General features: G+C 43.9%; 2 protein-coding genes and 1 pseudogene across 3 annotated transcripts; 2 read left to right on the plus strand and 1 right to left on the minus strand.

Annotated features, from left to right (window-relative positions):
- The first annotated feature begins 7,933 nt into the window (after positions 1-7,933).
- On the plus strand, positions 7,934-104,655 carry SRC (SRC proto-oncogene, non-receptor tyrosine kinase). Of its 2 annotated transcripts, XM_060277273.2 has the most exons (14): positions 7,934-9,025; positions 60,633-60,708; positions 67,874-68,119; positions 68,499-68,598; positions 71,344-71,361; positions 83,687-83,785; positions 86,604-86,707; positions 90,336-90,485; positions 92,074-92,229; positions 92,425-92,604; positions 93,410-93,486; positions 95,202-95,355; positions 95,707-95,838; positions 97,496-99,020. In XM_060277273.2, exons 3-14 carry the CDS (start codon positions 67,882-67,884, stop codon positions 97,702-97,704), a joined length of 1,617 nt encoding a protein of 538 aa, XP_060133256.1. In that variant the 5' UTR covers positions 7,934-9,025; positions 60,633-60,708; positions 67,874-67,881; the 3' UTR covers positions 97,705-99,020. The 2 variants fall into 2 exon arrangements, with proteins under 2 accessions (XP_060133256.1, XP_034978048.1); XM_035122157.3 differs by lacking the exon at positions 71,344-71,361 and having other exon boundaries at positions 97,496-104,655.
- LOC148685134 (uncharacterized) lies at positions 28,049-29,382 on the plus strand (annotated as a pseudogene).
- Positions 104,656-117,540: 12,885 nt separating the features above from the next.
- Positions 117,541-118,078, minus strand: BLCAP (BLCAP apoptosis inducing factor). Its single transcript, XM_035122156.3, has one exon. It carries the CDS (start codon positions 117,943-117,945, stop codon positions 117,682-117,684), a length of 264 nt encoding a protein of 87 aa, XP_034978047.1. The 5' UTR covers positions 117,946-118,078; the 3' UTR covers positions 117,541-117,681.
- Between the last annotated feature and the right edge of the window lie 5,593 nt (positions 118,079-123,671).

Raw genomic sequence — 123,671 nt, forward strand, 5'->3', positions numbered from 1 at the left:
AGCCCCCATTCAGCAGATTTTGTGCTGGATGCATACCCTGGTCATGACCCCATTGATTTCAATAGGACTAAAGTGTGTGTGACTTAACTTAGTATGGATCAAATCCAGCATCTTTTAAGATTGTAGCTTCAGACATGTCACTATCTGAGCCTCAGTGTCCCATCTTCAATACAGAGACACTGTAATTATATTGACCTTACAGCATTGTTACAACAAGTATTACTGATATAATTAATGGAAGCAGCTTGAGCATTTAAAAATCATTAGCAGTAATAGTAGAATCATAGAATTTCTGAGTTGGGAGCATTATCTAGTTCAACCCCCTGTAATGCAGGAATCTTTCTGCCCAACGTGGGGCTTGAACCAGTGACCCTGAGATTAAGAGACTCATGTTCTACCGAGCTATTTAGTTTCCTATTTAGTAGTGTGGCTATGTTACAGGGATGCTTTCTTATAAGATTTTCTGCTCATTCCATAAATATCATTCTGGTTACTCATGTTTCTTATATAGTGCCAAAAGTTATACAGTGGAAGCATCCCAGAAAATGATTAAGAAAGAGTCACAAGGACCAGCCTATTCTTAGTTCCTTCCTTGTGCAAAGAAAAGCTATGTTCAAGTCCCAACACTGAACATTCTGTGTTGTTTTTGCAGTGATTTTTGCAGCAGCGGCAGTAGTAGGTACAATCTTGGGAGCTGAGTCATGCCTCCTGCAGCCAATTAGGGCAAATTTTGTTTCCCTTGAGGGGCTGGCTTTTCAGCCGAACTCTGCTGTTTATTGATTCATAGTGTAGCAGGGTATGTGTGAATATTTGTTGATGGTTATCTTTGCTTTGTGAGAGCATCCTCAGAGAGCTGATTCTAGTGATACATTGCTCTGCTTACACATTGATGTTAAAGGGGCACGTGGTTCTGTCCTGTATGCAACCAAACAGCATCAGAATTCACATGCATCAGGGGGTGGGGGAGCTTTCTAGCCTGAGGGCCACATTGCCTTATGGGAGACCTTCCAAAAGCCACACTGCCAGTAGTGGGCAGCCCAGAGGATACAGCAATCTATGCTTTGGAAACCTCAGGGTTGGGCTATTGCAATGCCCTTTGCACTGGGCTGCCTTTGAAAACGGTTTGGAAGTTTCAATGAGCAGAATGTGGATACTCGATGGATGACAGGCATCATATAATACCAATTCTGTTACAACTACACTGGCTGCCGATTATGCTTCCGAATCCAACTCAAAATGTCTGATTTGAACTATAAAGCTCTTTAACACTCAGGACCCCAGTATCTTCTGGGTCACCTTTCCCACTATGAATTGATGTGGACCATCAGACCTTCTTTGGAGGCCCTTCTCCAGCCCCTTTCGCTGAGGGATGCTCAAAGTGTGGTGATGAGGGAGGTGGCTTTTTTAGCTGCGGGATGCACTCCCTAGCGAGGGTTGCCTGGTACCTTTGTTGACATCTTTTCCATTTTAGTTAAAGCAGTGTCGGATTTAGGGCAGTGTGAGCAGTTCCCCTACACAAGGCGCTAAGCTGAAGGGGCACAAAATTGAGAAGATCCACGATTGAGAAGATCCATTTGGGAGTGCCAAATTTTGGCTTCGCTCAGGGTGCAATATTACCAAAGATGACCAAAGTCCGCCCATGGCAAAAGGCTTTCCCCAAGCATTTGATAGACAGAGATTGTGTTGTTTTGTTATTAGTGTGCTGGCAAGCTCCCAGTGGCTGTTATGTGGCTTGCTTGTTTTGTTTTTATGGTACGGTATTATTTATAATTATGCTTTTCATATGCTGCAAGTCACTTGGAGACTGTTGAGTAACAAGTGACTAACCAGTCTAATAAATACATTATTATTATTATTATTATTATTATCTGTTGTTGTTTGTCCAATGAAGAACTGTTAGACTTGAAGGGCCATACTTGTGAATGTTGTTAGCGTGGGGGCAGAGAGCAGAGGATATAAATTTCCAACTCAAATGTACACCTAAGGTAGCCTTTTTCATTCCATTTACAGACCCAGGAAATGCAGGGGGAAATTCAACAATTTAAACATGCGGGATGGGTTGGGGGGAAGCTGCAGACATGAGGAATTCAATGTTGAACTGTTATGAACATTCTGTCAAGTGCAAGCATTTCTGCTTGCCTTATGGAATTATTATTTAAAATTTTATACCACCGTTCATCTGAGGACCACAGAGCTGTTTACAATATAAAGGTAATACTCTTGGTTCTCCTTTCCTCTCCCTGCATATAGGACTCAGCTGTTGTTGTTTAGTTGTTTAGTCGTGTCCGACTCTTCGTGACCCCATGGACCAGAGCACGCCAGGCACTCCTGTCTTCCACTGCCTCCCGCAGTTTGGTCAGACTCATGTTCGTAGCTTCGAGAACACTGTCCAACCATCTCATCCTCTGTCGTCCCCTTCTCCTAGTGCCCTCAATCTTTCCCAACATCAGGGTCTTTTCCAACATACCCCTTCATGGATCAATGCCTTGTCATGGCAAAGGGGCTTGAATAACTCAGAGAAGCTATGAGCTATGCCATGTAGGGCCACCCAAGATGGACAGGTCATAGTGGAGAGTTTTGACTAAACGTGATCCACCTGGAGAAGGAACTGGCAAGCCACTCCAGTATCCCTGCCAAGAAAACTCCATGGACAAAGACAACAGGCATATAAAAGTTATGACGCTGGAGATGAGCCCCTCAGGACTCAGCTACACAGCTGCAAATAAAACATTTTAAATGTGTTGTAAAGTGCAATATACAAATGTGACACTAGATGGCGACAGTGAGTTATGCCAAATTCAATGCATTTTTCAAAACGTTTTTTAAAAAGCATTTTCACAGCGTTTATTATGTGTATAGATTCCATCATAGTTTGGGGGAGTTCTCCTAATTCCCTCCATCAACCAATTTTAAGAGGCAAATGGGGGAAGATGGGGGGAAACCCTGTTGTGCTAGCAAGACTTATTGCTACCACTAGTGCAGGCATGTCAAACTTGCGGCCCTCCAGATGTTTTGGACTACAATTCCCATCTTCCCCAACCACTGGTCCTGCTAGCTAGGGATCATGGGAGTTGTAGGCCAAAACATCTGGAGGGCCGCAGGTTTGACATGCCTGCACTAGTGCAACTATTTAATTGAATCCAGCCCAGAAATGTTATTGAACAAAAGGTTCTCCTTTCTGCAATGATTAGTAGAGAACATAGGATTCCACCTTATATGACATCCCGACATCTCAGCATTTACCCCTTGATCTGGCAGCAGCTTTCCAGGGTCTGAAGTGGAGGTCATTTTCATCACCTGCTACCCGATCTTGTTATAACTGGAGATGTCAGGGCTTTGTTCCTGGCAAGGTGTGTGCTCTGTCTTTGGACTACAGAGCTACAGCTACAGACCGAAATCATAGGCAGTGATAATAAGAGTGGAATTGGGCTTCTTTGTGACTCCTTTGCTTCCCATGACTCACAGTTGTGTTGGCTTTCTGCACCATCATGGGAAATTATGAAATGAAAAGGGACAGGCAGTTGGGTTGAGAAGCAACATCATTCACTGTCTGTGTGTGTGTGTGTGTGTGTGTGTGTTCTTTCCTTCTGTTGCTCAAGGCAGGTTCTTGTGTGAAACAGTGTGTTTCACAAATACAGTTCAAGAGAGCCTCTATGTAAGGTGTTATTTTCTCTAGGTACGCAGTTAGTAGATTGGGTTTTTTATCACCTGATGTAATGGCTCACAGAAAACCAATAAGAGTCCTGAAGATCTAATAACTCCTTGGTTCACCCAATTTCTTCTTTAAAAAGAAATGGACAGTAACATAGTAAGCAAAGTCTTCGTTATTGGTTGTGCAACATATGTGTTAGGGAAAGGGAGGGGTTGCATAGATTCTCAGGTGATGGATCAGTATCCTAACTATGTGCCCATTTAAGATACACTACCTTAAAAACACACACAGAGAGAGAGAGAGAGAGAGAGAGAGAGAGAGAGAGAGAGAGAGAGAGAGAGAGAGAGATGTACAACAAGCTGATGGTATAGCAGATGAATAGCCTTCAAAGCTAAATACACAACAACCTAGCTTCACACTTCATCTGATCCTATGTCAGGGATTAATTACTTCAAAATCCCCCTAGTGTAACTCAAGGATCAATCAACAGAGGGAATCTACAATGGGAATCTACAGAGCCAGTATTCCATTAGGCCAGGCATCCCCCAACTGCAGCCCTCCAGATGTTTTGGCGTACAACTCCCATGATCCCTAGCTAACAGGACCAGTGGTCAGGGATGATGGGAACTGTAGTCCAAAACATCTAGAGGGCCAAAGTTTGGGGATGCCTGCACTAGGCACAGTTGGAAGATTGCTGTGGAAGACAAGCGGAACAAGAACATTATTATCACTTACAGGAAACACCTGCATCCACCCAAATGCAATTAAGTCCAGTGCCACCTAGTGACTAAAGCTTGTAATGGCACTATCCACTGGCAGACACTGGGCTGAGGCTGATTAGGGCTTTAAAGGTCACCACCAACACTTTGAATTGTGCTCGGAAACATACTGGGAGCCAATGTAGGTGTTTCAGGACCGGTGTTGAAGCATGTTGTTGTTTAGTTGTTTAGTCGTGTCCGACTCTTTGTGACCCCATGGACCAGAGCACACCAGACCAAATGACTGAGGGTCTGAAAACCGAGTCTTACGAGGAATGGTTGAAGGACCTGGGTATGTTCCGCGTGGAAAAGAGGAGACCAAGAGGAAAAATTATGGCCATCTTCAAAATATCTAAAGATGCAACAAGCTTGTTTTCTCCTGTTCTGCGGGGTAGGTCCCAAACCAAGGGATTCAAGTTAAAAGAAAGGAGATTCCAACTAAACATAAGGAAGCACTTTCTGACAGTAACAGCTATTTGACTGTGGAACAGATTCTCTCAGAAGGTGGTGGACCTTCCTTCCTAGGAGGTTTTTAAGCAGAGTTGGATTCCTGTGTTGCAGGGAGTTGGACTAGAAGACCCTCGGGATCCCTTCCAACTCTACCATTCTATGATTCTAACTAAATTTGGGGTCCCAAAGGCTGCACCTGTCATATTAGGATAGCACAGAGTCTTCTTGACATTCATTGCTCTGCACACTTTTGCCTCTGCCCCCGCTCACCATTGGCTTGTGGCCCCTGGTTGAATAAAAGGAAACACAGCCCTCGAGCTGAAAAAGATTCCCCACTCCTCTCTTAAAGCATAATAGATGTATTGTAGCATGAGCTTTAATGGACTAGAGCCCATTTTGTCAGATGTATGGACTCCATGGAAGCTCACACAACAATAAATCCAATCATCTTAACGTATCTTAACTCCTTTTACTGCTTTTTGCTGTCACAGACTAATATAGCTACCCATTCTGAAATACATCCCATTTGCAGGGTTAGCACCAACTGATCAGCGAAGAATAAAATAAAATATTTAGAGTATGCAAAGAGGGTGTTTCCTTCTGCCGGTGTGCACAGATAGCGCCTTACCCTATGCACCACTTACTTGACTTGAACATTAACTCCCACTGAGTTCAATGACAATTTCTCCCAAGTTAATATTCATCAGAGTCCAACCTTAGAATTAGAAGGCGCAGTTTCTGGGTCAGGAAGCTTGACTTCTAAATCCAGGCGGCTTTGAGTCCCATCATCCCATTTTTTTTTACGAATTTAATGCTGGCAACATGCAAACTAGGTTACTAGATCAGAAATCAAATGGCAATGTAATGCCATGCAGAGAGAGATTGTTGAAACAAAGACCTGTCATTATGAACATAGGAAATGTGAATCCTTGAGGCAGGCAAACAGCACTAGTCACAGCGAGGAAAGGGGGCAGGGGAGAGACAGCTGGAAACTCCTTAAACCATGGATTAATAAATAATAATACAACAGATTATTCAGGCTTTGCTGGAAGGAAAAACATGCATTTATAATATTTCACACAAGGTTGTGATCTGCCTCAATAGCTCAGTCGCATTCCGTTAAACCTAAGAGCAACTGCTCTGTTTAGATTTCAATTCAGCGTTATGGATGAGTTACAACATACTTAAAAACCAACAAACCAAAATAAAATCATTGCATACTATGTGCCCACATGTAAAGCGGTTCCCCATGTTTAATCTCTTCTCCTCTCACAACAACTTTAGCCCTAATCCACCAGGAAGTCCTCTTGCACAAGGCCTGCTGAAATCAAGGAGGGCAGGCCGCATTTGCAGCAGCACTTTGTACTAGGGAGGCTCTGGGTGAAGCTAAAGCTGCAATTCTATGCACACTTACCTTGGTGTAAGTCCCTTTGAACTCAGTAGAACAGGCTTTATCAGAATTATAAATACTACATGTGGTTATAATTAATACTTAGTTATTTACACTGAATGCAAAAGCAGGTTGCTTCGCAGATATGAAGCTGCTGCAATTCTCGCAACAGCCCTGCAAGGTGGGTCAATATTATTATTCCTATCTCGTAGATGGGGTGCTTAAGGCTAAGAAAAAGTGACCTGCCTAAGGCATTCTAGTGAGTTCACGATTCAAACTGAGGACTTGCAGCTTTGTGGTTTGGTCTCCGGGGTGAATGTTATACCAGATCTCTGAAACACGTCCCACTGAGATCTCTTTTCTCAGAGAGAAGCACATCAAATAAGCTAAGCAAAGGAAAAGGTACACTACATTGGTATGCATGGGTAAGGGCTAAACTGCCACAGTCCCTTTATTATCACCAGCCAAAATATCACAACACAGTGAGCAAGCATTTGAGTCCCCCAGAGATCTTCATCAGGCTGGGTGTTATGCAAGGGGGCTTGCTATTGAAGCAATGATGTTTGCATGGGTTTGTTTATTTGTTAAATTTAGAAAGGTCGTTTTTTTGTTATAGAGCATTATAGAACTATAGTTACAGAACTATAAAAATCAAATGGGGAACAGCTCGGTTGGTAGAGCATGAGATTCTTATGGGTGGGTTCAAGCATTCCTGCATTGCAGGGGGTTGGACTAAATGACCCTTGTGGTCCCTTCCAACTCTCCAATTCTATGATCCTCTCCAGAAGTTGTTAAACTCTAACTCCCAGCATTCCCAATAGCTGTAAAGGAGCATAGGAATTGTAGTCCAATCACATCTGGAAGTTCCCAGGTTGCCTATACCACCACTTAGAGCAGCGTTTCTCAACCGCTGGCTGGTGTGCCACGATGTGCGGCGACGAGAAGGGCGATTTGCATTGTCATGTGCCTGGCGGCCGCCAATATACAACACTGACCCACCGGAAAGCAATATTTGGCAAGTGTTTCTTACAGTCATAATTATAATATAGGGCGGCACAGAGTTAAATTTTTTAACTTTTTTAATGGTGGTGTGCCTCGTGATTTTTTTCACGGAACAAGTGTGCCGTGGCCCCAAAAAAGGTTGAGAAACACTGACTTAGAGAACTTTTAAAGAGGCGTGGCTGCGAAGGCATGAATTCACCAAGACACCTCTGAGTCCTATGCACACATAACTGGCAGAAAACCTCTATTTCACTCATGGGGACTTCAGTATAAACAAGTATGGGGGCGGGGTCAGGCTTCACAGCTGTCATTCTAGGTATACTTCCCTAGAAATAAACCTATCAGTGGGATTTACTTCCGAGTAAACGGACCTGGGCTGCTTGGTTGCATCGCGCAAGAAGGGGGAACAACTGGGAACCAGGGCCGACCACCCCACAAGGGAAGCTGAAATCTTGTCTGCGTAATTCTTGGCGCTGCGGAACCTTCAAGCCTGTTCAAATCCCTGCCTAAAAGTCCATCATCCCCCTCGAGCCAAGTCTTCTCCAAGCGCTGGCCGAGCCGAAAAAAGACACCCACGACGTCAGTTCGCTGCTTGCGGACGTCATGCCTTTGCTCACAACTACGCCATACCCTCTCCAACTCAACTCCCCCGGCAGGCAGGCAGAGCCATCGCGGGCTCCATTTTTTTGTTGTTCCTGTCGCCTCTTTTAGAAAAAACTAAGCGGGTGGATGATCCTCGGTGATGATGATGATGATGATGATGATGGAGGTGGAAGCGAGGAGGAGGAGGCAGCTAGCGAAGGAAGGCGGGGGAGTTCCCCTCCCTCCTTAAAAGCTGCTTCCGGCCCCGCTGCCATATTCCTTTTTTGGAAGGGGGAGGAGGAAAAAGAAGCCTTTGGAGAAAGAAATGAAATATAAAACAAGGCAGTCGAGGCTGACGGTGGTGGCAGCCGCTGCGTTAGGAGAGACTCCCAAAGCTTAGCGAGTCGACGCCAGGGTGCCCGGTGCCACGGGGACGGGCCTAAGGAGTGGCGCTGGTGGCGACGAAGCTTTGGATTCCTCTCTCGGATCCCTTGCTGGATGCTTCTGCTGCTGCTGGAGAGGAGCTTGAGGGATCTCTGGCGCGAGGTGGGGGCGGAGAAAGAGGAGACGGTGTCGGAGGCGCAGGCGGGCGTGTACCTCGGCTGCTGACCTCACTTCTCGAAATCGCTCCAAGTTCACCATCCCTTTCCAGCCATTTGCTGATCTCCAGCCTTCTGCACACCGCGAAAGGGAGCTGTGGGGCAAAGGCATCGGAAGACCGGCTCTGTAAAGGCGCACGCCTTTCGCTCGGTCTGGAAAGAGAGAGAGAGAGAGCGCGCTTGCGGCGCGCGCACACACAAACACGCACCCTCCCTCCCATTCACTGGCTCGCTCCACACAAAAGCGAGCGCCCTGGTTTTTCTTCCATCGCGGCTCTTTCCGCGCTATATGGGCTAGAGGAACTCCGGAACGCACCGGCTGGCCAGCGCCTGAGCTCTTCGGGTCCTGCCTTTGCGCGCCGTCTCGCCTCTCTGCGATCCCGCCCCCCGCCCGCCTTTCTTTTTTAATCGGAGCCATCGATTCATTTGTTTGCTCCCTGCTTGGCCCCGCTGAAGATCTGGCCGGTTCCCGTGGTTGGGAGGAGGAGGAGGAGAAGACGGGGCGAAGGAAGCAAGCCAGGGGTCTTCATCTGGCCCCCGCGGTTCTCTCTTGCCACTAGGAGACTTGAAAGAGAGAGGAAATAAAAGGAAGGTAAGTGACTGCCGGGTGCTGCGGGGAGGGGATTGGGCTGCTGTGCTTAATATCCCGGCGTCTCCGGCTCTCTGGCCGGGCGTGATCTTGACTAACAGCCTTGGTTGCAACTGACTAAGCGAGCTTTGTTAATATCCTGTTCTTGGAGAAAGGAGGAGAGGAGGGGGAAGACTGCACGCGAAAATCAAAGCCGCAGGACCAGTAAACGTTATAGCTGCTCCCCCTGAACCCCTCGATTTCTTTTTATAAGGGCAGCAATCATTCCCAGCGAGGGGCACAGATGAATTAAGTCCCGAGGTGTTTTTTTTGTTTTGTTTTTTAAAGGAGGCAACGAAAGGTGTCTCCTGGTATGAGTTGTTGTGATGGTTCTGCTTGCTCGGTTTGGGCTTTTGTTTGGGGAGGGGCGCGTGGAAGGGCGAAACCGCCGGGAAAGGAAGCGAAGAGTCTTTCCCCGGATCGTGTTGTGCGCGACTTGGTTCCGATGCACTTTCTTTTGTTGTGATTCTCCGTCTGCTTCGGCGGGCGTGATGCGCCGCTCGCTTCCTATCTAGGACTGTACTTTCTCTCCCCCAACCCCACTCCCACTCCCACACACTCCCACTCCCACTCTTGTAGTATATATTCAACCCAATCTCTTGGGCAAAGGAATAAGGTGGGGGAGAGGGGTAATCTGGGAGCTGTATCTAGGCCAAAATATGAAAAATTTATCATGCCCGCTTCGATGGTTTTTCCAGTCCAGCTCCTTTAATTTTTTTAATTTGCTATTGGTAAAATATTCATTTTGAGGGGGGCGAGAGAGTACAGTACTAGTGTTTGTGTTTATGTTGTGGCAGTATCGTTCTAGGAGCACGCCTACAACGCTTCTCTTTAACCTTGTCCCGCCTTAAAACTGGCGGCAGCCTGGCAGGATTTAATCTTGTGCAAAATTGGGGAGCTACTTAATTAACTAATAAATGGGGCGATCTCCGCCTCGTAACTTCTCGCTGCTGCTTTTATTGTGTGTGCGCGCGCGCGCGGCGTGAAGCCGGAGGATGCAATGTGAGGTAACCCAGTTTATTGTCACATAAAGGCGACGTCCGTCATTCTCCAGGAGCGGAGGTTGGGCAATCTTCCCGAAGACCTTTAAATGAGAAGGGCAAAACGGTGTGTGTGTGCGCGCGCTACTCTGAAAAATTGCAAAGAATTCGAGAGGAGAGCAGAGTTAACTCCTTAGTAGCTGCCAGAGAAAAGAGCAAACTGGTATGTTCTGTGCGAGTGGAGAGAGGATGTCCTCTGTAGGAGTGCCTCTTTTTGGTCACTAGCAAGGCTTCAGGTGCCCTTGTTGTTCTCTTGGAGGCTCTTGTGTCCAGTAAAGTTGTGTGTTCTCCCACTGCAGGATCTTCTTCTCCCTTCAAACTTGCTTGAGTGTCCAGTGCAAATCAGGACATCTTTCTGTCTGTTTTATCTCTGTCACAAACTCACTAGGTGGCCTTGGTCAAGTCCCTTGCTTGTCTCAGCAGGCATATGGAGAAGATCCTAGCTAGACCAAGCTTACAGGGTTTGTTTGAAGTCCTGCTGTGACATGATGTTACGGGGAAATGTTTCACACCCATGGAATGTGCTGCATAAATGCTAAGGGTGACTATAATGAAGGGTCCTTTGGATTAAGGCTTGTGCAACAACCTCCTCCTCCTCCTTGCAGCCTCTGGGAACCCATGTAAAGCCTCACCTGAAAGCCAGAGAACCCCTGGCATGTGAGATGGCATATGTGGGGAAGAGCTGCAGCAGAAAGAGTGGTGGGGAATAGCAAAATCTGGTTGGAAGCAAATGCACTCAAGCAAGCTCAAATCCAAACCAGTATTTTTGGGTGACTTACATGCTGGTACTTGATGTGTGCATGTGAAATACACAATAGGAAGGAGGAAGAATGTCTTGATGGATCTCTGCTCTGATTACGGCAGGGGTTCCCAAACTAAGGCCTGGGGGCCGGATGCGGCCCAATCGCCTTCTAAATCCGGCCCGTGGGCGGTCCGGGAATCGGCATGTTTTTACATGAGTAGAATGTGTCCTTTTATTTAAAATGCATCTCTGGGTTATTTGTGGGGCCTGCCTAGTGTTTTTACATGAGTAGAATGTGTCCTTTTATTTGAAATGCAGCTCTGGGTTATTTGTGGGGCATAGGAATTTGTTCATATTTCCCCCCAAAATATAGTCCAGCCCCCCCACAAGGTCTGAGGGACAGTGGACAGGCCTCCTGATGAAAAAGTTTGCTGACCCCTGGATTAGGGTCATCCAACACCCTCCTTCCAACAACAGTCAGCCAGCTTAGAAGCAGAGCATGAAGGCAACAGATCCTCTCCTGTTGTCTGTCTGCAGCGCCTGGCATTCAGTGGTATATAACGTTGTTAGTACTGTTATCACTATTAATCATCATTATTATTTATTTAAACCTAGTAGTCACTTGCCACCTGAAAGGTCTCCAAGTAACTAAGCACTGAAGAACATATATTGAAATACTTTATAAAGTTAAAAAAATATCATATAGATCATTGACATTCCATACAGCTTATAAAAAACAGCCCTGCCAGTAACAGTGATAACAGCATTGACAACACACTAACAAAAAACCCAGACAAAATGATATTCTCACCCACTTACCAGTAAATAAAAAACACAACTCAAACACTGATATGCACCCTTCCCTAACCCAGAAGGCAGCCATGTCAACCCAGGATATATATTTTTAAAGTCTCCCTACCCCCAGCCAGAAGTCTTGGCCACAAGTTCAGCAGCTGCCAATCAGCAGGTCCTCCAAGGATGATCTGGTGCTTCTCTTTTCCTTGCAAGGAGAGCAGCAGCAAATGCAGAGCAGGGAGAGGTTGAAAAAGTTTACCTGCTCTGCAGTCTTTCTGGCTGCTGCTCCTCTCCTCTCACTGTTGGGGGCCCAGACCGGCATGACATACTGTGCCATACAGGTCAGCGGTCATCAACTCTGTGCCCATGGGCCCAAGGCATCTGCTGAGGCTTTCATTGATGCTCCTGGCATTATCTGGAGGGCCACTGGTTCCCTTATCCCTGATCTATACTCCCCCCCCCAAAAAAACTGTCTAAAGTGGTACATAGGAATCCACTTTATACCATTGATCAGTATTTCCTGCACTGATTGGCAGCCGCTCTACGGAGTTATCAGTCAGGGGACATTCCCAGTCCTACCAGGGATTGAACCTGGGACCTTCTGCATGTAAAACAGATGATGTACCACTGAGCTACAGCATTCCCCAAGGGCCATGGCCATCACTCATGCCAGTGAATTCCACAAGGTAATTATGGAATGTGTGTAGAATATTTTCCCTTTTTGCCTGTCCTGAATTTGCTGCCAATCCACTTCTGATGCAATGTCAGCTGCCCCACATCCAACATATGAGAAAGAACTGAAAGCTATGAGTGCTTTTTTAAAACAAATGAACAGGAATAAACATACAGTTAGAGTGACAAGACTCCTTGGAGACTCCCACATTTTTGGGTGGCATAAGGCTAAGCCCCTATAATTTTTACACTGCCCATTGCAGTGAATCTGTAGTCCCATTTTAAGATGTCACAGGGCTCCTTCTTACCTGTGCTGCTGCCATTCCATGATAGACATGAGAGTTACCAACATCAAGGACTGACTCACATGCATGCACACAGCTTCCAGGGTCTGATCCTGTTCTCAATCTGGCTCACAGATGAGTATGTGTATTGGCTTTTTTTTAATAAGCATTGCACTTCATGGGTCTGTAGGCCTAGCTTCAGAGGCTGGCAAGGTTGGCAAAGTCTTGTCACTCCCCTCTTCTAGGCTAGGGAGACCCATTAAGGGTGTCATGCCTGAGAGTCTTAAGAATCCTGGAGGCGCCATTGGGCAATTGTTAAGCAGAGGGGGCTTGCCCATCAAGATGAATGGGACATTGCCCCACCAACCTCATCTACCTCCTTACTTTCCACCAATCCAGGGGTGGCACAGCTATCAGTCTCCTCCTCCTTAGTCACAATGTTGCATTTGAAGAACTCAGCAGGGAGGAGGATAATACCAGAATTAGCTGGTTCTCTCATTGGCTCTGGCGCCACCTACTGTTGACCTCCCAGCCTTTTGCACCACTGGTGGGTTGCAGCTAGGGTTGCAGATGGCATGGTGTTAGGGTTGCCACACTCAATAGAGGGCAGGACTTCTGTGCCTTTAATTGCCTTGCTCTCTTTTGAGTCTGGAAACCTTAAAGAGAAACCAGCAGACCCTTTGCTTGGAAATTAAAGGCACAGAAGTCCTGTCCTCTATTGAGTCTGGCAACCCTAGTTGCAGCCATCACTGTTGTCAAGTAAGATGAAAACCCGGGCATGTCTAATCAGTGAGGGCTCTCTTGGGCATGGCATGGGAGTCATGACTTGTTTGCCAAGGAGTATGTGTTAGTGAACTCCTTAAGTTTTTTTTTTCTCTCTCTCTCTGTCAAAAAGAAAGAGGAAAAAGTATAGGCCAAAGCTGTCCCATTATGAGATGAGCAGTTAGCAACATCGGTCAGCTACTCTGCTGGTTTTCCAGGACACTTGAAAGGCAAGTGAAAATGACTCGTGGTGAAGCATCTCTTCCAGCTAAAATGAGTCAGGGAGTGCTGGTTCCTTCCTTTCAGTTTTAAACCAGTTTTCATAGCTCTTTTTAGGGACATTCTGTTGCCAGCAGGGAACTGTACAGTAAAGTGTATCTCAGATTCTAATAATCCTAATACACACTATTGTGACATAGCATGCTTTTCAGTAGACAAGAGCAGCAGTGGGGAATTTGTGGCCCTCCAGATCATAGAATTGTATAGATTGAAGGGACCTGGAGGGTCATCTAGTCCAACCCCTTGCAATGCAGGAATATGCAGCTGTTCCTTACGAGGATCAAACATGCAACCTTGGGATTATCAGCACCATCCCTGATCTGGAGCAAGTCCTGCCATGGCAGGATACTCTTCATTTGACTTGATTATTTCTCTTCTTTCAAAATCATGTGGGATAAGGCTTATCGACATCTTCCAAGGTAAACCCTTCCATTGTTCAACTGATTGGTTTTAAAGGGGGGGGACTTAGATTAAGAGGCAATACAAATCACTGCTATAATTAGAAAATGTTTGCTACTGTCGTTAGAAAGTATTACTAGTTGGTCTCTTTTGAGTAGATCTAGAGATCAGTTCTTCCATTTTTGGGTGGGGGAAGTGAAGACAGATGGATATCTAATATGAAATGAAACTGGCTTAACAGCAGGGAAATGATTCACTTTTTCTGCCCTGAAGAATTCTGTAAGCATGTTGACTATTGTTTTGGTAGTCTGAATCCTAGCTGTGCATCTTAGACCCATAAAACTGTCATGTAAATTGAAAGCCAGGTTAATGATGAATAGGGGTTGGCATAATTACATGCTTCCTGGTCCATGTTTTCCCAGAGACGAGCACACACCTAGGTGCATGTACATCTTCAGTCTGGAATAGATATGAAAGTGATTCTTCAAACATGGAACACAAGAGCCAGTGTATGGTGAACTGGGTTCGTGTCCCCGCTCCTCCACATGCAGCTGCTGGGTGACCTTGGGCTAGTCACACTTCTCTGAAGTCTCTCAACTCAGCCCCACTCACCTCACAGATTGTTTGTTGTGGGGGAGGAAGGGAAAAGGAGATTGTTAGCGGCTTTGAGACTCCTTCGGGTAGTGATAAAGCGGGATATCAAATCCAAATCAAATCCAAACATGGAACAGGAAGTTAATTGTCCCAATCAAAACAGTTTTCATTTTGAGCATTCTAGAAACATCTGTTTCTTCAGTAACAAAGTTGGGTGCTGTTTACGAATGCTAAAATACGTTGCAAACCACTTGTTTGAGGTTGAAAATCCAGTGAAATATTATTCTGACATGGAACTTGGAAGTAACAGGTCATTGGAAAGTCACTGGTGACTTGCTCATGGGTGAAGTCTGGAATTCCCCTCCATCAAGGGATGGCTTGGCAGTTGCCTAGAGGTACCATCGAAAACAATGAACCACATGTCGTAGTTATCACTATTCACATCTTCTCCTGAACAGGAAGGAACAATGCATACACACATACACACCGCTGGGTATTAAATATAAACCATTTGGGGGCTCAAAAGCAGCGTTTGAAACTCCCATTGTTCTAGGCGCATTTTGCGACATGGAATTTCATTAGCGTGAGCAGTTCCTGAGCTCTGGGCACAGTCCTGCACCTAAGATTTCAGATTAAAACTGCAGAGTGGAAGGAAAGGAGGACCTTTTTCTGCCTCCCCACTTCCAGCTACTCTGAAGACTGGAGAAGTGCCCATTCATTTGTGCTGGAAAACTGCCCTGGTGCATTTTGTGTGAGGAGATTAGATTGGCTTTCTTGGTCATTCATGAAACCCTAGGTTGTGTACTTACTATTGCTTCGCTAATGAGCACCAATCTTTTTGGGAGGAGTACACAAGCTGAGTTCCCTGAAGTGACCTGATTTAATCCAGCTGCCTCTCTTTCCTTTGATAGACTTCTAAAGAAACACACATGCTATTTTTAAAGCCACTTCTACTAATGACTACACTCTTAATTTTATTTCTGGCATGAATTTAGGAAATTTGAACGGCTATCTAAAGATCTATTGTTTCCTGCGCTGCCTACTTTACAGCTCAGTTTGTAGCTGGTGCTTTTATATCTGGTGGGGAATCTCAGGTGACCTCACTTCCTCAAACACTTCTGGCCTCCTGTTGCACAGCCTAGCTGGAAAGCCTTCTGATGATCTCCCGTTTTCAGCTGGTGTTAAAACCCTTCACAAGTTTCCTTGAAAAGTCGGCACCTCTCTTCTGATTCCTCTAAGCTAGTGGCTCTAGTCCAGCGTGTGTATTTAAATTGAGCTATTTGGAACTGCTTGCTAGAATGAGTTAGTCAGAAAGCCTTTCCTGGATGCAGTTTGTGGGTGTGAAGCCCTGACACTCAGTTTTTATTACGTGCAGGGTGTTTTTGCACTGGGGGAGCTTTCAGACATGCAACTCTTCACTTGTATCTTGAACTGGTGCAGTGCAGATTCACAATTTTATGTTGGTGGTTTGATAAATTGGTCTTTGCGATGTTCAAGCCTGAAGATATATGGTGATGCTTCTGACTGGAGAATAAGCTTAAAAAGCTCTAGTGTAGAACTGACTCTTTTCTCCTCTCTTCATGATTTGATGGTCAGTGGTATTAATAAAGCAGCCTTCTCTAAACTGATATTCTGTAGAGGTTTCGGGCTACAACTCCCATCAACTCTCCAACCAGTGTGTTCCCCACTCCATATTTACAGGTAATGGAGACTTGGTACCCTATGATACAACCTTCAAAGCATTCAAAGAACCGGAAGTCTAGTGGAACCCCACCCCCAACCCCACCATGGCAACTCCACAATAAACGCCTTCTTTGGAAGTACTGTATCCTAGGTGTGTGTAAGGAGATCTGTTTAACACTGCAAAGCAACTTGAAAAGCCACTCCAGCTATAGCTGTAGCTTCTTCCGTCTCTTGAAATGCACATTGCTAATCAATTAATTTTGCTGGGGGGCAGAGGGTAGTTCTAGGAGCTAATTCACACAGCTAGGGGTGGTTCACAAATACTTCCTAGCCTAAGTGATGTTGTCCACCTTTTGGGATGCCACAGGTGATTTGGAGGTGCTTTACTGAATTGGTCCTGCCATGTAGGAGCATAGATTCATACCCTATGCTTAGCTTTGTGGGAGCTTCTTGAAATGGTCTGCGCTCGACTGCGGCCTAGTCCATTTCTGTAATGGATGCCCTTTTGTTTTGAAGGATTAATATAATGACCCATATTCATCTTGGCTCTAAACACAATTAATGCCTCACATTTTGGAGCATTATAGCACCATATGGCAAGTCACCCAACACCATAATGTCCCCTAATCTTAGATTTTTGCTTAGCAACCTTAAAGATCAGGCCATTGTTGCCGTTCAGAGTCTCACCAGTGTGCTTGCTATCCATTGCTAAATGAGGTATGTACTTGAGGAAAACTACAAACAAATCAAACTGTGGTCTTGTGATCCGAAGTGTGATCATAGCATAAGACAGGGAAGTGGGAAGTTTTGAGATCTAATTCTGTCTCTGATGTGCCATTCCCCTTAGGAAATTTATTCAAACCTCTGTTGTCATCAACTTTCCCTTTAGTAATATGAAGTTGAGATTTAGTGTATCTTAATTTGAGGAAATGTTTTTGAAAAATTGGCCTCCAAGAGTGCTGTTTGTAATGCTCCAAATGTACAGCTATTGGTAGGACTGACTAGGAAACAGCCATTTGCCTGGTTACCTGAAGCAAGCAACAGTCTCCTGGGTAACAAGACAAGGAAGCCATAGCTGGGTTATTCCAACATGCTCTAACATGGGGCTACTTTTGAAAACCTTAGGAAGTTTCATCTGGTCCAGAATGCAACCACAATGATGTTGTTGGGTATGCACACTTATCACATTCCACCAACATCTGCACTGATTACCAGTTTGCTTCTGGGCACAAAGTTTTGGTGGCTATCCTTTATCAAAGTCCTAAATAGCTTAGGTCCAGGATATACTTTGGGGATCATCCTGCCTGCTCCCTAAGATCAGAAGGAGAAGTCCTTCTCCTTGTCTCACCTAGGATGAGAACGTATTTGAATGAGACAAGAGAGAGTGGGCCTTCTTGGTGGCTCCACCTATATTATGAACACCTTGCTCCACAAAGTACAGTTGGCTCCTGTGCTGTTTTTTGCTGGTTGTCAAATACTGCATTATTTCAGCAGGTTCTCATCATATGTGGTGGATAATGTTTTTTTCCTTAGTTTTATGGTAATTGCTGATCCTGCCTCCTTGGCTGATAGTTTAATGTTTTTGTTTATTTTAATTTCCATTTAAAATGTTGGGGAGCCAAGGGCCACATTCCCTTCTGGAAAATTTTTCAAGGGCCATGTTTCAGTGGTGGGTGGGGTCAGGGGCAAAGGTGAGCAGAGCAAGACATGTAAATGCTATCTTTTGTGCAGTTTCTGCACATACTTGCACAGACCTCCCCTAAAGTTTGCCAAAAAATAATATCTGTGTTTAGGGATTGATTCCCATAATTCTCTGGCTACCAAAATTATTTCAAGGGCACAATGGTGCAGTGCAGCAGGTTTTTGAAAATCAGGGCTGATTGAGATTAGCTTAATTTCATAACACTTTGAAGGAAACAGTTTTCTCATCTTCTGTCTTCAGAGTACTAAATTGTAACCAAACTCTTAGGAACATAGTTGGACAGTTGGTCCATCTAGCTCCCTACTGTCTACACCAGGACTAGCCAACAAGATGTCCTACAGATGATGTTGGACTTCCAACACCCTTCACCCCAGCCAGTGCGGCCAATGGCCAGAAATTATAGGAGCTGGAGACCCAACAACATCTGAAGAGCATCATGCTGCTACTCCAGGTCCACAATGACTGGCAGTGGCTCTCTAGGATTTCAGACAATGGTTTCTCCTCCCCCTACCTGGCGAGGGTGGGGGTTGAACTCAAGCCCTTCTCTGTACAGAGCAGATGCTCTGAAAATGAGCTACACCCCCCCCCCCAATTCTTAACCAGGCGAACTTGCATCAAAAACCCAGCTTCATCACCAGATTACACAAGTCATTAGGTGAATCTGAATCATTATGGTCCTGCAGCTATAGCCTTGCCCTCATGGTGGTTTGAACCAATCCTATTGTACATTGTCAGTAGTGCATGCCAGTAATAGGTGAGACCATACCTGGCTTATGCATGTTGCTCATGACAAACTACTTCCCCCCCAGTATGTTGCCAAGTCATGAAATACAAATGTTTGCTTTGGGCTAGTCATTCTGATGTTGAGGTTCAGTCCACTTTTCTCATCTCGTCGGCTACTGTGAGAACAGGATGTTGGACTAGATGGGCCATTGGCCTAATCCAGCAGACTTTCCTTATGTTCTTACGCCAGAGTTGCTGGATCCGAAATGGATATCAGAAGCAGTGGGAGTCTTAAATCTCTCACTTTCCTTCCTTGGGCATGGCACGTGGATGTCCTTAAAAGTTGCAGAACCCAAAGGAGAGGGGTATACATTTCTTATCAGAGCCAGCTGGGCTGCCTTAGGTGTGACGCTGGAAGGGAGTTGCAAATAAAAAGAACAGCATGCATTCTAATCACCGCCTGGAGAAGTTCTGTTCTGGATTTCTGCCTTCCAGATTGTGCATAGGCTTCAGGTGCCTGCAGATTGCTGCTGCAGTCATAATCTGCTCGGTGGGTGGCCTCTTGGGTCTTGGGAAGCTGCTGCCAGGATTGCTTGAGAGGCACCCCAGTCAGATGAATTGTGGGGAGGCAAGGGAGACGGGGTGGAGTTGCGAGGAAAACCTGGGAAAGGATATTCCTTGAGCACCAGCTTTTGAGTGCAACTCTGTGCACTTGCTGGGAGGTGGCAGCAGGGCAGCAAAATCTTGAGTGCCTGTAGGACCTGATTCTCAGCATAATGGCTAAGAGCCTGAGGGTTGTCTCCTCTAATGCTAGTCCTACTCAGACTAGACAGATGAAGTTAATAAGTCAGTTGTGTCCATTAATTTCAATGGGTCTGCCCTGAGTAGGGCTAGCCTCTCAGCTACAAAGTGGGAAGTCCCTAGTCTAAACTGTGCTTCTGCTTTGAGCAGGTAGCTTCAGGCAGTGCTTGAATAATAGGAAGGGATATCTTTTTGTTATTGTGCCCCCCTCAGCTGCTGCTTCAGAAAGCAACATAGTATGATTTGTGCCCCCAACCCCCACCCCAAATTCCTGCTCAACAGCTCCGCTGCACCATGCACTGCGATGAAGGGCAGCCAAGTCTGCTCTACTGGTCAAGAGCCTAAGAGTGGAGGTGTCTTGGGTCGAATTTGGCACAGTGTTAGAAACTGAGATATGAAAGCTAGGAGCTAAATGGCACCTTCAACCTAGGTTATGGACACCGCAATGGAGTGTCTAGGCATGCTTTTTATAGCAAGAATACAAAGCTGAAAATGAATGAAGTGTAGCAAAAATATTACGTTCATTTTTCACATGGTCTAGTCATCATCTGAAGACTGCAAAAAAGAAAGCCATACTTCCCCTGCCTGTCTACCGCCCTAATATTCTTAGGAGGGGCCCTTCTCCTGTCTTCAGAGAATGGCTGGAAGTGGGGAGGCAGAAAAAGGTTCTCATTTTCTTCTCGCAGTGGCAGTTTTAATCTGAAATCTTAGGCACAATACTGCATCCAGAGCTCGCATTAATGAAATTCCCTGTTGCAAAGCTTGCCTAGAACAATGGGAGTTTCAAACGCTGATGTGGCACATATCTACATGCAAGGTATGTTCATAACTCTTGGTTACAGCCCCCACTCCACCCTACCCCAGGCTTTCTGACCTTCCACACTTCATTTTCTGGGTTGGATATGTGGGCTTATTATTTAAACTCTGCACAGCCTCAAACTGGGCACCTGAGATGGAGCGGGAAATTGCACCAACCCTCCCAAAGTCGTGGCGGATAGTACCCAAGGCCAGGCTTGTTAGCTGAGGCATGCAACTTGACAAACATCTCCTCCCCTCCCAGGCAGTGAAAATGCAAGAGTAACAGCTAACACTTTGCTACCTTCTCATGCCACTTTAAAGTCAGTTGCTCAAGGCAACCACCTAACTCTCCCTAATGGTAGGGTCAACTCTCAGGTTCCTTCAAATAGTTTTTTGGTTTTTTTTAAAAAAAGTTTTGGTACAGGGGTATAGAACATTTTTGTACCATTGGGCCAATCTTTTATCACCCATCACCCTGAAGGCCAACTTAGGCAGGCGGGCAGGGACATCCGTGTGGCATCATAATGGCATCAACTATCATCAAAGTTGGCTCGTGGGCTTGCAGCTGATGCGCAGAGAGTTCAATCCTGCTTTTGGCAGGCATCAGCCTGCACCACCATATGCCTCGCACCTGGTATCATATAGGGCCTCAGGTGTGGAGCAGGTGGGTGTGGCTTTTTGGGAAATGACCTTGCAGGCTAAATGGGAAGGCTGGGAGGCCCAAATGTGGCCCAAAGGCCAGGGTTTACCACTCCTGCTTTAGTTCCACTAGCTTTGGGACAGTGACACCCCAGATCTAGGGGTAGCAGGCTAGCTTAGGGGACGCAGGCCAGGCCACGTGATGCATACAATTTAGTCGTCCAACAGTTTGCTCATCCGCCATCCAGCATCTGACGCCTGAGGCAGCCACTTCACTTTGTCTATTGGTAGATTGTCCCTCACACCAGCAATGCGAAAAGAAGTTTCAAAAGTCTCAGGATATGTCCTGGGTAGAGTGAAAGGCTATCATTGCACTTGCCAGTACAGTCATACAGTACCTTGGAAGCCGAACAGAATCGGTTCTGGACATCCATTCGACTTCCAAAACATTCAGAAACCAAGGCACGGTTTCCAATTGGCTGCAGGAAGCTCCTGCAGCCAGTTGGAAGCTGCACAAGCAGCGCTGGATATTCGGATTTCAAAAGAATACCCACTTCCAGGTTTAAGGTGTTTAGGAGCCAAAACGTTTGAGTGCCAAGGCGTTTGGCTTCCAAGGTACAATTGTATTGAAGAGTATTCAAATGCTGATATGGGGAAAGCAAAGGTGTGAGCCGAACTTTTCCATATTGTGAACAATTTTATTCAGGGGTTAATAGGAGCACTCAAGAAAGGAAGTTGTAGAGTGGAACTTTGATTAGGATTGGCTGTGCTGTCTTGTTGTGGGGAAAACTGCTCTGGCTCTGACTTCAGACTTGAACTATTTACCCTTCAGAGTTGAGACTAAACATTCTGGAGCGTTTAGCCTGCGAGGTATAAAAGCAAGGAGAAATCCTTTGCTTTACAAGGATAGAGGTTTGATGCAAGAACTAGAGGAAAATATTATGCTGCTCCCTTACAAGTAAGCAACTTGTACAGAACTGCTGACTGGATCAAGTGACAGCTAGGCATTCTGTATCCGGGGACCTTCATTAGGGAAAGAAACTCTGTTTCTTCAACAACTCATTTAGCAGCATGAATTAAGTGAATTTGCCAACATTCTGCCCAGCCACTGAGGGCCTTCTGGCGGTTTCCTCACTGCAAGAAGTGAGGTTACAGGGAACCAGGCAGAGGGCCTTCTCAGTAGTGGCGCCCGCCCTGTGGAATGCCCTCCCATCAGATGTCAAGGAAATAAACAACTACCGGTATCTGACTTTTAGAAGACATCTGAAGGGAGCCCTGTTTAGGGAAGTTTTTAATGTTTGATGTTTTACCATATTTTTAATATGCTATTGGAAGCCGCCCAGAGTGGCTAAGGAAACCGAACCAGATGGGCGAGGGAGGTGTGTGTGTGTGTGTGTGTGTGTGTGTGTAGTATTAACTAAATCTTTGGTCATGCAAATCAAGGCTCTGCTTGGAAGACTAACAACTAGGGTTGCCAGACTCAAAAGAGGACAGGACTTCTGTGCCTTTAATTGCCCTGCTCTCTTTTGAGTCTGGAAACCTTAAAGAGAAACCAGCAGACCCTTTGCTTGGAAATTAAATAAAGGGTCTGCTGGTTTCTCTTTAAGGTTTCCAGACTCAAAAGAGAGCAGGGCAATTAAAGGCACAGAAGTCCTGTCCTCTATTGAGTCTCACAACCCTACCTACAACACAGTCCTTTGCATGTTTACTCAGAAGTAAATCACATATTCAGTGGAGTTTTCTCCAAGGTAAGTGTGCATAGGATTGTAGCTGTAGATTCTGGTTTCGTCATCGGTTCCTGGGTGAGCTTGGCAATTCCTTCCTCTGCATTTAGAGCTAATCAACAAGTACTTGTCATGGTTGCCAGTAAGAATTTGTATTGTGTGTAATTAACATTGTATGTAAGTAACAGGGCAATATCGTGGTGCCACCCACACTGCAGTGAGTCCAGATCCAATGCTAAATGGAAACTATTAACCTTTTTTCTAAATTGGTGGCTTTGGGCCAAGGGGTTCCCTTGGTTAGCTAGCTTATGTCAATCAAATTTGAGCAGGGTTAGATTGGCGCATTGTGCATTTGTCTTAAGGTAATACAGGATGACAATGACCTGGTGATGGCATTGTGTGGATACCTCATGATAGGTAACTCAGCAAAACATGGTTGTTGCACACTAAAGTCTAGTGTGGAAGCACCCAGACACAGATGGGTCATTGGCAAATTACCAATCAAGGAGGTAAAAGGTGAGAACCAGGAGAGATTTCTAATCTTTCTAGTACCAAAGACAAACAGTGAATGGGGAATTTGTATCTGTGTTTATGCAGGATGCTTGAAATAGTGGGACAGCTACTGGTAAGTTTAATGGAGAATCTAGCCCACTGTGTTAGGTATGTTGGATCTTTAGTGAGCCTTTTGTTTTTGTTAGGCCTTTGCCCACAATAAGTTTTATAAACTTATTCTTGATTACATTTTTCACAATGAACCTTGACAGGGAGCAGATTTCATTCACAGCTGGTGGATTTTGTCAGATTGATACACTACTTATTGGAAATTTATATTATGAAGAAACCTTAATACAGTATGTCTGCCTTGGGAGTTGTCCTCTGTGCCATCAATAATTCTGCTTTGTTAGTTGCAACACAGGGTGGGAAAGTCCAATATGGAGCTCATTATCAAACGGATTGATTTGCTGCAAAGATGGGATTGGTTTGGAAATTGAAAAGCTGCAGGTCTATGGCTGATTGGGGAGAGTTCAGCATAGCAGTGAATCAGTAGTGCTGTAGAGTAAGCTTTCATGGGCTAGACTTTTAATAATAATAATAATAATTCTGTTATTTATGCCCCGCCCATCTGGCTGGCTTTCCCCAGCCACTCTGGGTGGCTCCCAACCGAATATTAAAAACTGTAAGTGACCGATAGCCAGGTGCTAAATGCGCCTGGGACCTTGCTAATTTTGAGCACTGCCAGCATCTTTAGACAGGACTGGGAAAGACTTCTATTTGAAATCCTGGAGAGTCATTGTAAGACAGCATGTAAACAATACTGAGCTTGATGGACCAATGGTCTAACTCGGGCATCCCCAAACTGTGGCCCTCCAGATGTTTTGGCCTACAACTCCCATGAACCCTAGCTAACAGGACCAGTGGTTGGGGAAGATGGGAATTGAAGTCCAAAACATCTAGAGGGCCGAAGTTTGGGGATGCCTGGTCTAACTCATTGTAAGGCAGCTTTGTAGGAGCTTGTGAGAGACTGCTGGGGCATCCTACTGGGAAGTAGGTCCTGCTGTGTTCAATGAGGCTTTTTCCCAGAGAAGTGTGCATAGGAATGCCACATAGGAAATCAGTGCAAAAATTGTTATTCCTATGTTTTAATTAATATAATGGACAATTGAATTTTAAAGCACACAGTGAGTAGGAAGTCAGCATGTGCAAGAACAAGGCTGTTCTATTTTGATAGATGTTTGTGGGTGGAAAGTGAGAGAATGAGCACATGTGGGGCAGCTGTTAGGTAAGAAACTCATCCCAACTGGCTTTAGGCCTCTTTGTTCAGCAGCCATCTGTTTATCTCCAAAGCAGACCTACTCACCACTAGTTGCAAACTCCTAGGAAAATATTTTTGGTGGGGAGGGTGAGGGTGATTCATGGGCCCTAGTCCACTCACTATTATAATCTACCTAGATCTCAAATGCACCTATAAGGATTTGAATAGTACATCATGATGCTATTAGTCACCAGCATTTTCAGAACATGCAGAGCAAACAAGCTATCTAATGGTAGCCCACATGGTGCCCTCCAAAGGTTGTTGGACTACAGCTCCCATCCACCAGGCAGCATGGTCAGTCATCAGGGATCAGCAACATGCGGAGGGCACCATGTTGGCATAGCTGCCACGTCTTCCGTTTTTCGCGGAAAACCCCCGGATTTTAATCTGTTTCCCGCTGTTATCCCAAATAGAAAGAAATCCCAGAAATCCCCCGGATTTCCTACCTGCCAGGGAGGCTCCATTTCGGGTGCCACTCTGCCTTACCTTCCAAGTCCCGGACTGCAGAATCCGGGACCGGCAGCCCTGTGACACCGGAAGTTGTGTCGACGTAACTTCCGGTGTCGCTTTGCCCTTCTATGGGCACCAAAAATGGCCGCCGCCGGCTTCGATAGTCACTTCTACACATGTCAGGAAGTGCGTCGACGCAACTTCCGGTGTCGCTCTGCCCATCGATGGGCACCCAAAATGGCCGCCGCTGATGCCGGAAGTTGTGTCTATGCACTTCCGGACATGCGTAGATGCGACTTTTGAAGCCGGCGGCGGCCATTTTTGGTGCCCATAGAAGGGCAAATTAGGAAAAAATGGCCGCCGTCAGGAGAAAATAACGGAGAAAAACGGGAGACGAAGTGATACGGGGGACCACCGGGAAAAGGTAAGTAAAAACGGGGGGTTTCCAGGGGAAAACGGGGTACTTGGCAGCTATGCACTCTGCCCATGTCTGGGCACCGGAAATCGGGCAGGGCGGCACCGGAAGTCGCTTCTGCGCATGTCCAGACATGCGTAGAAGCGACTTCCAGTGCCGCGCCGCTGCTGATCCCGCATTTTTCAGCGGGAGACTTGGCAGCTATGCATGTTGGTTATCTCTGTTCTACAGAATACCTACCTGCCTTATCTGGAAAACAGAAGCTGTTGCCCAAACCAGCTGAGAATTTCAGTCTGTTAGTATTACTGAAGACTTTGCTGGCATGACCAGTTGTGTGTTGTTTTTCACAGCCAGGGGAAACTAACACCTTAAAGAAAATGGTAGGTTTCATCTTCCTGAGCCCATGAACTACAAAGTGCCCCTTTCAGACCAGGGCTCTTTAGATCTCCCATTTGCTAGGCCAAAGCTCCTTTGTAGAGCCAAACAGCATGACGGAATAAAGAGATGTGTTGCGTGTTGATGCATGCAGTCTTTGAAGGTCCAGGGGAAACACATTCAGCCTAAACAAAGATCTTTGTTTTTAAGACTCTAGCTAGCTAGCCTTGGTGTAGAAAGCAGAGCATAAAAGCAGCTGCTTTCTGTAGACTATTAATAGCTATGCTAGATATCTTCAGCAAAGACTTATTAAGTCACAGAAAGCTCACAGTTCTGTTGGTAGATCGGAGAGGTGCTCTCTTCCCCAAGAAAAACATGCATGCATGCAATGTTAGACCCCTAGAGATGGGGAACATAGTAATGGGTAATGGCAAACATTTTCTCCAGTTGTTACGGGTTGAAGCTAAGACTCCACCCTTTAGTTTGTTCTCTTGGTTACTTCCAATTTCTTATGTACCTGAGTTTTAGCCTGTTTAGCAATAAATTTGTTCCAGGCCTACAAAGTGAATAGCTTTCTCTTATATTAAACAAGAACTTAACAAGGAAGCTTAGGCCCACAGACCAAAGGCAGCCATTGAAGTACATATCTCTCTGACCTTTGACACGCTTTTCCAGGACACTCAAACCACCCCCTTCCCCTGCCTTGATCTGCACTCTCTTTCAGTGTTTTGGCCTGGCTGGACTGTGTCCTTGAGTTCTGATAATGCTTCCTTGTTTGTATGGTGGAGGAGACAAGGAAGGAAGGAAGGAAAGAACTAGCTTACTGTACAAAGGTAAAATTCACATCTATTGTTCTGCCTACTTTCGACTCTGGCCCCTTCCACTGCTGGTATATGGCCTGTGCAAGGTTGCCTAGAAGGAAAAAGACCCCCCCCCCCTTCCGGGAGCTCTCACCCAGACACCTTTTGATTTCCTGAGTATCAAACTAGCCCAGTGGTTGGCAACCTGCACTCTGTGCGTGACATGGCCCTGGCTTCATTTCTTGTGATGCTCCTGATGGTGGCACATGGGGGTGTGTGTGGCGGCACACAGCTGAGGAAGTGATCAAGCAATAGGGTGGCACAGAAGAACGAGAGTGAAGTGTGCGATCCCGCAGTGCTGCCAACTCCACTCACATTTGGCTCTGCCCTGGCCACCAATGGCATGTGGCCTCTGAAAGATTATCTCCAAGCAATGTGGTCCTTGACAGGAAAAAAAGATTTCCTACCCTCTATCATTACTGAGCACGGATACCGACAGCTTTAAAATGACAAAATAAAAGGACAGTTCCATCTCTTCTGATAGTGTGAGAGCAGCACAGGAAGGCATGATAATATCAGATTGGATATTGATCAATTAGTGTTTGCTTAGACATTTGATCTAATTGTAAATGGCAAGCTTCCTACTGGGAAACACAACTACATGAAGTCTAGAGGGGTCGACAGTAACACCTAAGATGTCTTTAAGATATCGTGTAAATGACTCTGAAAGTGATCTAGCAAGAGTTTCCAGCAGCCAGGAAAATAAATGCAGCATTAGGAAAATATCTTATGATGACTAGCATTCTTAGCAGGGGAATTCTAGGAACCAATTTTTTTAAAAAAAACTACAGGCAACTCATACAGCTTGGTAGCAATAAGGTGTGAGCATCTCATTGTTCCATCAGGGTTTGAACCTATTGTGGGTCTTGAACCTTAGAGATATCGGACAAGAATTTTCTTCTGTGTACCCCTCTGAATACTGGCCCAGAGGGTAAACTACAGCATGGTTAGGTCACAAGCATATTGAATACTGCAAGGACAGAGAAGGTCACATGACAAGGAGAAATTCCTTTAAAAGCTTCCAAGCCAGGCTTGTTCTTTAGTCTGCATGCAACACATGGGCTCTCTTTTTCATGTCAGGGAACTTTTAATATCTGGATTTGAAGACTGCAAAAAATATTGTCTTATAGAAAATAGTATGGTTGTATGTTAATGATGAGTAAATGCTATATTAAGCTGAAGGACAGAGTCTTTTAATCCTTTTTCATTTTCTTTTCTCTCTTTTTTTCTTCTGTCCCTTTTTAGATTACATTTTTAAAGTATTTCTTTTTTCTGGTGTATTATGAAAAGATACTTTGTATTGGGTAGGTCTTTGGAGAAGTATCAGTAAAAATACCATAGATGTTTTATTTAAAAACAGAGAGAGAGAGAATCTTAGGATGCAATTGTAAACATACTGTACTTCCAAAGGAATACCGGTCCTACTGAATCTTAAGTAAAAACATGAATAGTCAATATAACTGCAATTGACAATACAATTTCAATTTATTTTAAATTATCTGTATTTATTCATCCTGCTACATCTCATTGTTTGTCACCAGATCGTGATGGGCAGGGTTGTATCCTACATAAAATGAAAAGACTGTATTCTAAATGCTTTTATCTGTCAGATTTTGCCTGTCTTCTTAAAAGATGTGCAGATACCAACCAATCAAACCTGAACTTAGTGGGTCTTAAGAAACTCCACTTTCCAAATGTTGAAAAACTGCCAATGGTGTTTTTTTTTTACATCATTAAAAGAAAAACATCTATTATTATTACAGTGCCAAAAGGCTCCAAAGTGAATACAGATAACCATAGCAAACTAGATTTGTTGATATGGATTAAAAACTGTTTGCATCTCAAGCAGCAGCAAAACTCTTTCCATGACTTGTATAGCCAGAATGCTGAATCACACTTCTTAGCTGGCAGAACTTCCTGCATCAAGAGAGCCGGCCTGCTGTCAGCTGCCAGCAAGCCAGTAATGACAGTTCCACACCACGCCCCCCTAGGGCTGAGCCAATGGAAACAACGCCCGGCTATCTACATGTATGCAGGAAGCAGTTCTTCCCAGGGCTACACAGAGGCTGCGTTGGAGGTAGAACGACATTTCACCATGGGACTTTTACTCAGCTGGATTCAGAGTGCTTTGCAGAGTTTCTATGGGACAGAGGCAGTATTCTCCTGCTGGGCCTGGATGCAACTGGCAAAACAACCCTTCTCTCTAAGCTGAAGCTGAATGAAACCATAATGACCATTCCCACCATTGGCACGTGGAAACAATAAGGCCCACCAGGTCCATCAACAACGTCTCTTTCACCATGTGGGATGTGTGTGGTCAAGAACGGGTCAGACCGCTGTGGAGGCATTTCCAGCCCAACACAGCGTGGATTACTTTCGCTTTGAGGAGGCCAGGTCTGAGTTGGAAGCCCTGCTGGGTGACGAGCACTTTCAAGGGGTACCCGTGGTGCCATTGGCCAACAAGCAAGGCTTGCCCAGAGCGTGCCAACCCCCCCGGGAGGTGGCAGAAAAAATGGGGCTGAGGAAACTGCAAGGCCACTGATGGCCTGTGCAGGGCTGCTCCACCCTGACCGGAGAAGGGATCCCCGAGGCAATGTGGAAGCTAGCTGAGATGGTCAAGCGGCGTTGCAAAACCCAGGGCACATAGTCAGTTGGAGAGTCATATTAAGATCTATAGATATACAGTGGTACCTCTACTTACAAATTTAATGCGTTCCAAACGCACATTCGTAAGTCGAAAAAATTCCTAAGTCTAAACCCTATCTAAAAATTTGTAAGTAGAAAAAATCCTATCTAAACCACATCCAAGATGGCGGACGGAGCTCCATTCGTAAGTAGAAACATTCATAGAGTTATTCGTAAGTAGAGGTACCACTGTACAGTGGTACCTCGGTTTAAGTACACAATTTTTTTTCCGGAAGTCTGTACTTAACCTGATGCGAACTTCCCCATTGAAAGTAAGTGGATTAATCCGCTCCAGACGGGTCCACAGAGTACTCAATCTGAAGCGTACTTAACCCGAAGCATGAGTGTAATTGGTTCTGGAAGTCCGTACTTAACCTGAAGTGTACTTAACCTGAAGCGAACTTTCCCATTGAAAGTAATAGAAAGTGGATTAATCCGCTCCAGATGTGTCCGCGGAGTAGTTAAACTGAAAGTACTCAAACCGAAGTGTACTTAAACCGAGGTATGACTGTAGTAGAGCAGGGGTCAGCAAACATTTTCATCAGGGGGCCAGTCCACTGTCCCTCAGACCTTGTGGGGGGCCGGAATATATTTTGAAAAATATAAATACCCTGCAAGCCGGTCCCGCAGCTGCCTCCGGACCTGGAGGAGGAACGCACTCTGCATGCATTCAGGAGTGTGTCTCGGCACCACCCGCTCACTAGCGTCACGGAAGTCAGTCCCCGTGTGACGAGGCGTCTGCAGCACGCGGGGACTGTAGGGTCCATGGGCTGGATTTACGAGCCGGGGGGAGTGCATCCGGCCCCTGGGCCTTAGTTTGCCGGCCCCTGTAGTAGAGCACGAGACTCTTACTCTCAGGGTTGTGGGTTTGAGCCCCACGTTGGGCAAAAGATTGCACTGCAGGCGGTTGGACTAGGTTACCCTCATGGTCCATCCCAATTTCTTGGATTCTTGCATGGAGGACATAAGATATCCTGCTTCTTGGTTGCTTGTTCTGGCTGAGATGCCCTTGCCAAGGCTGCTTCATCTGCACACGGTCTATATGGAACACTATCCTGTTTACCAACTGCTGCCATGAGATTTCAGAGAAGGCACACATACTGTTGTTTCTTGGACACTGAATCCGGTGTATAGCTCTATTGGACAGTTCACATGAGTTTTGTGATATGTAGTTTGGACCAATAAAGGCATTGGCCTAATTTAGAATGTCTCTTATGGGCCGACATTGCTGCTTTTCCTTTTTATTCAACATATCGTTAGCCAGAATACATAACCAAAAAAAGAAAATTCCTGGACTTGAAAACCTGAATAATCAGCCCCACCAATATCATCTCTGGATCCTTGGCTATTTGAGTGCTTCTGCGATGTAAACGAAAGTTTATCATTTTGCCTTCTACATCCCCACTTGTTCTGTTTGGGAACTGTAAAGGTCCCTTCCTCCCCTCACATTTTATACCTATAACCTACCTGATTTCGCTCTCTTCTTTAATGCCTCAGCATTTTGCCACTTTGGTTTTATTACTGTTATGTCAAAGCTTTTGCAAACCATTTAAATTTCTTTAATTGAAAAGAAAATATGTGGTTTTTTATACAAATAAATAAAACTGGAATGATTTTATACACACACACACAAGGATCTACAGGGGAGAATAATTATCTACATTGAGAACAAGGATGGGGGGAGAACCTTCTGAGTTGGGGGCAGATTCGGCCTCCAAGGAACATGCTGCAGTGTTTGCTGCCACTGCAGCAGCAGCAGCAGCAACAGTGGGCAGTGCATTCCTTGGAGGCTGGATCGGCTGCCCCTCTGGATTCTGCCGCCTGAGGCGTCCTCCTCACCTTGCCTCATGGGTAGGCTGGCCGTGCTACTCGTCCCAATGGCTGTGTTCACCCTCCAGTGTTGGAGGTAGTACGTCTCTGTGTACCAGAGTGCCAACTGGTGATAACTGTGTGGCAAGATTCAGGTAGAGCTGTGTCGTCGCGTGTGTTTGTTTTTCTCCATGACCGAGCTGTGACGAATAGGCTGCAGACAGCCTCCTCTGTGTTGTCAGAATCAGGCCTGACTTCCTGTGGTCTTACCTTGTGGTGTGACTAATGTGTAGGGGAGAGAAGGAGAGATGAAGAGAGAATCAAGGTGGGGCTCTTGTTATGAAGGGGTGCAGGTGGAGAACAAATGGATCTAATGGGGCAGGGGAGCCTCTTCATTTTCTGCCTCTCACCCCAAGGACAGCCTGTTGTTGCTTTTTTAGGGGTTGGGGTTCATGCATCCATCTTATCTGTGCGGGGAGAGTAAAGCCTATAGATATCTCTCTCCACCCCCTTCTCTCTCTCTCTCTCTCTCTCTCTCTCTCTCTCTCTCTCTCTCTCTGGACAGGTTCTCTGTCTGTCCTGGAAGACCACCGCATCCTCCTTTCTCACCATCGTTGCCATTTTCCAGGCATCTCTCTCCACCTGGAGTAACAAAGGTGGGTGTGCCCTTCTTTGCAAGTGCTGGAGTCCTCACCCCCCCCCCAACATTCTGTGCAAGCTGTTGTGTTTCAGCGTTTGTTTCCCGTCACTCTTTATAGGAGATGCCGCAAAACGGATTAATCCCTTTCCTTTTAAAGGGGGTTGGGGGTTGGGGGAGAGTCGGTCAGAGCATCCCAAGGATTAACCCAATAAGGGTATTGCGGGGCGGGGCGGGGGCTAAACCATCCAGCAGGAATCCTCAGGAAGGCAGCCGCCCTGTTAAGTTGGTGCTATTATCAGAAAGATAATATTTGCATTCAACTAGGATTTTGCCCACAAGGGTTAATCTTACCGTTTGCCCCCTGCCCTTTCTTTAAATTAAAACAGTGGTCTGAAGCACGGTCAGTAAGCCCTCTTTGTCTGTGCAGGTTCTACATTAAACCAGCATTAAGTACCCCTTGCCTTGTTTCTGTTAACAAAGAGCTGTCATTAAAAGGTAAAAGGGATGCGGGTGGCGCTGTGGTCTAAACCACGGAGACTTGGGCTTGCCGATCGGCTGTCATTACAGCTTATTGATGAGGGTGGAATCCAAAGTGGGGAATCCAGGGCAGAATGTGTAGCATGTCTTTGCTTCTCGACATACTTCAGAGTGTCCATTGCTTGTAGACAGGGTAATCTCTTAAATTTAATAAAAAAATTCCTTCAGTAGCACCTTAAAGACCAACTAAGTTTTTATTTTGGTATGAGCTTTCGTGTGCATGCACACTTCTTCAGATACAGTGAAATGGAAGTTTCCAGGCACTTATGTAGAGAAGGGGTGGGGAGGGGTGGGGATGGGGAGGGGGGATCACTCAGAAGGGTGGTGGAAATGGGTGATTGACTGACTGATAGCTGTTGATGACCGCAAACGACTGCAAATGGTTTTGCATGAAAAAGCAAGGGTTGAGATGGCTGAAGATCGCTTATCATGTATGATGAGATAAGAACCCGATATCTCTGTTCAAACCAGGTCCCTCCATGGTTTTGAGCTTGGTGATAAGTTGCAATTCAGCAACTTCTCTTTCCAGTCTATTTCTGAAATTCTTTTGTAGTAAGACAGCTACTTTGAGATCTTGTATAGAATGTCCTGGGAGATTGAAGTGTTCTCCTACTGGTTTTTCTGTCTTCTGGTTCCTGATGTCAGATTTATGTCCATTTATCCTTTGGCGTAGGGTTTGGCCTGTTTGTCCAATATAGAGAGCTGAAGGGCACTGTTGGCATTTGATGGCATACACAATGTTAGAGGATGAGCAATTAAATAGTCCTGAGATGGTATGTTGGATGTTGTTGGGGCCAGTAATGGTGTTGTCTGGGTGTATGTGGCAGCAAAGTTGGCATCTGGGTTTATTGCAGGCTCTGGTACCAGTGTCCATGTTAAGTCTGGTGGTTGTATTATTGTGGGTGAGGAGTTGTTTAAGATTGGGTGGCTGTCTGTAGGCAATGAAAGGTCTTCCTCCCAGAGCTTGAGAAAGGGAGCTGTCATTGTCCAGGAGAGGCTGTAGATCTCTGATGATGCGTTGTACTGTTTTAGCTTGGGAGCTGTATGTGATGACTAGTGGTGTTCTGTTATTTTCTTTTTTGGGTCTGTCTTGCAGCAGGTTCTCTCTAGGTATCTGTCTGGCTCTGTTGATCTGTTGTTTAACTTCATCAGGTGGATATTTTAGTTCTAAAAAGGTTTGCTGTAGATCTCTTAGGTGAGATTCTCTGTCTGTAGAGTTGGAACAGATGCGGTTGTAACGTAAGGCCTGGCTGTATACGATGGATTGTTTGGTATGTTTGGGATGGTAGCTAGAAGCATGTAGATATGTTTGTCGGTCAGTTGGTTTTCTGTATAAGGTGGTGTCTATACGTCCATCCTGTATTTTTATAGTAGTGTCCAAAAAATGTATTTCTTGCATAGATTGGTTCATTGTTAGGTTGATGGTGGGGTGAAAGTCATTGAATGTCTGGTGGAAGGTTTCCAGGGTCTGTTGTCCATGTGTCCAGATAATAAAAATATCGTCAATGTATCGCAGGTACAGGAGAGGTTTGAGTGGGTAGGAGTTAAGGAAACGTTGTTCTAAATCTGCCATGAAGATGTTGGCATACTGTGGGGCCATGCGGGTGCCCATGGCTGTGCCGCTGATCTGGAGGAACAGGTCATCACCAAATTTGAAGTGGTTGTGGGTAAGGACAAAGTGGCAGAGTTTGGTAGCAAAGTCCGCTGTGGTTTTATCTGAAATGGTGTTCCTTATGGCTTGTAAACCATCATTGTGTGGGATGTTGGTATATAGAGATTCCACATCCATAGTGGCTAGTATAGTATTGTTAGGAAGATTGTTCAAATATTGTATTTTCCTCAGAAAATCTGTGGTGTCACGTACGTAGCTGGGAGCACTGATAGCATATGGTTTCAGAACAGAGTCCATATAGCCGGAAACACCCACTGTAATGGTGCCAATACCTGAGATGATGGGGCGTCCTGGGTTTCCTGGTTTGTGTATTTTGGGTAGAAGATAGAAAGTTCCTGGCCGAGGTTCCGCTGGTGTGTTTGTGAGGATCTGTTCTTGGATGTGTAGGGGTAGCTCCTTAATAATCTTGTTCAGTTCTTTTTTGTATGCTTGTGTGGGGTCTGAGTCCAATTTCATGTAAAAGGCAGTATTGGAAAGTTGTCTGTGGGCCTCTTGGATGTAATCAGTTTTGTTCATGATGACGACAGCTCCACCCTTGTCTGCCTCTTTAATTATAATGTCTGGGTTGTTCCTGAGATTTTCTATGGCTCTCCTTTCAGCATGGTTTAGATTTTGTTGTAAGCGATGGTGTTTTCTGGTCACATCCGTTTGGATTCTGTGGCGGAAGCATTCGATGTACAGATCTAGTGTGGTATTGCGTCCATCAGGAGGGGTCCATGTGGAGTCCCTTTTTGTGTAACTTCTTTTCGGTGGTAGTTGGTGGTCAATGTTCTGTTCATTGATGCGTTTGGAGGGTGATGGTTGTTCCCCAGTAAGTTGAGAGGTGTTGTGTTGTGGGGATGTAGTTTGTTCTACTTTGTCTTGTTCTTGTGTGTGATGAAAATACTCCTTCAGGCGTAAACGGCGGAAAAATGCTTCCAGGTCCCCGCAGAACTGAATCATGTGTTGGGATTTGGCAGGGCAGAATGATAGTCCCCAGAAGACAGAAACCAGAAGACAGAAAAACCAGTAGGAGAACACTTCAATCTCCCAGGACATTCTATACAAGATCTCAAAGTAGCTGTCTTACTACAAAAGAATTTCAGAAATAGACTGGAAAGAGAAGTTGCTGAATTGCAACTTATCACCAAGCTCAAAACCATGGAGGGACCTGGTTTGAACAGAGATATCGGGTTCTTATCTCATTATACATGATAAGCGATCTTCAGCCATCTCAACCCTTGCTTTTTCATGCAAAACCATTTGCAGTCGTTTGCGGTCATCAACAGCTATCAGTCAGTCAATCACCCATTTCCACCACCCTTCTGAGTGATCCCCCCTCCCCATCCCCACCCCTCCCCACCCCTTCTCTACATAAGTGCCTGGAAACTTCCATTTCACTGTATCTGAAGAAGTGTGCATGCACACGAAAGCTCATACCAAAATAAAAACTTAGTTGGTCTTTAAGGTGCTACTGAAGGAATTTTTTTATTTTACTTCGATCCAGACCAACACGGCTACCTACCTGTAACCAGAACTCTTAAATTTATTTATTTTTAAATACTTGCAAAGCTATATATGACTTTTAAAACAAAACAGAAATTCAGAAACTATGCACAAATACATAAAGTTCTATATTCCATAATAAATATGCCTTAGGGCATTTATTAGAAATCGTCATATTTCTAATTAATCCAGGTTGTACTTTATCACCATTGTGTTTCCTCATATTAAATCAAAGCAATATTGCCTTCTTGGAAATAAAGCATTCTGGGTACAAAATCCAAGCATGGTTTCCACTTATTTATAAATATATCTAATGTTTGGTGCTTTTTCCTCAGCCTTATATAGTTTGCCAGTTTAACCATTACAGCTTGCTCCCACATTTTCTAATCTGCCCCTATCCATTCATCTTTGGTATTTTTAGTTGCTTCCGATGTTTAGCATGTAACTTCTGAGCGGCTGTTAAAATTAAAAAAAGGAAAATATTTAAAACTGGTTAATTATGTAGTATCTTTTATATAGGGTGACAGAAATAATAATGGATGTATTTCAATATTTTTTTAAATGCTAATTTTAAACTGGCCATTGCCTAGACCTGTTGCCAGCTGGCTGAGTTTCTTTTTATTTGGCTTTCTGTGGATTCAAATGCATGTGCATTCATACATAAAGAGACATAGCCAATGTACATCCTTGGTGAGACAATTTTGACGCTGCTGGGTGGCAACTCTGCTTAGGAACCAGAAATCTTTTTTCTGTGCTGATTTTTTTTTTGTGGGTGCAAAATTTCATAAAATGCTTACTCATTCTGGATAGATAGATATATATATATTAAAAAAGCAGAAGGTTGGTACTACAGAACACAGCAGATTGAAATATTGGATGAATTATGAAAATCAGTTTCTTATGACAATCTGTAATGAGTTTGTGTGTGTTTGTGTGTCGGCTGCACCCTAATCTGATTGCCACATGGTCATGAAGTGAACAGCTGGTCCTCAGGCGTGCATGGAAAGCAAGCAGAATGTTGGCATCTCTATTCTTTCTTACATGGTTTTGCACTAGAAAAACAAAACCCACATCCAATTAAACATTTCTCTCCTATAAGCATATGTAGACTGTGTTTTCTTATCATAATTTCTGCACCCTTTATATATTTATTCGCTCCTCAGCCAAGTGCCTCTGGGAAGCACACAAACAGAACGTGAAGGCAACAATCTCTCCTCCTTGATTCTTTGTCTCTAGCAAGTGATATTCTGAGGCATCCAGTGTTAACCAGGCACTACCAAGAGGCAAAGTGTGTTGGCTGCCTCACAAGAAGCCTGTCTGTGAATGCTGGAATCTTTTAAATCTAGCCTTCTTGCCTAGTGGCAATTACTAGACGTTCTCCATGAATTTGCTCCGTTCATCTTTCTCAAAGCCGTCCAAGCCAGAGGCTATCGTCGCATCTTACGGTAGCAAATTCTACAAACAGATCATGCCTTCTTATCTATGCATCAAGTAATTGATCTATCAAGCCAGCAGCACCCTTGAACTGGGCTTGAACACTGCCAAAATTTGTCCTCTGTTTTCTTGAAAGCTTTCCTCCTCTGAGAAAGAGGCTTCAGTTTTATTGCCTCATTCTCAGGGTGCTTGAGCATTTCCTCAGAATTTAATAGGGCAGTTCCGCACCATTCAATGCATATTTAGAGCACATGGCACACACTACCAAAGAATCCTGGGAACTGCAGTTTATTAAAGGTGCTGGAAACGATAGGTCTGTGAGAAGGAAACTACAGTTCCCAGGATTCATTGGGGGAAGTCATGTGGTTTACAGTAAACGTGTGTTGGGTATGCTTTAGCTTTATAGCGTGGAACTGTCCCAGGTAACCTTCTGTGCTCTTGCACATAGGAAGCTGCCTTTCATTGGGCCAGAATACCTGTCAGTCTAGCCCACCACTGTTGCCTGTTTGCTCTGACTTTCTCCAGCGCCACATGCAGAGGCCATTGTAGTGTTGGAAGGGATCCTGAGCGTCATCTAGTCCAACCCCCTGCAATTCAAGGATCTTTGGCCCATTGTGGGGCTCGAACCCACAACCCTAAGATTCTTGGACTCTACCTCTACTGAGCTATCCCAGTGCATAACAACTCGGCTATAGTCACTCCCTTAAGGAGGACCCTGCCCAGAGTTCCCTGGGATGAAGTGCAAAGGCTGAAATATTAAAGCAAAAATGACCCAGCACTGCTCTGCTTTTCCATTGGCCCTCATTTAATGAAACTACTTAAAAGGTTTGCCTGAGGCAAAAATAAAAAATAGAATGAGGAAGGTGTGGCTCTCTCAGATGATGTTGCATTGGCACATGAGTGTGCGCTTTTGTGCAGGGTACATTTCATGCTTACAAACCAAGGTTCTGTGTCCAAGGTCTCATCAAGTGGTAGAGATTGGGATTGATCTTGATCTCTCTCCCCCCCCTTCAAATGTTGATTATTTGTGCTTTGAGAACATCTGCAAAAGCCTCCTGGTTTGATGACTTCAGTTCCAGCGTCAGATTCCCAATTTTTCTACTGCTCTGCATCTGGCCATTGCAATGTTTCCCCTCTTTTATCTGTGTCAAAGCCTTAACCCCACCTGTATGCTTTCCGACAAATGGGTACTGATTTACCTCCCCAGTTACATGCCCCCTTACAAAGTACAAGGGGGTGACATTTAGTAGTAGTAGTAGTAGTAATAATAATAATAATAATAATAATAATAATAATAATAATAATAAATTTATTATTTATACCCCGCCCATCTAGCCGGGTTCCCCCAGACACTCTGGGTGGCTTCCAACAAAATATCAAAATACAGAAATCCATCAGACATTAAAAGCTTCCCTGAACAGGGCTGCCTTAAGATGCCTTCTAAAGGTCTGGTAGTTGTTGTTCTCTTTGACCTCTAGTGGGAGGGCATTCCACAGGGTGGGTGCCACCACCGAGAAGGCCCTCTGCCTGGTTCCCTGTAACTTGGCTTCTCGTAGCGAGGGAACCGCCAGAAGGCCCTCGGCGCTGGACCTCAGTGTCTCTCTGATTCTTTCCAGGGATAGTTCTGAATTGATCAACAGGCTAAAATGCTCATTTTATGACACACCTTTGCTGTGCTGTGTGAGAATATTTCCTTGCTGAAATGAATCACTATGGACCTCAGTTATGAATGTCTGCTCTAGAAACTCCACATCTAATTTTACCTCCCTCCCTCTTATGTCCTGCCACTTCTCCACAGAAGGACCGTGGTTCAGTGGTTCAATCTCCAGGTAGAGCTTCGAAAGACTCTTGCTTGAAACCCTGGAGAGCTGCTGCTGCCAGTCAGTGCAAACAGTACTGCGCTAGATGGACCAGTGGCCTGAAATTGCATAAGGCAGCTTCTTGTGTTCCGTTATTTTCTTTAAAGAAGACTAGATGCCGGCCCGGCCCTACCATTAGACAGGGTGAGGCAGCCACCTCATGGAGCCCAAAGTGTTAACTTAAATTATTATTGTTTTATTTTTTTACTGCCAGGGAGGAGTATTTGTGGAATTTTCTGCTCCAGGTGCCAAAATAATTTGACTGGCCTTGAGTGGTAGGTTCTTTGACTAAGGGGAAGGTTCCCTTTTGCTTTCCTCCCTGCTACGTTTCAGACTGTAAAAGGTCTTGAGTCAGCTGCAACTGAAACACCTCTGCTCCCTGAGATTTGTCAAGTTCCGCCAAAACTCACTCTTAGAAATTACAATGCATCTGGAAACGTGTGTTTGCTGGCCCTGCTTCACAGCCTCCTCGAGTGCTTTTCGAATGTATTCTTGAGTAGTGATGACACCACACTGCTTGCCTGGATGAATGTGGGGCGGGTGGCTGCAAACCGGACTTTGGCACAGCTAAAATGTAGACTACTGCACAAAGATAAGAATCACATCTGTTTCTTTTGCCTCTGCCCCTCGCTGGCAAGTGATCCCTGGAGGGTTACCCACGTGGCAATGTATAAATATTTTGTCCTTGGCTTATTTTGACATAATTTGTGGTAAAAGAGGGTTTCAGCGGCCTTGCCATAGGCATTTTATTTATTTAAATATTTTCTACCCCACCTTTCCTCTGTTAAAACACACACACACCACACACACACACACACACACACACACACAAAAGAAAAGAGCCAACCCTCAAGGCAGCTTTACAAACCAATAAAAGGAATATAAAACTCCCAACAGTAATAATTAAAACACCATACAAAAACCAATGCAACCAGGGAAAAGGGAGCAACTGCAGGCTGTAAACCATAATTGCTTCTAAAAGCCCTAGCAAAGAAGAGAAACTGAAATTGGCTTACAAAAAATGATGATGATGGTGCCAGACAAATTTGGGAAAGGAAAGGAATTCCAGAACACCAAATAAAGAGGACTGGGAGTAGTAGCCTGTTGTGTTTTGTGTTATTGGATCAGAAAGGAAGGGCTTTGTGTCCTAGGGCAGTGTTTCTCAACCAGTGTGCCTCCAGATGTTTTGGGACTACAACTCCCATCATTCCTGACCACTGGTCTTGCTAGCTAGGGATGATGGGAGTTGTAGTCCCAAAACATCTGGAGGCACACTGGTTGAGAAACACTGTCCTAGGGGAGAAATCATTTGGCTTTTCTACCAGATTTGCAACATGTGAATGTGTGGTTAGCGGCTACTGCTTCTAGCTGTTAGTTCAGGATTTTTTAATTTATTTTTTAACGGTATCGCCCACAAATTATTCTTCTGTGTCGCTTCATCCTTGGATCTGCTTGACTTTCCTGCCATCAACTCTGAATCCATGATCTGTTTTTTGTTTCTTTCCTCCCTTGAGGCTAACCAGCAATCAAAGGGGTTAGGGCTTTGTGTTCATGCCCTAAAAAGTAGATCTTCTCCCAACAGCCTGTGAGTCAGTGGGTGGTAGAAGGGCTTTTGGAATAAACATGAACTCAGAGCACAGCAAACAGGAGCAATCTGCTCATCATTACTAAGATTCTGCTTACTTAGTCAGCTCACTTTGTTTGTATGTGGACCCAATCAACCTTCCTTGTAGAGGTGCTTCCGAAGCATAGCAGCCGAAAGTGAACTTTGCATTTTATTTGAGGAAATGGTTTGTGCTAAAATAGCAGCTTTTAGGAAAAGAAGGATCCTTTTCTCTCTTAAGACAATGAAGTTCTCCGTTTGACCCCAAATAGCTTATACAGTATATATTTCTTTTATTAAATTGGCAAGTTGCTGTTTTTTTGTTTTAAAGCGCTGTAGGCTTTTCTTAACCAGGCGCAGAAGTTCATTTCTAAAAATTGTGGTGTGTATCTGGGCAAAATGTTCAAGGGGCTGAGCAACTCCCTTATGTAAAAAGGTTACAAGGTTCAGGGCTTTTTAAGCCAGGGGGGGGGGAACAGGGAGTAAGGGGAAGAGACAGAAGATCTGCATAAAATGAATGTATGTTGTGGAGCAGTGTTAGAAACTGAGAGAGAAAAGCTAGGAGCCAAATGCCTCCTGGGACCTGGGTTGTGGGCGCCAAAATAGAATGTCTAGTAACCACTGGGGAGAGGTCAGCAACACTTTTTATTTATTATTTTGATAAGCATGAAGTCATACACAATTCACATAAGTGACACATGGTTAATATCACATTTTTAACACAAATTGTTAATGCATGTTTAATTTGGTGTTCAACGATACAAGAATATTGGTGCCATACTGCAGTTTTCAAAACACTCTACCCTTGATTGTTAAACTCCTAACATATTGTCTATCCTTAATGTATACTTTGAGACTTCAAAGCACATACACTTCAGTAATCCTTGAGTGCCAGGCGCAAAAAAATGGCACCTAGACTTTTTGAGGTGCTCGCAAATGGAGAATCTTTAGGCACAAAATGTGCCTGGCGTCTCGCTAATTTTGAACCCTGCTTCACACACATGGAATTCAGTCCAGTTTTCTGTGTGCAGCTGATCCAACCACATATCATGTTAGCTGTGGGAAAAGTGGACACAATTGTAAATCATAGTTTCCAGGTTTAAACAAACGGGAAACAGTAGTTAACGGAAGACTTGTGCACTCATGTAAACAGCTATGTCTAAAAGCACAAGGCTTATTCATATCTTGCCTGATTAAGCTGAGATATAATCAGTGCTGTTTTCTGGGGGGACGCAGGGGGACGCATACCCCTAAACATTTTGTGAATCTAAGTTTAGCCTCATTGAGGGGCAGTATTTCAATATGAGTAGGAAAATGAGAATACCCCTAAACATTTTTTTTATATAGAAAAAAGCACTGGATACCCAGATCTGAGATCTCTCATTGTCTGAATAGGAGAGGGCTGTTAGTTTATGTCCTGCATGTTGTTAAATAGATAAATAGCATATATGGTTCCTATAATACTTCAGTGGACCAATTTTTTGAAATGGGATGCTGGACTAGATTAGAGTGCCTATGTGTCTTACTTTAAGGAATGCATCCTCAATTTGATGGAGTGTCTGATCCAAGTCCAGGTTAAATATAAAGAACCAGAAGAGAGGAGAACAGAGGCTTTGAAGTTGCTCATCCAGTTAACATCTGGGCTGCAGACTGAGCTGGCACAAAGTTAACCTGGTCACAGCCTTCCCCACTGTGGTCAGATGTCTTGCAATTTTTATTTTATTTTAAACTACAGAATTTAGATGTACATATAAATCAGCATATGCAAATTTTATGCAATTTTATGTTTACTTCCATCCTTTCCTTTATTTGGTGATGAGCAAGTGATCATTCTAGATCAGGTTTCCTCAACCTTGGCCCTCCAGGTGTTTCGAGACTACAATTCCCATCATCCCTGACCACTGATCCTGCTAGCTAGGGATCATGGGAGTTGTAGGCCAAAAACACCTGCAGGGCCGAGGTTGAGGAAGCCTGTTCTAGATGGATCTGTGGCCTGATCTAGCAAGGATCTGTTACTGCTGTTAATGATGCTAGATTTAATTGAATAATAGATCATTAAAAAAAACACCTTGAAGTATTTCTTTTTTAAATCCTTTGTAGTCTCAGGAATTTCCTAACTACTTGAGATTCAGAATCAGGTCCCCAAACAAAATTATTCATTTTTTGGGGGGGGGAGAGAAGGTTCCTGATATGATATATAGATTTAAAATCACTACCGTACTTTGGATTTTTGGTGGTTGAACTGATGGGTGAAATGGTGTGCTTGAACACACTGGATTCAGCTAATGTTTCCCCAAAATATTTTCCAAGGCTTTGGTAAAGGCACAATCCACACACAGGTGCCTGCCATTCACTAGACTAGCTCAACACTTGAGAATTTATTGAAGTCTACTTGGCGCAGGGAACAAAGCCGCTGTGTGGTAGACAGGGAATCCTGCTATATCTGGGGATCATTGTAAGTTATGGGAGAAATGGGGGAAGATTTTCTGTAAAGTGGAATAACTAAAAATAAAATAACATATTTCCAATTAATATAGCTTGCAGACCCTTTTTTCTGGCTTGGAGATCAAAGTATGTGCGCTCAGGGGAGGAGGGAATGCGGAAGAAGATCTGGAAGACTATAGTTGCCTCTTCTCTTCAACTCTGGCAGTAAAGTGGAGCCAAGAAAGCTGCATTGTTCGGTGCTTCAGCTACAGGAGCTGCTTTGATTTCTCACAGCAGGAATTCTTGGCTTTGCATGAGTGAGGGCCCCCAAGTGCAGCTATGAAGGGAGTTTTTCCTCTTCTCCCCCCCCCACCATGGGTTTGAAGCACGTTCTACTGACAAAGCTCTGCTTCAGACTAAAATGAAAGGGGAGTGGAGGATATAAAAGGGGGCTTTAATCATTGAATTGGAGACACCCTGTATCAAGGGGAGTGAATCTGAGCAGCACCAAAGAGTCGGAATAAGGCCAGTGTGCTGTCAGGTGACTTGATTGTCTTCCAGAGATCATACACAAGATGGCTCGCAAAAGATCATTTACCCTCTTTAATGAGCTCAAACCATCTTTTTGTGGCTCCATCAGGGCAGTTACAGACTGCTCCTCCTTCCTCCTCTCTCTCTCTCCCTCTCTCCTCTACTGGACTTACCCAGCCGCTGAGTGTTCCCTGTTGGCAAGGTATGATCCTAATGGTACTGTAATCTGTTACCTATTTTGCGCCTGCTTTTCCTTCTACTTTTTTTTTTTAAGGAAACCTGTTAGGTTACCGTTTGTTTTTTTCTTGCAACACAATTTTCAGAAGTGTGACTTGCTAAAACTGTGGAGTTTCTCTCCTCCCTGAGAAAGCAAAGGAAATGGTGTTGCTCCAGAAGGAAACCCCCCAAAATCCATAGCTGGGCAATACCTTTCTATGATAACTAACAAAAACAAGACAAAATAAGGAGCTAACTTTCTTCAGAACTTTCCATGAGGCTAGATGGGACACACATCGTCTTTAGGCTGGATGGAACAAAGAAGCATACTGTCACAGGCGCGGTAGCGGCTACTCTAGAGTAACGACTCCTCCAGGTGTTGTCTTTTCATTCTTTTATTTAGTGCTGATTATTTACAGTGCAGAACAGTACTATGTACATGTTGTCAGTTAGGGGTCAGAACCTCCGAATGGAGATTCGCGCGTTTTCTTCCAGCAAAGTAGTCTAGGCATACTGAATCTCCGCCCCCGTCGTTTCCTGCGCAATTCCGGGGTCGGCGGGATCGGCCTTCTTCCCTTGCCTCCCACTTCCCTTCCCACACTGGACATGGGCTCCGCTACCTTGCCTGAGCCTCGGTCACCACTTCCTGAGTCTCCGCTGGAGACCTCTCCCTCTCCACTAGCACTCGCGCTGGGAGACGAGCTGCTACTTAAGATGGGAGGGACTTGCCTGTAACTTCTGTCCCTCACACATACAATGGCCGTTCTGCCATTTCTGAAAATATAAAAACCCAGCAGTCCCCCAGATCTGTCTCAATCTTTTGTGACATTTTTGGCTGTCCTGATGCCTAACTGTGGATTGGTCCCACCCCTCTTCCTGCCCCTTGTTCTCTAGAAGTTAACTCTCTGAGCAAGTGTGGAAGGGATGTATCATGCCTCACATGCATGTAAGTTACATACACACGAATCTTTGGCCTTGAGTTACGTGTTACCAACTAACTTGGGTACGTGAGTACTTCACCTTATTGCTGTGAATCTGCAGGAGTGGAGGGAAGGAAGAAGAGGATCTGCTATGTTGGCACACTCAGATTTGGAACTTTGGGTTGCATCCAATTTTGCACTCTGTGAATGTTCCGTCAGCGCAAGGATTTCTGCTTCTGCAATGCAACATTCTCATCACCTTCCATTCGCCCTAAATCTGTTCAGAAGGTTCCCCCCGACTTTCTGGAGTAGATTTGGCAGGAGGAAGGAAAAGCAGGGGTGTACATGAGCCCCAAGGCTTCTTGTGGTTAGTCCTTGTAACACCAAACTATGGTTTTAGCATTATGTGCAAACACCACCCGTCCAGAGAGGTTTGTTAGGTCCAAGCTCTATGGCCACCTAATCATAGTGTAAAAGTCAGAGGCCATAATTTGAGGGCAGGTTGTTTGGTAATACAGGCAGCTGTCTTGCCACATTGGAAATGTAGGCCCCTTGTTTGGCAGACAGCCGAGAAAAGAAGAATGATGGTAAAAGCTTGCATCACAAAACCAAAACTACACGATTGGAAAATGTAGCATGTAGGAAACTGGCAAATTGTACCCATGAAGTGTTTCAACGAGGGGGAGCTTGTCCACTGTCCAGTGAAAGTTCTTATTTTGCATTTATATAAATAAACCGAGTAGATTTGATAACTTGTGTCACCAGTGACTCTCAAAAATGCAGGTGTTCTGGAGGATTCTTCTTGCCTAAGTGCTTGTATGTGGTAGGGGATATGAATGTTACTCAAATTTATATTGCAGCTGCAGTTCACGTTTCCTTATTTTCTGGTTCCTGCAAATTCCACTCTGCCCAGAGAATGCAAACATTTATAACTCTGTGTCGTTTTCGGTGGTTGGGACTGAGCCTTTCAAACTTAAACCAAAATGTTTTACCCAATACATAGTCCTTGTTTTCCAGCTTAAGAAATGTGTCAAGAAAAGGGGGGGAACACTGCTTCACAAGTTTACATCCTGCCTGGTATGTAAGCTGGCACAGAATTTTCTGCATCATTGTTAGTCAAGAAGCAATTTCTTAAAATTTGCTTGAAAAATGCAGCAATCCCAAGAGCAGGTTCAGACACAGATAAGCACGCTGCAGTTTTTTTTGACTTGTACCACTTCAAAGAGCAGGTAGAAAGCTCACGTCTTGAACCGCTCCCTTGTGCAGATGGAAAAACAAAACAACTCCCTGAACACAAAAAGTTGACCTTCTCCCTGATGTGCTGTCTTAAGTAAAATGTTTGCTTTTGTGGTTCTTGATTCCAGAAAATATTTGTTCCTTGCACATGAATCTTCCATGTGGCTCAGTGCATGCATTCTTTGTGTGCTTGGAAGCCCTGAGTCTATTGGCAAATGCTTCTTGTCATGTGCAAAGTGGTCTGAGAGACACCAACCTATGCATGATTTTCACAGCTCAGCTGATAGAAATATTGTCCGTTCCCCTAGCTTTTGGTCACTGATTCCTGAGCGCAGCAATGAATGCATCCCCCCTTTTAAAAAATGTGCTCCTTGTCTCTCAAATTCTTTGTTGGAGAAGGGACCACAATCCAGTTGGAGGACACAGGGTTTGATTGTAGAAGATATTGGGGTCAAACCCTGCCATGTTCAGTAAAAAAAAGGACATCCTGGCAAAACCTTTCTACCTGAGACCTTGGAGAACTGCTTTCAGACAGAGTAGGCAATGATTGTGAAGCAAATTACTTTCCCCAAATACAACTGAGAGCTGTAGTTTGCCCTCGTGGAGCTACAGTTTCCAGCACCATTAACAAACTACATTTCCTGCAATTATTTTTGGGAACCAGTGGACTTTAAATGTACAGTGTGTATGCAGTGAATATCTGTGCTAGGTAGGCAATTAGTTTGACTTGGGAGTGCTTCCAGACAACTTGTCTGTCATTCATCCTGATTTGTTTGTAGGCAATGTTGGCTCTTTAATGAGCATTCCTTTTGCTTTGTTTGTGGGGAGGTTAGAAGACAGCCAATGTTCTCCCGCACTACCCATTGCATTTCCCTGTCACTTTCCTTATTGCAAAAAAACAACACCACCATGATCTTTGGAGAAGGTGGTTTTCTGTGCAGGACTATCATCTACAATTGTGCAACCTGAATTTGCTGGTGTTTGAATAGGTCTGTCATATGACTGGGATTTCCCAGACATATCCGGGATTTGTCCGTTGGAAATAGCATCTGGGCAGAATTTCCGAAAATTGGTAAAAATGTCTGGGGAAACCCAGGTGTACGGCAACCCGTGTCGGAAGTGTTGGGTTTTTTGGGCGAATTTCCTTAAAAATAGCTCAAGATTTCACAGGAAAAGCTCAACAACTTTGCCCACCTCACCTCAAGGCAAAGCTCAACAACTTTTGTGTCCCGATTTTCACTTTGTGAAAAATGGCAAGCCTGTGTTCGAATCCCGCTTGAAAAGAGTGACAGGGAAGGAAAGGCCCTTGGTGTCAGGCAGCTTCACTGTGTTTCAGTGATTTATCTGAAGGGCACGAATGAAAGTTAATATATAAGCAGTTCCTCTGAAAGGAAGGGTTCTTCCCTTACTTCTTCCCTTCTGCCACCTGCCCCATCTCCTCACTTCCTCTGGTGTCGCATCTGGGCAGACTCAAAGCACTCCAGGCTACTGCCTCGTGTGCAGCAGTTTCTGCAGGCAGAAAATGTGGTATCTGTTTTTTTACTGTGGCTCAGAAGTGTGGGGACGGGCGTTCATGCCCACGCAGTGGGGAACCAGGGAGTTGGAATGTGGCGCTTGACAGCCATTGTCACTGGCAGGTTATTTATTTTTTTAATGTAATTGGTTCTTCCCAAAACTTAAGCTGCTGCTCTGCGTAGGGGGTCAGGAATGGGTCAGTAGGGTGCTAAAGATAATTAAAAAGAAGCAGCTTTCTGTGGCACAAACCCTTAATGAAGGAAAAACACAAACACCAAGCATATACATACACACACAGCTGTTGATGACAGCATGGAATTGAAGAAGGAAGTAACATGTCTAGACAGTGCCGGATTAGAAAGCAGGTGAGGCTGGCGGCTGAGATGAGGATCAGGTATTTTTCGATCACTCAAGGTTATGTCACCAACATCGAGTCGAATTGTGGGTTAGAATAGGGAACGCTGAGTTTCCGAGGGCAGAGGCGGGGAAATTTGCTGCTTTTGGAAAGTCCCACTCTCCCCACAAAGCTGCTCCAGCCACTTCTTCCCTGAGCTGTTACCCACTGGGGCCTCTGCCTGTGTGGAAACTCTTCCTGTCAGCTGGGATAGCTGAATCAAAACCTCCATGTTCAGGAGCAGTGTATCTCATGCCCTGCTGTTCAGTTTCCCAAGGCCATTTGGTTGGCTACTGTGGGAGACATTGTTGTTGTTTAGTTGTGTCCGACTCTTTGTGACCCCATGGACCGTAGCACGCCAGGCACTCCTGTCTTGCACTGCCTCTCGCAGTTTGGTCAAACTCATGTTTGTAGCTTCGAGAGCACTGTCCAACCATCTCGTCCTCTGTCATCCCCTTCTCCTAGTGCCCTCAATCTTTCCCAACATCAGGGTCTTTTCCAGGGAGTCTTCTCTTCTCATGAGGTGGCCAAAGTATTGGAGCCGCAGCTTCACGATCTGTCCTTCCAGTGAGCACTCAGGGCTGATTTCCTTAAGAATGGATAGGTTTGATCTTCTTGCAGTCCATGGGACTCTCAAGAGTCTCCTCCAGCACCATAATTCAAAAGCATCAATTCTTTGGCAATCAGCCTTCTTTATGGTCCAGCTCTCACTTCCATACATCACTACTGGGAAAACCATAGCTTTAACTATATGGACCTTTGTAGGCAAGGTGATGCCTCTGCTTTATAAGATGCTGTCTAGGTTTGTCATTGCTTTTCTCCCAAGAAGCAGGCATCTTTTAATTTCATGACTGCACCATCTGCAGTGATCAAGGAGCCCAAGAAAGTAAAATCTCTCACTGCCTCCATTTCTTCCCCTTCTATTTGCCAGGAGGTGATGAGACCAGTGGCCATGATCTTGGTTTTTTTGATGTTGAGCTTCAAAAAAGACATAGGGCTGACCAAAGGAGGTGCCTGAGGGTGCCATGGTGCTCACAGGGACTCCAGTTATAGAATGCCCAATATTGATATTTTCTAGAGGAGACACCTGCTTCAGGTGTCCTGGCCTAGTTTTTTATTTTATTTTATATATACAGTGGTACCTCGGTTTATGAACTTAATCTGTTCCAGAAGTCCATTCTTAAACCAAAACCGTTCTTAAACCGAGGCGTGCTTTCCCTAATGAGGCCTCCCACCACTGGTGGCCTCCCACCATTCGGTTTCTGTCCTTAGACCGCGGTAAAGTTTGTAGACTGAAGTAAACTTCTGGTTTTGTGGAAGTTTGTAACCCTAATTGTTCATAAACAGGGCTGTTCTTAAATCGAGGTACCACTCTGTGTGTGTGTGTGTGTGTGTGTGTGTCTGTGTCTGTGTCTGTTTACAGATCTCTTGCAAGGAATGTTTCTTGTCTTGTCAAGTAGCTCATATCTTGCTCACCAAGTCAAAATACAACCGGTGGTGACGCCGGGATTGTTTCTCTAATACCCTAGGATGACCATGGGTGGTTTGTACAGTAACATCCAAAACTCCTGTTTGCCATCTAATCATCGAGACATGCTTCAAGATGTTTGTTTCTTCAAGGCTTCCTGGCCAGACTAAGTTGATCTGCTCTTTTCAAAGGCCGTCTGCTGTCTTTCCCCTAACTGGTTCAAGTCAAAAAAGCCTTTTCCTTTGCTTTTTTTTTTTTGGTGTGTGGTCCAAAAAAAAAAAGGTCTCGCTTCAAATTAAGCTGCTGAGATTTGGACGGGGATGCAAATATGCTTGCGTGTGCTTGAACAAATGGTATATCCTGGTGCTTGCTTCTATAGGATGACAAGGTTGGCTGTCTCCCTACAGGCAGAATTGAAAGATTGGCCTGCAAATATCACGAAATAGGCCCCAGTTAGGCGCATTCACACATTAAGAGCACTATTATGGACTATGGATTGTATACAATGCAGCACTAAGTCAGGGTCCTGTCAGTGCAAGGATTATTGCAAAGGGACTACCGCCCTCCTCCCCTTGTGTGTCCACTAAATCTGTACTAGAGTTCCCTCCAGATTTGCAGAGGTCATGGGGCACACATGGGAGGAGGGGCACAGGGGGTTTTAGGGTCGCGTGACCAGTGCAGGGGATGCCACAAAAATGCTGTCAAATGGGACACGAGTGGGGGGGGGGGCGCTGCCAAATTTTAGCTTTCACACATTTTAAAATGCATTTTGGTTCCTTATTGTTTTTGTGGGGCAGAGGATTATGTTATAAAATTCAGAGCGTCGTGAAGATAATTATGCTGTGTTACGAGCCAGAATTCCTGACCACTGATTAATCTTCCTTGTAGACTTTATTTCCTTTGTGCAAATAACTTTCATATTTTTGGTGCGGTTTCCCCACCCCCACCCCATTTTTTTTTTTTTTTGGTATCTTCCTCCTTCCACCACTGTCTCCCATTGTGAAACACAGATGAAAAGCTAGCTTTATTTCCCTTCCTCCCTTCCATGGTGTGTTTGTGTGCTTAAAAAATAAAAATAAACTCATACTGTTAAAACTGCATTGATATCGATCTAGCCTTGAGATATTTGGGTGCAACAAGCATTCTCTTATGTGCGAGCAGCAGACGACAGTCAATCAAGAGCGTCTCCCAGACAGAACTGAATGAACACTTCACTGCAGCTGGATGGCCTTGGGCTGTGGCCATTGATGTGGTCTGTCTGCATCAAGGGAGGTGCTAAGTGACTGGGCTGGCTTTTTGCGCCAGCTCTCTTGGTTTGTATCCCACAGAAAGCCAGGGCAGGAAATTGTGGTAAGATGTACAAATTGTGGGGAGGTGATCTTCCAGTCTTATTGCAGGCAATGCGCTAGCTCAGCTTTTCGCATGGGAGGAAGAATATTATCATGTCATGGTTTTTTTTAGTGCCGTTTGGTAGCACTTGCATATAACTCCATTTAAAATGGTAACACAAGCAGTTTAAGATATCAGTTTAGCCAGGGTTTCTCAAACTTCTTGTTTACTTTTTTTGGGGGGGGGAGGGTGGCTCTAGCCAGGACGCACTAGCTTATGTGTGACATTTTAATGTATTTTTAATCTTTGTTGGAAACTGCCCAGAGTGGCTGCGGAAACCCAGCCAGATGGGCAGGGTACAAATAAATTATTATTATTATTATTATTATTATTAGTTTTATTGTAGCTGTTCCACAGTGTGTAGCACCCTAGGGGAGCCAGGGAGTCTCATCCCTCCACTTTTCTGATGGCCCATTAGCTACTGTTTTGAGAAGGTTCCAGGAACCACATTTTGGATAAAAGTGACGTTCATGAGTAAATGGGAATAGTAGATTTCATCAGGGCTGGTGCCAAAGGTTGGGATTGTCAGGCATCTGCCGGGGGTCCACACACCCAACAAGGGGCCCACTTGCAAGATCTTCCTGTACTTCCTGCTCCTCTTCACCATTGCACCCTACGTTTTCACCCTGCCTCTTGCTCTAGCTCAGAGAGTGAGAAGGAGGCACAGTAGATGCTTCTGCTCGCTTGCTCACTGACTCTCTGCTTGACAAGGAAGCAAGTGAGGTCCACTTCCTTGGGTCTTCTGATGGTTCCCTCACTGCAGGAAGTGAAGTTACAGGGAACCAGGCAGAGGGCCTTCTTTGCAGTGGCGCCCTCCCTGTGGAATGGCCTCCCATCAGATGCTAAGGAGATAAAGAACTACACAACTTTTAGAAGACACCTGAGGGCAACCCTGTATCAGGAAGTTTTTATAATGTTTGACATTTTTATTATTTTTTATATTTTGCTGGAAGCTGCCCAGTGTGGCTGGGGAAACCCAGCCAGATGGGATATTATTATCATTATTAACTGTGACAAGGAAAAGGATCAGCAGCAGCTTGTGATAACGGCGGTGAGAAGGTAGACTTACTAAGGGAGCACGGCCCATTGAGGCTGTCTTGCCGAAGAACCTTAGATTATGCATGAAGCTTGTGTGTTGTATGTGCATAAATCTTGTGGACTGGGGAACTCCTCCAACCTTGAACAACCTTGGCTCCCTTGAGACACTGTTGAACTCAGTCCCAGCCAACATGGCCAGTGGTTGGCGGTGATGGAAGCCGTAGTCAAACAGAATATGGAGGACTACCAGGCTGGGGAAAGTTGGGCTATACAGTATAAAGAGCACAGGGAGACACAGGGGAAATGCTGTTGGAACAATTGCCCAAATCAGGTTGGGAGATGGGATCAAAAGTGGGAGGCAGCCCCTGCCAGAAATCCAAGGATAAGAACATAAGAGTTTTGCTGGATTACGCCAAAGGCCCATCCAGTCCAGCATTCTGTCTTCACAGTGGTCAACCAGATCCTCTGCCAAATGGCATTCAATCCATTCATGCCTTGGTTTAAGAAGAGATACTCTCCCTTCTAGAACGCTCTTCCTCTTTGGAACTTTGTGCCCCCACTTCAGGTTGTGTGTACAGTCGTACCTTGGTTGTCGAACACCTTGCGACTCGGAATGTTTTGGCTCCTGAACACCGCAAACCCGGAAGTGAGTGTTCCGGTTTGCAAACGTTCTTTGGAACCCCAGTGTCTGACTCAGATTCCGCAGCTTCCGATTGAGTGCAGGAAACTCCTGCAGTCAATCGGAAGCCGCACCTTGGTTTTCAAACGTTTTTGGAAGTCGAATGGACTTCCAGAACGGATTCCGTTTGAGAACCAAGGTAGGACTTTACCTCCAATGGGGATCTGCCTCTCAGTTTGGCAAATCACTGGTTTAATGAATCCTTTGAGTGCTTTAGCTTTTGTGCTGTTTTTTCCTGAAAGAGGTATGGGCTGAGTCTGCTTTGCATCTGCAGTGGACTCCAGTTTTGACTGAAACTGCAACCCTCTTGCAACCCTAGCTTTGACCTGTGCTCTGGGCGAGGAGAAACTTACTCCTGCAGTTTCACTCACCCAGCTTACTTCATCATAACCACCTGTTTCATGTCAGAGTAAACTAGGAAAGCACCACCTTGGTTTCCCCCCACTACCTTCTTCTCTTTTTGGCAGCTGGACCTGCAGTTGTGTGAGAAAAGAGGAGGTGAAACCAGCCATTTTCATAGACAGAACAGAAAAAGAATACTGGGAGCAATTTCCTTGATTTGCCCATGAAAAGCAGCCCAGCTGGTTAGAGCATGGTGCTGATAATGGCAAGGTTGCAGGTTTGATCCCAACACAGTTCCCACAGAACAGCCATCCTCAATCCTTCAGATGTTTTGGACTACAACTCCCATCATGTCAGGGAGATCTCATGGTGGCTGGGGTTGATGGGAGTTGTAGTCCAAAACATCTGGAAGGTTGTAGGTTGGGGACAACTGTTGCAGTAATGATCAGCAGAATGTGAACAGACTTCTTGGACTCTTTCAAGGGACCTAAGTCCCTAGTACCCCCTTCTTTTTATTTCCATGTTGATGCTCTGTTTCCTCATCTATTGGCTCATTCAAATTAAGAGTGCTGAAGCTTTCAAAGACTTATCCTGGACCAAACCAGGATATTGTTAGGAGGGGGAGGAAGAGATATTGTCTGTGCTCTGATACTGTCTAAGCTGAATTTTACAGCTGACTGTCTTGTTTTTAATTGCTTTGGTAGAGGGTGGGTAGCAGAGAGCAGTGAGAGACCAATTGCAAAGGTCTGCCTTGTTATGTTGTCTTCAGAGAGAGAGAAAATGCATGTCTCAGCTTATCCAGAACATCCCCCCCCCCACTGCTTAAAAACCACCATAGGGAGGGGAAATAGTTAGCTCCTGGGTTTTCCAAGTACAAACTCTCTTTCTGTAAGCTGGTCAGCTGTGCTCTAAACATTCAAATAAAGGGTTTATTGGAACATTCATAATAAATCCTTGGCTATTCAGTATCAGAACAAGAGGGTTCAGAAGCAGGAAACCATTCTCTTTCCCGTTAAAAATAAAGTGGTGCTAGGCTTACCGTGTTCTACAATCCCACCTCCTTGCTGCTAGTATTTTCTGGTGCTGATGAAATTGTAACAGTGATTTATACAATTATAAACCATGTAGAGTATGAAAAGATTTGTTCACACTGTTCCTTAGAGTGGCATAATACTAGAACTTTATACGGTATGTTTATTTATTAATTTGAACAATATTTATCCTTTCTTCCAAGAAACAAGATTCTTGTGATTGTGGGCTAGATTGAGAGTTGGTGACTGGCCCAAGGTCACCCTATGAGCTTCATGGCTGCATGAGAATTTGAATTGGCGTCTCTCCTGTCTTAGTCCGACAGTCTAAGCAAGGGGTGGCCAATGTAGTCCCCTCTATACTACATTGTTGGACTTTGCTGGCTAGAGCTAGGAGTTGGGAGTCTCATGTCTTACCATTTTGAGGGTTAAATATCCATAAAAATTGTCCCACTTTCTAGATACTCACAATCAAACTATCTTGCCAGTGATATAGATGAAAACAGGAGTTGGCATTGTATAACACAGCCCTCCCCCTGCCACCACAGGTAAAAAAAAAACACCAGCTCCAAATATTTAAGAAATGACCTTTATTCAAAAGTCAATTGCAATAGCACAAAAGGGGACAGGGAAGGCCTCATTTGTATGTACTGCAGCCCTTAGTGGAAACACTTAATTCAAATGCCTGTCTTTATGCAGTACAATTATTTCAAGGGAAATATTAGTCAAGTACAAATTATAACCCATCCTCTTAAAGTGCTGTCAGTCAAACACTGCTTATTTTCCTAATCAAGCACACTTTTAAAATTGCAGGGGATCACTGATGGAAGAAAGATTGACATTGCAAACTAAAGCAGTACTGCTGTGTATAATCATTGTGCAAGGTTACCAGTTTTAAACAAATGTCTGAGTGCAGTATTTCTTTTCCCCCACCAGGACACATCTAATGGGTACAATATATTAGCTATTTGCTCCCCACGGGAGTATTCAGCTCTGTGTGTGTGTGTGTCCTGGGAACAATTTGTGCTATGTGTAGCCCATCTCGTTAGTGCCCTTTATTGGGATACTGTATCACTTCATCATTTGCGCTGTTGCTGTTTTTAATAGGAGGGCATTTCATTAAAAGGGTACTTGCTTCTCCTGCCAAAATCCAAACTTAATATCTGGCCTCGGTACAAACTCATTTTCCTCTGCTTCTCCCAAATACAGTAAAGGTGTTATCTGTTCTGAAAAATTAGAAAAGTAAGGAGCTTATAGACAGGGGCCTGAAGGAACTAAAAGTATTCCAGCTGCCTAATGTGATTTTTGTGGGATGTGTCAGTCAACTCCCAACATTTCAAGAAGGACCAACTGTCATCTGAGTCAGTTTGTTTGGACCGTTGAACAGTTAAGCTGCTGCTGCTGATAGATGCTATGAAGGAGTTGTTAAGACTCACTAATATGTAACGTATAGTTTATTTTGTAACCTAAGTATGAATCTGACAGTAAACTAGTTTGTTTTATTATAACGCAGATTCATGTGTATTGTTTTTAAGAGGGATAAAAGGGATTCACAACTAAGAAAGACTCTTAACAAGTCAGCAAGCCGTTTTGCTGCAGTGCAGACCTCAGTAAGGAAACGTTTATAATAAACTAAAGTATATTATAAACGTTCCTACAATTTTTATAGCTAAATGTGGCAGTTTGGGAGGTATGTATATTAATTGTTAACAAATGGAATACAAATACTCTGTAGTTACTGTTCCCTGCCTTAGAATCGAGTGTCAGTTCTTCTATGCCAAGGGCGGGGCATAATTAGGTTCTTCAGGCATCCATTTTTGGCCCATGAGGCTGTTTAGGCCAGGCCAGGCCACCTTGCCCTACACCTGACATCAGTTGTGGGTCAGGTAAAATTGTGGCTTAGCTAATTGGTGGTGCCTCCAAGGCTGTGTGCATAGCACCCCACAGTACTTAAGTACAGTCATACCTCGGGTTACAGTTGCTTCAGGTTGCATTTTTTCGGGTTGCGCTCCGTGCTGAACCCGGAAGTACCAGAATGGGTTACTTCCGGGTTTCGGCGTTCGCGCATGTGCAGAAGCGCTAAATCACACTTTGCACATGCACAGAAGCGCCGAATCATGACCCAGATGTGCAGACGTGGGTTGCGAATGCTGCGGGTTGCAAACGTGCCTCCCGCATGGATCACGTTTGCAACCCGAGCGTCCACTGTACTGACAGCTGATCAGCAGTGCTCACAGAAAGTGGTGCACGGTGCTTTGAAGCCCCGATTGTCAGGGCTTCAAAGCGCTGTGCACTACACAGGGCCAAAATAGGTCTCCTGACACCATTGTGAGGGGATTGATAGGTGAGCAGCCTCAGCCGCCTGTCAAACTTGACTTGTGGGGAAAGACGGAATTGAGGATTCAAGCAGATGTAGTTCCCCACCCCTATTTTTGGCACTTTGGAGACCAAACTCATTTATTCCCATGTGTTTTGGGGCATGCAAATCCCACCAGCAGCACTCATTCCCCCACCTGTGTGTGTTGAACAGAGTTTTACAATATTATCATTAGCAGCAAAATTTAAAACATAGGAATTAGGCTGAAAAGCCTTGTTTTGAGTAAGTCCAACTATAAAGTAAGCTGGCCTCCCTGTTCTTACCCAGCTTAAGAAAGAATCAGGTAACAACTTCTAAAGTATGTTTAAAAGTAAGATTTACTAACTTTATAGTCATGCATTGGTTCGCAGCAATGATATATATAAGCAAATATAAGCAATACTTATATTTACATTATAACCAGCTACAGGCATGTATCTAAAGATGGAGCAAACAGAGGCATGTCTGCATCCAACGATGGTCAAAGGAAAAGAGAGGAGCAAAGGAACAGGAAGTACTATATACTCCTTCCTCTCCAGGAGAGGAGGGGAAATGACACCACACAGAGCCCTCTCTACCAATTGTATTTTTATGGCCTGAGTATCCACCTATCAGCAATACAGCTCTGTGGTATTAATCCCTTCTCATGCTAACTAGCAAGAATATGCATTTGTTAGATTTGGCTCTAATATCCCACAACAGGGACAGGAACAAAAAAGCTGGCAGTGGCTTGAGAGCACTCTGCAGAAGGAGGTAGAACTACAATTCCTGTATAAGCATTGGTTTCTGCTTTCTTTTCCTCAGGGACTGCCTATGGTAGCAACTGCAGAAGGTTGCTTGTTCTGCTCTGTGGCTGACTGGCTTCAACAAATTTCCCAAGATCTAGATACTCCATATAGATATGAGAAATAAGTTTGCAGAACCAATTTACCTTCATTTCTCCCCCCCCCCCCAAGGTAATGGGCTCGCAGCCCAGCCTCAGATAAGGCTTTCCCTTCTTTCCTCTTCTTATCCTCATGCTCTGTCTTTTTGCCGTTTCCCTTGACATGTTTGGACAGGCAGGAAGGTACTGTAATAAATGCTTTCCTTCTTCCCTGCTATTTCTAGGAAGAAAAATGGCTGCCAAAGCCTTCAGTCCAGTATGAAGCCTGACTTTAGGCCCAGGAAAGGGGTGAAATTTTAAGCTGGGCAGTTGCCTAGCAACCCTTCTGCATTCTTTGCAATTCTAGGCCTATGGCCTTGCAAAATCAGTGTGCCAAAACAGCTTGACTGGTCTTGAGGGAAAGGTGGCTTAAGAATGCGGTTTGAGGGCAGAGATTATTAGGTGGGCCAACAGCCACCACTCTGAGGGGCACAGACTCTCCTCCATGAATATCCATAGGAAGATACCTGTAGTTGGAAGAGACAAACTTGGCACCATTCGTGCTGTGAAGACAAGGCCTGTGCCATGGTATGAAACTTTACCAACCCTCGTGGGTGTTCAAAGCACGCCGTAAACTTGTAGTAAAATTACAATAGCCCTGTAAGGTAGGCAGATATTGTTGCAGGTGGGGGACTGAGGCTGAGAAGTGGTAAATTCATGATGAAGGCGAGATTCAAACCAGAGTTGTTGTGATGCATAGGTTGGTCTTTTTAGGTACTATGCTTTATAGATTCCAAAGAAGATGCAATTTTTCTAACTCTAACTTCTCATCTCTTATTATTAAAGGTTTGTGGGGTTAAAAAAAAGCTCTGTTAACTTCAGGTGGCTGGTACAGTCAAGACAATGATCAATGTTAGTTACTTTTCGAGAAGTCAGATTTGTGTTAATCAAACAATTATAACTTTCTAGACACAGCAAGACAAAAAGGTTTCAAACGTACAGTCCCTGTTTTAAAATAAAAAACAGGATTAGCAGATGCTATCTAGCAAATGGTGAGGTATGTAACTAATAAAAACATGTGCAGTAATCCTATAGTTCTTAAGATGGTGGCCAGCCAGGTGGTTCCGGTTCGCTGCGGAGGCAATGGCGGCGCACTCCGTGTCGTCTGCTGAAGAGATGACACGGTTCTGGCTGTTGGAGCTCCCAGGGGTGTGTGCCAGGGCTAGGACCCCCCCCCCCCAAAAAAAACCAACGGGCAATTAGAGGTAAAGACCAAATAATAAGAAATTGGACTTAAATTAATTGATTTGGCAAAACGGAAGCAGAAAAGGAAGTCAGCTCTGCAAGGGGATTTTTTGTGAATGGGAGCAGAGCACAGTAGTAGCAGCTAATGGAGACTATTTAGCAATTTTGAAATACAAGAGATTTCCCTTCTTTTGTATACATATTGGATACAATTATGTCTGGTTGCTCTTCAATAGAGCAACTTTGAGATACAAGCTGACAGCTGGGCAGAGATACAAATTGACAGACTGAGTGATATCTGGCAGAGCAGCAAAAAAATCCTGTTTAAAGAGAGGCTTGGAAATACAGTACAGGAATTAAAACTTTAAACCCTGGAACTTGGAGGCACAAACCGAAGCTAGCAGGACAATTCTCTACCTATTTTGGGGAAAGAATCTCCCAGGAAAGGAAGAGAACCTGGAACAGCTGGAGTTGGGTTGGATTAAAAGTGCTTACTGAAGACCAGGGTTGCCACACTCAATAGAGGACAGGACTTCTGTGCCTTTAATTGCCCTGCTCTCTTTTGAGTCTGGAAACCTTAAAGGGAAACCAGCAGAGCCTTTGCTTGGAAATCAAAGGGTTTGCTGGTTTCTCTTTAAGGTTTCCAGACTCAAAAGAGAGCAGGGCAATTAAAGGCACAGAAGTCCTGTCCTCTATTGAGTCTGGCAACCCTACCAGGGATTTTATTGCAATATTATCTGCCAGTAAGTAACTCTTCAACATTCTCTGATGCCTTTGGAAGCATATCTCTTGAAAGGGGGGGGATTGTAATTGGTTCTGTTATTGGTAACTTGTATTGTTTCTTCAATAAAAACATTTTTTTAAAAAAAAATCCCACAAGAGGGCATGAAGGCAACAGATCTCCCCTGTTCCTTACTCTTGCTATCAGGTTGGGTAAGGCTAGGGGGTTGATGGGTTTGACGAGTGTGATGGAGGCTCCTCAGTTCAAGAAGCATACTCTCTGATTCCCAGGTACAGGTAGAAGGAAGAAGCCATTAAATGCAGCAAAAGCACTTTAAGAATGTTGCCCTGGCTAGTATCCATGTTTTATAACTCTGTATTTTTGTCCGTCTGTCTGGATACCCTGTGGGCTCTGGATAAACATAGGATTCTTTCCTCATCAAATGCTCTGCAGTATAAGCTTGGTTGATTGCCTTGGGCTGCCAGCAGCCACCACCTCTTTTTTTCTTGCCCCGTTGACTTGGTGAAGTGGAGCAGAGAATTGTCCCTTCTTCACACATGACAGATCAGAAAGGCAATCTGCTGCCTCCACCCATTTTCAACGATCTACAAAAGAAGGCTCACAAGGAGCCTGTGTTGTGCTTTTATGTCAGATCTAGTACTATGCTGAATTCCTTTAAGGGTGCCTCCAGACTGTCCTTGTTTTGCAGGAGGGATTTAGGTTTGTTGCAATTAAAGTGAATTAATGCGCTCTATCACCCTGGTGCAACAAATCCACCTTTTAAAAAGCCACAGAGAAATGCATTGAAAAGTGTGGGATGAACAAATGATTAATGGGAAACCACCCCAAAAGCAAATCAGGATAAATGCTCATTGTTCTACAACTGCGCCACAAATAAATCAGAACAAATGCTCGAAGACTGGATATAATCTAACCTCTGTGTAAGCTTTGTGCAAGCAAATCAGGTTGAATGTTCAATAAATAGGTTGCTTTAAAGTGGAATGTGTCAGGCAGCTGTTTTAAAACTGATATAAATTGCAGATTTAGGCCAATTTGGGAATAATTTGGGGATGGGAAGTGGCTTTCAAGACTATTTATTTGGGACATTGAGAGCAATAATAGTGCAATCTTTTATAGTGTGACATCCCAAAGTATTTCCTCCATATAGTTCTGTTCATGTGTGGACACGATGTTTCTCCAGCAAAAATTGCAGTGCTTCTATCACTCCCATATAATAAAACAGGAGAATAATTTTTATTGCTGTCATGAACGTTGAATGAAACAAGGTTGTGTGAGTGTCATGGGGATCTTACTGGATGATAGCAGTGATAATGCTTCTGTTGAGTGGCAGAAGTCTTTTCCCCATCACTATTTTGTGCACTTAAATTTTTTTCCCCACCATGTTTTAATGGATGACATCTAAAATTAATCATACTCTGAGTAGGCTCATTGGAATCAGTGAATTTAGGGGCCTTAAGATACAGTGAGCTGCATTGCTCCCCCACAGCTTCTTGGCATTAAGAAAAAGATGTACCCAATCCTATGCACACTACTTTCAGCACACTATTAATGAAATGTGGTTTAGATGCAAGCCTTGCTTTTTAACATTTGCTTTTATTGTGTGTGTTTTTAAGTGAACATTTTAAATTGTCTTTTGTAAACTGCTTAGAGATCTTGTTTCAGTAAGCACTATATAAATTGATTAAATAAATAAGTACATTTACTAGGGAGTAATCCCCCATTGGACAAGTGGGTCTTGCTTTCAACACACAGCGGTGCACACTTGCTTGGAAGTAAGTCCCATTGAAATAACTCTGACTTAATTTCAACCTCACACTCTCAGGGTAGTGCTGTAAGTCGTGTAGTCAGATGTTGTTGTTGGGTTTTTTTTTGTGAATTCTTAGCTAACATTCCATGTTTTTCTCTTTTGTAGATTCCAAAAGAGCTGCACTGATTGATTTGTCTGCCACCCTGTCTGCCACAGAAAGCTCTGTCAGGTGACAGCATATGTGAGTAATTTCTCTCTCTAAATTCATACTGCCAATTCAAAAATATGGAGACCCTCCTCTAAAAAAATGATTATCATGATGGCTTTTAAAAAGCAGTCTTGAGTTGCTTGCACACTAAATGACATGCATTTTAGAGCACCAAACACAAGCCTTTTTTGGTGGGCACCATTGCCGTTCTAAGAGAACAAGGGAGGCATAGCGAGTTCCAGCAGCTCTTTTCCTAGAAAAATAGCACTGATCAAACATACAGTGGTACCTCGACTTACGAACGACTCAACAACCGAATTTTTCAACTTACGAATGGGGCACATGGCCACATGCTTACGAATTTTTCGACATATGAACGGAAACCGCGGCAGTTTTAGATAGGGTTTTTTCGACTTACGAATTTTTAGATGGGGTTGCTTCGACTTACGAATTATTGTGCAGTAGTTCTTAGTTCAGAGAGACCTCACTGAAGCTTACAGCTCAAGAATCCAACTTTACAGATAGCAGATGTGACAAAGCCTGAGGCATACCTTGTATTGGGAGCTGTTTGTTTTGTGTATTATTTATTTAACAAGATTTATATACCTCTTAATCAATGAAAACAAGAAAAGGTAATAAAATTGCATGTCTGAGAAGATTTGCCTAAGTTTTTAGCAGGTGCCAAAAGCAATGCAAACGCAGGCACCTGCCTAATGTTAATAGGCAGTGAGTTCAAGAAAGTAGATGCCGCCACATTGAAGGATTGATTCCTTGCAATTGTAGAATGAACATTATGTGTCACCCAGGCGTGCACCTGATGAGGCAGTTGCAGCAACAGAGAGGCCCCGACTTCAGCTTATGTATCTTGCCCACCTGAGCTGCGTGCAAGCAGGCGAAGAATCCGTCTGCATCTAACCTGCTTCTGCTCCTCTCACTTCAGTCCCCTCTTGGTCCTGGGAGTCAGTGGAGCAGGAGAGGTGGGGGCAGGAGGAGGAGATGTGGAAGCCCATGACAGTACACCAGCCTGACCTCTCTCCCTCCCTCCCTCCTGTAACTGTCCTTCACTGTCCAGTCCTGCAGTTTCTCCTTCCTCTGACTCCGGGCTGTTTCAGGCTTTTCCAGATCACTGGATCCCTTCTACTGTCAGTCTCCAACCCCCCTTCTCCTGGTGCCCATTCATAAGTATCCAGCCACCACTCCTCAGTGTCCAACCAGTCCCTGACAGTTAAAAAGTTGTTGAAAACTTGATAGGGAGTGAAGGGTCTTGCATTTTAGGCTTATTGGGACCAGGAAACATTTCTTTCCCACCTCCCGTGTGATCTTGAGTTTTATTTCCATAATTAGGAGAGAGAGAGAGAGGGAGAGGGAGAGGGAGAGGGAGAGGGGGAGAGAGAGAGAGAGAGAGAGAGAGAGAGAGAGAGAGAGAGAGAGAGAGAGAGAGAGAACAGCCCAACTTCTACTTGCTGTGTCTTTAGATAGGAAGTGTTTTATCCATGCTCTGAGCTTAACTGATTCTTCATATTTGAAGCTAGGAATGAATTTCTCCCTAGGGGACAGCATCCTTTTTCAGCTGTGGGCCGGTCCACCGTCCCTCAGACCATGTGGTGGGCCGGACTATATTTTTTTTGGGGGGGGGGGAATGAACGAATTTCTATTCCCCACAAATAACCCAGAGGTGCATTTTAAATAAAAGCACACATTCCACTCATGTAAAAACATGCTGATTCCCGGACCGTCCGCGGGCCGGATTGAGAAGGCGAATGGGCCGTATCTGGCCCCCAGGCCTTAGGTTGCCTACCCCTGCTGTAGAATGTAACATTGTTCCTTTGGGATGTTTTCTTCTTTACGCACTTTTCCAGATGATACCCGCACTGCCTTTATGACATATTGTGGCCTGGATAGCATTGGCCGGTTGGTGGTGGATAACTTGCCATGCCTCCATGGAAGGAGATTATAGTGGAAGCCTTTTAGTGCTCTCCCTATTTCCATGCTTATCAGGGCGCAGAGCAGAAAATTCAGAGCCCATTGCAGCAACAACCTCAAAAGAGTTCTGTCCCTTTGCAGTTTTCTTCCCTGAGGCCTCTGCCAGTTTGGGCTCGCCTTCATTACTAATCCAGTTGCAGGAAAGCCTCCCTTATTATGCCATGTCTAATCAGTCAGAAACGAGCCTTTTGAGAATGCTGGCTGCTTCCAATTACACTCCACTTCACCTTGGCATAAAGATGCAGGGATGAGTGTAAAAAAACCTAATAGTCTTGTTTGATCCACATCACTGGCAAACTAGGTGTGAAATCAATTGCAGGCATGTTAAACAAAATGAAGGTGGGTTTTTAAAACTGGTTTTATAACATGTTCCTTGAGAATATATTGGGGTGGGGGTGGGGGACAAACAGAGGGTGTAGCATTGGAAGCCATTGTGATGAGTTCCTACACTTTAAATTTTACCACCACACCACTGCTGTGAGTTATGGTAGTTAGGTTACTGTTCACGAAACAGAGAGTGTGACTTGCCGAAAGCCCAAAACAGGTGCATGGCTGAAAATGGGACTTCGCCACTGTCCCATTGCCCACATAAAATCTGGTTGCCCACTGTAAGAATAAGATGCTGGGCTGTATGTGCCTTTGGTCTAACCTAGCAGAGTTATTCTTACAGTTTGCATTCTTTGCTCCTTGATTCCATTTTTGTTCCTTTGTTCCTTGATTCCTACAGTGCTTCCTTTTCGGTTCCTGTATCCTATTTTTTGCGCCCAGAGCCCTGAAAACATGAGCGAGGAAAAGGCTGAGTTCAGTCTTCTTGGAGCAGTGCATTTTGAGAAAGAAGCTTAGTACAAGATGCTCAGTCATGCATAACCCACTATTGGCATTTACCCAAAGTGACCGATATTCTAGATATACTGATTATTGAGCTAAACAGAACAGGTTTTGAAAATCTGAAGGAACGAGCTTTAAGTTGTTTCCTCTGACCTTGAAGCCTCTTTTCTCACCTATGTCTATTTCTTGAGCTGGAAATAAAGCCAAGAAACCCACGGGATATATTTTAAAAATTATATTCCTCCAGATCATATTCTTAAATGCACATTTTTAAAAAACCAATATTAAGGTGCTTTACTATGATTCAAAGCTCAGCAGCAAGACTTTGTATAACTGCATCCTAGATATATTCTAATATCGACTGAGGCTGTGTACACACTTAAAGCAAATAATAATAATAATAATAATAATAATAATAATAATAATAATAATAAAATTTATTTATACCCTGCCCATTTGACTGGGTTTCCCCAGCCACTCTGGGCTGCTTCCAACAAAATATTAAAAATACAATAAAACATCAAACATTAAAAACTTCCCTAAACAGGGCTGCCTTCAGGTATCTTCTAAAAGTCAGATAGTTGTTTATTTCCTTGACATCTGATGGGAGGGCGTTCCACAGGGCAGGCTCCACCACCAAGAAGGCCCTCTGCCTGGTTCCCTGTAGCCGCACTTCTCGCAGTGAGGGAACCACCAGAAGGCTCTCCGAGATGGACCTCAGTGTCTGGGCTGAACATGGGGGTGGAGACGCTCCATACAAAGCACATTCTTTCCTGCAAAGAATTCTGGGCAGTCTAGTTTACCCCTCACATAGTTACAATTCCCAGTAGCCCTTCACAAATTACAGTGTGCAGAATTCTTTGAGGGAAAGAATGTGTTTCAAATGTCCTTTAAAGATATAGTGTACACAGAGCCTAAGGCCATCAATACCTTGGGTTGCCTCAAACAATCATCGCTTAATCAAAGTTTACTTTGTAAGGGAGTTAATGTTTTGCAAGGATCATAAACACTACCAGGTCTTATTGTCCTTTTAGCCCCAGGATTATCGACTCTAACTGGCAGTGCCTCTCCAGAGTCTCAAGCCGCTAATTGCAAATGACACCGGCTGAACACATTTTGCTGAGGGGTGAGGAATAAGTACAGGATCACAGTGGAAGGCCTGCCCTAGCCTTCATGTGTTGAATAGACTGTAGAAAAAGGCCCTGTGTGAGTACAATCTTTGTGATTGAAAACACTGTGTTTTTTCTTCTTCTCAAGACAAGAGCTTTCCCTCGCCTTGCACTGAGTTGGTGCCTTCAGATTTAAAACCTAAGCAGGAGCCCCAATTCACATGATATGGAAAGCAGCTACTAGCTTAGGTGCCTTTCAAAATCCTGAAATAAATCAGAACTCTATTGATGGCTGTTAGGCACTGGAGGAGCCAAGAATGAAAGCTCCATAATTTGCTTACAGTGCAGAAAGTTCTGTGTTTATTCTTCTTCAATCTCAAACAACAACAATCCGCAAGTGTTCAAAACACTTCACGTTTTCTTGGTAAGCCAAGAATTCGCTTCCCACCCCCTTCTGTCCCCATCTGCTTTTCCCTTTGCGTTGCTGATCATTTTAGTTTGTAATTCTGAAGGCAAGGGCTGTGCTATTTTTATTGAAAGGTCAGGTGCCCTGGGAGCACTCTCACCCTGGGAGAGTGAGAAATAAATGCTCTGGATAAATAAATACATAAAATAAAGCTGGCTACTACACACCCCTCCAAACATTTAACCAGTGCTTTGTGGAGAGCGAGTTTGCAGCTGCCGACCCTGATCCTGGACTGTGCAGAACATGAGAAAGGCACTACTACATTGCTACATGGGTATGCATAGAGGTCTGGCATTCCACCTGCATGAACATATTGAAGCTGCCCTGTGCGACATCAGACCATTGGTCCATCTTACTCACTACTCTGGCAGTTCACTGGGGTCTTATTTACTGTTGTTGATGGAATTGAACATGGGTCCTCCCTTTGTAAACTATGTTCTCTGTTGCTGAGCGATGTTGTACCAGTTGCTGGAAATCACAGGAGGGGAGAGGGCTCTTGTGCTCAAATCCCACTTGCTGGTTTCCCACAGGCATCTAGTCAGCCACTGTGGGAACAGGATGTTGACCACATGGGCCATTGGCCTGATCCAGCAGTCTCTTCTTACATCCTTAGTGGTTGTGCTATAGTTTGCAGTTTTTCCTCTTCTGCACGCATTGACGGAACATACATTCAGTCTGAGATGATTACTCCAATGAGATAATGGTGAGGGTTGAACTTTTTTGCTTCCTCCAAGGAGCTCAAATGTGTTCATTCAGTATTTGCCCCACTGCGTTCAGCGGAGCTTATTCCCAGAGAAGTGCGTGTAGAATTGTACGTTTAGACAGTTTGCTAGACTCGCTCCTTCTTCTCCCAAGATTAATCAAATAAACAAATGTGATCATTGTGGTGTATGTTGAGCCTACTGAAGCTTTTATTTCTGCGTAAGAAAAGCTTAAATGAAAATGGCAGTGTCTTTTCAAGTTGAAGTTCCCAAATCTCACAATAGGTTAGCAATAGCTACATGATACCTTAGTATCTCGAAGTGGGAAAATGGCTGCCATCCGTTCCTGATGATGGCTTCACACACAGGGAAGGGGTCTAATCTTTTTGAATCTTGCTGTGACAATTCCTCCCTCTTACTTCAGTCGGGCTGACATGTAGCCATGTCACTCAGCAAGTGAGATCCCGGCCCAACCAGTGTGTGAGTAATGAAACATCAAGAGCCTCCCATTCCCTATTGACTGAAATCCTCCAGACAGAACTGTCTTCTCTGTCTAGCTGGGTTCATTGGTCCTATAACTTATCTCTCTCACATTGACCTCAGAGTCCTTTGGCGAAAAAGAATTCTGTAACCAAGGTTAAGAATGCTACGCTCACCATAATATTTGTTTCTGTCACCACCCCCTGTTTGTATTCACTGTTCCTTTTAAAATAAACTAAGAGGAATACTTCTTTTTTTAAAATTCTTCTTTATAGAGCTGTCTAGGTTTTGTGAACTGCAGGGGAGGTGCTGTTGGCTGTCATACCACCCTGGGAATTTGTCCTATGTAAATCCTGTGTGCGAGAGGATTTTTTTTTTGTAATTTGTAATTACACACACACACACACACACACACACACACACACACACACACACACACTGGTGTATCTGGCCAAGCCATTGTATACATTTCAGTGCTGGGTCAAGATGCACCGCTTTGCACAGGCCTTTGAGGGTGGAGAGCAAGATCAGATTTCCCCCTCTCCATTTAATGTTTGTGTATTACATGGTTTATTTTTATTGAGCTGTACAGAAAGGGAAATGAATCCCAACCAACTGTAGACATGATTTTAAGAGAAATTGGGAGCAAAATTTGGGAGCAAACTAGTGTGAATGTGTATGGTAAATAAAAATATTTTTTAATGAATTCTGATTACAATTAAAAGCAAACAATCAGTATCTGTATCTTGGAAGATCTGTATCTTCCAAGATCCAATAGCAAAAGAATACAAACACCAACAATGTATGCTGCCAAAATAACAAGAAACTAAACAGATGTAACTCAAAAAGTATCACAGAACAAAAACACGTTTTGACCTTGGTCTTCTTCAGCTCCTGCCACAATAAAATGATTAATTTGGGCGCAGTATTGTTTAGGGGACCTTGTTGCGTTACTGATATTCCTTTTTTCTTCCTCTTTAAATTCATTTCTTAATTTTTAGTTTGGAAATTGTTAAATTCGGTTGTGCACTTTTAGGTGTGTTTTATTTATTGTTTATTACTATTTTGTCATGTTTGTAATTATGTAGATCCTTTCATCTTTTTTCTTTCTTTCATCTTGTAAACTGCCTTGATCATAGTTTTAACTATGGAAAGGCAGTATACAAATATGATGATGACAATGGTGATGACTAAGGTATAACAGAAGGACCCTGTAGTTATTGCTGCATTTGACTAATATGTCTACCCCTCCACAATCTGTTTTCAAGGATTCTTATTTATTCCACAACATTTTTAACTTCCACCCCAATGATCTTCCAACAAATTTAGAATGGAGTGAGTTAGCAAGCTTAAAAAATAAAAATAAAAAAGCACCATGGGTAGCGCCAGAAGTGGGGTTTGCAACCAAAGAAAATCTTCTCATGCCAGTTGTGAGATCTAATTGTTCTGAAGCAGTGTTGACAGAGCAGAGTGCACCTCTCCAAATGCAGCTGCCTAATCTTAATTGTTCAGTTTTTGATCTTGGAGCCCTACCAAAGTGAGATAATGTTTTGTGTCCTCCTGAATCCAATAACTTGCTCATTCAGAGCAGCAGGCCGTAGCTTCATGTTTGCTGTCCTCTTCTCCTGTAGCTTGAATCATGGGGAGCAGTAAGAGCAAACCCAAAGACCCCAGTCAACGGAGGCGCAGTCTGGAATCCACAGAAAATATCCATGGCGGTTGCTCTGCCTCTCAGACACCCAGCAAAACCACCGTGTCAGACACTCATCGGACTCCCAGTCGTGTGTTTGGAACAACTACCACAGAACCAAAACTCTTTGGTGGCTCAAATACATCTGATATGGTTACCTCTCCTCAGCGCTGCGGGCCTCTAGCTGGTCAGTATGATTCCTACCATGTGTAGAACTTTTCCAGACTTTTTTAAATGCGTGTATAATGAACATGCTTTCGGAGTTGTGGCAAGAAGGCTCTGTTCCCCAAAGTAGATGTGTGTCTAGAAACACAGGGTCTTCAGTCCCATCACATGCACAACTCTTTGCACAGGGATCTTTTTAAGACTTTCATATGCCATGGTGGGGCCGTTGACCTTAGTGCTGCCCTTCCTACTTACATGTAATTGCACGTGGTGTAAAAAGTACTCAAAGGGGGCTTCAGCACATTAATTTCCCCAACACACGTTGCTCTTACAACAAGAGCCCTGACTAAATTTGATATGCAATGGTGTTCAGCTATAGTCTTGAACTTGTCTTGTTGCAGGTGGAGTCACCACCTTTGTGGCCCTCTATGACTATGAATCACGAACAGAATCAGATCTTTCTTTCAAGAAAGGGGAACGCCTCCAAATCCTCAACAACACGTAAGTACCTTTTGCCCAGGTGCTGAGCTAAGGGATGCATTTAATTTTGTAGTAAACATATTATTCCGTCGTGCTGCACAGCATCTATGCCCATGCTGCGAAATAAGAAAGGACAAATTCTTCCTTCTCCTTTCTTGCTTCCAGCTCTTTCTGTTAGATGTTAATAGGATACAGTAAGTTGGGTCAGTTTAAATGCCTGGGCTTAGATAGCAGGGGGTACCATTTTGGGGACAATCCATGTTTTGATCCCCCACCGTCTGATGTTCCAAGTTGCATCCTGTGCTGATCCTAGGTTTATATTGATTTCCTCTTCTGCCCTTCAAATAAGCACCCAGCTCGTTTCCCCAGTACGTGCAGGGAATCACTGGATGTCATACAGCCACTGTAAATGTAAACTTGCAGTCACTTCCTCCTTTTCCTTCTTGCTTCCAGTGCTGCCCCAGAATGACTTTTGGGTCCAGCCACCAGACAGGATTCTTCATATAGCAGTCCTCACTGGACTGAGAGCCCAACTATGTGTTTCAGGGAATTACGTGGCTACCCACACTCCACATTTCCTCCTCCATTCTTTCTTTTCAGACATAAACTCGGCTTCTTTGGCTGCTGCTTGTGGGAGCGAGGAGAATGCTGTGCCTAATGTGGTTGCGTGCCTTATTTAACTAAATAATACCAGGGAGGCTAAGGGAGCGGGGGAGGGGAGGTGGCAGCCACATGTCCCTTGTAACGTGTAATTAGGCCTTGACCCACTTATTCAACATCATCAAACAAGGCAGGAGGAAACAACGTAAGGCACACGTGCCAAATGGGTCAAGCCTTGTGCTTTGATCAGCATGTTAAGCATGTGGAATAAGCTTGAGATTGAGTTTCTACCGAAAGATAGAGATAAGAGGGCAAATGCCTGGGAAGCCATGGAGGTCCAATTGGTCAACAGCAAAGCCTGTTTGGGGTTGTAACAGGAAGTCACAAGTCCCAACTTCCAAGGTTGGCACAGTGGCTGCACCAGAATTCTTAGCTAAGATCCCACTGTGATTTCAAATGTAAAATGTTTGCTTGATTTCCCCATGTAACTCCTATGGCATTTTTGCTGTGGACTGCAACATCCTTCTGCAGCATGGAAGGAGGAGAGGGAGCATCTATGGCAGGCATCCCCAAACTTCGGCCCTCCAGATGTTTCGGACTACAATTCCCATCATCCCTGACCACTGGTCCTCTTAGCTAGGGATCATGGGAGTTGTAGGCCAAAACATCTGGGATGCCTGATCTATGGGATGGCTTCCGGAGTGATTCTCACATGTGTGTGTGCACCTACATCTTGCTGCGATGGGTCATTTATGCAGCTGGGATATTGTGAAGTGTAACTTTTCAGCAGTCCAGATTCAGCTCATAGGATACTTGGCAAACATGGCAATAAGATATTTTTACCCGGGGTGGGGGGATATTTCCTGGGAGCATTTGGCAGTCTAATGAAAGAAGAGAGTGAATTGTTGCATTCTGTCCTAGGTGGTGAGAGATAGTATTGTCCTACATCGTAGGATCATTGTGGAGGGAAACGGGATAAAGACAATAGAGCACTTAGCACATTAAAAGCACATTGTAAACAATTAAAGATATTATTGCCATATGACTGGGCAGATGGAAGTGGCCTCTTCATAGCAGATGTTGGGCCCTCCCCCTGCTTCCTTCCAGCAAACACATTTTCCACTCATTGCTCTGCTATCTAAATATTGCTTCTGCCCTGTAGGCTGTCTGGGCATCTCTGGCCTTCTGGAGTCCTCCCACTCCTGCCTTGAAAGTTGCCCAGAACAATGGGAGACCTTTAGAAAAGGTTGTGATTAGCTAATTTTATTCTTTTTCTTTTAAAGGTATGTTTATTTAAACTGCTGCCCTTTCCTGTAGCAGGCAATGGGGTGGCTTGGTGCAAGATGCTGAGGACAAACAGTATGTGGGAGATGGTTAATCATCATAAACTACTTGTGAACCTTTCTGTGGAACCTGTTAAGAGACATAGACCTGGACCTTTTGGGTTGTAATACAGCAGTTTTCATATGGAGAGCATAGCTGCCAAGTTTTCCCTTTTCTCACGAGGAAGCCTATTCAGCATAAGGGAAAATCCCTTTAAAAAAGGGATAACTTGGCAGCTATGATGGAGAGGCATACTAGTGTGTAAAAAGAAAAGGCCAACCAAAAACTACAAGTCATTTTGACACCTGTAGTTGTTTCCTCAATTAAAGAGATGACTGGAATCTTCTAGAGGGAGAAGAATTGAGTTCCTGCACTCTTCAAATCATAACTTGAAATGTTTGTGGCTTGGCAAATGGAATGTTGCAAGTTCACTATTTCACATTCAGTGGAAAAACCTGTCTTGAGGACTAGAAGCTGTTTGTTGTCCTGCTACTATCACAGAAACACTAGAAAGGGTGGCCGTTAGAAATGTTCTACATTCATTCCCATATCCATTTGTGCACCAAGAAACCTCTGTGTATTCAGAGAAACTTGAGGTAGTTAGTTCATGCAGGGCACTGGCTAGTTTTCTACCTCAATATATGTTCTTATTGGGGAACCACTGATAAGCTTTTTAGGGACGCCAGAGTTCCTAGGAATACATGTTGAAAACCACAATATTATGGCTATTAGCACTTGTGAATGCATCTTTCCCATTTTGAAAAGCATCTCAAAACTGCATTTCTTTTAATCTAAGCCCTGTCTCTTTCTCTCTTGTATCCTGCTCCTCATGCTTTCATTTAGGAGAAAGGTGGATGTCAGGTGTGTATCTTCTATTTGATTGGCATAAACAATAAAAGCTAACCTGATCTTTGATGTCTAAACTATGGGGGAAAGGATTGGGAGGGAGAGCAATGTTATGCATTAAGTTTAAAGTCCTTATGGTTCTTCTCATTTGCAGACTCAGGAGTTTTAACATTGGTTTTGAGCATTTTTACTTTTGTAACCAAGCAGATGATATATTCTAGAAGTGTTGTTTCAACTGAATTTTAGATTTTGGAGTGTTATGTATGCATTTTTCTTGTTTCCAACTGGAATGTGGGGAGCGGAGGTGTCTGAGTTAGATAAATTCTTAGTCATGGTGATCAACCTTCTAATGGGAGAAAAATCAGAGTTCTGGGCAACATAAGCAGGCATCATTAAGTACCTGTGTATGAGTTGTCCAGTAGCTCAGGGGATTCCAGACTGCGGTCTGTGCACCAACAACGGTCCATGAGCTTCATTCAGAGGGTCTGTTACATGTCCACATTACATATTGATTTTGATTTTTGATTGCATTTTGACTGCCTCTTTTATTATATTGCATTTTACATTGGAATGCAAATTCAATAAATACGATAAAATACAATATAAGAAATAAAAGAAGCAGTAAAAAGGCAATTAAAAATCATACAGCATGTTGCACAGCAGGTGACAATTGCTACAACAGGCAAGCAAAATAGTTAAGTGGTTCAACAAGACCATCAGCAATTTTCAATTCATTGGGGGAAATGGGACCCCCTAGTACCATATGCCTTATTTGAGTAAAGTTTGCATATAGTTTAATAAGAACTGAGTATATACAGCTGGCTCTGCCTCTTCTGAAGAACATTAAAATCATGTAGGGATATCCCAGACTTCTTATTGTTCTGCTCAGGGCTGTCTTAAGCATATGCAGCGCCGGGGTGCAAAAATCCGGCTGGCACCCCTCCCCCTGGTTGCCCAGAGTTGTCAACCTTTGGGGGGGGCAGCACACTCTGGGCTAGCCATTGAGGCATGCAGACAGGGCAAAGCAGGGCACAGAGGAGTGTGAAGCAGCAGCGCTAGGCTGGGTAGCTCGTCGGGTGGGTAGTGTGCATGTCCCTACGCCAATCCCAGGTGTGCAGGAGGGCAGAGCCAGCCGGCTGCCTCAGTGCCTCACTGGCTTGCTTGCCCCTGAACACATGGTGAGCCCGGTGCCCCGGTGCCCCGCACCCCTAACACCTATGGTTAAGACGGCCCTGGTTCTGCTTGTAACCATATGGGTAGACATTCTTCCTGTGAGGGACAAATGCAACTTGGGAAGGAGATGAGTAGATTTCATTCCAGTTGAATACACAATAAACCATGGAAGAATTGGAACAGGAGTGGGATGCCTGTGGCCCCCTAGATGTTGTTCAAATAACTCTGATTCAGATGACTTTGAAAAGAATAATGGTGCACTATGGACTATTGATTGAATTGTGGTATTACAGGGAAGGAACTGCCTGTGTTGCCAACTGAGCTGGCTGTATCCAGCTAGCAAAGATTATGAGTGTGAAAGCACCATTCATTTAAGCTTATTATTCCAGCTCTTATATGATTTCATTTATCTCTTCCCCCATTCATTGCTTACTTGCCTAGGGCTATAATCCTACGCATACCTAGTCTGTTTAAATCAACTGTAATGGGATATAGGCAGATAAGTCTGCTAGTTTCTCTCTCTCTCTCATGGGGAAATGAAGGTGACAAAGGGTGTATTCCTCTTTCTGTTCTGCACACCTGCTGTTGAGATTCTTTTCACTGACCAAACTTCATGTTACTAGCCTCTGAATGCAACATGCATTCTTGAAGTTCATGATAGGAGGTGAGAAAATGCTGCAGGGGAAGGATTTTATATTTGGTCTAAACACATTTACCCATACAGGGTTAGCCAGCAAGCATTATATACCTGTTGAACCTTAAGACCTAGAAATTAAACATCCGTTTTTCCTGAGAACTTGCTGTTTGGCCTGGCAAGTATATATATACTTGCTCTCTCTCTCTCTCTCTCTCTCTCTCTCTCTCTCTCTCTCTCTCTCTCTCTCTCTCTCTCTCTGTGTGTGTGTGTGTGTGTGTAGTATATTTAATCCTACTCAAGGTCAGGCCAGTAAACATTCGGAGCTAAAGTTTCTCTTGCAATATTAATATTTTAATAATCTATTTGTGGCTTTTTAAACAATTCTGTGATGGTGCAAAGGAAATGGAGCTCTGCATGTTTTTTCTTCTTCTTTAGAGCCCTGACTTGAGGACTTTAATTTGGACCAGGTCAGAGTGCTAGAACCTGTTTTCATTGTCGAGGGCTTAGGCCTTGAACATATGAAGTAGCAAAAAATAGTTTGAGTGTGCATGCTGAGTGTTAGAAAATGTTCTTCTTGGTACCACCGAGCAACCACCACTAGCCTCCACATTTCAGGGATACATCAGACAGTATAGAGTCAGGTGCTTGCACATGGTGATATAATGAATCCCCGTAGCTTATGAATGGAAATATTCCAATAGAGGTTCTCTCTCTCTCCATGTTATGGTGGCTTTTGACCACTCCTACTGTTTCAGCACAGTGGTCAGAAGTGGTTCAACTTGTACATGTGGGGCATCAGTCGTTTCATTCAGATTGCAAGAATAGAACTTCCATGTGGCAAAACCAGATGGCAGTTTTTAAAGCACCATTTAGATTGTCGAGAGTAAGAGAGGCGGATCTGTCCACCAAGACCTGCCAAAAGGAGTTGCACAAAAGCACATTATTGCTGTTGCCTAGCTCTCCCTATCACAAAAACGAGTCTTCCACTGGATAGCGTCTGGGTGGACTGTGTTAAAAAGAGAGTGCCACTTGGTATAGCCAAATTATCATGATGCCTTGGCCAGCTCTGCCAAACTGGCAACTGTTTGCCTACCCCTTGCCGTAGAACTATCCTTGAACAGGTTTGCTTCCTTGAACTTCTCAGTATAAAAAACGTAAGTATTGCTGATATCCAAACTTAAATTTCGCAGGTAAGTATTTCTAACCTAAATATTTTCCTTATTTTTTTAAACCGCAGAAACAAAAATAGACATTTTTGAATACTGAAAGCTCTGGTTTTTGGCTGTTTGGCACACTTTCCAGGTACAAAGCAAGTGTGCATTCTTTTGCTTCAAAGGAACTAAATGCAATATTGTGAGCGCTGGCAGCTTCACAGCTGCCTCTGGTATAAATAACGCTGAGAACAGAATGGCCCTCATAGGAAGATGAGGTGGTTTTTTAAAGGCTTTGTACTGAAGCATGTAGAGGAGAAATGAGTCTCAAGCTATGTATTTCACAATATCCAATATCGCTTCACTGTTGGAGTTTAGGATAAGAGTGTGGTTCTCACAGAGATACTGTAGCAGTAATGAACTGCAATCTTTTGAATAGCTAAGGTGCCTGGCCTTCTGCCTAGCAACATGTTGCGAGGGGAGGAAGTTTCTGAGAGATACACGCTGCATTTGGCAGGTTGTGCTGACCCAGCCATATAATTCCATAGCTGTGGCTGTAGTTGCACGCCCCCCCCCCCCCAGTCAGAGGTATGCAGCGGAGAGGAAGCCATTTTTGACTGCCTTTAGTAGAAGTGGATACCTTTACTTGAAAAATAGATGAACATGGATAATTGCTTAGTACCGTACAAGATAGGTTCAGAAGTTCTGATCGTTCGACTTGTCGCTTATGTCTTTCCAAAGAAAGCAGCATCATGCAGTGCCTTGACCTAGCAGCTTGGCTCTGGAAAAAAAGTTTTATCTTAATAAACATTCTGTCTTAAAATTCATTGAGGTTTCCCAAGCAATGGATTTGCAGTGTGCGGATTAAACTGACCCAGACAGAAGTTGACTCTGGGTTTCCCCATTCATTCCAATGGAGAGGTCTATCTGTAGGCCTCTCATAGGAGCTGGCATGTCCTTCCACTGAAGTGGATAGGGAAGCACATATACCCTGGGGAACTTCTGAACCTCTCTAAGCAGTCACCAGATTGGGAGTGGTTATTAGTATTCCGACACCCAAAGATGAGAAGATAGCATGATCTCCCTACTTACAATGGATTTTCCTGGCATGTGCTTACCCAAGCTGTACTTTCCTGTGACATTAATCAGGATGGGGAACTTGGGGCTTTCCTTCTACTTGGATTTTTTTTTCCTTTTGCAGCTTCCTCTTCCTCATTTGTACCTCTTTATCTTCCTTCTGTTTTACACAGTTTAAGAAACAGAGCCTGGGTGAGGAGTACCTGTTATTTTAGAAGTGGTAGCTCGCGCATCACTGCATAGCAGCGTTTAGAATGCTTTCTGGCTATGCACTATGTGAAAATAGTGCCATATTAACAGCTAGCCAGGCATACATCTGGTGATTTTAGCCAGCTCTTCCTGCAGATCTAGTACAGTGGTACCTCGGTTTAAGTACACAATTGGTTCCGGAAGTCTGTACTTAACCTGAAGTGTACTTAACCTGAAGCGAACTTTCCCATTGAAAGTGACCTTGGGCTAGTCACACTTCTCTGAAGTCTCTCAGCCCCACCCACCTCACAGAGTGTCTGTTGTGGGGGAGGAGGGGAAAGGAGATTGTTAGCCGCTTTGAGACTCCTTCCGGTAGTGATAAAGCAGAATATCAAATCCAAACTCCTCCTCTTCTTCTTCTTCTTCTTCTTCTTCTTCTTCTTCTTCTTCTTCTTCTTCTTCTTCTTCTTCTTCTTATGGAATGTGGATTAATCCGTTCCAGATGGGTCCGTGGAGTACTCAACCTGAAGTGTACTTAACCCGAAGTATAAGTGTAATTGGTTTTGGAAGTCCGTACTTAACCTGAAGTGTACTTAACCTGAAGCGAACTTTCCTATTGAAAGTAATGGAAAGTGGATTAATCCGTTCCAGACGGGTCCGCGGAGTACTTAAACTGAAAGTACTCAAACCGAAGCATACTTAAATCAAGGTATGACTGTATAAGAAATTGTCCCTCTGCCAAGGCCAGCCAGATATTCGTTACACACACCTGATATACAGCTATGCATCTAGGAGTGTTTGTATTCACGGGTAGCCCCAAACATCCCCAGAACTCACTGTGTTTGGACTTCATTAGCCTGCATGGCTCTATAAACCTAGTTGTGGGGGTTATGGTAAGGCTGCCATATGTCTCAAATTTCCCAGACATAGCCAGGATTTGGCTGTTGAAAATGGCATCCAAGCGAAATTTCCGAAAAGCAGCTAAAATGTCTGGGAAAACCCGGATTTTCACTTTTTGAAATATGGCAACCCTAGATTATGGCCATGCATCCAATGTTTTAACTAGGACACTTCAGGGATAGAATGGGTCTAAATACACATTCTTTACACCACCGTATTTGCTATTACGGTTCTGTCGGGGGGGGAGGTGGTGGTGAGGGGAGTACCTGCTTAAGAGTTGCACTGCTTGCAGAAGCCACCTTCCCTCCAAGAAGTGCAGGGCAGTCTCATAAACCATCAAGTCAACCCCCTCCTTTATGCAGGGGTAGACAGAGCAGCCATAGCCAACTTTGTGCCCTTCGCCCGTGAGTCCTGGCTGGGGCTGATGGGAGTTGTAGCCAAAAACATCTGGAGTACGCCAGCTTGGCAAAGGCTACCTTAGAGCACCTTCAGCAGACAGTTGACAGGCTCTGCTTGAAGACCTCCAGCGTGGGAGAGCCCACCGACCCCTTGGGTAATTAGTACCCTTGCCAAACTGCTCTTCCTTTCCCTCTACTGTTCAGTCAAATTCTACCCCTCTCTAACTTAAGCCCCCTGGATCTGCTCCTGCCCTCTGAAGCAACAGGGAACAAGCCTCTGCTCTCTTCTTTGTGATAGCCCTTCATGTACAGCACATGTTACTAGCCTCTGGAAACAATAAATAGACAGGGCCTGGCAAACCTCAGTTGGCAGAGCATTCTTTAGGGAAGGCACCATTGCAGGGAAAGCTCTGCCCCTGGGAGTGTTGAGTAATCCAAGGTGGAATCTCCAGTGATGAGGAGAGAGTTTTCGCACTGAAAGGGTTTGCCTTGTAGCCTTGTGAACCCCCCACTCCTTCCACACTTATTTGCATCCCACTCTTCCTCCAAGCAGCTGAGGGCAATGTGGCATATCTTCCTATTTTTATCTTACCCCTTTTATCCTCTCAACAACTCTGTATGCTTAGGCCACTTCAAACCATTTATTTAAGTGGTGTACAGTAAAATCGATCCCAAGCAAAGATTCCCCAGCTGTGAAGGCAGGGGTTGAGGCAGCCTCTCCAATAGGTAGGTTAAGCTGAGAGGAAGCAAGAGTGAGACCAGCTTGTTGAGAGTCACCTATTTTCATAGGCGCTGAACAGAGCTTTTGAACTCAAGTCTTGCCAGGCTCCAAACCAGGAAGATTTATCCTTCACAATTTGTGTCTCTGCTTAGTTATTCACTTGTCTGGAAGGTTGTGCTGAAAAGTTTATAATCTTCAGAAGATCTCTCTCAAGACTGCCTTGGAAGAAATTGCAGGGGTTAAGAACGAAAAGCTCAGCTTTCCCTTGTGGTTGCAGCAAATTAAACAGGGACACCAAAATATCACAGAAGGAGAGAAGGGAGCATCACTCATTTCTAATATTCAGGCTGCCTCTTGCAGCCTCTTCCTCGAGTGAATAACATTCCCACTGTTCTCTGGCATTCTTCCCACTTCTGCCCCAATTACAATAATTCTATTGGGTAACAGCCGTGTGTGAGAGAGCGGGGGGGCGGATATCTTGGAGCCCTTTTTAATGGGCTGGCATACCGTTTTATTTTGCCTGTCATTCCAAACCAAGTATTCCTTCCCATAGGAATGGATCCAGTTTCAGTGTGCTGGCACTATAAGGCCGAAAACAGTAACTGAAGCATTTTTGCAATTAATAAATCAGTTTGTTAACAGCAAATAAAATTCCAACAAGTTACATAAACAATATCAACATAAGGTCGTTCCCCCCATTTACATAATGGTCTGCATTCTGTGCAATAGCTGGGTAATCTTTCCCTACGGTGGCAAATCTATTGTGGGAAAATATATAATCACTAGGAGTTTACCCCTCCAACCCTTCAGGTAGCAGAGAGATGGGGAACCTTCAGGCCCAAATGCAATCCCCAGGCTTATCTGTCTGAGCCTCCCCAGGACACAAACCCTCACCAGCCGCACCTGCTTTGCCCAGGCCATCTTTCACCATACCTACTTTGCATGATCATTGAATGTTTCTGCCTGGCTAGAATGTGTCCTTGGTCTCTGATAATCATTGTTTTTAAAGGAAAAAAATATTGTCACTTTCCACATTTGGTATAAATCTGCACCAGGGACTAGCTTCTGCTCAGTTCATGTTGGGACTGCAGGTGTCAGGTGTGCTAATGGAATATGCCTGAGGTTTAGAAGACCCCTCTGTCTAAAAGCATGCTATCACCCATGCTCCCAACATAGGTGGGAAAGCTTATCATATGCAGGATTTACAAACCCAAACAAACATTTGGGCATTGGTGTAACCATGAATCCATCGTTTTATATAACCTCTCCATGGTGAGCATCTTCCTGATACACAGATTGCATACTTCTATCCATAGTACTGTGAATCTCCCATCAAACAACCTGCTGAACTGAGAGAGAGACATTCAGTTGGTGTGCGCCCACTGTGTAGGCAGCATTTTAAATAGCTCCCCTTCTTGGTTACTTCTGTGTACACCACTCTGTGGTACATGATTCTGCAGGGACTCATTTAAAACAGCCTCCACCGGCAGCTGTTTTGTGTGCGTTGGTCCTTGCAGTTCTCTGCAGCATGCACATCTGGCTTTACCAACTCATTTGCACATGTGGGCGGGGCAGGGTGTTTGCATGAAAAAGATGCCTTTTAGTGCCAGAGGCAGAAAAACCAAATGATAGCCCCATATATAAAACACAGTGTTTTATAGCATAATAAACACTAAACTATTTGCTACACTTTAATCAGTCACCTGCTGCCTTATTGCTTAAGGTTGGCGCCATCATTGTGAACCAATTTTGTTTTCTATGATGGGGCAATTTTATGTTTTTTTTGCAGATGAGAGGAACTATTTCACACATCCTCCCCCTATGATAATGAAGTGGTGATGTCACCTGTGTATGTTGCAATGAGTATTGTAGTCCCATTTCCTTATGGTAGCTGTGTTGGCCAGGCTGGTACCATGATTTCACCAGTCTGATTTTCAATTGCATTAATCCAATGGCGGTATATAGGTGGGGGGAATAGGTTCCTTTATAATTTCCAGTCTGCCTGAGTTTCTGGTTGACCGTCCCTGCAGACACGGACACTGGAAGCTAGAAATTTGTTCCTATTCAACTAAGCAAACATGAGCACTGTGTCAAGGATCCTGACCAGTACAATTCCACTTGCCCCTGAGTATGGCTGATGGCTGGCAAACTCATGGCAGTTGCATTTCATGTTGCAGATACAACAAACCTGGAGTGAACTGCAGATGGCTATTAAAGTATGATAAAAAAAATAGCTAGCATAAAAATTGTCTTTGCCACCACTTGGCTCCCCCAAACTAGTTTTTCTGGAGTTGTCCACTAGACCTTGAGAAAGCTGCTGCCAGTTGCTGGCTGCTGGATAGGTCAGGGGTCCGACTCAGGGTCATATGATGTGTCCAAGTTTCAGATGCTGCTCACTTTGTGGAGCTTCCTTCATGCTTCTTAAAAAGCCTGTGAGAAATAGCACTTGATTGTCTTTCGATGGTGATGCATAATGTGGCTTGTTTTCAAGGTTATATATAATCCTTCCTATACCTTCCCAGGATGTGGGGAAGATTTTGCCTTTTGTTTAGAAAGTTAACTCTGTGACAGGGGAGTCAGTAAAATTCAGAAACCTATGGAGGAAGAAACATTAGGTTGGCACTTGACCGGAGAGTACAGTTTTATCGTTCCCAGGCATTTTGGAGAGTTAGGCTAACTATTTTCCACCCGCTGCCTCCTTGCCAGTGGCAGTCTCTGTGTGATTCTGCAAGATAAAGACATTCCAAGCCACCTGGACATTCCTCGAGTGCTTTGGGGCTTAGTCATTTTAGCACAGAAAAGAAAAATGCAGACCTGGGGATTGGGATTGGGGGGGGGGGGTAGTCCTGCCTGCATTCTTCACCCTCTGACCTGCTTTGCCCCAGGATATATTGCATTTACAGTGCTATGTCCTGTGTGGGATGCTGATAGAGACTGCTTGGAAACACAGATTTCTTACCTGACACTACTGGGATCAGAACATATTTGGTGTATTAAATTCCTGTGTGGGTATTGCACTTTTGCCTTCCTGAATCCACAACAAACTATTCAGAATTCAACACTTCTGCAGTTTGGCATTACTTAGTTTCTTCTAGGAGAGACAGCAGCTTTACATAATTTGGTAGAGTGATGGAGCATGGCTTTGAACATCCTCTCCATCAAGTCTTGCTAGCTACAATTTTTGTAAGAGCCTGAGCTTGCTGCTTCTGAAGTCACTGGGTTGTATCCATTCCTAGTCATACTCAGAACAGATATGACCTACTTAGATCCATTGATTTCTGTACTTACTTACTGAAAGTAGAATGTACAGTAGTTGGATAGAACCCAGCATGGTATGAACATGTGTGCCCAGCGAATTCTAGGCTGCAAGTAGAATTGCAAAGTAAGATACATTTCCTTACAACTTGTCTTACTCGGTTCTGGTCTCTTCTACGTTCTTCTCCAATAAACAGTTGGTTAATAGACATAATGGCCCCAATCTTATAACCATGGTTAAAAAAAATTGGAACAGGCTGTAGAATTGTGCATTGATTCTACCCTTTCTTGCCTACCCCCCCCCCGCCGCCGCCGCCGCCGCCGCCCTCGCCTTGGCTATATCCATGACTAAACCTATCGAGATTGACTAAAGCTAAGTTTAGCTAAAGCTAAGTTTAGCTAAAGCTAAGTTCTCGAAGCTACGAACATGAGTTTGACCAAATTGCGGGAGGCAGTGCAAGACAGGAGTGCCTGGCGTGCTATGGTCCATGGGGTCACGAAGAGTCGGACACGACTAAACGACTAAACAACAAGTTTGTTAAATGTGTGTTTCACATTTCTTTCCCTTTACATTTCTGCTTGATGGAGGAGTTCTGTGCAACTCAGAAGATTGCATAATCCTCAAACTACATTGCCTTACCTATTCTGCACAGCTTAGCTCAGGGGTCGGCAATTTTTTTTAGCTGTGGGCCGGTCCACTGTTCCTCAGACCTTGTGGCGGGCTGGAGAAGCAGCACCGGGGGAGGGGAGCTGGAAGAAGAGGCGAGGGGGGCAAGTAGTCCTCCCCAGCCCCAGCCGCTGCACTTACTTTCCCAGGGGCTGCCGCCACCACCACCACCGCTGCTGCTGCTTCTCATGGGTAGGCAGAGTGAACTCGTCCGCTCCGCTCTCTGGGCCACAGGAGTACCAGGGCAGCAGCAGCAGCGACAGAGGGAAGATGAGCAGTGTGAAAGGGCTGGCTCCGGAGAGGGGCTGCTTAAAATGGCACTCAGCCAGCTCAGCCTAGCCCCCGCCCTCCTCTAGGCAGGGCGGGGAGAAGCCAGGAGGAGGGAGGGAGGAGGCGCCGCCACGGTGTGTGTGCGGGAGGGGGGGAATGGAATGGCGCAGGGGGGGAAATGGTCCAGCCCAAATGAACAGAATCCCCACTCCGATCTATGGACAGTCCACGGGCCAGATCCTGGAGGCAATTGGGCCTGATCTGGCCTGCGGGCCTTAGTTTGCCGACCCCTGGCTTAGCTTATCCAACCGAGTAGCATTTTGTCTACCGACTTCAGATGCAGCATGCTTGTGCCCTTTTCTAGGATATAGTTTCTCCTTCATTTCTTATTCTCTCCACCCCCCACCCCCCCGGGCTGCATGTATGTACTCTAGTGTTATGTTCCAAGTATTGCTTTATGCTCTAGTGTTTTTTTTTAAATAAAAAAACTTTTGCTTTTGAGCTCTGTGTTCCCTTTTTATTATCACAATTTTTCTTTTCTTTTTTGTTTTGTTTTGTTTTGTGTGCCTATTTCCTCCCCATTCCCAACCCTGCTTTCTTGGACTTCCAATGCTTCATACAGCAGCCAGATTTGGTTCAGATTCAAATGGCTCCAAAGGTATTTTCAATGGGTACTTGACATGCCTTTTTAAGTAAGGAAACTCCTTGTTTAAAAGGATCTTGTGTTATTTGTCATTTAACCAAACTCATAAGGTGCCAGCTGTGGAATCTCAGATAATGACACAGTTCAGTTGCTATGGAGACCACCTTATTTGCTTGAGTTATCCTCATTACCGGCACTCCAGTCATGGGTTGAAGAGCTTGCTGCAAAGAAATCCTGCATTGTTTGATTGGAATATATCACATAAATCATGCAAAACTGTTTTTGTTGGGTGAATGGGTTTTTATTTAGTCAACATCCTCTTCTTTTTGTCTAAGCCAGGATGGCCAGTCCATGTTCTGCAAGCTAGGGATGGGCACTTCTGTCTATTTTGGTCTGTGTCCCTTTTGCATGGTTTCACCTGTAATTCCATTCCGATTCATTTCCACATTAATCTGATTTTTTAATTAAAAAAATCCTCTCAATATTTATTTAAGTATGCATTTTAATACATTTAATAATAAAAAATGTATTTTGAAAGACTATAGATATTTAAAAGTGTTTTTTGATACATTTAAATGTCCAAGAACAGTGTTGCAACTTTTGGAGAAGTGCAAAATGCAATGAATAGCAAAATTCCATCCTGCAGATTGACCCCGAGTTATTTGTGCAGGAATTCGCAAAGGTTGAATTCCTCAAGCAACTCTAGTGCAAATCAGATTTGGCTCCCAGCAGCCCTGCCAAATTTGAATGAATGTATGCTTAAGCCACCTTGGCAGAATTTTTATTCAGAAAGGTGGGATATAAATGCCTTAACATAAATAATAATAACATTTCATAAACTGTATGTATTTTCTGTACATTTAATGTTGCTTTCTCTTATACCTTCTGGAAAAGCAAAGGGATTGCCTACTGATCAGCTTCGAGGGGAGGGACAAGATTGTTCAGGAAGTACCTTCATGTGTACACACACACACACACACACACACACACACACACACAAAACTGTTGGTTACCATCATCTTCTTTGTTGAGCTTCACCATCCACAAAGGGGTTGCAGAATTCTGACCCACAAGCAAACATAGAGTAGGCCACAAGTATACATTTTGACCCGCCCTAGTCTAAGCAGTGGGGTCAAGAGGAACTGGATTGGAATCCAATCCAGGGGAGTCTTGGGGAGTCTGGGGATGCCAGTGAGTTGGGAAGGTAATTTGACCTATTTTGTCTTCACTGATGTATTCCTTTGTTTTGTGTTTTGCAGGGAAGGAGATTGGTGGCTGGCTCACTCGCTCACAACTGGCCAGAAAGGCTACATCCCCAGTAACTATGTTGCACCCTCAGACTCCATCCAGGCTGAAGAGTAATTGAAATATTTTAGATAGTTTTGATAAACAGTGCAACGCTTCTGCCAGGCCTTCTAGCTTCTAACCCAAGCCTTCTAGCCATAACGGTCAGGGGCACCCCTCATTTCCCCAGATAATTCCTGACTTTGTGTCACACATGTATTGATCCTTTAGTTTCTGGGCGGAAGAGTGGTCTCAGACTGAACACTGTATCTAGAATTCTCGTATCACTTTGGACACAATGCTCTGAGGTTGAATCAGTTCACTCATACAGCTTTAAGCCAACTTCAGTGGTCAAGAGTGGAGTAATTGAGTGATGTGCATGGCTAATTGGGTCTATAGCAACTTGCTGGCTTTTAAGATATGATTAGTCTTTCCTTCCTATTAGATGTTCAGCGCCATTTTTGAAAAACACTGGTTTCTTGGGGGAGGGGGACACACTAGTGAATACCACAGTATCTGAAAAAAATAATGTCAATGATTGTATAAAGCACATGCATCTCTCAGAGAGAGACCTAATGACTCATGAACTGTTTACTATGTGTTTCTCACTCCCTACACCTGGCTTGGGGAACTTCAGGCCTTCAAGATGTTGCTTGACTACAACTCCCATCATCCTTCACCATTGACCATGATGGCTGAGGATAATGGGAGCTAGAGTCCAACCACCTCTAGAGAGTTACCTAGCCCTGCCCTCAGTGGACCTTTCATACCATCCAGTTCTGTTTATGAGGTACAGTTCTTAATGTCCTGCATGTACCTACTGAAGCTATTCAGTTTATTTAATACTGAAGTTTGCTTTCCAACTAAGTCACTTTTGGATAGTACACTACTGGATATTTCCACCTTACTAGTAGGTAAAATGTAAAGGTAAAGGGACCCCTGACCATTAGGTCCAGTTGCAGACAACTCTGGGGTTGCAATGCTCATCTCGCTTTATTGGCTGAGGGAGCCGACGTACAGCTTCCGGGTCATGTGTTCGCTTCTGGCGAACCAGAGCAGCACATGGGAACACCGTTTACCTTCCCACTGTAGCGGTACCTATTTATCTACTTGCACTTTGACGTGCTTTCAAACTGCTAGGTTGGCAGGAGCAGGGACCAAGGAACAGGAGCTCACCCTGTCGCAGGGATTTGAACTGCCGACCTTCTGATTGGCAAGCCCTAGGCTCTGTGGTTTAACCCACAGCACCATTTTTTTTGAACTTCTGGGCAGTTTAGCATCTGACAGAAATATTTATGACTATAAAAATGAGCTTGCTCTATGGTTTGTTACCTATAAAGACTCATTCATACATGGAGGTTACCATTTGATCATTAGAGTGGAATAAGTGTTTATGTATGAGTGCTAGCATGACATTGGTGTGCTTCTTAGAACGGGTTCAGAATCTTCAACATTTTTGCACACCGTCCAGGAAAATTTCACAGGATTTTGAAACACCTCCCAACTTGGTGGCCTGTTTCTCCAATCCTCGGATGACCTTTTGGCGAAGTGCCTGCTTGGAACGGGTTTTGTTTTTCACATTGCAGCTTTTGTGGCAAGGAGAATCTAGAAAACTGTGGTGACGAGCCCCCAACTTTCCAGTGATCTAACTTAATATCTGTAGATGGAATAAAAGTCTGTAAATTAGAACTCCTTCATACAAAATGCTCCCCCTCACACTGATATCACCCCTGTGTAAGAAACAATGTGCACCAAAGGAGCGGCGGATGATCAGGCCCTTATTAGAGAAACACTGTTGAATGAGTATTCAACACTTCTGGGGCCTAGTCTGGCCCATAGATGCCTCTCACAGGACCATGGATCAGGACAATGTTTTCCTGGCATGAAAACACATGAGCTTCCTTCAGCCTTGGTGTTCACATATTTATCAGGCTTTAAGGAGTTAAGAATCTAGCAGCCCTTGGCAAAATTTAGTGCATTTCAGAATGTCGTCTTTTATCCTAGGATAAGTGATTTATGTAAGAACTCAAAAAGAGCTCTGCTGGATCAGAACAAATGTCCATCTATTTTAGCATTGTTTGTTGGAAGAAGCTAGTCAGATGCCTCTGGGAAACCCACAAGCAGTGTGTGGAGTGTTCCTATTCAGCGCCTTCCTCCAGAAAACTGCAATCTTATTCTCCCACAACCTGCGTTTTCCAGTGTCCCCCCCCCCCAAAAAAAAAGTCAGTCAGCATTTTATATTGACTGTACTTAATCCTTATTTGCACATTTTTGGGTTTCCCCATTTAGTTCCCCCCCCCGCCCCCAGTGATATGTTACTTCTACAAACCTTCCCCCAAGCCTACCAACACCTCTTTTGTTTGTGGGCAGTGCTATTTTGGTAACATAAGCAATGACATTCATACTTGAACATTGAATATTGGAAATAGGAATTGTAGCCTTTATACTCCATGAATTTGTCTAAAATCCTCTTTTAAAGCCAAGCGAGTCAGTGGTTTTCATCACATCTTATGACAGTGATTTTTCACATATGAGTTATGCATTGTTGCACTTCTTTTTCCCCTTCTTTTTCCTGTCGCGAACCTGCTAATTAATTTCAAATTTGCAAGGTATTCCTGGGAAGGTCATAATTATTCTTATATTTTATAGAGCCCTACTTTCAAGCTCTTGACCCAAAGAATGAGAGCTTAGCACGTCAGTTCAAACATTCAGAAGAAAAGTGTGTAGTCTTGCTTCCTGTTGGTCAGAAGCCCTTGGCCCAGGCACTTGCCATGTAGAAGTTGTGCACTAATAAGAAGATTGATCCTTCAATATTTAAAAAAGTTAACAGTGACTGGAAGAACTTGGCAAAATGGGACCTCTCCCATGCTCATGTGTATTCCACTATTGTAGGTGGTATTTTGGCAAGATAACCCGCCGAGAGTCAGAACGGTTACTACTCAATCCAGAGAATCCCCGGGGGACATTCTTGGCAAGAGAGAGTGAGACAACAAAAGGTAATGGCAATTTATTTAACATCTCTCGAAATAGCAGTTTCTATGAGAACAAGCTGGTGTTCAGAGCTCACTTCCCTTGCATCTGGGACAGTATTTGGTTTTCCATGTTCATAAAAGACCGTTTCCTAAACTTCTGATAGCTGAAGTACATTCTTTGTTTCCAAGTTTAAATTGGGAAGTAAAGCCCAAAAGACTTACTTTAGCAGGTGTAAGAATTTGGTGGCCTCAGATGATCAATAAAGTGTGTTTCTGGGCAAGTCGCCATTCTGACTCAACCAGAGATGCACTAAAGAGCTGCTTCCAAGTGCAGGTATTTCTGCTGCAAAGGGAGGGTGAGGAGGGGCCTACACAGGTCCGGCTCTAGGGGTAGGCTGGGTGGCGCGGGGCGACAGGGTGCCGCGCTGCGCCCGCCCACCAGGACGGGGGCGACAGAGTGATCGCCGCACCAGGGCGCCCGACATGCTTGAGATGGCCCTGGGCCTACAGACACAAGGATATGGACGCCCTTGGGCTGCTGAAACTACTTGGGGAAAATTCAGAATGTTAGTATGAACTTGCTCCAGCTGGTCTCTTATCTTGAGATACTTAACTATGATAATAACAAGCAATAATAATTGGTGAGTAACGCTGGCATTTCAACATTATAGCTGCCACAAATGTGCGTGGACTCACTTTTCATTCTGGATAGTTCTACAGCATTGGAAGTTTTCAATTCCAGAGCCTGGAGCTTGTACAGTCCTCTGGTCCTTTTTAGTTCTGGCCCAAGGCTCTTAATATCAGGTATCTTAACTCAAGAGTGTGTGTTATTGTTATGTCCATGTTCCCCTCCTCACCCTCACCCTCTCTCCTTGTATGCTAGCCATAGTCTGTTCTATTAACCAATCAGTAATCTCTCTGACTCCCGCCCTGTTCTGATTTGATTGGTGGAGAACTGGATGGGATTTAAATATCTAACGTAAACAGAGATTCTGGTCCTGTGCCTGTCCTCTTTACAAGGGAATGGTGCTGAAACTGGGTCACTGAGCTGGGAATAGCTGGGTAACCAATGGCAACAAGGAACTCTGCAGTTCCCTCCTATCCTTGCTGCCAGGGGCAGTTTGTTGTTGCGTTTATAGGAGCTGTTTAATGAAGTTTGTGTTTGGGTGTGAGTGGCATTGTAGGAACCAGTTGGTGGTAGCAACACACGCGTGCCAGAAATAAAAGCCATGTGAGCAGAGTTTAGCTCAGGATGTCCTTTGCCCTGCCCTTCCCATTTCTGTCATATGTGACTGGCATGTCAAGAAGGGCATAAGCGCATGGAGGGATCAAGCATCATTGCTGTGAGCAGGTCAGGTATTTATTAGGGTGAGGAGAGAGGCACTGGAGATATAGCAGGAGCATGTGGTTACGACACTTCAGCAGTGACAGAATGTCTGCCAGGCATATTCTGTTCAATATATTCAACTCAAGATTTCTCTGCTCTTCTCTGAAATTATCTCCGATGCCATATATACAAAATCCTCATGTGCGATCAACCCAGGAAACTAGCTTCTAGTTCTTGTGGATGTGAGAATAGATTTGAGAATTCAGTTGTGTAAGCTGGAGAAATGGCTAAACAACATTTCCAGATGTTGGAGGAAGACCTTGGTGCTGTGCGTGATCCCTAGCTCCTCCTCATGACTAGTAGAAGCATAAAAATTTAAACAAAAACGGAAAAGCATGCTTAATTTGAATAATTCATGCAGGTTGCAGAGTTCAGCTTTTTCTCACTTCAGAATCTGGATATCCGGTGCTGTTGCCAATTATCTCTGCATAGAAAGTTTTGCCCATGCAACCTCAGTAACCTGGTGGTTTATTAGGTTGTGGATGTTTTTGCCTGGAACTAAAGTTGGGAGCTGACATACAAATAATGTGTGATGTGTAAGACACTCTGTGGCTAGCCATGGAGCAGAAGGAATGGGGTGGTGGTGATTCCATTGAGGACAAAAGCAGCAGCCAATGTGACCAGGATGTCTTTTTAACAGGGATCACTCTCTAAATTCATTTGCACAACAGAAGCTCTAGTTTCTTTTCTTCCCCCTTAGCCTCCAGAGGGGGCCCCCATCTACTCTGGAGCCCCCCCCCACCCTCTGGAGCAGATGTTAGGAACATACAAGAAACCAAAGGAGAGGAAGAGTTAATACTGTAATCCTATGTTTTACTAATGGCCTTAAACTTTACAGAACATTAATATCGCATTCAGGTACTAAATAGTTCATTCACATTCTTAATTGCGGTCAATGTATAGCAGGTACCACACAAGAAATTGAGGAATGAGCTCTTTTCAAAAGCCAGTTTCAAAAATGCTGCTGTCCTGTGTTTTGAAAACCTTTGCCCAATAATCCTAGCTTCCACAGAACTTGTGTCAGCTTTTGGGTGTTAACGCAACAACAGTTTCCCCATATAATTGGTGCATAGCATTAGCAATACAGGAAGAAAGGACAATTCCCTATAGATTTGCTGCCAGTACCTATTTCCCTCCCCTTGAGGTGCTGCAGCAAAGGTCTCTGAGGTTTACGTTAACCCTGCACAAATTAGCTGCTGAAGTTTGACAGGATCAGAGTGGAAGCTGAGCCAGCTGGAGGCCATAATTAGACAGACCTGGCCTTGCCAGCTGCTTTTGTTCTTCAAAGGTATCTACTCTGCATCCTGCCCCCCTCCCTTCATATGAATTCTGCTGTGAAGTTACTAATCTGCTGACGGCAGCACCAGCTCTCTTTCATGGACATGTCATGAGGACATGTGAGAGGCTTCCTTGAAAACCTGTGTGTTCAACATTTTCCCCATCCTAAAGTGCCACAAGGAAATGATGAATAGATAAGGTTTTTAATCTATTAGTTTTCCTATACTTGGTTCTCATTTTTTACAAGATGGACCATCTCACATCTGTGCTGGCTGAATCAGGGTATATGCATATGCTACATAGGGACATGGGAAGCTGCTTTTTATTGAGCCAGACGATAGGTCCATCTAGCTGAGTACTGTCAATGTTGATAGACAACATACTTCTAGAATCTCGGGCGGGTCTCTCCTGACCTACCTGGAGATGCCAGAGATTGAGCCTGGGACCTTTGGTTTGCAAAGAAGACATCTGAAGGCAGCCTTGTTTAGGGAAGTTTTTAATGACTGATGTCTTAATGTATTTTTAATCTTTTGTTGGAAGCCGCCCAGATGGGCAGGATATAAATAATATATTATTATTACTATTATTATTATTATTATTATTATTATTATTATTATTATTATTATTATTATTTAATCAGGGACTCTACCACTGAGCTACAGTCCTTCACCTCTTCTTTGTTCCTTGGGCATCTAAACCAGGGTTTCCCAAACTTGGGTCTCCAGCTGTTTTTGGACTACAATTCCCATCATCTCTGACCACTGGTCCTGCTAGCTAGGGATAATGGGAGTTGTCACCCAAAAACAACTGGAGACCCAAGTTTGAGAAACACTGATCGATTCTAAACCTTTGCAATGCTGTTAATATTTTATTCTAACCTTTGAAATAATAAATAATGCTATTCTCTTGGTAGTCAGTTCCGCTACGTATTGGCTGCGAAGTATCTCTTAAACCCAATCCTGAGCTGTTTCTGCTTTTTTCTGGTAGGTGCCTATTGCCTCTCTGTCTCAGATTTTGACAATGCCAAAGGACTCAACGTGAAGCATTACAAGATCCGCAAGCTAGACAACGGTGGCTTCTACATCACTTCCCGCACACAGTTCAGCAGCCTTCAGCAACTGGTGGCCTATTACTCCAGTAAGTGCCATTTCGGCTTCTGATAATGCAGAATTTCTTTGCAGAATACAGAGGCTCTGTCTAAGGTACCTTGAACTAAAAAGCAAAAGTGAACCTGCTTGGACAGCATCTTATGGGCACCATACGTACTTAAAGAGATTGCCACCCCCTACCATAAAACAGCATATTGGCTCCATATATTGGCTCCCTGTATATTATTCCATGATAATTAAGCAGACTGATCCACCATGATTTTGAGCATCAGTGTGTCTGGCTTGTAACCAGAAGGTTGGTGGTTCGAGCCCACCCAGGGATGGTTGTGGGCAGAATTTCCTGCATTGCAGGGGGTTGGACTAGATGACCCTGAGAGCCCTTCCAACTCTAGAGTTCTATGATTCCATGAAATCAAAAGGTTGCAATGGTATTATAGTCCAGCTGCCACTGCACCACAAAGCTGCAAATCTCAGTTTGCCTGATGTCAAGCAGGATGGCAAGGCTGAACAAGGTGCGCCCTTTCAATAGGTTTCTGCTGCAGAAGAAAATAAGTTGGAAAGATACATATTTTCTGGATACTTCTGACTTGGGTAGACACTGGCAGAGTGTTAGAGACAGGAAGTGATTGTCAGATGACGGTGGTGAAGAATGGTAAATAGTGCAAGAGAGAGCTGGGATGAAAAAAGAAAGTCGGTTTACATTTGGTAATTGAGATGGTAGGGAAAAGAAGCTGGGCAGCTTCTTGGATGATGTCCTTTCTTCAGACATAGATGGTTCTGATCATGTTGGTTGTACTTCATTGCATCCAAGGAAATATGCAGTTCCTAATTGAATTATGGGATTATTGTTTGCTGTGAACTGGCCCTAAATTGACCTGCCACTTACTGAGTCCCAACTGAACAACCATTTAGTTGTCTTCAGAGCTGCAAGATATTAGTTGTTTCCAAAAAAATGTGCACTTCTACCTGATAATGTAGAATTGTGGGCAACTATGAAATGGTTATAAGATTCTGGCAGCAACCTGGAAATTCTGGTGGGCAATCGGTATGAAATCAGACCAAGACATATATATCTGACTTTCATAACTGTATTTTAAGATTTTAAAATCTTTCACTTCTTAGCATGGTAAGATGTTTGATGAATCATAGATAGTGCTTCTGAACTTGTGATAGGTTTCTTTCTTTTATGTTGGAGTCAGTATATGGCATTATGAACCTGGTTCTAAGAGGACTCTTTTTGGGAAATTACTGTTTTTTGCAATTTCTTTTCTCTGAGTTAGGTAGAACAATTAAGTAGGGCAATGAATCCTTATAGGAAATGCAGTCTGAGACACCTTAGAAAGTGTTCTGGTGCTTGTCCCATTTAAGTGCTTCCTTGGGATTTGAAGAACATTTTATATAGAAAAATCTCACACACACACACACACAGAGAGAGAGAGAGAGAGAGAGAGAGAGAGAGAGAGAGAGAGAGAGAGAGAGAGAGTAAGAAATAGAGACTCAAGGAGATTCAAACTGGGTTTGAGAAGGAGAGAAATAGTTCCATATTCTTAAGACACGTTTCACTTAAAGTGATGTTTCTTATGCCGTATTGTGATATCTGTGTCCCTCTTCCTCAGAACATGCAGATGGCTTGTGTCATCGTCTCACCAATGTCTGCCCAACCAGCAAGCCTCAAACACAAGGTCTGGCAAAGGATGCTTGGGAAATCCCCCGGGAGTCGCTGCGGTTAGAGGTGAAGCTTGGGCAAGGCTGTTTTGGAGAAGTGTGGATGGGTAAGGATTTCTAGCAGGTACCTGAGCCACAAAGTTCGCCTTCTAGCCCGATGGGCATATTTCAGGCCATGTCTTTCAGCAAGGGGAAATTAGGCAAGGCCCCCGGCTGCACAATCTGTAGGAGGCATGGTACTAGCTTAAGTGTTCATTAGTGAAAAGGATGCCTTTGTTAATCTACTTATATTTCTACTCCAGGGACCTGGAATGGCACCACCAGGGTGGCAATAAAGACTCTGAAACCTGGGACAATGTCTCCGGAGGCATTTCTGCAGGAGGCACAGGTCATGAAGAAGCTGCGCCATGAGAAGCTGGTGCAGCTCTATGCTGTGGTTTCAGAGGAACCCATTTATATTGTAACAGAATACATGTGTAAAGGTGAGCAATGTATTAAGGGCAGTGTACCAGATGTCTTGTTTGGATGTTCTCCCCCTCAGACTGAAAGGGCAAAATTAAATGGGCTAGGAATCTAATGTTGGGAGCAGAAACATTTTACCCAGTCATTCAGAACAGGCAGCATTTGGAAAATGAGCTTGTCAATTAGGCACCATCTAAGCACCAATTCACATAACCCAGGCATGGCCAAATGTGGCCCTCCAGATGTTTTGGGACTACAACTCCCATCATCCCTAGCTACCGGTAACAGGACCAGTGGTCAAGGGTGATGGGAATTGTAGTCCCAAAACATCTGGAGAGCCACATTTGGCCATGCCTGACATAGCCAAAAGGATGTGTTACAGATGTGGGCTGAATGGATTTACGCGGTTGTTTGTGTGGTTTTATTGTATCTGTGTGGGGTTTATTACCTGTTTGTTTGTAAATTGCTTTGGGTTGCTCTAGGCAAGATAAAAGTGACTTTAACCAATTTAATAAATAAGAATAAGCACTGAAGAGGCCTTGTGATTGTTTGGCAAACAATTCAACCCTTGCTTCCCATGTTGCTGCAACATTTGGGGAGTGTAAATTACAGTTCAATCAAGATGTGAGGAAAAACTAATGAAGGGTTTTTGTTAAGGCTTAAATTCTTTCTACACTCTTTAAAAAACAGCTCGTTGGCTCAGTTAAATTGTATTGTTTGCTCTGTGAGATTAAAACAGCTGCAAATTCTGCAGAGGGAAAACATCTGCAAAAGTTTAGGGTTTACTCCAACTTCAATTACTGACAAGTGTATGTTCTGCTCTAGGAAGCCTCCTGGATTTCTTGAAAGGGGAGATGGGCAAGTACTTGAGGCTGCCCCAACTGGTAGATATGGCAGCTCAGGTGAGTCTAGCATGCTTTAAGAGCCAATCTACATATGCTGTAGGCTTGTAGGATGCTGCTTTTCCAGATCTGTATGACTCTAGGCCACTGTTGGAAGATTGCCTATTTCACATGTTTGCCTATAATAGTATCTCCCTGCATACAAATATTTAGCATGACAACTAGCTGTTGTAAAATCTGTCTCCCTGACATGCTGCTTTTCTGTTGGTGGGGGGTGTTACTGGCGAAGCATTTTCCAGTGCCCTTTGGTTTCCTTCAAATCTATATAAGATCTCTGACCATGTCTTGCTCCCTTTTTGGCATTCGAGCCTCTTCCCATATCTCATTTTCTGTGTGCGCCAGCTGAGACAGAGTGCTGATGAACATCTGTTTCTTTCTTTTTCTTTTTAAACATAATCTTTATTAAATTTACCGAATAAACACTGGTACAAATCAATAAATTTTGTCAACATTTCCAGTTGTTTTCTTATAGTGTATATGATATCAATTATATTTCACAGCCTAAAAAATGGTAGACAAAATAAATCACATATCTTGAAATAAACCTATGAAGAGATTTTTTTAAAAAAAGAGGGGAGAGGAAAAAAGAAAAGAAAAAAAAGAAAAGAAAAAAGCAAAAAAGAAATGTGTGTGTGTGTGTGTGTGTGTATCAATTCCAATCATATTTCTAATATTATGGTTCTGCAACTTCCCTTCTTCTTCTTCTGTTTCTAACAGTCTTCCCTTTTTTTGGTGTTGTATCTTTCATTATCCATATACAATTTTTATTTCTTATTTTATAAATATGCCTAGGTGAAATATTTACAATATTTTAACATATATTTTCTTAAAGACCTTACGACACTTGGCATTGCTTTGGTCATACATCTTAATTGTTCTTGTTCCTCAAACTGACTATTAAGGGTTTGTGGTGCGGTTTTTGTCGATGAACATCTGTTTCAGTCAATGCAACATTAGCAGCTATGCAAGATAGGCAGCCCACCTGATATTGGCTGACAAATACCTCCTTTTTCATAGGTTTAGCTTCATTCAGTCCCTTTACTTTTCAAGAGAACTGTAGGTTCATTTGACTCCAAGTTCATTGCTTTTGCTGGTTGGTTTGATATTTAACACACACACACACACACACACACACACACACACACACACACACACACACGGCTTTACTACATTAGTCTATATCTTCAATAGTTACCTGATTCCTGGTAACCCTGGGCTGACTAGATGGCTGAATAGAGCTGGCTGATTTGACTAATGCTTTATGGGTAAGCTCTGATAGATCATAATAATCATTAAAGCAAATTTGTATATTTTTTACTACATTTATATCCCACCTGAACTTCAAGGACCTCAAACTGGTGTACATAGTTTCCCCTCTCCCTGTTTTATCCTCAGAACAACCCTGTGAGGCAGGTTAGGCTGAGAGACAGTGACTGGCCCAGGGTCACCCAGCGAGCTTCATAGCTGAGTGCGGATTTGAACCCTGGTGTCCCAGGTCCTAGTCCTTAACTCAGAGCTTTCCAAACTTTTCAAGCTGGTGACACTTTTTGGACACGCATCCTTTCACAACACAGTAACTCAGTTTTGCATCATTTTGTGGTAACCCTAACCTACACACTGCGGCCGACACACTAATGTGTCACGACACAGTTTAGAAAGCTCTACCTTAACTATTCCACCACACCGGTTTTCTTTTGTGTTTGGGATTGTTCCAGATTGCATCTGGCATGGCTTATGTGGAGAGGATGAACTACGTACACAGAGATCTCCGAGCTGCCAACATCCTTGTGGGGGAAAACCTGGTGTGCAAGGTAGCTGACTTTGGACTGGCCCGGCTGATTGAGGACAATGAATACACGGCAAGGCAAGGTATGAGCTGCACTTTCCACTTGGAAGAAATAAGCAGCTGCAAACTAGTTAGTGCTTCAGAGCTGGAAGAAGTCTGGGTAGCAATGCAGAGTAAAAGCCCCGCGGCCCCAAAGCAGGAAGCATTAGCAAGACAACGTGAAAAGGGAGCCTTCATGCCAACATGACAAATTGCTGAGTACATTTCTATGATTCTATGCCCTGGATTCCTACACTTTTGCTATTGCCGGTGAATGATGCAGAAGTAGTGGTAGACTTGGTTGTCAACATCCTTCATTTCTTCCTTTTGTTGTGTGCTGAATAATATATGTTGTTGTTGTTGTTGTTTACAATATGCTTGTCTGTCTTGTTCAGGTGCTAAATTCCCCATTAAGTGGACTGCCCCAGAAGCTGCTCTCTATGGCCGGTTCACCATCAAGTCAGATGTATGGTCCTTTGGAATACTGCTGACTGAACTGGCCACAAAGGGCCGAGTACCATATCCAGGTAAGTGGTTTTTTTCCCCCTACACATCTTTCTACAGGTGTTCAAAGGGGCCACAAGACCAGCTGTAGCAAACTCCTCACTCACTTGGAAAGGGACAAGGATCTCCAAGGCAGAAGAATACTATCTCCTACAGTGCTAATAAAGAGCAGGCAGGCTTTATCTCTGATAAGAGTGAAAGGCAGCAATTTACCCACCCACACCTCCAGCACTCTGTGGAAATGTACAGTATATCTGATCTTTGTGGTGTGTTGCTTAGCTCCAAAACTAGAGATAAAAAAAATAATCCCTCTGCCTGTTCTTTACAGAGGATCTTTAAAGAGGAAGCAGAGCATTTTAATGCTGTTTAGGAGACAAAAGTTGTGAGGTTGCATCCTGTGGTTTGGTAGAGTAGATGCAGCCCATGGACTTGTGGGTTCGCCCAACCCCCTTGGTTTATCCTATTCTTTGCAATTTAATATATTTTGTTTGTGTTTTTATTTTTAACTGTTGTACGTCATTGTGAGTGCATGGACGCTAGGCAGGTGGGATAGACCCCCTTGTGGGGGGCCGGACTATATTTTGAAAAAAAAAATGAACGAATTCCTATGCCCTACAAATAACCCAGAGATGCTTTTTAAATAAAAGGACACATTCTACTCATGTAAAAACACCAGGCAGGCCCCACAAATAACCCAGAGCTGCATTTTAAATAAAAGGACACATTCTACTCATGTAAAAACACGCTGATTCCCAAACCATCCATGGGCTGGATTTAGAAGGTGATTGAGCCGCATCCGGCCCCTGGGCCTTAGTTTGGGAATCCTGATATACACCAACAATAAGACCTTTCACAATTATGGGAGACAAAATCAGCAAGTGTCTTATGGAAAATGGATTTCTCCAGAGTTTTAATTCCTCTGTAGAGCTCTGCTTTCCTTTTGAAGCCCCATTCATATATCACTGTTGCAAAATGATAGCCTACCGGGGGGGGGGGACCACTCCCTTTTATTCATGTTTCAGTTCCACATCAGTAATATTATGGATGACCTTATGAGTGGCTCAAATCCCTGAAGTGGTGTACAGCATGAGAAAAATGGCATTGAATACAAGAGAAGTTTGATAAACAATAAAATCGTTTCTACAGACTATAAAAAACATCCGTATGTTACAAACACATTACAGGATTGAGCTATGGGGAAAATCCCTGTGTCCCATACCCAGCTAGTGTCTAGCTCTCTGTTTGCTGGCAGGAGAAGAAGAAAGGTAACAGGCTTTGTGTGAGAGATGGGAAGTTTGTGACCCTCCAGGTGTTACTGGGTTCCCATCATCCCTGGACGTTGTCCTTGCTGGCTGGGGCTGATGGGAGTTAAGAGTCCAGTATCTGGAGGGCCACAGGCTCCCCCTCTCTGCTTGATGCCAGACTTTAGGAACACTACTTAAATCGCTCCACTGTAATGCAAATTGAACTGTACTTGGTAAACAGGAGCGTAAGTTGTTAGCAACACTTCTGTATATTTTGGCTAAACTGTTCTACTGAAGAGCCAGGTTGCATTCTCCTTTTCTGAGAAGTGATAATGTCTGGGATCCAGGAGTGGTATGCATGTATGTTGCACTTACATGCACGTAGTACCAGTACTCACAGTGTTTACTGAAGACCTGTCTGCTTTTGTACCAATAGGTATGGTGAACCGGGAAGTGCTTGATCAAGTAGAGCGAGGCTACCGGATGCCCTGCCCACCAGAATGCCCAGAGTCTCTGCATGATCTGATGTGTCAGTGTTGGAGGAAGGATCCTGAGGAAAGGCCGACCTTTGAGTACCTTCAAGCTTTCTTGGAGGACTATTTCACATCAACAGAGCCTCAGTATCAGCCAGGCGAGAACCTATAGATCTGGGAACAGAATTCAGTGCCAAAGACTCTATGCTGCTCCTACTGCATATGTGCTCAAGCGAGAGACTTTGAGCCATACTTGAAACATGTCTGGAGCACCTGCCAGGGTCTCTTCCTCATTCTGCTGATTTGCTCTTCCTTTTGAGGATGGTACCGGGGGGCCCCTTTGTTAAACAAATGTGGTGCCCTTGGCTGTTATGGGTTACCTAAGGCCTCAATCGGTCATAAATTAGCAGTGTCACGGTTCTACTTTTTGATATGAAGTTGGCTACGGTGCAGAGAAACAGGGTTTCAGAAAAGCCAAGTTCTTCCAGAAGAGAAGAGGCCAAATGAAAACCAGGGATCCTATTCCTGTGGGCCGCCTGCCCTCTGGAGTCTGCCCTCCCTCCAAACCATCCTTCACACCCATCAGCAAGAACATGGCAATCCTGCGTCTGATGGTGATGATGTGGGCTACTTCATGGCTGCATGGCTTCAAAGCACTTGGGTCATCTCTGATTGACTTAGTGGTGATGCTACAGCATTATGCCTTTCCAATTCATATGGCTTCTGTTCTCCTTTATGTCTGAAACCAGCACAATTTCCCCCTTTCCTTGTCCTATCCAACCCCCACTGCGTGGAATTGGATTGACTGCTTCACTCCAGGGGAAAAATGGCAGCCCGCTTATATTTGGAACATGTCACATTTCCATGTACTTATGGTCCTCTTTTTATATGTGTAAATATGTACAATCTGCCACTGTTCTCTTCTGGGCCACTGAGGATGTGTCACTGTCCACCCAGTCTTGTATTGTGTGTGTGTGTGGTGCACTTGCTCTTAGCCATAGAAGAAACAGGACTCAGGGTACTGGGTTTGCAGTATTGTAGGGTTTGGTTCATCTTTGCCTTGGAACAGCGATAGCAAACGTGGTGCCCTCCAGATTTTATTGGACTATGATTCCCATCATCCCTGATCATTGACAGTATTGGTTAGGACTGATGGGAGATGTAGTCCAACAATATTAGGAGGGCACCACATTGGTTACTTGGATGTTGAATTGAATGAACTTCTTGATGAGGTCATACTCTGCAATTGATTAGGGATTTTAATGTTGATGCTTGTGGTAGTGATGACTTTTCAGAGCTGTGTTTGTTCTTGGACTGCAGGCTTGTCTTCCAGCCTAGCCTTTCAAAAACCCTAATAAAGTGAAATTATGAATAGAAATGTCTTAGACTGGCAAGAAGGGATAATACTCTACCTGGGTCGTAAGTCCCCTAAATGCCAGCTGTTAGCCCAGGGAATAAAAGTCTTCCACATGGCATTTTAAGAATTCATCAAGTACACAGTTTCTTCTCTTTTCACATCATTGCATCTTAATCTTAACCATTTCCAAGGCTCCTTGGTCCCTCAGGGCCATAATATTGCTGCTGGGCAAACTTCAGCTGAACAAGTTGCTCTGCAGTGCTGCGTCAGCACAGTGGGTGCACTTCTGGTTCAGACAGGGTAAAGAGGCCTTGCATTGCCCTGCCATCCAAGGGCAGCCCCCTTCTCCCATACAGTATATGAAAAAGTGATACACATGGGGAAGAACAAATCCAACAAAGAAAGTAGCAAAGTACATAGAACTCTGCAAAACTTGATTTTTGTCCCCCCCTCACTAAACCTGCTTCTCAGTGCTATATGATCCCCGGGATGACTCCTTGCTGGAGAGAATTTTAGGTCAGGGGTTTAACCCAGTCCCCTGTTCTAAAACTACTGACAAGTGCTTACAATCTCCACATAGGCCCCTTCTACAGAGCGATCCTTTAAGAAATGCAACTCCCGTTATGCTTCTGATTTGGTTATGACCTAAAACTAGTCCCAATTATTCCTAGGGTACAAATGCCAAATGTCCTTGTTTTGCCTCTTCTATCTTCCTTCCATCTTTTAAAGCCTTATTGGCTGAAGCAGTGGGGGAATAGCTGAACCCTGTGAAGTACTAATGAGCAAACTGCATATTACATTCCACTGCCTGTATTTTTTCCTCTACTAAACTAAAGGCAGTCGCTAGGCTGTGAGTTTCACCAAAGAAGCATTAGGGGGAAGGGCAGCCTAAACTTGTACAGCCATACCTCGGTTTGAGAATGCTCCAGTTTGAGTACTTTCAGTTTAAGTACTCCGCAGACCTGGAAGTGTTTACTTCCGGGTTCCGCGGCGCACACATGCGCAGAAACGATCTGCGTGCTTCACGCACACGCAGAAGCACTCTATCAGTGTTTCGCGCACACACGGAAGAGGCACTCGGATTGAGTACTTTTCGGGGAGTGAATGGCTCCCCGGATCCAATTGAGTACTTAAACCGAAGTACCACTGTACCTTCTGGCTGTCTTTCGATTTAAATTACACCTTCCCCAGCTGATTCAGAGTGGAGGGGAAACTGGGAGGGAAATGGTTAAGCTGGAGTGCATGTGGTGTTCCTCTGCTAAAAACTCACAGCACAATAAACTGCATTCAGTTCAAAAAAGCAAATGTCAGAAGAGAAGAGAAATATGCAACTGCATTCAGTGTATAGTTTGGCCATAAAAGTCCTTAAAAATGGATGTTCAGGCTTCTGCCGGATCACACCCTGTGCAGGCTCTTCCTTGATCACTTGTCCCTTTCCACATATCCTGCAGAGCTTTCCATACTCATATCCATCCTGCTGCACACCAGGAGCTGTTTTTAACAGCAGCTGGCATCTGAGGAGCCGGTTGCAGTTTACATTTCAGCTTGTGCATATGCAACAGAATTCAACTTGGCAATCTTTGCACTGTTGGGGGGGGGGGAGCTTTTAGAATCAACGATCAGTCTGCTTTAAAATCAGCAAGGTGATGCGTCTCTGAATGCATGCCAGAACCATCCCTTTCTTGGGAAAGAGGAAGGAACAGAACAAGATGGAGACTTGGGCACCAGTACCTAGTCCCGTCAGCAGCTGGTGCTGCAGCAACCTTACTCCATGACCTTCACTCACACAGAGGAGCAAAATATATAAAGCTGCAATGGACTTGGCTGGAGCATGCCTGTTACGTTAGCGCTTGTTAGGCCAAGGAATCTGCACCCCAAGGGCAGATGGAGTAATTGTGCATATCACGCTAGGGGAGTCCCGAGATGCACTCCAGGAGCTGGCATGAGAGTTCAGACTTGGAGCCATGTTGATTTGTTAACTAGGGCAATTCTGCAGACAACACACTGCATTCCAGACTCACGGCCTCAAAGGGACTGAAAGGGCGATTTTTCTAAAGTGCCTGTTGTGTGGGTTGTGAGTTGAGGCTGATTAAGTTTTTTTTTTATTTTTAAAAAACCCCCAGTAAGATTGCTTCAGCATCTTAACTTTTTTTAAACCAACAAGATTGCTGCAACATCTTGTCAGAAAATTCTCACTAGTGAAAGGTGGGTCTCCTTGTCATTCAAGGTCAGCTTTCAGCTGTCGCTTCCTCAACAACATGCAGTGTGCTTGTCTATCCAACTAAGTCTTACTTGGAGGAGAGCCACTGAAATTAAGGAACATGAAAGTTTGAACCCAAATAGTTACACTTGCTTCATTTGACACAAGGCAGATAGCTGAATGATTTCCATATTTATGATTTACACTTGTGCTGGAAATCCCAAATCTATATTTTAAAAAAACTAGTCGTCCCTTCCCACCTTTAAAGTCCTATTAAAACCAATTAAACTTGTTTAGCCACAAGTATGACTGACTCTCTCTGGCTTGAGGCCTATGGTTGCCACTAAGTCTCAAGCCTACAGTTCATGAAAGAAGCCCTATTCCTACAGAGAACAGCAGTTTGAGGCAGCTTTTAGCCCATGTTTGGAGTGGAACCTTGCCACCATCACACTGCAGAGCGAGAAAGTGTAATGAACGCCAATTCTGCAGTCTTCTCCAATGTGGCCTGCCACCATCCACAAAACCCTTTCTAAGTGATATGCAAATAGATCAGCCTTCTGTTGCAATGGTTCCTTCTAATGTACAGAAAACCCTTCTGCAGTGCACCACTTTTTATTGGGATAATTTCTTAACAGCTGTAAAATAGCCCATCCCCCTTTGTATATAGCTCTTGAGTCCTCTGAGTTGTTGCTCAGTGGCTTTGGATATTGATTTAAGTGCATGTGACTCTTAAAAGTGATAAGAATGTTTGTTGCAATTGTACTTGGCTGGAATTCATTGTTGTCACTGTACCATCACTTGGTCGTCTTACTTTTTCATGCCTAAAGTTTGGATGGTCTCCAATGTGCCAAAAAACAACAACAACCCCATAACCTCCAAGGGCAGAATTCCCCCCCTCCATTTATCTGATTTTACCTTATTCAGGACCAATTTCTGGAAGGACTGGGTTTCCAAGAACTGCTTCATTCATTCTTTGTTTTGCCATCTCATTTGAGCAGCATGTTTTTGCTGCTGTTATCAGCTCAGTGTTAGACTGGGAAAGGGGTTTTGGAGGGCAAGGTTTTGCTCAGAAAGGTCCAAAGTGGAGATTTGATACCTCTTATCTCATTCAAAGAGAAAGGTCCACAGGTTTTTTTAACAGAGGACCTCTGTCCACCTCAAAGGTAATTTGACTCAACCGGAGATTATTTCTACCAGAGATAGAGCACAGCTGAGAAGGCACCAAAAATGGTATGACAAGATTTTGTGTGCTTCCCAGCCACTCAGTCCTGCACCCTTGCCTGTTGGCAGGAGAAGGGACCTGGAATGGGGCAGAGTTCCCATATTTTGCACAAGCTCCTTTCCCAAAAAGTCCAGATTCAAGTTTTTAATGATGCTGAAGACCAGACCTCAGTATCTTTTTGAGATTACTGAGCCAAATCTCCATCTTATGCCAAGTAAGTGTGTGTACCTCAGAACCACAAAATGCTCAGTCCATCATAGCAATAGTGTTTAAAATTTAGTCATGGGTTCTCTTAGGTGCCAATTGCTTTGTTATATGCCAAAATCCCCACCTCCTGCAGAACTTCTAGTAAAATGCATACTTTTATTGTGTTTGGAACAGGGTCTGCTCTCCTTTTTCCAATGTGTTGTAGGAGGTACGGATAAAGGGCAGCAACTTACCCCCTGCCATTCTGTATCTCTTCTACACTGCTTATTCATAATATGCCTTATGCGTGCTTTTTTCCCATATGTACTCAAAAGACTATATGCTGGGGTTTTTTTTTAAAAAAAAATCATTTTCTCAGATGTATTGAATTCAAATTCTGCTCCTATGAGGACCACTTCAGCAACATACCACATCAAATGAGAAAGGAACTAAGCTGGGAATTCAGGAGACTGTGCCTTCCCAAACCTCAAAACCTTCAGTTCTCTTTCTATTCCTTTGCCAAGTTGAACATTCCCTTGTACCTCCTTCACATCCAGGACTGAGAATGACTTTGCCCCTTCAGTCTGGGGTTTCTTGGGGGGGTATTCCAGTGTGCCAGTGTATACTGAATTCACATCAGAACTTTCCTTTGTTAAAGCATGGTTATTTGGAACACCAATGTGGGCTGACAATTAGCCTGTATGGGAAACAGCCTTTTGTTTCATATTTTATTTTTTGGTGAAATGCTGCTCCCTCTAGTCTTGTTCACTTAATGCTTTCTATACTAGTCCATCCTGAGGTGGCAATCTGTGCCTGGGTTGTACCACTTTTGAATTGAGCAAGGGCTCATATGATTGCAGGGTTTTCCCTGCAATAAAGAAAAATAATCCATCTACAAAACTTCTAAAGTGGGGGGGGGTAAGGCTAAATCCCTTCTGATATTTAATTCCCTGTGCAAGGGGGGAGTTGAACATTTGACCCACCTGCAATTTACAAAGTGCAGCCTAGATGCAAGTTTTCTGCCTCTCAGAACTAGACCTAAAAATCCAGTCTCTTAAATCTGTGATCAAGCCATTTCCTTGCAGCATAATATTACTGTATTTGGGTTTTTTTCTCTAGCACCATTCATTTGTGAGCAGGACTTACATTGGGGTATTCAAATTATGTGACCAGGGTTGTTTACAAGCTGGAACAGTTGTTTTACCGGAGTGGTAGGGTGTGTGGCATCCTTCACTCCAAGGAGATGCCAGATTTGTTTCTGCTCAAGTATGTCAAGTAACCCCTTTTGCTGAGATGGAAGGAAGGAATAACTTTTATTTTTAAATGTCAGCCACCACGGAGAAACAGCTTCTTGACAAATACAAAACAAAACATATACCTAGCTGGGAAATGCTTCAGTGTAGGAGCTAAAACCAGCCTCTGTGTGCGTATGTGTACGTATGTGTGTATATAATATAGATATTAATGTATAAAGAATCCTTTTTTCCAAGTATGTACATTTTTTTATATAAAGAAATCAAGACAAGTAGATCAGTTTAAAATCACAGATTTCTCTTCTGCTTTTGGTATAGCAATAATGATTATGAATACTAATTTAAATGAACAGTGTACTTAATCTTACTTTTCTTCTTTGTCACACACAAATTTTTCAAAGAAAAATGAGTCAAGATTCCCTTGTGTGAACTCCCCCGTCTTCCCCCCGCCCATCATGCATGGCATAGGCGACTTTGGTACACAGGAAGGATGCTTGTATACTGGATTCCATCTTCAGATCAGAGTCTGACCGTTGCAATGAACTCATGAACTGGAGGAAGCATTGAGAGAGCTCCTTGTGTTGGCCTTGTTCTTCCTTATTCACGTCTTTGTTTTTTTAAAAGCCCACAATGTGTGAATCTGTCAGAGGGAGGCTCTGGCACTGGCTGAATGAAGTTTAAACAAGTCCTTACACGGATTTCTTCTGCTAATGTAATTGTGTGTGTGCGTGTGGGGGGGGGAACTGCACACATTTTGTAAAATCTCCAAATAACTATGCAGAGAATGGAACGAACTTTTTCTCTGTGTCTCTTTCTCCCATCCCTTCCTTTTTAGTGTCAGACTACTTAACTCTTTTTTTTTTTTGAAAATAAAATGTTATCAAAAAATAAAATTGCTAAATGTATGGAGATGAAAGTCCTCTTTTAATTCAGCGGCGTATGTCTTTTTTTCTTTCCATTTTTGCAGTTTTGTTAAATACAAGTAAATGGCACACAGGTGTGTGTGTGTGAGAGAGGGAGAATCATAGAATTGTGGAGTTAGAAGAGACCCCATGTGTAATCTAATCCAACCCCCTGCTTTGCAAAGAGAGAAATGACCTGCCGTATCAAATGTCATGCAAGTCCATATTGGCATCATTGGGACGCCATCCCCCACGACGTTTCTGACCACATACAATTTTGTAAAACTCGAAAGAGAATCTGTGTTTTGGGCCAGCTCATCTTGCTGCTTCTACATGCTGAGTGACAATGTTTATAAACCCTTCACAGTGCAATTCTATATGTGTATACTTAAAAGTAGGTTTCACTGAGTTCAGTGGGGTTTACTCCTAGGAAAGTAGGTACAGGAGTGCAGCTCAAACGTAATGGACTTATGTACTTAGTACAAATGCCAAAAACACAAATCATATTGCTTAAAAAAAACGGGATAACTAATTGATCTGCCCTTGCTGTACTTACGATGTAGTACTGCTGTGTGTGTGCATATGTGTGTAATATGCATCATAAGCTCAACAGCTGATCTCAACCTAAACCACTTTTTGCACTTTAAATCTTGAATCTCAGAGCCTTTTAAACCTTGCTGGAAAACTCCTGTGCGCTGAAATGCATAGCTCTCTCCTCCACCCTGGAAATTGAAATGGCAATCCTCTTGGTAGGGCATCAAAACAATCACTTTGTGTCCCTAAGCAGGAAGGTGCTGCTGCTGAAGTGTGGCCTGGTTTACCATCATTGGTGATGGAAGAAGTAACAGGAGGAGAAAAGTCGAAAGGCCCAGGAGAACTGTTGCTACACGTTGATAAAGGGGGGAAAGCTGGTGAGGTTGTGGTGTGCACAGTATAATAGGATGTATTTAGATGAATTCTGCATAAGGTACCAGGAGTCATAGCATTGCTGGTGTTTTACACACTACCTCCCCTGCCCCCAAACAAATTAAAAATCATTATGGGGTTAGGCAGATGTAGCACTACTCACAATGCACCTGTGGTGTGCTTTGGCCTTCACAACTTAATATAAGCATATACACGCACACTTCAACCTGGAAGTCAAACACAGGATCATCTGCTGATATTGCTGCAGGTGGTGGAAGTACAAAAGTGATCTCTCAGATCACTTGCCATGTGCTGAATGCAAAAAGTATGTCCATAACAAGCATGGCACTTTCAGATTTTCTGTGCTTGCATGCACAATTTATATTTCATTAAGAAGCTGCCAAGATAAGCACATTTGCTTCTAGGTAGTGGGCAGGGGGGTACTTGGGGGTTGGCCAGGTTGGCCCCTCCCAAAGGCACAGGCCCAGTGTGATGCAAAAATTGCCCTTGCCCACTCTGGCTTGGAGTGGTTAGGAGCCTGTCCATGTGCTCCTCGGGCTGCTCCTTCACTGCTCTGGGCAGCCGGGAGAGGTACACAGGCTTCTCTGGGCACCTTGGCAGAGGAGCTCAAGGGACAAGGGGGCGCTGATACAGCTCTTTGCCAAGAGTGCAAGGGAGCTTAAGTACGCCTCTGGTAGTGGGTAGGAAAAGAACAAGCTTGAGATTTCCCTCCCTGGCCTCTGGAAGTCTCGTTTCACTTCCTGTTGCCTCCTGAACTTAAAACTACAATAACTCTCTTCATTTGTTCAGGATTATTTCACTACCAGGTATCAATTGCTGCATTTGCACGATGACATTGTGAACATGTGAAATACATATAACCTGCACATTCCATAGCAAAGCCGGGTGGGCCTGAGTACAGAAACATTTCTCTGTGTAAGAGCAATGGCTTTGCAAAGATTCTTCTTCAGGACACCAACATTTTGTGGCTGGAGCTGGTTTTAATTCTCATCAACATGTCTCATTTGCTTTGGGGTCAGAGGCTCGCTTTGTCTTATCTTAGCCTACCCAAAGCCCCTTTCACATCTGCTTTATATATCAAGACTGCAAAGTGCAAGCAACCCTGTTAGCCTGCAGAAACAGAATCCATGGGAAGAGAATGACATTGACTTGGTCGTCTCAATCAGTCAGTGAACTTCAGCCACTGCCAAAGATTTCTGCATACAGTATAGGCAAACTATTATGAGCTATCTTAATGAAATGGATGTTGGCTAAGAGAAGTGTCTTTGCTTCTGTGCTATAATATGTTTCTCTGGGCCTGTTAATATGAGTGCCATGCCAGATTTTTAAAAGCTGGATCAGATGTTTTTTTCTGGCACTTTCAAGAACCTTCAAGTCATCAAAAATAATAGCCTAAACTAGTGATGGGAAGCCTGTGGAGCTCCTAATGGTGCTAGACTACAATTCCCATCACTCCTGACCATTGATCATGTTGGCTGGGGCTGATGGGAGTTGGAGTTCTGACATCTAGAGGGCCACAGGTTTTCAATCATTATCCAAATCTTTCTTGTGTGATTTGCCTTATCTGGCAAGTTGTGGTTTTAGGGCGCTCTCCTTTGTACTGTGTTTTACAACCCTATTTGGCTGAAACCTGACTTTCCTTGATACTAAGTTTTTACCTGTTCAAACTCCTCTTTTGAGATTATCTGTCTCTCTTAAAAATGCAGATTCTGGATCCCTGCAGTTCTGCTTCTGTATTTGCCTGCTGCCACCTGGTGCCCAGACATAGTGCAAAAATTTTCCCAAATATATCCCTCTTCCTCTAAAGTGTCAACCTTTCCTAAGCGTGATAACCAAAGAGGGTCAGCTAGATGTAGGTGTCCAGAATCTTGCCTGTACAGTGGTACCTCGGTTTACGAACTTAATCCGTTCCTGAAGTCCATTCTTAAACCAAATCCGTTCTTAAACCGAGGTGCGTTTTCCCTAATGAGGCCTTCCGCCGCTGGTGCCCTTCCACCGTTCCGTTCGTTCACAAACCGGAACACGACTTCTACGGCGTTTGTAAACTGAATAATTTGTAAACAAGACTGTTCGTAAACTGAGGTACTACTGTATTATATCTTACATTTATATCTGCATCCTTTCCCTAAAAGAGCGGCATACTTTAGGGTTATTTCATCTCATCAGACCAGTCCCACTAGCAGAAGCCCACACAAGGGCTTCCACTAGTGCAGTGTTTCCCAACCAGTGTGCCTCCAGATGTTTTGGGACTACAACTCCCATCATCCCTAGCTAGCAAGACCAGTGGTCAGGAATGATGGGAGTTGTAGTCCCAAAACATCTGGAGGCACACTGGTTGGGAAACACTGCACTAGTGCAATGGGACTTTCCATCTCTCCTGTCTCTACTCCATCACACCCAAATCAGCTTAGGAGGTCAAGAGAACCTCCATACATTTCCTTTTTCCGTGGGCCCCTAGGAAATTTCCAGCCAACCTCACTAATGCATTGACTTCCATGGGCCTTGAGGCAGCTCTGTCTTGTTTAAATTCATACAGTTATCAAGGCACCAAATGATGTGTCATAGTTCGCTCATGTTGCACTTCATACATAATTCTCTCTACAAAGCCTCACGTCTGAAAAGCCACCAAGCCCCGGAGCCCTGTTACTTGCTCAGTTTGCAACCATTGATTTCCAAACTTCCACCAGCTTGTTTCTTTCCCCCTGTTCCTCTGATCTACCAAGCTGGTAAGTGAGTCATACTCCTTTTTTAAATGTTTAATATTTTGTATTACACACCCTCTTTAAAGCAGCTTACAAAATGAAAGGGAATTTCTCTCTTCAGCAACATCTTCCCTGCAAGTCCCTGACACATGGACTGATTGCTTAATTGGTGCTTCCATTTCTACTGGGGAAAAGGTAAAAGAAGATTTCTGCCAGCCATTATTCCTCTGAAATCTAAAAAAACACTGAGGCAGCATGAGGCTGGGAAGAAAGTAGGGCACAATGCTGAGCACAGCTGTCTCATACAGGAGATGTCATAAAGAAGGTTTTCCTTAACCACCATGAAACGCTTTGCAATTCAGAGGCTTCTTAGGAATTATCAGTTGTTGCTTTTGACAGTAGCAAACTATACTGTGAGAGGGTGGTGGGGAATATATTATACAGTACAGGTACTTCAGGGATGCGGAAACTGCATTCTCCAAATGAAGGTTGGACTCCAATTCCCAACAGCTCCAGGCAGCATGGTCAATGGTCACAATGTCCAACAACATCTGGAGGCATGGGCATAGCCAGGATTTTTGTTGGGAGAGTAGGCCTTTTGTTTTTTTGGGGGGGGCAGAACCTCAGTTAGCTATGTATTTTTACCTTTTCCCCAGTAGATGCACCAATTAAGCAATCAGTCTATGTGTCAGGGACTTGCAGGGAAGAAGTTGCTGAAGAGAGAAATTTCCCACCAACCCCAGAGCCTACTGACCTCATTTCACATAGCACCATAGTAATATATCAGCCACAGGTCAGGACAGTTGCTAATCTAGATCTGAGCTGGCTGATGTGCCTTTAGTTTAGGGGATTATGTTAATTGGCTAACTAATCTTCTTGTTTGTGTTAGTATTTGATCACTTTGGAATCTAGGGGTAGGGTGTGAAAATTATTGGCCTGAGAAGATCACAGAAGCAAAAGAGGTGTCTAGCAGTTCTCAAACTCCTTATGTTGTGCATGAACAAGTGAGTTGTATTATTTATTTCTGTAGGGATTCTGCAGATACATGCAATTATTTATTTCTGCACTGTACAGGTGTGCATGTGCCTGTGTCCATGCATGCATGCATGCATGTGTGCACGTATGCACACACACGTTGAGTGGGGAAATTGGCTTATGGGGAAGAATGTTCCCTGTGATTTCTACTAGCTTCAATGTGTTTAAAAGGGGGTTAAGCTAAATGGAGGATAAGGCTCTTAGCCCTAGTTATTATAGGTACCTCAAGGATCAAAAGCAGCCAGTATCTGAATACCAGTTGCTAGGGAACAAAAGCAGGAGAGGGCTACTGTGTTCATGCCCTACTTCTGGCCTTGCCAGAAGCTCTGCCCACCTGTCAAACCTGGTCCATAAAGGGTGGGGAAGATAACCATCTGGCTCATCAGTCACAGCCTGTTTCTCACCCCTGCTCTATACTGAAGAAAGGGACTGTCCTGATTCCTGGCCAGCCTATGATGATAGAGGCTCTTATCTGAATGTAAAAAAGAAATCTTTATTGAGGGAGAAAAGAGATGCAGCCTTGGCAGCAGGCTTGACTCCCAGTAGCAGCAGTGGCATTCTCCATACTCCAAGGAAGTACTTTCTGATTATGAGAGCTGTTCAACAGTGCAATGAACTACCACAGAAGGTGGTGGAGGATCATTAGAGGTTTTTTAAACAGATGTTGGATTGGATTCTTTAACTGTGTGATTCCTGCATTGCAGGGGGCTGGACCCATATTACCCTTTCCAACTCTACAATTCTATGATTCTAAGGGAAAGAAACAGCAACAGCAACCATCCCCACCACCCATGGATATCCTTTCTGAAAATAGGGGCAATCCTATATCAGGGAGAGCTATCAGGTGGCCTGAAGAGTAGGTATATGTTAATTTTGGAAATGGGGGTAGCATTTGGTTTGCCCCTGCTTGCTGATTTTAAAATACCGTATATTCCGGCATATAAGACGACTTTTTAACACCGGGAAATCATCTCAAAATTTGGGGGTCATCTTATACGCCGGGTACTGCCCGCTCGGCAAGTCCCCCGCGCACTGCACTAAACCGGGGACTTGCTGAGCAGTGCAGGGACTCGAGCAGCGCCAGAAATCACTTCTGAGCATGTCCGCATGTCTGCACATGCTCAGAAGTGATTTCTTGCACTGTGGACATTTTGGATATGGGCAGCGCAGCATCAGAAATGGCTGCAGACATTTTTGAGTTAAAATATAGAGTATATCCCAAATTCTATACTTTAACTCAAAAATTTGGGGGTAGTCTTATATGCCCAGTCGCCTTGTACGCCGGAATATACGGTACTCTTTCCATGGCTATAACTTACTATTCCAATTATGTGAGAACAGTTCCTCCCACCCTCCTTATTTAAGACAATGACAGCTTTAAACACTTGTTTTAGATGGGCTTTTGTTTTCTTTCAAAAATCAGTTTGCATGCTGAGAAATGGCAAGGGAGGAAGTGTCTTGAAGAGAGAAACTGAACATGAGAATGCTCTTAGTTGGCAGCAGTGAGCCATGACACAGAGGGGAAATTGCAAAGGGTAGATGGAATCATTTGTGAATCAGTCGTGTGGGAAGAACTCACAGAGGGCCAGAAGATACTGCAGTAAACAAGGCCAGTGCTGCTTTCTGAAACCCATCAGAGTGCAGAGCGGGTACTTGTAGCCCCCAGCTCATGCGGACATTGTACTACAACTCCCATCAGCTCCATCCAGAATGGGCAGTGCTCAAGGATGGTGGGAGTTGTAAGCCAGGAACACTGGTGGGTCCCAGGTGTAGTTCTAAAATATGTTTTCCCCATGCAAAATAAATAAATTTAAAATCTTCCATACAGAGCAGTGTTCTCCAAGACTTCACTGAGATCTAGTTTTCTACACTGATGGTATTTTGATACTGAGGAGCTTTCAGTGATGTGAGCATTTACCTGCAGCAGTACAGGAAAAATACAAGTTTACTATCTCACTACGCCCTATGATTCTCCAGGATTCCTATCTGTGAGATCACAACACTAGCCGTACAATTACAGGCAGCCTGGCTGTCAGTCTTAAATTGTCAAATGCAATGGAAATTACACTAACTTGCAATTACACCCCTTTTCAGATTCTCTTACAGCACCAAGACTTCTCATTTACTCACCCATTTATAGGCTTGCAAGTCAAACGTCATTTGAAACAGTCTCTTTCTCCCCACACCTTCCTCAGTCCTGTCCTTCAGGTCGAATCCTTCCTCATTTCACTCAAGCTTACTAGTCAGGCTGCTGATGTGTTAATGAGGCTATCAGTCATGACACAGAAGGTCATGATACCACTTAAGGTGAGCAAGAGGCAACACTACAAGAAGTTGATCAGCTGTGTTACTGTGGCTGCAAAGGCCACTTCTTAAAGCAGGCATCTAAGAGCTCAGAAGTCTTGGTGGGATTTTATTTGTCCTTGTCCACAGTTGCATTACATTCCCTTGCATGGCAAGAAAGCAAAGTGAACAGAAAAGGGATATAAAACCAAGAATTCAGATAAACACCCCAGTTACTAAAATAATGGAATCATAGAATTGAGGAGCTGGAAGAGGCTACAAGGGTTATCTAGTCCAATCTTTCGCACAAAGTGGGGCTCAAACCCACAACCCTGGCTTTTAGAGTCTCATGCGCGACCTTCTGAGCTACCCAGCCTCACAGTGGGGAGAGATAACTTAAGCAGCATATGGACTTCAATGACCTGTGCTAGGGATAAAATATTTGTGAAATTGTATAAAGCCTGTGGAATAGAACACAATGAAGGTCCAAAAGAATATTAGACAGCTCTACTGCTGAAGCCAAACAAGTCTAGTTCTGTGGTTTTCCAAGACACACCCCCTCCCAGGACCCACATGAAAAGTGATTTGAGCTCACTAGAGAACTTCTCCATATGGTTTGTTGTAATTTTCTGCCACCAGATGTCCCTCTAATACAGTTTGCTTCAGCAATAGTTTCTTCACAAACTGTGAGAGCGAGCAGCCAATTAGGTTTCATAGATGTGTATGGACACTTTATTTCCAGACTTCATGAGCTTCCTGCAGTAAGCATAATGTGCAGGTCATCATGGAACAGGAACATCTGCTCATAGGAACCTAAGAAGCTGCCTTATACCAGGTCAAATTACTTGTCCATTGAGGACAGAGTACCCATCAGTATTCCAATTACAAGCAGATATTGAGGACACTCTTTCTTTATTACAGTAATACCTCGGGTTACGAACGCGATCCGTTCCGGATCGCAGTTCGTAACCCGAATAGTTCGTAAACCGAACGCGATGGGCGCCGCCATTTTGCGCATGCGCAGATCGCGCGATCGCGCCGCTTCTGCGCACGCGCGCGCGCGGCGAAAACACTTCCGGGGTTGCGCAGTTCGTAACCCGAACTGTTCGCAAACTGAGGTGGTCGTAACCCGAGGTACGACTGTATTATTTATTTATTTATTTATTTATTTATACATACATACATACATACATACATACCCCGCCCATCTGGCTGGGTTTCCCCAGCCACTCTGGGCGGCTTCCAACAGAAAAATAGAACACAGTAATCTATTAAACATTAAAAGCCTCCCTGAACAGGGCTGCCTTCAGATGTCTTCTAAAAGTCAGGTAGTTGTTTTCCTCTTTGACATCTGTTGGGAGGGCGTTCCACAGGGCAGGCGCCACCACCGAGAAGGCCCTCTGCCTAGTTCTGTGCAACTTAGCTTCTCGCAACGAGGGAACCGCCAGAAGGCCCTCAGTGCTGGACCTCAATGTCCGGGCAGAATGATGGAGGTGGAGACACTCCTTCAGGTCTCCTGAGGCCATTTAGGGCTTTAAAGGTCAGCACCAACACTTTGAATTGTGCTCGGAAACGTACTGGGAGCCAATATAGATCTTTCAAGACCGGTGTTATGTGGTCTCAGCGGCCGCTCCCAGTCACCACTCTAGCTGCCGCATTCTGGATTAGTTGTTGTTTCCGAGTCACCTTCAAAGGTAGCCCCACGTAGAGCGCATTGCAGTAGTCCAAGCGGGAGATAACTAGAGCATGCACCACTCTGGCTAGACAGTCTGCAGGCAGGTAGGGTCTCAGCCTGCGTACCAGATGGAGCTGATAGACAGCTGCCCTGGACACAAGAGGAAAGCTGGAGCTACCATTGGTGCTTGAAGACTGGCAAGAAGCCCCTGGCCTAAACCTAAATTGTGCCTCCCTACCTTTACAGCTCAGGAATAAGAAATGGCTATGGAGAAGTGAAAACAGCAATAATTCCTCCAAAATTAAAGGGCACCTGAAGGCACAAGTGGCAGGTTTAGAGATGGAAGGGACCTAGGATGATTTCGTTCTTGCAGAGCCAAAGTTAGGGAGTATATGTGAAAATGTGGGCCAGAATTAAACAAAAAAACAGCTAACCTAGTGAAACATGTTGACCTTTTTTTCTTCTCTTTGAACAGCTGACTCCTATCCTGCAAGCTACTTTTGAAACCCATTCCCTGCAGTCCAATGACTGTTCTACGGCATTTCGTGGAAAGCTCCTGCATGGGAAAGCCCCTTAGGACACTGGTTTCAGTTCTTTGGATCCTAGTGTCTACGGAAGGGTTTAGTGGGCTGCATTTTAACTGAAATGTTCAAGGACAGAGACTAGAGCAGCAGAGCAGAAGTGTTGTGCCTCCATGCTCCTGTGCCCCCTCCCATAGTTTTAAAAATTCTGTCTGGTGTGCTTTTGGCTGCATCACTGCTTGTTACACCCCTCACGGGAGTCCTCCACAGGCTGAGTCAAAGGGCACATTAGCTTGTCAATGTAATTGCAGAGCAGCAGGCAAGCTTGTGCCATCAAGTGGAGTGTTTCCGAATACAAAGTAAAAGTGACAAGCTGGAGAAAAAGCAAGGAAGAAGGGAAGGGAAGTGCACAAGGCCAGGCTCCACTGTTGCACAATAGCAACAGCTTTTTGCTCTTCAATTTTTCACCCTCACATGCCAAGAAGTTTCAGGTCACTACCATTTTTTGTGAAGGTCTGTGCAGCCACTGATAGTCTTCTCCTCAATGAATTTGTCTAATCCTATTTCAAAGCCATCCAGGTTTGTGGCCATCACTGCCTCTTGTGGGAGCAAAATCCCAGAGTTTTTGCACTATGTGAATACGGTAAGTATTTCCCCCGTCTTGAATATTCTAGCATTCAGCTTCCACGAGTTCTAGTATGGGGGAGAAATGCCTTTCCCTATCCCTATCCCATGTAATAATTTTATACACTTCTTTTGTCACCTCTTACACACCTTTTTCTAAACTACTGTAAATAGCTCCAGATGTTGTAACCTTTCCTCACAGTAATCAAATCCCATTTTTTATTTTGGTTGTGCTTTTCTGAACCTGTTCCAATTCTACAATATCGTTTTTGAGGTGAGGCAACCAGAATCTACTTGTCTCTAATAGCTTACATTACAAACTATTTTGTTATTGCTTGTTTGTCAGTCTTACATGGCTGACCACCTACTGCCACTTTCTAACAACTCTCTTTTCTTTGCCTCTACCATTCTGAGTTTTCGCCAAACATTTCACTTGCATATCAGCTAATTCTCCCCACTCTGCTGCCCACTAAGCCTTCAAGTTTGAGGCTTGATGAAAATATTTGTTCATTCCACATTCCTGGATTTTGGCATTTACGTTAAACTTACTAACTTTTTCTGTTCTACAAGAGAGTTTAAACTTGCCCTGTTAATTTCAGGAACACAAATTGTCTTTTGGGTTCCACATGTGTGTGGTTTTAATGTTAAAAATAAGGAAGTTTACACAGCCCAGCTTTGATCGTACATAATGTCAAACTGATCCAATGGCATCCAGATAGTAACCAGCAGCAGAAAGAGCACACAAAAAACCCATAGTGCCCCATGCCAATGGCCAGGAAATATAACTGCAATGGGGAGAGAAACAAAATGTGAAAGCTAACCTTGGCAATGGCTGCAATCAAAGCCCAAAGCATAACTATAACCCATACACAGAAAGCAAAACATAAAAGTTACATGGGTAAATCCGTAAGAAAAATGCCAGAATCCAGAGTCAGACAATTCATTTATTAGGGCCAACCAATATGTCACAAAATAGTGAGCACACATTCATTAGGGTGAATGTCAAGCAAAGTGGGCAGCAGAGAGGGAGAAAAGCCGCTTGGTGTTGAAGCCATAGATAATTTCAAACAAATAGTTTTGAACTCCACCGTCTCCACTAGCTTGTAAAAGCATCTCTTGCAACCAAGAAAGAATGCAGCTCCAACAATAGTAATAGAAAGGGTTGCCAGTTCCCAGCTGGATCACAGTTCTTGTGTAGAGAGAATTGCAGTATCAGATATAGGAGCTCAGAAAGTCAATCAGTAGTCTAAAACACAGAACTTACCCATATATACAAGTTCCAAAGACTTGCACATTAGCTGTGTTATTCTACTAAGGGGGGGAAACCCAGTAAATACTTTGGGGTTCGATGGACTAAAAGAAGCTTCATCTTCACCCCAAATCACCTCATCCCATCCCAATTTCCAGATGGTGTTCTCTCTTTCTTTTAAGCTGTGTTGTCATCTAGTCTGGCTGCTGCCACTTTCCCCAACTATCCTTTCCGCTGTAACCTCCCCTCTGGTTTCTTGCTTATTGTTTCCCACCTCCATTCCAATTTTATAGTTCTGCAAGCACTGACATAGCCTAGGTGGTAAGTTATTTCCAAAAAACTATAGTGCTTTCTGAACTCAAAAAATGGTCATCAAAACACTTTGTGAGAAGGGTCAGGAGGTCAGTGACTGCCACATGAAAGTGAATGAAACAAGAGCTTTGAACTCTATTCTTTGCTTTGGCTTCCAATAAAATTGTCCTGGGAACAGAAGCGGGTAGGGGGGAAGAGGAGTTAAAATTCTGCAAATCCGAAGGCCTTAGTCCAACGAGAGTTACTGCATCATAAATGGCACTAGTCCACAGACCAAAGTTTATAAAGCTTTATTAAACCTGTTGAACAGCTGTGCAATGAACAAACAAACAAAACAACCAAAAAAAATCTCTGTGGAGTTTTCACGATTGGTTTCTTAGTTCCAACTCCCCTGGAAAGAAAAAGCATTTTCAGCAATGCTCTTCCAGGGAAAGATTGTGCAGAGCTAAACAGGTGGCAAAACAAGAGCATAACCTTGAAATGTTATCCAAAAAGTATATGCCTGCTTCCCCCAAAGGACTAGCTTATGCTTCAGTGAAGCAAACGTTTCCTAAGGGAGAAACATATATATTTTCTGGAAATTACTGATGTGCAAGAGAGTGAAAGCCTGGGGGTGGGGATAAAGCTACGATCCAGGCATCACCACAAAAAGGTTTCCCAGAACCACATGAAGAGCTGCAGCTTAACCATTAGTTGCTTTCTTCCTCCCATGCATTCATGCACAGGCTCATTTACTTGTGATGAGCGATAGTAATAATACTCTTGGCCTCAAAAGGAAAAGAAAGAAAAGCAGCAGGTCACTCAAGTGACAACTCCAATCCAGTATCCAGAGGCAGCCCATACCTCTCATGTCAGGCTTAGCACATACAAGCTTCTCTACTTGCACTTGCCGTTCGCCTTTTCAGGTTAGAAACACTGAGAGCTTAAAAGTCAACAGCAAAAATATTAAGAGGGATCCCATAACATTACAACGGAGCATGCTTCTTTTCCAATTCAAGACCACTGGTAAACTGTTGATATTTGGCTGGGTGGGGTGGTGAGACAGGCTCCAGTGCCTGTGTAGTAAAAGTGGCATCATGACAACTCTGGGATTTTTGAGCTATGATCTATGCAGATAAGTATTTTGGAAAGGACTCAGGCAGTGCACACATTCCAGTTTGGCCTGCTGTGATGAATCAGCAGCCTCCTGGCTCCAACAGCTTTTAAACTTTATTAGCCATTTGCAAATCCCCCCCTCCCCGGATGTTCGGACCGAGGAACACTAGCTCTTTATCAAAAGCAAAATGGAGAGGCTTTCCAGTTTCAACAGGATCAGATGACACATGTTCCAGAGTACTGATGGCTGCATCCTCAACTAGGCAAGACCACTCCGGCATCAGGCAACACGCAAAACGTCTCTTCACCACCAAGTCGGAAACAGAAGGACCAAACGCAGGTAATACAGGGCAGGAAAAATGGGGTGGGAAAAGGCCACCCACCAACTGCTCTGTTTCAACCCCAGGACAACGTTATCACCATAAACAGCTTTTGTAAAATTTTACAGGCAGGTGGAAGGGCAGGTGATCATGAATGAAACACTTTAATCCAGACATACAAACAGGTTGCTTGTACTCTAATCACATGCCTTAGAACCCCTCCTTCCCATAAAACCGTCCTTTTAAAGGAAAAAGAAATAAGGAGCTTGCAACCAGGTGGAGGGTTTTAGGTGCCAACCACATTGGGATCATGAGCAGAGTCCGGCAGCTGGGAGCCAGAGCAGTGATACAAGAAACAATTCCCCCAGCAACTGTAGCAGATGAGGAACAAGGCGGCCAAGAAGACCAAGGCACAGATTGTGCAAGGTTTCCGCTCCAACAGAAAGCTCAGTAGGTAGAAGCCCATGAACACTGAGTGACTGAACCACAAGGCTGGGTTGAGGGGCTTTGGGATGAGGAGAACAGGCAGTAACCACTGGAGGCAGTACATGGTGTCTAGCGATCAGGGCGTCACAGTGATGGCAGCAATCCAAAACGGCAGTGTAAAACGTCTCCTCTGTGCATTCAACTCTTCCAGAATCAGATGTGACTTCATAAAAATGTGTGGTGATATATGAGCAAGTCTTAACAGAAAGGTTGGGGGGGGGGAGGAAAAAAAAGAAGGGACAAGTCAGCAAGTTGGATTTTCCAGGTGTTTTAAATTTGCATTGTGTAGTAATCCAACCCAGTTCCCCAAACCCTACTGTAGTTTTCACACTCCAAATCCCAAATCCTCATTCCCCCAGCTGCCACTCCCCTAGGTCCATGCCATCCCAAGCTCTAGTGCAGGGGTCAGCAACCTTTTTCAGTCCCTCAGACCATGTGGTGGGCCAGACTATATTTTGAAGGAAAAAAATGAATGAATTCCTATGCCCCACAAATAACCCACAGATGCATTTTAAATAAAAGCACACATTCTACTCATGTAAAACACACTGATTCCCGGACCGTCTGCAGGCCGGATTGAGAAGGCGAATGGGCCGTATCCAGCCCCCGGGCCTTAGGTTGCCTACCCCTGCTCTATTGGTTCCTTCTTGTAGCCTATGTGGGAAGAGACAGAAGATGCACAAATCACTTGTGGCCTTCTTCTATCCCATGTACAGGTGATTGTCACAGGTGTTCCTCTATGTAGTTTGAAAACCATTATGCAACCAAGGTCAATTTCATTCTACAATGTTGTCAGTACTTGAGAACACAGCATCTGAACACACACAACAACTGAATTCATTCACACACACTCCTCTCTCTCCCTTGCTCACACAGACACTGCAATAAAGTTGGAACATGAAAAGATCAGCACATCTTCAGAGTTCTTCTTGATTTTATTTTCTTCATTATTTCGAGACCACTGTTGTGCTATATTGTCCAAGTGTGCAAGTACAGTGGTACCTTGGTTCTCGAACTTAATCCATTCCGGGAGTCTGTTCGACTCCTGAAACGGTTCAAAAAGCAAGGCGCGGCTTCCAATTGCTGCAGGAGCTTCCGGCACTTGATCAGAAAAAGCGGAAGCTGTGTCGGACGCCCAGCTTCCAAAAAATGTTCGCAAACCGGAACACCCACTTCCAGGTTTGCAGTGTTCAGGAGCCGATTTGTAGGGAACCCAGTCGTTCGAGCACCAAGGTACCACTGTATCTGCTTCAAATCTTGCCTCAGTCTTGAATTCACCAAGTTACTTGCCCAATGTTGCTACCTCTCTGACTCTGTTGTAGGGACCGCTGAAAATGTATATGAAGCACTTTCAACTAGTGACATTCCCTATCAAATATGTTTAGTGGGTAAACCAGAGATTTGTTAGAGCCATGATTACGAACCCTACATTCTTGGCTAATTATATCCAGGGGAACTTCCTACTTTCAGACACCTTTCACTGCCCTCCCCACCTTCAAAGGCTTCTTGCCTTCTCCTGATAAGCTGCAGCTCTCAGTCATCATTGCTTCATCTACAAACAGGAGGCAGAAGCAAGAGAGTCGGAAAGAGAACTACTGAAAAAGCACAGTTCAAATAATACACAGCTTCCCCGAATACAAGTATCACTAAGGCTATGGCCACTACAGAGACAAATGCAAAGCAAAGCCTAGAACTCCATGCCCTGTCACTTGAGCTTCAGACAAGAGGAAGCAACTATGTTTTTGCATTATGAACGTTGAACAACTAAGAGGAAAACTTACTGTAGCCCTTCCAGCAAACAGCTAATTGTTAAGCAAGGAAGGAAAAGAATAATTCTTTATTTTCTGAAGGCCAACCATAGGAAAAGAGAGAGACCAGGATATTCTGGGCTCAATCCAGGTGGATTTTCTATATATACTCCATTGTGAAGAATTTGTCTGATGTCACTTGCTTGCTGGGAGATGCATAGAAGAGGATAATCATGGACTGTGTCTAAAGTACTTCAGTCTGAAGGAATAAAAAACTTTTAATGACAGACTAATCAAGAACTGTTCTTTCTTTCTTTCTAAAAAATGATTTACAGCTCAACATAAAGGCCAAGGTCTTTTGGAAAACCCATGTTAAAGAGAATTTAGCCATAAATTTGTAGAATCTAGGCAGTGAAATTTCCCCCACCCAGGGATGGATTCAATTTTCCTTTATCAGGTATGTGGCATGAACGAAGGCAACAAAACATGGCAGATCAGGTTGTACAGCCTTCTCAATGCATCACACATACCAGTACTGTCAACAACAAAAAAGGAATGACAACCCATCCCACAATTTAACTTTAACCACAATTTAATAAACCATAGTTTAAAAAAGTTTAATAAATGGGGTAGCTTAATGGGATGGTGACACAAGACAGGGTTTTCTCAGTAGTTTTGTGCAGCATTGTGGAACTCCTATCCAGGGGAAATTCAACTACAGTATCCCACATGTTTATAAGATTCAGGTGCCAACTGAAAATGTATTTCTTTGTCTGGGTTTGCAACATTATGCATTGGACTCTACCCCAGCAAAGTTTTATTGCCCTTGTACTGTTTTTAGTTCTTGATACAGATTTTAATGTTTTATTTATTGCTTTATCATGTTTGTATTTTATGCTCATTGTTACCCAGCCTGGGTTCCCATGGGAGAAAAGGTGGGATAGATGAACAAACAACAATATTGATCAGTTGTTTAAGTGCAAATATTGTTCGGGTGCAAAGTTGTTATCATGAATTTAACAGAACAAAGTTACCAACTTCAGAAGAAATTTTATAGTGCTCCTTGACAATGGCTTTCTTAATGCTAGTCATAACAAAACATGAGATACACATGGCAAAATCTGCCCAAGATTCATTTGAAGGTAAGTAGCAAAAGACTGTGAATATGAATTTCTCCTTTGTGGCAGCAAAGAGTGCCTCTCGGGAACACTGAGAGAGAGATGACAAAGAACTAGCAAAGGGATGCAATGCTGTTTCGCTTAACTCTCAGTTGAAAATCTATCATACATGGCTCTGTTGAGCTGTGGCAGTATTATGCACATTGCCATGGAAACATCAGATAAGACCAGCTTGAGGACATCTGACGATCTTGTAGAATCCTACTCCGCTGACTACATCAAATACCTTGCTAAGATCAACAGAACTGAGGTAGAGTGGCTTACTTTGTTCTCTGCATTTCTCTCATAGCTGGTGCTGAGAGAAGATCATATTTGTTTTTGATCTGCTTGCACAGAAGTTGGACTGTGCCTACCAAAGCACTGAAGCATAAAGTTACTGAGAGTACCCTCAAAAAATCATTCTGGCAAATACTCTCCTTAGGGTGCAGATGAGAGAGATTCCAATGCCTCTGGGGTTGTCTTCATTCTTACACAGCATGATAATGTTAGAACCACATGTTCAGTAGAACTATTTCTTTCCTCCAGCAGCAGAACTAGTCATAATGGACTGTCTGACTTTTCCACTCCCACGAACCTCAGCTGTGATACCACTCTTCCCAGGTACTCTCTCTCTTGCCAAGGACTCCATGAGTTGGCTCTTTGTACTATCATTCTTGAGATACAGTACTATGTTTTTCAGAACATAGTCTGAAGTAGTTTTTCACTTGTGAGATGCAGCTGCTCGTTCCTGTAGATCAGGCATCTCCAAACTGCGGCCCTCCAGATGTTTTGGCCTACAACTCCCATGATCCCTAGCTAACAGGACCAGTGGTTGGTGAAGATGGGAATTGTAGTCCAAAACATCTGGAGGGCCGAAGTTTGGGGGTGCCTGTTGTAGATCATTCTGCTATCCAGGGTCTCACAGGCAGGAGGCTGCTGAAGTGGGAATGAGAGTCTGTCATACGTTACATGACTGCTTCCCAAGTCAGAAGCAGTTTATATATGATATAGGCTAATCTACAGATTTATACAGCATCTAAAATAAATGCTTTCTTTACTGCACTTTTTCTTGGCTTGAGTGTCTTCACCAGGCTGAATTATTTCCCTTAGCATATGACATTTTAATTTCAGTAGGCTTTAAATCAGTCATTTCTAGTCATCTTGCCAAAAACTGTCCAGCACTCTCCCATATATTGCTCTGTTTAGAGAAAGGAAGACTCACAGCTCAGTGATACAGCACATACTGTGCATGCAAATGTTCCATGTTCAGTTGCAGACACCCCGTGTTATGAAAGGATCTTTGACAATAGGGTGGGGAAGGCCTTCCACCTGAGACCCTAGGGAAGCAATGCTAGTCAGAGTGGATGATACCAAGCTAGTTGGAACAATGGACTGACTTAATACAAAGCTGATTACCGTATTTAAAAGGCGCAAGGCACACCTTCAGGTTTAGATCTATACAGCTTTCCAGTATGGAATAAGGTCAAAGGGCAAACAAGAGAATGGGAAAAGTTAATTGTGCAAGTGCTGTAGGAGAAGTAAGAAATACACTGAACAACCACATCTCCTGCTAATGCCAAGATCATGGTGATGCTAGGTGCCACGATAACCTTTGTCAATTGTCACCGATATTGCCTATGCTATGTTGGCCAGCACATATTAGGGCTATGACTTGCATTTTAATCAAACCCTTCCATTCAAATCACTGAGAAGAAATTATGTGATAGCTCTCACAACTGCAATAGCATCAAAGTACAAGAAACTGAAAATGGCAATTTTAGGCTTCTGCCTCAACACTTATCTCACCATTCCCCAGAACCACTTTTCTATTCCCCTTACCATTTAGAAGCAGTCACATGCCAACTACATGAGAGCAGCATGTGGGAGTGATATGGAACAGGTTGTAGCCAACCCTCTCACAGAGTCCCCTACTCAATATCTATGAGGAAAGAAAAATTGAGGATTGCAAAACTAACCATGCTTATTGATTCCAGATTATCTGGAAAAGAGATACCTGTACAACAAAAGCCCTTAAAAACGACATCCTGTTCACTTTCGAAACACACACAAATCCAGTTCAGCACTTTCAATACTTTAAGGTGGAAACAATAAAAAGATCACTGTTTTACTGATAACTAAAATTATTCTCTGCTGGCTTGATGAAAGAAATTAGGATCTTCACGTTCATGCACCATTAATAAATACAGGTGAAACTCGGAAAATTAAAACATCGTCAAAAAGTGCATTTATTTCAGTAATGCAACTTAAAAGGTGAAACCAATATATGAGATAGATGCATGACATGCAAAGCAATATATGTCAAGCCTTTATTAATTGTAATTATCTGTCGTTAGGCGGGTCAATTATAAATGAAATGTAATTAATGAAATGTAATAGCGATGTTTATTTTTGTATTATTGTAACTACTTGTTTTATTACTGTGGAATTTCCAAAAGAAAGCATTTGTAAAAATTAAAATAAAAAATAATAAGTTGCATTACTGAAATGAATGCACTTTTTGACGATATTCTAATTTTCTGAGTTTCACCTGTACAACTGATGACAGGAAACAACTCTGTCAAAACAAAATTCAGCAACTAGGAATGTGCAAAGGATAGAGCCTCTACAGCCCTCAAGTAATCCCTGTTGCTCCAAAAATTATCATCTGAACAAACCTTGCTGTTCTTATGCAGCTTGTAAAATAATAAATAAAAAACACTTTAGCAATTGTAGCTGGAGCCCACTTATTAAAATCTACCACCAAGGTCACCTGGACTGTAAGTAAAGTATGTTTAATACTAGCAGGGGAATAGACAAGGTAGATAAAAGCATGCTCAGCTTCATCATAAATGATGTCTCTTTCCCTGCTGCTTCCATTTCCCTAT

Source organism: Zootoca vivipara, chromosome 7 (assembly GCF_965207765.1).
Source record: "Zootoca vivipara chromosome 7, rZooViv2.hap1.1, whole genome shotgun sequence".
Taxonomy (NCBI): domain Eukaryota; kingdom Metazoa; phylum Chordata; class Lepidosauria; order Squamata; family Lacertidae; genus Zootoca; species Zootoca vivipara.

Excerpts from the sequence above, each read along its gene's own strand:
- SRC (XM_060277273.2), top strand. The coding sequence starts at position 67,882 with ATGGGGAGCAGTAAGAGCAAACCCAAAGACCCCAGTCAACGGAGGCGC. Across the intron at positions 93,487-95,201 it reads TGGTAGATATGGCAGCTCAG|ATTGCATCTGGCATGGCTTA; the intron begins GTGAGTCTAGCA and ends GGATTGTTCCAG. Across the intron at positions 95,356-95,706 it reads TGAATACACGGCAAGGCAAG|GTGCTAAATTCCCCATTAAG; the intron begins GTATGAGCTGCA and ends TGTCTTGTTCAG.
- BLCAP (XM_035122156.3), bottom strand. The coding sequence starts at position 117,945 with ATGTACTGCCTCCAGTGGTTACTGCCTGTTCTCCTCATCCCAAAGCCC.